General features: G+C 37.3%; 3 protein-coding genes across 6 annotated transcripts; 1 reads left to right on the plus strand and 2 right to left on the minus strand.

Annotated features, from left to right (window-relative positions):
- Positions 1-285: 285 nt before the first annotated feature.
- On the minus strand, positions 286-16,417 carry LOC106025677 (zinc finger protein 709-like). 2 transcript variants are annotated; one of them, XM_063233817.1, is made up of 4 exons: positions 16,280-16,417; positions 12,628-12,679; positions 4,787-4,913; positions 286-2,629 (listed from the first exon to the last, which is right to left on the minus strand). In XM_063233817.1, the coding sequence occupies exons 3-4, from the start codon at positions 4,818-4,820 to the stop codon at positions 1,497-1,499; spliced, it is 1,167 nt and encodes a 388-aa protein (XP_063089887.1). In that variant the 5' UTR covers positions 4,821-4,913; positions 12,628-12,679; positions 16,280-16,417; the 3' UTR covers positions 286-1,496. The 2 variants fall into 2 exon arrangements, with proteins under 2 accessions (XP_063089887.1, XP_063089886.1); XM_063233816.1 differs by lacking the exon at positions 12,628-12,679.
- Positions 16,418-48,162: 31,745 nt separating this feature from the next.
- Positions 48,163-82,268, minus strand: LOC100726989 (zinc finger protein 709-like). 3 transcript variants are annotated; one of them, XM_063233811.1, is made up of 5 exons: positions 69,879-70,015; positions 55,507-55,548; positions 53,893-54,019; positions 53,525-53,585; positions 48,163-52,002 (listed from the first exon to the last, which is right to left on the minus strand). In XM_063233811.1, exons 3-5 carry the CDS (start codon positions 53,924-53,926, stop codon positions 50,163-50,165), a joined length of 1,935 nt encoding a protein of 644 aa, XP_063089881.1. In that variant the 5' UTR covers positions 53,927-54,019; positions 55,507-55,548; positions 69,879-70,015; the 3' UTR covers positions 48,163-50,162. The 3 variants fall into 3 exon arrangements, with proteins under 3 accessions (XP_063089881.1, XP_063089882.1, XP_012998774.3); XM_063233812.1 differs by lacking the exons at positions 55,507-55,548; positions 69,879-70,015 and adding an exon at positions 82,166-82,268; XM_013143320.3 differs by lacking the exon at positions 55,507-55,548 and having other exon boundaries at positions 69,879-70,010.
- Positions 82,269-82,353: 85 nt separating this feature from the next.
- LOC106025663 (zinc finger protein 709-like) lies at positions 82,354-110,481 on the plus strand. The gene is made up of 4 exons (XM_013143342.3): positions 82,354-82,499; positions 104,255-104,381; positions 104,580-104,640; positions 105,965-110,481. Exons 1-4 carry the CDS (start codon positions 82,497-82,499, stop codon positions 106,974-106,976), a joined length of 1,203 nt encoding a protein of 400 aa, XP_012998796.2. The 5' UTR covers positions 82,354-82,496; the 3' UTR covers positions 106,977-110,481.
- The last annotated feature ends 6,512 nt before the right edge of the window (positions 110,482-116,993 follow it).

Genomic DNA, 116,993 nt, shown 5'->3' on the forward strand with positions numbered 1-116,993 from the left:
AGAAATAAAATAAAGGCATTTGTATGATACATAGAGTAGCATCCTTTTTCCCATATGAACTCCACAGTTAAGAAAAATTCCTTTCAAAGTATGGTTACTCATAAATCATAACACATTTCATACTTTCTGGAGACATTAATATAATTTGTGATGTGCTTCTAGATACAAGTTATGGTTCTGTCAGTCTGGGGCAATCAGAAATTCACAGTGGTATGGCTTACTTTTGGTACATGTGGGGAAAACTAATAGCAAAGTAAAGATGCAATATAAAAATAACAGGTAAAATTCTGATGGTTAGAAAAACAAAGATTTACTTAAATGACAAATATCTGCTCCAGTGAAAAACAAAAACTGGCAACATAATGTACATAGTATGATATCCAGTAATGTTAGGATATAAGCAGTATCTCATCACAACATGAAAAACTTAACATCCATTAATGTACAAGTTATGTGAAAAGAACACAACTTTGTCAAAAACGCATATTCTGAGCTTCCATAAATGTTTATCTTAATGTCAAATACAGCAACAATTTCAGAAACATCATTTATGACAGAAAATGAAGCATGTACATCAAAGGATTAGAACAAATGCAGTGTTAAAATTACAATTCACAAAAAAATACAAAAATTAAGTTTTAAAGACAAATGCTAAGTACATAGAAAAGACCCATTCTAGAAAGTGAAAAGTACATTTCAGTTTACTATCTTTAATTAAAATATTCCATGTTGAAGTACAAATGCACTTTAAAATGTCTAGATAGGCACAAGTGATTAACTAAAAACCATACCACATATGTATTTGAGGAGAGCTCCACTTCAGATTTGTCATTTCTGGAAAATTTATGAAGAAATATTGACATCAAAATTTATATTGATTATTTCTTCTGGGTTCCTTGGTATTTTTAAACTAAACATAGATCTAAACAGTCTGACCAATGAGGCTTTTTCTATGTATCTCACAAAGTGTGTGGACTGGCATATTTCTCACATTACTAGTCCACATAGGATTTCTGCCCAGTGAGCTTTCAAATATATAACAATCATCATGTGTGCTGAGAGGATTTCCATAATGCATAGGATTAATCTCCAGTGACAGTTTCTTCATGTGTTTCACTTTCACTCTGGCTCCTGAAAGTGTCCCCACAATGCTTACATAGCCAGTGTTTCTTCCCAGTGTGAATTCTTTCATGTGTTCTCCAATGACTGTATGTGGTACAACCTATGCCACATTGCTTACATACATAGGGTTTCACCCCAGTGTGAAGACTTTGATGTATTTTACAGTATCCTTATGTGGTGAAAACATTCTCACATTCATTACATGCATAGTTTTTCTGCCAAGTGTGAACATTTTCATGGGTTTGACAATGAGAATTTCTGCTGAAAGCTTTCCCACATTTCTTAGATGGTTTCTGTGCAGTGTTAAGTTTTCATGCATTACACAATATATACATGTGTTGAATGCTTTCTCACAGTGCTTACATACACTGGGTTTATCTCAAGTGTGAACTTTCATGTTGCTTACAATGTTCACCTTGCATACAAGCTTTCCCACATTGCTGACATACATAGGGTTTTTCTCCACTGTGAATTCTTTCATGTGTCTTACAATTTCCACGTTGGGTAAAAGCTTTCCCACATTGCTTACATACATAGGGTTTCTCTCCAGTGTGAATTCTTTCATGATTCTTACAATCTCCACATGTCGTAAAACCTTTCCCACATTGCTTACATATATAAGGTTTCTCTCCAGTGTGAATTCTTTCATGTTGCTTACAGTGTTTACGTGTGGCAAAAGCTTTCCCACATTGCTTACATATATAGTGTTTCTCTCCAGTGTGAATGCTTTCATGTTGCTTACACTGTCTACATGTGGCAAAACTTTTCCCACATTGCTTACATACATAGGGTTTCTCTTCAGTGTGAATTCTTTCATGTTGCTTACAGTATGGAAGTGTGGTAAAAGCTTTCCCACAATGCTTACAAATCCAAGGTTTCTCTCCAGTGTGAAGTGTTTCATGTTGCTTACAGTATGAAAGTGTGGTAAAAGCTTTCCCACATTGCATACATACATAGGGTTTCTCTCCAGTGTGAATTCTTTCATGTTGTTTACACTGTCTACGTGTGGTAAAAGCTTTCCCACATTGTTTACATACATAGGGTTTCTCTCCAGTGTGAATTCTTTCATGTTCCTTACACTGTCTAAGTGTGGTAAAACCTTTACCACATTGTTTACATACATAAGGTTTCTCTCCGGTGTGAATTCTTTCATGTTCCTTACACTGTCTAAGTGTGGTAAAACCTTTACCACATTGCTTACATACATAAGGTTTCTCTCCAGTGTGAATTCTTTCATGTTGCTTACAGTGTCTATGTGTGGTAAAAGCTTTCCCACATTGCTTACATACATAGTGTTTCTCTCCAGTGTGAATTCTTTCATGTTCCTTAAAGTGTCCACGTGTGGTGAAACCTTTCCCACATTGCTTACATACATAGTATTTTTCTGCAGTGTGAATTCTTTCATGTTGGTTACAATATCCATGTGTGGCAAAACATTTCCCACATTGCTTACATACATAGGGTTTCTCTCCAGTGTGAATTCTTTCATGATTCTTACAATCTCCACCTGTGGTAAAAGTTTTCCCACATAAATTACATACATAGGGTTTCTCTCCAGTGTGAAGTCTTTCCTGTTTCTTAAAATCTCCACATGTGGTAAAAGTTTTCCCACATTGCTTACATACATAGGTTTTTCTCTCCAGTGTGAATTTTTCCTGTTTCTTACAATATAAACATTTGGTAAAATCTTTCCCACAGTGCTTACATAAATAGGTTTGCCTCTATTGTGATATTTTTCATGGATCTGAATATCAGAGTGTGTCTGTTTCTTTCACAACCATATTATCTTCAGGAGTATAAAGAAATACTTTTTATACAGATTCCAAGATGTGTGTCCCCATCATCTCCCTACCTTGTCATTTCTGTAAAGAAATAAATCACATATAGGATTAATAACTATATTACTAAATTTTTGTTGGATATTTGAACAAAACTGTTTGCAGTCTGGCTGTTTGAATCCCCACTTTATATGTTTCAATTTTGTGTCTGAGCAACTATTTTTAAGTGGATAATATGTAATCATCAACTAGTTATTATTTACTGTTTATTTTTTTCTTTGAAAGTAGTATAATTTCTACCCATTTTCTGTTTTGTTTAGTCTTTCCTTAAGTAAAATTTAAAAACAGAAAAAAAATCACATTTAAATGTGTCTCTGTACTAATGACTGCATTAATGACAAGTTCTGTTTTGATGCCAGGTAAGAAATTCTGACAATGAAGGAAGGGAATGCCTTGCAAGATATGTTGAAAACAACCATTCCCAAAAGAGTGGTATACATTTGGTAATCTTAAAATTTGGTATATTTTGAAATGCAAAACATTTAGCTTCACCTTGGGCATGGGTATATATGTGTATCACATATTGATCATTCTGATATTTTTCCCCCATCACCATCTCCTTTCTTTCCTTAACCTGTACTTCCCTTATCCAAATGTTCAGGCTTACTTTTCTGTATCAAGTCTCCTGCATTTGACCCCACAATTTATATTTTGGTTTGTCATCTAAAAGAAACCCTGTGACCTTTTACATTTTGTAGCTGAACTAATTCACTGAACTTGATGGGAGGAACAACCACCTATTTTTTATGGCAAATGACATTACATTATTTATTTTTCACTGATTATATAGCATTTATTTTTGTTTTGTTTTGTTTTCCATAATTGAAATCAGCTACAGGTATCAGCACCAAATCTCTAGCTTCTTTATTTTAAGGGATTTTCACTGGTGATTAAGCTGTTAAGTTTGAATTTGAATTTGCCATTCTGCCATCAGATTCCTAGAGTGCTGGTGTACATGAATGCACAATCATACAGAGTCTATTAACATTTTCCTTCTCCACAAATCCAGTGATAGATAGCTAAGTTGCTTCAAGGCCTCATCTGTTATAACTTGATCTGCTTTGTGTATGACTAAGCATCTATCTGTATTTTATGTCAATTTTGACTCTTTTGAAAATATAATTCAGGAGAATATGAGGGGATCAACTTCTAGAGACAATTGCATACTGATTTTCAGAGTGACTTCACTTAACATTACACCATTCTACTAAGAATTTTAATCAGAATGGATTGATTCCCTTGAGAATGGCTTGGAAACATGAGCATTCATTTATGTTTCAAATTCTGCTGCAATCTTAGCAATTTTTGATCACTGAATGTGTTGTATTCACATGTATACATGGGTAGGTAAACTGAGAGCAGGATCCTATCAAAACTCAAAGTGTATGCTTTCAATACACATCTATATGAAATTTCATACATTTTCATGATGTAACTTTCTGATTATACTTGCCCTAGCTTATACATCTTTGGAGAATATTACTGATATTACATTGAATGGTGCCTCAATTCTTTGGCTGTCAATTTTCTACTCACAAACTAACTCCTGAGGAACATCTCTGCTCCATGTGAGTGCAAATTACCTTAAATATCTCCAGTAAATTTTGCATTCTTTTTCAACTTTCTGGTTATCCCTAAGTCCTCCTTAATACCAGGATTCCTTTTAGTAATACATGCAAATTAATAAACTTTGATTAGATTTATGATATAATGCAGGTCTGAGCTACTTCTCAAAATATATTCACATTCATTATAATGAAAGAGCACTAATGACCAACAAAAAATATTCTCTGATAGCATGAAAGACAATCAGATAGCATCCTTACCTATAGTCACCATGTTCCTAAATGTTTCCTCCATCACATTTCTGTAGAGCTTCTTTTGGGATGGACTCAGCAAAGCCCACTCCTCACTGCAGAAGTTCACAGCCACATCCTCAAAGCTCACTGCCTCCTAAAGGATCATACATATATTTCTCAAAGGAAGGTTGAAACTCAAGCCTGGGATTAAATACTCTCATAAAAATCTGAATCAAAAGCAAAGTGTGGTCATAAATATCTTTAATCCCAGCATAAACAAGCTGAGACAGGAGGGCTGCTATGAGGTCAGGACAATTCTAGGATCCATGTGGGGTCCAAATACAGCTGATATACATAGTGAAAGCCTGTCTCAATAAAACAAAACTAAACTAAACAAATCTTATTTCCATGTCTTGGTCATTAATTTTGTGTATATACACACTTTTTGACACAGTAATTTTGATGCTAGATTGCAACTTATTGCTAATGTAATAGCTAAAAATGAGCACTGATTTTTGTGCTTAGTCCCTGCAAAAGTCCCTGTGCACTGTCTCTAAAGCAGAGCTCACAGTGGGAGCCTGCAGGACTAGCATTCACAAGTACAGAGGCAGACAAATATCTCTTTGATAGACTACTGATGATATCTCTTCAAATCTCATTTAGGCCACTGAGTCCTTTTGTTCTTAATATACTTGAGCAGCATTTTGAATTTGGTTTCACAGAACAAAACATAAATAACATCAAATATGGTACATAAATAGTAACTCAAATGTTCATGGGAAACTGCTGTATGTAAACATTATGTAAACAAGGAAACCAGGGCCAAGCTGCAAATTAGAGGTATAGCTCAGTGTCACCAAGTGATCACCTTCAACTCAGATATAAGAAATATATCTTGGGACGCTTATGCAGGAGAACTGCCTTGAGTTTGAGGCCAGTCTTAGTTACAGAGCTGTCTGAAATAGAGAGACCCTGACTGAAACGCCTCACAAAATGAAACTTGAAAAGTGACTGCATAAGACACTTTTGGTTTGTTTTCAAAAATTATAGCCATATAATATAGTAAAATTCCAACATTCAATACTTTCTGAGGAACAATGTTGATATCTTCCATAGTATACAGAAAACACATTGCTGTCTAGTTAGCTCAGTAGCATGAAAGCCTGCCTGGAAGGCATGAGGTCATGAGGTCAATCCATGTTTTAAAAAAAAAATTCAAAATTCACCTTCATGACACTGGGGCATAATCAGAGAAAATCAAAATTAGATATCAAGTATGGAACACAAAATTCATGGGTTGACAGGGATGTGGAAAACTGATTGTTGCCAGAGCTGGTGTTATTTACCTCAAGGAAGAAATCATAAGCCAACATGAACTTCATGCTTACCCTAAGACCTGAATTTCAGTGAGGACACTCTCTGTGGTATGTCCTGCTATTGGCACCCTGCATCACACCAATCACTTCCACATCCTTTCAATGCTCCTCTGATCCACCCTAAGCAGAAAACCCTTCATGCCTAACTATTTATATCCCTGCACAATTTCTATTTAAGGCATTTCCTTTACACCATCTAGTAAAGTCCATTGCAGAGCATTTCCATATTTAAACAATGTCTATGATCAACTAAGCTATTAAATCAGCAATGACACCCATATTCCTTTCCATTCAGAAGGACATCAAGTGTATATGCCCATGCAAATCACTAAATTTAGGCTGTTTTCAATAAGGATTTAACAGGCATCCCATTTTGGAATTTGTCCTTGGCAAGCACATTTTACCTTGCCCTTGCTAACACTTTCATATCTACTTCATTTTTCTCAAAATTCAAAACACTATGTCTGTTCTCACAAACCTAGTCTGTGAGCAGCATAAATAATTAAGTATATTCAGAAGATTTTGGGTGGTTCTGTATGATAAACAGGAGTTCACCAAGTGTTTGGGAAGCCTTCCTCCACTGAGGCACATCACTACACATCTCTGAATACTCAGGACCTTTGCCAACACCTGTCATGAGGAAGGAAATATGAAAACATACTATAAACTTAGGCGATCACTAAAAATACAAAAAAGCACAAGTATAAGGAGAGCCTTTGTGGCTATGAGGCCCTGCATTACAGACATTAATAAACTTCACACCCTTAAGAGATGCTCTTCCCTGGAATGAGAGCAGAGACCAAGCTCAGCACTGCTGCTCCAGCAACAAAATGCATCTGAGTCAGGGTCTCCCCAAGCTCCCTACCCTGCCCACTATTGTGGAGGTGCCAGGGCAGTAGAGAATTTCAAAGATGATACTAGAGTCTGTTGCTCTCATAGTGAAATCAGGTTTCTGGGGACCCAGAATCACCCTTGCCCCTAGCAAGAGTCAAAAGGGACAGTGGATGACTCATGGCCAATGCTGGAGGACCTCAGGAGCTGAAGCTAACTAAATACCTGAGGCTCCAGACACCAGAACTGCTTTTAACCCCTTGTAACTGGTTTTTCCCAATTGCACCCTATTTCTGGGATCCCCTCTACAGCCTCACCATTCCATTGCTAGAGGGTCTACCAGGTTCTTTGCTAATCAGGCCACAGGACATCAAAACCACTAAATGAGATCCAGCAACCATTCTGCTCCCGGTTTTGTGCTCAGAATAGGTAAATAATGCCTAGACACTGGAAGAGACCCAAGAGACCACCTGCCATGTCCCTCTGAATTGGACAGTTCTAATAGCCCACCTCTTCAGCACTGATTGACTACTGCTCCATGGCCCTCCTTCTGAGTCAAGAATAAATTGGGAAATGACCCCCTCCCTGCAAGAGACTATCCCAAATGATAGACTGTAGTGCAGAGATTTCTGGAGTTGGCTGTCTTCTACAGTGGTGATCTCACCTCCACCGTGCATTATTTCTACCGAAGAGCGTTACCTCAGGCTTTTTATTTCCAAACCCATTTTATCTCAAGGATAAAAAGAAAAAGTAAACTAAAACTGAATTTCAAAACATGTCAATCAGAAAGCAACATTGGCATATACATTGTACACTGTCATCCCCAGATCATTCACCCAGAGCACAAGACATTTGTATTCAATTTTCTGAAAAATACTGTTATGGGAAGCTGAGTTAGTTAAATATTGGCAGTGAGAAAGGGTTAGGTCCTCTAAGGAGCCCATGCAGAAGTGCAGATACCTTGCAACTATGGAGAAAATGTACACCTCCTGCTATGGGCCAAGCCTCAAAACAGATGAAGCAAATTCATCCATATCCTAAGGCTTGATATTCTAAATAGTTCCTATCATCCTGAGGAAGTCAGGAGTCAGCCTCCCAACCTCCTAAGGAAAGAGTCATTGCTGCCTAAGAATGCCTGCTTTCTATGAGACTCGTTTCCCCATTTGTTCCCAATTTAATCAAGTTTATCTGAACTATTAATTTTATTGGCTACCATAGTTCTGTCCCATTTTATGCCCATCTGTGTTGTGAGTTCCCAGTTGTCCCCAACTTAAACAAATCTCATCACATGATTTTACTCTATAAACATCCTGGAAAGGACAGTCTTGGCCAAACCACTCATGACCCCTTTTCTCTCAGACTACTTTCTTTCTCACAAAAAGTATATTCTACTCATGACCTCTGTTGTTCTTAAAATTTATTTTTTGAATTCAGACAATACAACTCATACCAGACAGAGTAGATAAGGAGTTTCATTCCCCTACAGCAATACCAGTATAAATTTTTCTCTTTCTTGAAGTCAAAGAAATCAATAGTGGGTTGTATTCTACAGTGTTGATCTCACCTCTTAAGGGACATTTGCACTGAAGGGCTTTATAGGTGACTTTAAGTGCTGCTTCTGTTTTCTGAAAGAGAACTAATCTGTAGTTTTGTTTATATCTACAATACATTAAAAAATGACTAAAATCTTGTCTTGGGAATTGTTTACCACCATGCATGAAAGAAGACACATAGCCAAAATTCTTTATTTTCATTTCTTCATTCAAACTGAAGGATGTACTTGAAAGAGTTTTGCCCTAGAATAAATCACAGGACATCATAGTGGTAGTTCATCTGGGTGAAAGGCCAAATCAAAAATTCAAATTGCACTAGGTGGGTGCACAGTGTCCCTGAGGCCCAGCTTGTCTGGAACTGCGGAGTTCTGAGCAGGAAGAGGAGGGCCACTGGTTCTGTAGGCCCAATGGCTTGGGGGAGCGCGGTGCCAGAGTCTCAGTAGCTCCAAACATAGAAGGGGATTTTCAACAGATCCTGAGGAAGCTTTCAAATAACACTTGAAACACAGAAATATAGGAAAATGACAAAACAAAAGACCAAATTACAACCTCAAACATCCAGCCCATCTCAAGAAACCCTAGGAGTGATGTATATAGAAGAAAATATATCCCACACACCTCATATATCAGACACAATAGCTACTGAAATTGACAAGCAACTCCAGGAAGCTTTAAAGAAATTCAAACTCAAAATAATCTCCCAGATAAAAGAAGAAATGATAAAAGAAATGAAAGAGATTCTAAATATATCTAAAGAAAACACAGATAAAAAATTGGAGGAACTAAACAAAAAGATAGAATCCTTAGACGAGCAATATAAGAAACAAACAGAATACATAATGCAGATGCATAGAGATATACAGGAAATAAAAAACTCCACTGAAAGTTGTAAAAACCACCTTAATGAAAGTGAAGATAGAATTTCAGACCTTGAAGACAGAATTGCAGCTAGTGAACAGGAAAGGAAAGATCTTTTGAAAATAACAAGGAATCAGGAAACAACAATTCAACAACTGCAAGACGATGCAAAGAAGAATGATAGGGATTAATGAAAGAGAGGGAGACAACATGAAGGATGTCAGGAGGATATTTAGAGAAGTAATAGCTGAAAATTTCCCAAGCATGAGATCAGAAACTGACATCAGGATCAGTGAAGCATATAGAACTCCAAACAGTCATAACCAAAATGAAACTACACCCAGACATATAATAATCACCATCCCAGAAATCCAACACAAGAATAGATTATTAAAAGCTGTCAGAGAGAAAAGACAGATCACTTATAAAGGAAAACCTATCAGAATCACAGCAGACTTCTCAGCACAAACGGTAAAGTCAAGAAGAGCATGGCGTGAAGTATTCCAGATCCTAAAGCAAAATGATTTCCAACCAAGACTGATATATCCTGCAAAACTATCATTCAAAATAGATGGTGTAATACGATACTTCCATGACAAAGAACAGCTGAAGAACTTCATGAACACCAAACCAACCCTGCAAAAAATATTGAAAGACAGTTTAGATACGCAAAGGAAAAAACCACTAAGCAAAGCAAATAATTAAACAGAACAGAAAGATAAAGATGCAACAGCAGAGAGATAACATTCCTACAATTAACCAGCATTTAACAGTAATAACCATTAATGTAAATGGTCTCAATGCACCAATCAAAAGAAACAGACTAGCAGAATGGATCAAGAAACAAAATCCAACCATATGCTGTTTACAGGAAACTCATCTAACCCAGAAGGACACTCACAGACTGAAAGTCAAAGGATGGAAAACAATTCTTCATGCAGCAGGAATCCAAAAAAAGGCAGGAGTAGCCATTCTGTTTGCAGACAATGTGAACTTTAAACCAACAATGACCATAAAGGACAAAGAAGGTCACTACATACTCGTAAGGGGAAAAGTCCAAGAGGAAGACATAACTATCTTAAATATATACGCACCAAACTCCAGAGCACCCAGTTATATAAAACAATTATTAACAGAAATGAAAACTCAAATTATCAGTAACACAATTGTAACAGGAGACCTTAATACACCACTGACACCAAGGGACAGATCAACCAGACAGAAAATGAGCAAAGAAATAACAGAACTGAATCATACCTGTGAACAAATGGGTTTGATAGACATATACAGAATGTTCCACCCAACAACATCAGAATACACATTCTTCTCAGCAGTACATGGATCATTTTCTAAAATAGACCATATATTAGCTCACAGAACATATTTAAGCAAATGCAAAAGAGTTGAAATCATCCCTTGCATATTATCGGATCATAGTGCTCTGAAATTAGAAATTAATGATAAAAGATACTGCAAAAATTCCACAAACACATGGAAACTGAATAACACACTCTTGAGTAATCAGTGGGTCACAGAAGAAATTAAAGAAGAAATTAAACAATACCTAAAAGAAAATGAAAATGCAGATACAACTTACCGGAATCTGTGGGATGCAATGAAAGCCGTCCTGAGAGGAAAATTTATTGCACTGAGTTCCCACATCAGGAAAACAGAACGAATACAAATAAATAACTTGATGCTATGCCTCAAACAGCTAGAAAAAGAAGAGCAAGTCAAGCCCAAAACCAAAAGAGAGGAAATTATAAAAATCAGAGCAGAAATCAATGCAATAGAGACTAAGAAAACAATCCAAAGAATCAACGAATCAAAGAGTTGGTTCTTTGAAAGAATAAATAAAATCGATAAGCCTCTAGCCAACCTTATTTAAAAAAGGGAAGAAAAAGCTCAAATTCATGCAATAAGAAATGAAAAAGGAGAAATCACTACAGACCCAATAGAAATACAGAAGATCATCAACACCTATTTCGAAAACCTCTACTCTCAAAAGTTTGATAACACAGAAGAAATAGACAGATTCTTAGAAGCATATGAAGTACCAAAGCTAGATCAAGGGGATGTAAAACTGTTGAATAACCCAATCTCTGCTAATGAAATTGAAAATGTAATTAAGTCTTTACCCACCAAGAAGAGCCCAGGCCCAGATGGATTCACTGCAGAATTCTACAAGAAATACAAAGAAGACCTAATGCCGACACTCCTCAAACTATTCAATGAAATTGAAAGGGAAGCAATCCTTCCTAAGTCATTCCTGGAAGCAAATATTACTCTAGTACCAAAACCTGAGAAAGACCCAACTATAAAAGAGAACTATAGACCAATCTCCCTAATGAACACAGATGCAAAAATCCTCAATAAAATATTGGCAAATAGGATCCAGCAAATCATCAAGAAGATTATACACCATGACCAAGTGGGATTCATCCCAGGAATGCAAGGATGGTTCAATATATGTAAATCAATAAATGTAATCCACCATATCAATAAAGCCAAAAATAAGAATCACATGATCATTTCTATTGATGCAGAAAAAGCCTTCGATAAGGTCCAACACTTATTCATGATAAGAACTTTACAGAAAATTGGAATAAATGGTCTTTACCTCAATATAATAAAGGCCATTTATGACAAACCAACAGCCAGCATCATACTAAATGGCCAAAAATTGAAAGCCTTTACTTTAAAATCGGGCACAAGACAAGGATGTCCTTTATCACCACTCCTATTTAATATAGTACTGGAAGTACTAGCCAGAGCAATTAGGCAAGAAAGAGAAATAAAAGGGGTAAAGATAGGAAAAGAAGAAGTTAAATTATCATTGTTTGCAGATGACATGATACTCTACATAGAAGACCCCCTAAACTCCATTGAAAGACTCTTAGATACAATAAATAAATTCAGTAATGTGGCTGGATACAAAATCAATACTCAGAAATCAATAGCATTCCTATACATGAACAACAAAATCACAGAGAGGGAAATAAGAGAAACTGCACTCTTCACATTAGCAAGCAAAAAAATGAAATATTTAGGAATTACTCTTACGACAGAAGTGAAAGACTTATACAGTGAAAATTATAATACACTGAAAAAGGAAATTGAAGATGATCTCAGAAAATGGAAAGACATCCCTTGCTCATGGATAGGAAGAACAAACATTGTGAAAATGGCCATTCTCTCAAAACTGTTATACAGATTCAATGCAATCCCAATAGAAATACCATCAACATACCTTATAGATCTAGAGAAATCACTCCTAAATTTCATCTGGAACCAGAAGAGACCTAGAATCACAAAGGCAATTCTAAGCAGCAAAGACAAAGCAGGAGGCATCACAATCCCTGACTTGAAGTTATACTACAAAGCAGCAGTAATAAAATCAACATGGTATTGGAATCAAAACAGAGCCGAAGATCAGTGGAATAGATTATAAGATATAACCACAACTACAAACACACTCAACCACCTTATCTTTGATAAAGGAGCCAAGCAGGTTCACGGGAAGAACGACAGTCTCTTTAATAAATGGTGCTGGAAAAGCTGGCTCTCCATTTGCCGAAAACTAAAGCTAGACCCATGTCTATCACCATGTACTAAATTAAAATCTAAATGGGTCAAAGATCTGAGTATTAAAACAGAAACACTAAATCTATTGGAAGACAAATTAGGTAGAAACCTTGGAGACATAGGAGTAGGTAAAGAATTCATGAACAGGACTCAAATCGCACGGGAAATACTTCCCAGAATCAATAACTGGGACCACTTCTTATTAAAAAGTTTCTGCATGTCAAAAGAAATCTCCAGCATAGTGAAAAGAAAACCCACAAACTGGGAAAAGATTTTAGTGAACTTTCTCTCAGACAAGGGCCTCTTGTCTAAAACATATAAAGAATTAAAGAAACTCAGACCTCCAAAATTCAAAGATCCAATCCAAAAATGGGCATCTGAGATGAATACGCAATTCTCAGATGAAGAAATGCAAATGGCAGATAAATACATGAAAAAATGCTCAACATCATTGGTCATTAGAGAAATGCAAATTAAAATGACACTGAGATACCATCTCACTCCTGAAAGAATGGCCAGGATCAAGAAAACCAACAACAAATGCTAGAGAGGCTGTGGGGAAAAAGGAACTCTCCTGCACTGCTGGTGGGAGTGTAGACTGGTACAGCCTTTGTGGAGATCTGTCTGGAGATTTCTCAAAAAGTTGGGACTGGAAATCCCATTTATTCCAGCTATTCCACTTCTAGGCATATTCCCAGAAGAACTGAAAGCATCATAGCACAGTGATATATGTGCACCTATGTTTATAGCAGCACAATTTGTAATCGCCAGATCTTGGATACAACCCAAGTGTCCATCAACTGAGGAATGGATAAAAAAGTGGTGGTATTTCTATAAAATGGAGTATTATTCAGCTATAAAGAAGGATCACATTGAGATATCTATCAATAAATGGGCGCAGCTTGAGACCATACTCATAAGTGAAATAAATCAATCTCGCATGTGTGAATACCGAATAGTTTCCCTAATGTAATGATTCAAATATATAAAAATATGTGGTAATCATGATTCCCCATTAGGTGGCCTTGAAGCCTTATAAAGTTTTCACTCATTAATTAGAAAGGCTTTATTCTGGGCTTCTTGATATGGAAATATTTGAAGCTAGAGTATATGAAGTTTTATCCAAATATTTCAAGGAAAAAGACAGACACTATGGTAACTACTATTAAGTCGGGTTATATGGTGGTGAAGTACTAGGTTGCTGAAACAGTCATGCTTTGACCTCTATTGTTATATTGTTATGTCCTGTTTTATCTCAATCTCCCCCTTATTCTTTTAAAAAAATTAGTCATTTCTTATGTTTGTCTTAATTAAAGAAAAAATTTAAATAATTAGGATATATAAATAGTAACTCTTTTTGATTTCCTATTAACTTGTTTTGAAGTCCTGTAATACTCCCACGATCTTGTTTTGACTGATTAGACTCTGTTCCATTCTATATGATAGTATCAAGTTTGAAGACATAGGCAACTACTTTGAAGGCAATAAGATTCACTAAGATACCCATTCTGGTTTGACTATTGTCTTCTTTGGAAGTCCTGTAATGTTTACAATGCCTAAGTTTTATTGGTCTTGTTCTCTACTGTTTTGTCCAACTTTATAATATCTAATGAGATAGACAATTCTTTTTAAGGAAACAAGAGACAACGTTGATAACCATTGTTGATAACCTTGTACTCTGTTCTACACCATGTGCTATGTCTATCCTTGGTTTTGACTGACAGCTTTGTTTTGCCATATTTGACTGTATTCTCTCCCCCCCCCAAAAAAACAAGTAATAAGCACTAAGGAGTAATAAAATCCAAAATGTGTAAATTTTGTTGTAAAAAAGAGAGGGAAAAAAAAGAAAAAAAAAGAAAAAGAGCTCTAACGGATATAACAGCAAGTGTGTTTAGGGGTGTTAATAAATAGCTGACTATATCAATGTTTTTGGATCATTCAACACAGCTGTTTGCAGTCTCCCTGTTTGAATGTCCACTTTGTATTCTTTGATACTGTGATTTTAGCAACTATTTTCAAGATGATAATATGTAATCTATTAACAGGTGATTTCTTACTGTTATGTTTTGTAGTTCTGTATTATGTGTACCCTTACACCGCTTTGTTTTGTTTTGTGTTTTTCTCTTTTTCCTCTTAAATAAAAAAAAATTCAAATTGCACTTTCATGACACTGGGGCATAATAAGAGAAAATCAAAATTAGATCTCAAGTATGGAACACAGAAAAGGGTTGACAAGGATGTGGAATACTGATTGTTGACAGAGCTGGTGTTATTCTTCTCAAGGAAGAAATTAGAAGCCAACTTTAACTTCATGCTTACCCTAAGAACTAACTGACTTTCAGTGAAAATCCTCTCTGCTGTAAGTCCTGCTACTGGCACCCTGCATCCTGCCAGTCGCTTCTATATCCTTTCCATGCTCCTATGATCCACCCTAAGCAGAAAACCCTTCATGCCTAAATACTGATATCCCTGCACAATTTCTATTTAGGGCTTCTCCTTTCCACCACTTAGTAAAGGCCATTGCACAGCATTTCCATATTTAAACAATGTCTATGATCAGCCAAGCTGTTAAATGAGCTGTTAATTCAGAGATGACACCCGTATTCCTTTCCATTCAGAAGAATATCACGTGTATATGTCCATGCAAATGCCTTAATTTTAGGTGTCACCTAAATAATTGTGTTCACAAATTCTTTTGCATTATTCTGTATGATGAACAGGAATTTACCAGGTGTTTGGGAAGCCTTCCTCCACTGAGGCACATCACTACACATCTTTGAATTCTCAAGACCTTTGCCATCACCTTTCATGAGCATGGAAACATGAGAACATTGTATAAATTTAGGTGATCACTATAAATACATAAAAAGCACAAGTTTAAGGAGAACAGTTGTGGCTATGAGGTTCTGTATCACAGACATTTATAAAGTTCTGGCTTCCAGATCTGTTGCTGACAGGAATGAGAGCAGAGACCTAGCTTACTACAGCTGCATGCAGCTCGAAACTACATCGGAATCAGGGTCTCCCCATGTCCCTTCCTGTGCCCAGACTGTTGGAGGAGCAGGGCAGCAGGCGATTTCAAAAATGGCATTGTGGCCTGGTGGTGTCACAGTGATGACAGCATTCTCCGGACCCAGAACTGTCCTGGCCCCAGCGAGAGGTAAAAGGGACAGAGGATGAATCACTGCTAGCCCTAGAGGACCTCAGAGTCTGAGGCTAAGCATGCAGGCTCTACACCGCACAGCTGCTTCTCACCACTTCTAACTGGTCTCAACCTGATTCCACCCCATTTCACTGCTCCCATCCCATAACATCACCATTCCGTAGCTTGGAGGTCTCCCAGGTTCTTTCTAAGCAGTCCACAGCACACAGAAGCCACAAATCGCGGTCTAGCAAATATCTAGCTCTCCCTTTTTTTGCCCCAGACTCGCAACTGACTCCATGACACCGGAAGAGACCGCCTACCTTAGCCCCGCTGATTGGACAGTTCTTACAGCCCGCCTCTTCAGCACTGATTGGTTCCTGCTTTTCTGCTCCTCTTCCCCACCAATAATTACAGGAAAAAAACCCTACCCTATAACTGTGGATCCCCAATGAAAGATCCTGGAGACTACTGGGGCTGGCTGTTTTCTGCAATGTTGACGTCAGCTCCTCTGATGGGTATTTGCACTGAAGGGCTTTACCTCAGCCCTTGTTTTTTCCCCCAAACCCATTTTATTTCAAAGATAAAAAAAAAAAAAAAAAAGTGGTCCGGGGTTTTACCTCAGCAGCATAAGAGCCTCCCTGACAAGCTCCAGGTCGTGCATTCCATCCAAGATCTAGCTACCACAAACTGTGGTGCTATAAACATGGGTGCACATATATCATTGTGGAATGATGATTTTTATTCTTTTGGGCAGATACCCAGAAGGGGAATAGCTGAGTTGAGTGGTACCTGTAGACCTAGTTTGTGTGGAATCTCCACACTGATTTCCACAGTGGTTGCATTACCACCAACAATGGAGAAGGGTTCCTTTGTCCCCCATTACCCCTCTAGCATTCATTATTGCTTGATTTCTTGACAGTAGGCATTTTTTCTGGGGCAATGTGAAATCTCAGTGTTGTTTTAATTTACAATTGTTAAATGATGAGTGATGTAGAACATTTTGTCACATATTTATTTGCTGTTTTATTTCTTCATCTGAGAACTGTGTATTTGACCTCAAATGCACATTTTTGGATTGGGTCTTTAAATCTGGGAAGACTGAAATTTTTGAGTTTTCAGTGCTCTCAATAGTAACACTTTGTCTGAGGAACAGCTGGCAAACATTTTCGCCCACATTGTGGGTTGTTTCTCCACTCTGTTGGTGGTTTCTCTTGATGTTAAAAAGCTTTTAATTAGGGTGAGATCCCACTTAATTCTCTGTGATTGTTCCTGTTCAATCCATGTTTTCTGCATGAAGTCTTTGCTTACATCAATGTCTTCAAGAGTTTTACTTACTCTATCTTCCAGCAGATTTAATGTTTCTGTTTTCATGTAAGATCTTTGATCTATTCTCATCCTAGCCTAATACACATTGAAAGATATGGGTCCAGTTCTAATATTCAGCCTGTGTAGAGCCTGTTTTTCCAGCACTATTTATTAAAGAGGTTGTCTTTCTTCCAGTGATTGTGTTTGGCACTTTTGTCAAAGATAAGATGGTTTACTGTGTCTGGAGTTGTTTCTCCATCTTCTAATTTGTTCCTTTGATCTTTGGGTCTGGTTTTGTTTTGTTTTGTTTTTTGTCAGTACCACACCTTTTTATCACAATACCTTTATAGTGTAATTTCAAGTGAGGGATTTTGATGAACCCTATCTTCTTTGTTACCAGGATCACCTTTGCTATGCTAGGTCTCTTCTGGTTCCAGATGAATTTTAGGATTTATTTTGTGTAATTCTTTGACATATGCTATTGGGATTTTGTTTGGGATTGCCCTGAATCTGTACAATAGCTTTGGAAGTATGGCCAATTTCACTATATTGAATTTTCCTACCAAAGACTATGGGATAGCTCTCCAATTTATAATATCTTCTTCAATCTCCTTTTCGAGAGGACTGTAGTTTTCAGTGTAGAGGTCGTTTACATCCTTTGTTAGATTGATTCCTAAGTATTTCATTTTGTTGGATGCTATTGTAAAGGTTATTGTTTCCTTGATTTCTCTTTCCATGAGTTTTTTATTCCTGTATATGAAGTCTACTGATTATTGACTGTTGACTTTGTAACCAGCTACATTACTGAATTTGCTTATTAAACTAGAAGTCTTTTTAGGGTCTTCTAAATAGAGGATCATGTTTTCTGCAAATAATGATAGTTTAAGATTTTCCTTTCCTATCTTTTTTCCTTTTATTTCTTTCTCTTGTCGAATTGCTCCAGGTAGTTTCCAGGACTGTATTGAATAAGAGTGGAGACCGTGGATATGCTTGTTTTATTCCTAATTTTAGAGTGAAAGCTTTCAGTTTTTGTCCACTTAGAATGAGGTTAACTGTTGGTTTATCATAAAAGGCTTTTATCAGATTCAGATAAAGGTCATCTCTTCCAATTTTTATAGGGTTTTTATTATGAATAGGTGATGGACTTTGTCAAAATCTTTTTCTGCATCTATTGAAATGATCAAATGATTTTTGCTTTTGGATTTGTCAATACGGTGTATTATATGTATGGATTTATGTATGTTGAACCACACCTGCATCCCAGGGAAGAATTCCACTTGATCATGATGTACAATCTTCTCGATGATGTTCTGCAGTCTGTTTGCTAGTATCTTATTGAGGATTTTTGCTTCAATGTTCATTAGGCAGAATGGCCTGTGATTCTCTTTCTTATTTGGATTCTTCTCTGGTTTTGGTATCAGGGTCATGCTTGCTTCCAGAAATGAATTGGGAAGTACCATTTCCCATTTGATTTCATTAAAAAGTTTGAGAAGTAATGGTGTTAGGTCTTCTCTAAATTTCTTGTTTATCCCTGTCATTTCTTGGCTGCCCTTATTTTGTTTCAGGGCTCAGTGGACTCTTTCCATAATGGGCTGCAAACGTTTTCAGGATTCAAGTTCTATCATCCAGGGATGAAAGAATCTCCTGATGTCAGAAAACATGCTGAGCCCAGGCCAGGATGGGACACAACAGAATAGAGGGTAGGAAGGCCATGTGAGAGGCAGCAGACTTCATTCTCAAGATTTTCACTATTATCTCTATTAATTTTCCACCTAGAAACCCAGTATGTGAACATAAAAGACCACAGTTACTGTGTAAAGTGAAGACATTACATTTAAATGATAGTAATGGTCTGCAACAGAATAAAGAAAAGCAAACATCAATTCTCCAAGACAAGTTTGCTACTCATTCAGACTCATAAAAATGCTGAATTCTAAAAGTGATCATATTGTGAAGCATGGGGTTGACAATTATTGCTTAAATGGAACCAAATTCCTAATCCAATTAAACATTTCCTTCTGAAGAATCAGGGACACCTAAAGACTTCACACTCTGAGTTCCCCTTGCCCTATAGTCCCCTTGTCACAAAATTGACACTCTGCTCTTCAGTATTTTAATATTCCTAGAAGTCATATATTCCCTAATGCCTGGTGATTCATTTGTTAACAACTTTTTGCCTTCAGAAATGTGTAGGATATTAGTATGATCACTTCTATATGTATCTGTTGCAGCCATGTGAGTTGGAAGCCATGAACCAAATCTGGTCCCTGGATCCTTCCTCTCAGGCTCTGAAACTGTTCTCTGGCTCCTTGGCCTCATAAAGAAAAGTTACCTTTTCCTTCTCACTTCTATTTTCCAAGATGTTTATGCTTTGGAAGCAATCAAAACCAAATTTCCCTCATGGAAACAATGAGATAAAAAATATACTTTTATTAAATTCTGTAAGTCAGATATTTTGTACCTGTATAAAATTAAAGAAATAAATATCTAATATAATTCAGCTAGGTGTATATCCTAAATAATCTTCCAAATGCATTAATTCATTCTTCAACTAATTATGTAAATAGTTTTTAATCTATGAAACCCTGACAGTTTTTTAGCATGTATCTATTTCAGTTTGACTCCAGCAATTTTTTGCAGATCAAAACCACTAATTTCCTGTACAATCCATTCTCTGCCAAGCAGAAATAATAGGCATCCAGTGAGGAATTCATGGCTAAAACAAATGAACTGCTAGAAACACCTAGAATCATATTACATAGTACTTAGCAAGGAGATGGAGGCCTCCTTTATTATCCACCAATTTCACTTGTAAGTACTACCTTAGAAAAGTTATGCAGAATACTCACAATGATATAAAGAGGTGTATAATCATGCCTTCTGAGAAATCACTCTAATACCCCTCAATATATTAATAAGGTAGCATATGTTGATATGGTAATAATATGTTGATAAGGTAGCAATATATTTGTTGATAGGTAACATAACACTTCCATCTACAGATAAAGAAAAGTTTACATGCAGTAAACTTTTCAGGAAACATACAGTTATCCTATCTGGAAGTTAATTTTCTATTGGGTCCTATCCCTAAATCTCCAGTCCCCAAACAAGTGCACAGCAAAGGACCAAAAGAATGAGACAAGTGACATTGTCTTGAGGGCAGCAGGAAGAGTGAAATACTCTTTAGAGCTCATAACTCTGCTAGCAAGCCAGCCACCTGTAATTAGGCAGCCCATATTTAATCAGAACAAGCAAGGAACTGAATGGACAATGGTAAAAAAAAAAAAAAAATACCTGAGCAGGCTCCTGGGAGAGCTTGAAGGAACCCACAGAGCAACAGATAATTCTAATTTAAAAAACTATACAGGAAATCTCCAGGTGGCCTCAGCTGTGGCCTATCTTGTTCTTTGAGGGGTCTCCTCATTCTCAGTTCAGTCAAGCCCAGGCCACACCACAGACCTGCACTTGTATTCAGCTTCAACCCTTTCCAAAATCTCTCTCTCTCTTTTTTTTTTTTTTTTTTTTTTTTTACTCCCAGCATGGGTGGCCACCTCATGGTGGGCAAGCATTGAGGAGAACTCCAATTTAAACTCATCATAATCTATCAGTTCATAACAGGAGTCAGTTACCAGCAAAGCCAGCAATTGTCAGAGGATGTTAGTGATTCGAGCTTCCCCCAGATCCAACATTTTACATTGCAATGTACCTCCAGAGGCCAGACTTTTCTGCAGGAGGTTGAAGACCAAGCTAACATGAGACCTGCATTAACTACAATCAGTTCCTTACTTCCTATTAAGGACACTTAGGTCTTCTGAGGAGTTATCTTAGAACCATGCATAGCACCTCACGGCTCTTCTGTCAGTGTCAGTCACCTAGAAAAGTCACAGCCATTCCTTGACCAAGTTGCTCTTTGTGAAAGCTTAGGAAATTTTTCTCCTGGTGACTCCCCTTAGGCACTCCTTGCATTGAAGGTGACTTTCCTCTGTGGTCTCATAATCTTCTTGATGAGACAACCAGGGACTCACAGAGTATCTTAGAATGATGCAATTAGAGGTTATTTTATATCCTGGGTCTCCACCAACCTTGAAGTGGGGCTGGGGCCAAAATATTGGCTATCAATTTAGCCTATCTGTCTCTCTAAGTTTTGGCTTCTAAACCTTAGCTGTTGAACATCCAGAAGAAGTTTTTTGTAACAATACAATATATTAGAGGCAGTAAGCTTAACATTACTATTTTTTCTAAACATGGAGCAACTTAGAACATTAAATGAACCCTGTTTTCTTCTATCCATGGACGTTTTAGCATTTGAATATGTAGAGTGTTAACAGTTGCATATTTTACATAGTGTATCAGGAATCAGAACCACACATAGTACTGCATCATGACAATCATGAGATTCTTGCAACAATCTAAATTTCTGTTTTGACATAAAATATCCCTTTCAGTCATCACCCTTATCTAATACACAAGAAGTTTTTTGTGTATTATTGACCAACTTATTGATCTTTAGTTGAATATGAATCTCAAAATTTTGGTATTAGCAGAGGTGTGCACATGACACAAAAATCTGTTACCACAAGTAATCCCCATTTTACAATCACTGAGTCCAGAAATATGCATATATGCAATACATCATGAAGTTGGTTACAATCAACTGTCATAACCATGTGAAACCTTTATACAGGCATCTTCAAACCAAAAATATGTATTACTTCTTTTGATAATGACCAATGTGAACATTTAAGAATGCATTTCATAAATTTATTTGAGGTGTCTCCTATAATGCTCTGGAGATCACTGAGGTCTCTAATCAATTAACAAGAGCTGGTTAAAAATGTTACCAGACAGCTACTTTCTTATTTATCAATCAGAGCTTGGTCCAGCAATCTCACTGCTAAGGGACTTTGTTTATTTATTTATATTTTTAAATTTATTTTTATTTAAAGAAAGACAAAACAAAACAGAAAACAGGGAGACATAGTACATACTTTCAAAGAAAAAAATGAACAGTAATAAATCACGTTTGTGTTTACATATTGTCCTCTTACAAATAATTGTTCAAGATACAAAAGTGGAACATATAAATGGGAATTCAAACAGGGAGAGTACAAATAGTTCTGTTGAACTATCTAATAAAAACTAAGTAATATGGCTATCAATACTATACACTTAAAAATGTATATATTTATCCATCTGAGTTCCTGAAGATATTGCTTCATGTCTACTGGTGCCGTGTCTGATATTGCATGTTTGCTGTCCTCATTCTCCTTTGCATTTACTTTTCCTAGGTACATGGTCTCATGATTGGGGAATGGGAACACTTTCTTTTGAAACTCAACATTTATGTTGAGTTTAAATAAACTAAAGCAGATTAAAATCACTCTGATTGAAGATAATAGTATTGCTGGATTTCACATCATGAAACTACAGAATCAGCACTAGGTACTATAGTGTCCTTTTTTCCCCTTCAAAGTATTTGTTCATTTCATCATGTGTCATAAGATCAGTTCTCGTAAACTGTTGATAGGTTTTATGGAAGCATGCATCTTAACATGTATTTCTATCCTTTGTATATTAGAGGGAGAAACAGAACAAAGCAGGACAGAGCAAAACATAATCCTAGAGATACATAAAACTAAAAAGACATAAAAAAAACTGCTGTACAAGGAGTTCTATCATGGTTACTGTGTTGTCAGTTGTTTTCATCAATAGAAATGGCTATACCATCAGATAAAGTACAATTAAATATATCAGTGCATAACAGTATTAATAGAAATACAACTTTGTAGATAGTGTAGACCTACAAAACAGGTATTAATCAAATCAGAATGGATATTGTAGTGAATCATTGTTATTTTCAGTATAGTTGTCTATACTCTGTGATGATACTATCAACCTAACGGTTTTGAATAAAATCTGTCAATAACAAGAAGCAATCAAACAAATCAGATTTAACTAAGATCAGTCATGATATAACAGTATAAGTTATAGAGGGATCCAGTTTAAGTTAACAGGAAATTAAAGATGATTACTGTGCTATATCCTAATATTTTGGGGATAGCTGTCTGTGCAATCAGATCTAGTGCTTGTATAAAAACTGGGATGGAATAACTTCTATCTAAGCAGAGTGGTGCAAGTAATATGGATTTTAACTCCTGATACACTCATAGCCATATCTTCTTCTGTCTTTTTAAAGACTATTCCTCCCCTTTCACTCCCCCAGGGTGTGCTATGTATTTTGGGGTCTCCCCAACACCTTTGGTTTTATATTGCGGGGGGGGGCAACCTACTATTTACCTAAGTGTTTCTGAACTTTCTCACTCCTAGACTTGATCTCTAGTTGTATTTATTTACTTATTAAAGCCTGTCTTTCCAACCTATCCATAAATACTGGTCCAGTCGCCCCTATTACGCCTTTGTTCCCTATCACATCAAATTCTATTTCTCATATTTAATTTTGGTCCAAATATGCTTCTTCAGGTTAATTATAGTTCCTATAAAGAGTATCTCTATGGGCCCTGCTTCTTGATCCACTCTCCATGTGATTATCTCTTTTTTCCTTAATTTAATGTATATAGGCCAGCTATATTAGAAATTATATGCAACCTTCTCTGTCTCATTTTTGTTGTTGTCTTTTTCTGTCATTAGTTGTCTATTTGTCTTCTTCATTTCACTTTTCGCTCCATTCATTGTGGCCTCTCTACCACTGTTCATGAAATCCTGGTCCTTTTCTCTCTCTTTAGAATGTCCTGTAGTAGTATTCTCTGAAGGGTTGGATTGGTGGCTGTGAATTCTCCCAGTTCCTCTTTATGTTGGAAGCATCTGGTTTCTCCACTAATTTCTAGGGAAAATTTTCAGGATACATCAATCTGGGCTGGAGGTTATTTTCTTTCAGGACTTAGATAATTCGCTCCATTTTCTTCTCGATTTGATGGTTTGTGCCAAGAAGTCTGATGTAATTCTGATGGGCATTCCCTTATAAATGATCTGTTTCTTGTCTATGACAGCTTTTAATATTCTGTTCTTATACTGGATTTCTGGGATCTTGATTATAGTATGCCTATGTGTAGTTCTGTTTTGGTTTAGGTGGCTGGAGTTCTGTATGCCTCATACAGCCGAGTATCCTTTCCTTTTCCTATGCTTGTGAAGTTTTCCTTAATTATTTTTGTAAGTAGCCTTTGTAGTTCCTTTGTTTGTACCCCTGCTTCTTCATTCACATTCATTATTCTTAAGTTATACATCCTTTTGTCATCATCTACCCTTTGTATTGTTACTGCTTGTTTCCTTGTTATTTTTAAGAAAATTTTCCTTTCGTGATCCCACAGTGCAAACCTGTTCTCTAGTTTGGATAATCTATCATTAGTTTCTTTCTAGCAGTTTTGCCAGGTTTCAATGGAGTTTTTAAATTCCTGGTAGTCTTTTTGAACCAGCTTTCTTTATTCTATCTTTTCTCTATTTTCCTCCTGAAACAATTCTCCCCTTTTTTGTGTGTTCTTCCATTCTTCCATGTTTTTCTTGAGAGGTGCTTCGAATTTCTTAAAATATTCTATTTATATCTTGCTTTACTTGGTTAAATACTTTCATTTTAAGGGTCTACGAAATTGTCTCTGAGTTCCTGAAGATATTGCTTCATGTCTACTGGTGCTGTGTCTGATATTGCATGTTTGCTGTCCTCATTCTCCTTTGCATTTACTTTTCCTAGGTACATGGTCTCATGATTGGGGAATGGGAACACTTTCTTTTGATTCTTCTTTTCATTATTTTTTTTCCTTCCATACAGGTGTAATAGGAGGCCCAGGTTCTTTCTTTGTTGATTACAATTTGTCTGACGTTCTGACTATGTGATCCCCCCCCCAGTGCAGTGTACTATAGAGATACAGACCAGTGAAGCCTATGCTGGGCCCGCCCCTCTGAGTTATTCAATCTGCTGAAGGCTTCACTGCATTAAGGTGCTCTGACAAGCATCGGGACTGGGGTGGGCTAGCCTATTTGTCTCAGTCTGAGGTGTGACCCAGGTCAGGTGCTCCCCAACAATCCCACTGGAGAAGAGAGAAGCTGACTGAAGTCACTGCAGCCCTTGTTCTGGCCAATTTGCCCGGTGCCAGAATGTCATCTGTTGGAACTCCTTTTTCTCTATGGAAGGGTTTTTATTCCCATCACTCACTGCAGGTTGATGCAGTGAGTTCCCTGCCAGCTCACCTCTCAGTTAAGATCACTGACTCCCATCTTCAGTGTGAATGCATCTCCAGTGAGTTAAAACTAGTGAGCTTTTGTGTAGTTCCATAAATATTGGCTGCATGAGATCAAGTGTGGCAGTGGCAGCAAGTTCAAGCAGCAGCACTGAGACTGTAGCTGTTCCAGTTGTAGCACTGGGACTGTATTTTAATTGGTTTCTCTCGGCTTAGTTTGTTCCAGGGTTAGGAGTGTCTATCTCCCTCTGTTTGGGACTCACTGTACTATATTATTTATGGAATGTAAGTTGACTATCTCAGAGAGTCTCGGTAGCCTGCTGTTATATATCCACCATCTTTTCTCCCACGGGCCTTGTTTATTCATCCTACTAATATAATTTCTAAATAATGAGACTATAAAGTCAGTGATGAATAACAACATATTACATTCATATACCCAGTCTTTGTGACATTTCGAGCAGCTGGCAACCAATGTGAAACCATGCTTCATAAATCCACAAGCCAAACAAATCTTTTTTTTTTGTTTTTGTTTTTGTCTTTTTTCTTTTTATTGGTACCAGGGATCAAACTCATGACTGCCTACTTGCAAGGCAGGCACTTATGCTGCCGAGCTAAAGCCCCAGCCCCAGGCCAAAGAAATCTTTAATCAAACAATGCAAACATGGAAAAAGAGAAAAGTTACTGAGCTTAAAATGAAAGTAACAGCAGTTCAAAGAGTGGACAAATGGACAGACAGATGATCTGTGTGGATTGAAACAAACACAGAAATCAGCACACAAGTTGTCTGGGGTCTGTGAGAACATTTAAATTCTCCAAAGGCCATTTATGTACTTGGACCATGCCCCTTTGTTAAACTACCTGCCCTTATACACCCCATGCTCCCAGGGCTGGAACACCCGGTCACTTCAAGCACTCCATACCCTTAGGGTGTTTCCTAGATATTCTGTGCCACTTGAGCACTCCTGTTTGGCCATTTATGCTTTCTGATTTACAGGTATGAACAATCACTAGCTCAGCAACTCCCAGCAACTGCTTACAAACAGACTGGACAAACAGGCAACTGATATATGGACAGACTGACAAACATCCTACAATATCAGAGTGCACTCAAGCATATCCTTAATCAAGCCAAATTACAATACCTTCTAACAAATTTAGAGACTACAACTATAAATCAATCTTGTATTTGTTTTAGATCAGCTAGCAGAGATCTTGTATAAAAGGATCCAAGGCCTGATTCAGGGAGGGGTGAAATGGAATTACGTTGTGTAGCCGGTGATGCCAACTCATTCCATACAGGGCAAACACAATTAGCAGAAATCCACACAAGACCTTAGCAAAAACACAGAGGATCCCCCTTCCCCAGATCAGCAGAGGCATCAGCCCCAGCCCACATGGGTCTTGGGGAGTTTTGTATAATATAAAAGGTTTTGTCAGAGGTATATACTGGTAAGAATGTATTTGAATCAGGGAAGAATACAGCCTCATTGGGACAGAAAACTGACTTAAATAGCCACATGAAGAGAATAGTAAAAACTTGTGCAGGAAGTGCATTTTTCTTCTTTAATTGTTTAAAGAGAAGAGATATTCTTTTCTTATTTTTTATTTAAAACAGAATAAACAAAACAAAACAGGTACAAAGATATATGCTTTCAAAGAAAAACTAAACTGTAAGAAATCACTGGTTGATGTGTACATATTGTCTTCTTACAAGAGTGGGTTATGTAAAGTGGGGATTCAAAGAGCAATGGATCAAAATCATGACTGTGCACTTGCAAGGCAGGCATTCATGCCACTGAACTAAATCCACAGCCCTGTGTTTGCAGAGAGAACAGCAGAGGTCAGCAAAAAGGAAAAGTCAACATTGGTAAGTGGTAAGATGGTATTGATTAAATCAATTCTAAGGACAATAGGTGTTCCAGTACATCTCAAGAGATGAGAGGGATTAGCATTAACAATGGTAAATAAAGTATCACCAGGTTAGTGAAGAAAAAGAGAAACATCAGCTCCAGTGTGTAGCAAACCTGAAAAGGAAAGGTTGTCAATAGTAAAAGAGAGGCTTTGGCATGCATCTCCTAGGGGAATAGCAGTAGACACCACAGTGCAGCCAAAGCCTTGATTTCCACAAATAACTTGACAAGCTTTAGACGACACACAAGGCAAGAAAATTAATTGAGCTACAGATTCAGAAACATTTAGTTGAATGGGTAAGAGAGATCACAATCAAATCAACAATATGCCTGTTTAATCAGCATCAATAACACCAGGAATCACAAAAGTGCCTGTTTTTTATGCATGTGAACATGAAAGAACCAGGCAAGCTGTCCCAGAAGGTAAGGGATCATGAAAATCAGTAGGGACCTTACAAAACTTACCAGGGATTTCCACGGTAGTGTCAGGTTTCACAGAAACATCTTTTAAAGCATTTTTGTTGTCTTGGTTTGCACTTTTGTATGTTAATTGCTTTAACAAGATAAATGCTGCTGCCATATTATCCATGTGGCATTCACTAGCTTAATTTATCATTCTATAAAGGTAAGGAAAAGTTCAGTGGCCTCCTGTTTAACAGTGCTAAAGGAACCTTGTGTGTGCACTGCTTCTGTGATTCTTTTTCAAGCTTTTAAAGCAATCTAAGCCATTTGAGGGCAATAGCCTGAGGGTGGCAATGAATTTGTTGGCAAATTTCTGAAAAATCTCGCTCTCCCCATAATTCAGTAGCTCCTATAGCAGTATTGCAATCTAAATTATTTATAGCTTGCTTGTCCACAGCATCAGTATAATCTTAGAGCTACTCCTAATGTTGGGTTTGAGTGACAATAGTTTGCACTAAGGTTTTCCACTCCAAAGGGGTAATTTCATAACCATGACTGATACCATCAATAGTGCCAATTACAAAAGTACTTTTTTTTTCTTTTTATTGGTACCAGGGATCAAACTCATGACCACCTGCTTGCAAGGCAGGTGCTTATGCCACTGAGCTAAATCCCCAGCCCCCCTACAAAAGTACTTTTAAGTCCATATTCCTTCACAGCCTTTTTAAAACTCTTTATCTTTTTTTTTTTTTTTGGTTGTTGTTTTTCTCTTTTGGAACAGGGGATTCAATTTATAATGTTGCAGTTGCCAGGCAGGTGCTTATGCTACTGAGCTTAATCTCCAGCCCCTTTTAACTCTTTAAACAGTTACTGAAAACCTTCAGAGTGTGGCTCTTGTCACTGATGCAAAACAGGACAAGCAGTTAATTCCCCATGTTGTTTAGCTTCTTGAGCCACCTTTTGCAAGGGAGTTAGAACAGGTAAAGTGTTGCCCAGAGGTTTTTCAGGGTTTGCATCTTGTGGAGGCAGAGGCAAGAGGAGGTGGTGAAGCACCAGAAGTGGTGAACCCATGAAAACTGGGAATCGAACCATGGAATATTCTATGTGACTGCCTGCCAAATATCACCTCAGCAAAGATACCATGTGTACAAGGCAGAAATCAGAGCTCGACACTCCTCAATGCAGCAGTTTACCTATTTTTTTCCCAATCTCACAATGACCACATCCACCTCAAGGACAATGATCATGAATTTCCCACAAGAGCTACAACAAAATATCTTTGGAAGTAACAGGGCCCACCTTCCTAAAGAAAAGCAATTCTGTGTTATGTTTCTGTTGCATTTCAGATATGGGATTCATCATGACTTCACTGATGAAGGGATTTTTTTTTTAAGAAAATGAGGGATTTTCCAAACAAAATGAAATAGACATGTTTTTGGTGCCGTTTTTTACCCCAGGAACACAGCAAAGGTAAGTCACCCTGCAGAGCAGCTATCTCCACTGTAGTGTGCCTGTTCAGGCACCAAGTTGTTGCATTTTGTGCCTAGATTCTCAACCCCTCAAACAGGTACATGGTAAAGGCCCAAAAGAATGAAACAAGTGGGGCTGGGGGTTTAGCTCAGCGGCATAAGAGCCTGCCTTGTAAGCAGGTAGTCGTGAGTTCAATCTCTGGTACCGATAAAAAGGAAAAAGACAAAAAAAATTAAAAAAAAAAAAAAGAATGAAACAAGTGACACAATCTTTGGGGCTGCAGAAGGATTAAATCCTTGGCAGAGCTCATAACTGTGCTAGCAGCTGGCTGACTGATGCTGAGCAGCCCATATATAATCAGAACAAGCAAGGAGTTGAGGGAACAATGGAGGAAATCAAAGCAAGCTCTTAGGAGAGTGTCAAGGACCCATCAGAGCAACAAATGATGCTAATTAAGGAAAACTATCCAGAAAGTCTCCAGGTGGCCCCAGCTATGATCTATCATGACCACTGATTGTCTCCTCATTCTCAGATCAATCATGCTCAGGCTATGCCAGAGTGCTGCACGTGTACTCAGCTTCAGTGGCTCCAACAAGATTCCAAATAATTGCATGAATCACAAGTGCACATCATTCATGACTCATTCAAACACTGCCACCTTCTCTCACTCCCAGACATAGCCTTTCTATTTTACTGAATACTGATAGACATTTGCCCTCTCTCATCACATTCATGCTTAGTCACCATGCTCATCAGAAGAGAATATGGCAGTCTGAGCCATGAAATGCTGAGGCCCCAGTAAAACTTTGTTTTTGGTCAATACTGTTTCTCAGCATGCATAATAATTTCATACCAAATGAGTATGAAACTCATTGTAGGGATAATAATGAAAAATTAAAAGTACAAGATGCTGTAAGAAAGTGAGAAAAAGTAATGTGAAACTCATTAGCTTAATTGAAGAGATGATATTTGACCTAGAGTTGTTTGAATAGCACAAGGAGATTACCCCCACAATGTTAAAATAGCATTGATGGAAGAAGCAGTAGTTTGAAGCAAAGACATGAGGCTGTGCTGAGCACAGAGACAGGGCATTGTTACACACTGTCTAAATGTGAACCCAAAAGGAGGACTGAGGTTCTGAAAAATTTATCCTTTTTGTGCTTGTAGAGGTCTAGTAAAATGTTGCAGAACTACTTAGGTTCAAGGCAAATTCTCGATGGAATAAGGGCAGCCTATAGCTAAACTTTCATGAGTTTGGATAGGTCTAACTGCTATCATAATTATTTTTGGGAACTCAGGTTGTGCACCCTACATTTTTCTTCACAGCAGCAAAATCAGTAAAAGACCTGAGAGACTTGCAAATTATTTGTCAATATAAAATGACTGCCTCTGTGAGTGCATCCTTTAGTGATAATTTAGGTACACAGAGGCCACACAGGCTCATAGGCCACATAGGCTGCAAAGGCTCATGTTCAGGTGACTGGCAGCACCATGCAAGGTCCTAACACACCTACTTCTTGCCCATGCAACACACAATGTAATCACTTGATAGTGGTGGAGAGTCTATCAACATTCTTCTAAACCAAGCTATTGATATAGCTGGGGTTCACTCCAAGAGAAAAATGACATATAACATGAGGTAACTAAAGAAATTTGTCATGTCTCAAAAATGTCACATCTTATCCTTTCCCATTTGTTGTAGTCAGGGTTTGCAAGGAAAGAGGCTTAATATGGAACTTATAATTGATAAGATAATTTCAAAATATTTACCCCAGAAAGTCAGATTTAGAGAGATGTAGAACTTTTCGGATACTAGAGACCTAAAAAATCCAGCTGAGTACTTGAATGCTACAACAATATCCTGCACAAGTACAGCTGAAGAATTAGAGTCCATGGCAAGGACCATCAAAAGTTTACCTGGAGACCTAGAGGCACTTACAATGTCTCATGCAAGTCTCTGTTAAAGTTGTACCCTAGGAAGGCTCAAAGTTCAGTGTTGGAAACTAGAAACTCTGTTCCCTTGGTAATAGGATCTGAGCCACCAGGTTGAGTGATCAGTACTGGAGCCAAGACATGAAGCTCAAGAAAGGGCCAGAGATCCGCAAAAGGGAACAGTAGCCATGCACAGCAATAATGAGGACATGAGCTCCTCTGATGATGATGGCTGAGTACGTATCTGGAAAACCAGTGCTACCAGCTTTTCCATGAGAATCAACTGCCCAGCTCCTTTCCCTCCAGTTCTCCTTTAATGCTATTTGAAACAATCTTTCAATGGATGATCTATCACAAAACCATGATGACTTCATTCACTGGGTGATCCAAGTTGACCATTACTAAGTGGGCCACAGCACCAAAGCAGATCTTTAGATACTTAAAATCCAAAACAGACTTTATATGACTTCATATATTAAAGTGGTCATCTGGTCTGCCTCACATAAGCAACAGTGAAAAAAACCTGAGGCTCATTCTAATGAAATAATCAGGAACACAAAACATCACAAAGTAGTCTTCACATCTGCCTTAACAAACCTCTCACTGTAACTATGTGATATGTTTCTATCTGTGTGTTCTGCACTCTACTTAACTGTGGGCATTTGCATGAAACTCTAGACAGGGTTATTGACCCTCTGATTATCCAATGAAATTTTAAAATCTTTTCTAAGGAAAGTAGAAAAAGAAATATTTATGTACACCTATGTTTGACTGCAATACACGGACAGCCCTGAACTCAGGTGGGAATGTCACGAAGCTGGTGGTATACACATCACCACCTCAACAAGGCCAAGGTTTCTACAGATGCTGGAAGTAAAAAGTGGAAATAATTTAACAGCAAAAATAGTTGAAATAAAATATACTGAATGTGCACTTAATATACCAAATCTCAACTAGGCCTGGTGGCTCTTAGGTGGAGCCCAGTACTTGAGACTATGAGGAAGGAGAATTGCTTGAGACCACTCTGGGTTATTAAGTGATCTTGAAGCCAGCCTGAATGGCATAGCAAGGTGCTGCCTCAAAAAGATAAATATATCTTTTTTTAAATTTAATTTTATTTTATTTTGAAAGTAGTAAAAATGCAACAGCACAAGACAGAACAAAGCCAATTGAGACAATACAGTGAAATTGGTACAGAGTTTCACAGTAGGACAGTGGGATGGTAATAATAGGTACTATGGTGTATCTCATTAACTTCACGATAGTTGTCCAGTCAATCAAGTACTACAAAATCAAACCAAAAACAGAACATTATAAAACCAATTGAGAATATTAAATAGAGCAAAAGAAACATAAAACAGTGAAAACAACCTTTGCCTTCAAACAGAAGATAGAAGGATATCCCCCATATTTGCAATACTGCATATGGTCATCCTCCCAAGAGATGCTGAGACATCTATCCCCAGTAGCTATGGGACGAGAGGGGGAAGGGTGCTTGATTTTTAGCCCTCATGCTGGTAGGCTCACAGGAACCAATGTTTCTCCTGGCCTTCGCCAGGGGTGCTTACCCAGAGAGCGGGCGAATAAGCTGTCTGAGTTCTACCATGGCTGGTCTGGGGAGCGTTGGTTCAAAAATACCATATCTTTTATCCCTTCCTCTAGCTAAGGGACTTTTGAAGTTCCTTTGGACCTATGATCCCACAGCCGCACCAGTACCAACTGAGGAGCAACATATAGTGAGATGGAGAACAACCAAGAAGGGTAAGTTTAAAAGACAATGAGATGTACAAATGGCGGCCACAGCAGGCTGGAATGTACAACAAAGCAGAGATGGAAAAGCAAACAACAGCTACATTTTAATCCAAATAACCAAACTAATGTGAAACACATAGCGCTGAATCTCCAGAATCCAGAAGATCCAATATAGTTTTCTTTATCATGTAGTCAATCTCATTGCTATACTATATATTCTTTTTTTTTTAATTTTTATTTAAGGAGAAAAGAAAAGAAAGAAAAAAAAACAGTGAAGGGGTACAAGTTATACAGATTTACAGAAGAAAAAAATGCGCAGTAGGAAATCACTAGTTAATGGATTACATATTGCCATCTTAGAAATAATTGTTCAAGTCACAAAATTAAAGCTTGTAGAGTGGACATTCCAACAATGATACTGCAAACAGTTCTGTTCAATGATCCAATAAAACTCTGTGATATCATTTTCTATCTTATACATTTAAATATACATGCAGTTATATAGTTTAGAGCACTTTCTTTTCCTCTCTTTTGTACCGTGACTATTACACATTTTGAGTTTCATTGCTCCCACGGTTCTTATTGCTTTTTTGGAAGAGAGTAAAACCAAATGTGACATAACAGAACAGAATCGGTCAAGACAAAAGGGTGGACACAATAGATAATATCAAAACATAATACAAGGTGATCAACAATGGTTACCATAATGCCTCCCGCTATTTCTAATAGAATTGCCTATATCATTAGTTGTTATAAAATTGAACAAAACCGTAAAGAATAAAACCGACAAAACCAAAACATTGGAGATATTGTAGGTCTTCAAAAGTAGATAAAAGTCAACGAGAATGGGCGTTATAATGAATCTCATTATCTTCTCAGCTGATGCCTAAACTTTCGAACCTGATACTATCCAGCAAAACAGAATAGAGGAACCTCAGTCAAAAACAAGATGGTGAGAGTAATACAGGGCTTCAAATCGAGATAATAGAAAGTCAAAGTGGGTTACTATATTATATCCTGCTATATTTTTCCCTTTAATTAAATGGATAAAAATAAAAAAGTAAATAATGGAGTGGAGATTGAGAAAAAAGAGGGCATAACAGTGAAACAGGGCAGATCAAAACATAACCATTTAAGCAGAATAGTGTTTCACCACCAGATAATCCTGACCCAAAAATAGTTACCATATTGACTCCCTCCCTGAAGTCCTTGAGTACAACTTCATATACTGTAGCATTAAGTATATCAAAACAATGTAAAACCATTTAAGAGAATGACAGCATTATAGAGTATTTAGAATCGACTAACAGAAAAATGAACAATGGTCTCTGTATAATCTCCTTGTCTTTAAAAGGTTTTTGCTTATACTATCGTACATAACAAAATCCAATAAGATACAACCTGTTTAGACCATTGGAGACAGAAGAACAAAAGCTAGATGAGACTTCAAAACAAGATGGTACTAAATCAGCATTACCTATTAAGATGTCATTTTCTCCAAAAAAAGCTGTTCCTATCATCCAATCTTCTCTGTCTCATTTCTGTTGAGCTCTTTTTCTGTCAGTAGCTGTCAGTTTGTCTTCTTCATTTTGTTCTCTGCTCCATTCGTTGTGGCCTCCCCACCACTATTTCTGGGTTCTTTGTATTTTTCTTTTTTTAGAATATCCTGCAATACTTTCTGTAGGGTTGAATTGGTGGTTGCAAATTCCCCCAGTTCCTCTTTATCCTGGAAGCACCTCGTTTTTCCATCAATTTCCAGGGACAGTTGTGCAGGATATCTCAATCTTGGCTGTAGATTATTATCTTTCAAAGCTTGAATTATTTCTCCCCATGCTCTTCGTGATTTGATGGTTTGTGAAGAGAAATCTGCTGTAATTCTGATGGGTATTCCCTTGTAAGTGATCTGTTTCTTGTCTCTTACAGCTTTTAATATTCTGTTCTTGTATTGAATTTCTGGAATTTTTATTATTATATGCCTGGGTGTTTCTCTGTTAGGGTTGTAGGTAGCTGGGGTCCTGTATGCCTCATACATCTGAGTATCTTTACCTTTTGCTAAATTAGGAAAATTCTCCTGGATTATTTCTGTGAGTAGCTTTTGTAGTTCACTTGTTTGTGTCCCTACTTCTTCTTTTATGTTCTTAATCCTTAAGTTATGGCTCCTCTTATCATCTTCTTGTCTTTGTATTATTGCTGTGTGTTTCTTTGTTATTTTTAAGAAGTTTTTCATTTCATTCTCCCATGTTTCAAGTCTGCCCTCCAATTCAGATAGTCTGTCCTTAGGTTCTTTCAAGCTGTTATGCCAGTCTTGGATAGACTTCTTAATTTCTTGATAGTCCCTTTGAACCTGCTTCACATACTCAATGCTTTCTCTGTTTTCTCCATCAAGCAATTCTCCCCTCTTTTTCTGTTCTTCCATTCCACCATCTATTTTTTCCTGGGTGGTGCTTAGCATTTCTCTAACTATTCTGCATACTTCTAGCTTCAGGTCATTGATAACTTCATTCCTGAATTGGTCTATGAGGCTCTCTATATGGCGCTTAATGTACATTGGTGCGGTGTCCACTATTGCCTGATTCTCAGGATTGGGGGCCGAGGAGCCTTTTTTGTTGCTTCCCTTCCCCATATTTTCTGTTCCTTATAAAATGCAATCTTACATAGGAGGCCCGGCTTCCCTGCCTGTCAGCCACAGCCTGATCAAATTGCGCTGGCTAGCTGTTCCCGCCCACTGCTGCGCCCCAGGGAGTTGCGGAGGAGGCAGCCTACGCGGGAGTCAGTCGCTCCTCCGGGCCACCGTCAGGCTCTGGGATCTGGGTTAGGCCAGCCTAGGCAGTCCGCCAGCAGCGTCACTCAGGCCAGGCACTTTTCACCAATCCCGTCCAAGAGGGGAATGTGTGGCTGGAGTTGCCACCCCGCCCTGCTCTTACAGGACTGCCCGAGCCCAGAAAAACCTCCGCTGGAGTCCAACTGTGGTAGGGAGTCAGTTTCTCGCTCACCTCACCACCAGTCAGTTTTCCTCCTTGTCCGTCCTGTTTCCGACTCTGTTCGCAGACTCCCGTTCCCAGAGCTCGGCGCGTCTCTCCTTGCCGAGCCGCTGTGGAGGCAGCCAGCTGCCGGGCGGCGGGAAACCCAAATCACGGTTTCCAATGGCGCGCGGTCGAGCCTCCACACCGAGACTACTCTGTTCCTATTTTAGCGCCAGGACCGCATTCTAAGTTGTATTCTCTCAGCCCAGTTCGTTCCTGAGTCAGCAGAGCACATCTCTACTGGTTCGTATCTCCTTAGTCCGCATCATTCCTGGGCTCTGAGCCGAGCCTTTCAGAGAGCCTTCAGTAGCTGCTGCTGTCTGTCCTCCATGTTCTCCGATCCAAAAAGATAAATATATCAAATCGGCACTTGGAGAACTGCTGAGCTTCCGACAGGTGGGCGGGCCCACACTATCCCCGGAGCCCAGCCTGTTCCTGACTGATGCGCCTAGACATCCGTGTGCAGAGGAGGGACAGGGCGGATCTGTGGTGCCTGCGTTGACCTCCCTCTGTGTCTGGAGGACTGTGGATAGCTCAGCCCTGACTGTTTGGGTCCCTCCAGGCTTCCAGGTGCAGTGAAGTGGAGAGGTGGGCTTGAGGAATCTACATCCGCCTCCACATCCTGGCTGCAATTGGAGAGCTGTGGAGCTTCCAAGGGGCAGGTGGGCACACAGTGTCCCTGAGGCCCAGCTGGTCTGAAACTGTGGAGTTCTGAGCAGGCAGAGGAGGGCCATTGGTTCTGCAGGCCCAGTGGCTTGGGGTAGCATGGTGCCAGAGTCTCAGTAGCTGCAAACATAGAAAGGGATTTTCAACAGATCCTGAGGAAGCTTTCAAATAACACTTGAAACACAGAAATATAGGAAAATGACAAAACAAAACACAAAATTACAACCTCAAACCTCCAGCCCATCTCAAGAAACTCTAGGAGCAATGTATATAGAAGAAAATATATGCCATTCACCTCAAATATCACACACAATAGCTACTGAAATTGACAAGCAACTCCAGGAAGCTTTAAAGAAATCCAAACTCGAAATAATCTCCCAGGTAAAAGAAGAAATGATAAAAGAAATGAAAGAGATTCTGAATATATCTAAAGAAAACACAGATAAAAAATTGGAGGAACTAAACAAAAAGATAGAATCCCTAGACGAGCAATATAAGAAACAAACAGAATACATAATGCAGATGCACAGAGATATACAGGAAATAAAAAACTCCACTGAAAGTTGTAAAAACCGCCTTAATGAAAGTGAAGATAGAATTTCAGACCTTGAAGACAGGATTGCAGCTAGTGAACAGGAAAGGAAAGATCTTTTAAAAAAACAAGGAATCAGGAAACAACAATTCAACAACTTCAAGATGATGCAAAGAAGAATAACATAAGAATGATAGGGATTAATGAAAAAGAAGGAGACAACATAAAGGATGTCAAGAGGATATTTAGAGAAGTAATAGCTTAAAATTTCCTAAGCATGACATCAGAAACTGACATCAGGATCAGTGAAGCATATAGAACTCCAAATAGTCATAACCAAAATAAAACTACACCCAGACATATAATAATCACCATCCCAGAAATCCAACACAAGAATAGATCATTAAAAGCTGTCAGAGAGAAAAGACAGATCACTTATAAAGGAAAACCTATCAGAATCACAGCAGACTTCTCAGCACAAACGATAAAGTCAAGAAGAGCATGGAATGAAATATTCCAGATCCTAAAGCAAAATGATTTCCAACCAAGACTGATATATCCTACAAACCTATCATTCAAAATAGATGGTGCAATACGATACTTCCATGACAAAGAACAGCTGAAGAACTTCATGAACACCAAACCAACCCTGCAAAAAATATTGAAAGACAGTTTAGATACACAAAGGAAAAAAACACTAAGCAAAGCAAATAATTAAACAGAACAGAAAGATAAAAATGCAACAGCAGAGAGATAACATTCCTACAATTAACCAGCATTTAACAGTAATAAGCATTAATGTAAATGGTCTCAATGCACCAATCAAAAGAAACAGACTAGGAGAATGGATCAAGAAACAAAATCCAACCATATGCTGTTTACAGGAAACCCATCTAACCCAGAAGGATACTCACAGACTGAAAGTCAAAGGATGGAAAACAATTCTTCATGCAGCAGGAATCCAAAAAAAGGCAGGAGTAGCCATTCTGTTTTCAGACAACGTGAACTTTAACCCACAATGACCATAAACGACAAAGAAGGTCACTACATACTCATAAGGGGAAAACTCCAAGAGGAAGACATAACCATCTTAAATATATACGCACCACACTCCAGAGCACCCAGTTATATAAAACAATTATTAACAGAAATGAAAACTCAAATTATCAGTAACACAATTGTAACAGGAGACCTTAATACGATATTGACACCAAGGGACAGATCAACCAGACAGAAAATGAGCAAAGAAATAACAGAACTGAATCAAACCTGTGAACAAATGGGTTTGATAGACATATACAGAATGTTCCACCCAACAACATCAGAATACACATTCTTCTCAGCAGTACATGGATCATTTTCTAAAATAGACCATATATTAGCTCACAGAACATATTTAAGCAAATGCAAAAGAGTTGAAATCATCCCTTGCATGTTATCAGATCATAGCGCTCTGAAATTAGAAATTAATGATAAAAGATACTGCAAAAATTCCGCAAACACATGGAAACTGAATAACACACTCTTGAGCAATCAGTAGGTCACAGAAGAAATTAAAGAAGAAATTAAACAATACCTAAAAGAAAATGAAAATGCAGATACAACTTACCGGAATCTGTGGGATGCAATGAAAGCCGTCCTGAGAGGAAAATTTATTGCACTGAGTTCCCACATCAGGAAAACAGAACGAATACAAATAAATAACTTGATGCTATGCCTCAAACAGCTAGAAAAAGAAGAGCAAGTCAAGCCCAAAGCCAAAAGAAGAGAGGAAATTATAAAAATCAGAGCAGAAATCAATGCAATAGAGACTAAGAAAACAATCCAAAGAATCAACGAATCAAAGAGTTGGTTCTTTGAAAGAATAAATAAAATCGATAAGCTCCCAGCCAACCTTATTTAAAAAAGGGAAGAAAAAGCTCAAATTCATGCAATAAGAAATGAAAAAGGAAAAATCACTACAGAACCAACAGAAATACAGAGGATCATCAACACCTATTTTGAAAACCTCTACTCTCAAAAGTTTGATAACACAGAAGAAATAGACAGATTCTTAGAAGCATATGAAGTACCAAAGCTAGATCAAGAGGATGTAAAACTTTTGAATAACCCAATCTCTGCTAATGAAATTGAAAACGTAATTAAGTCCTTACCCACCAAGAAGAGCCCAGGCCCAGATGGATTCACTGCAGAATTCTACAAGAAATACAAAGAAGACCTAATGCCGACACTCCTCAAACTATTCAATGAAATTGAAAGGGAAGCAATCCTTCCTAAGTCATTCCTGGAAGCAAATATTACTCTAGTACCAAAACCTGAGAAAGACTCAACTATAAAAGAGAACTATAGACCGATCTCCCTAATGAACACAGATGCAAAAATCCTCAATAAAATATTGGCAAATAGGATCCAGCAAATCATCAAGAAGATTATACACCATGACCAAGTGGGATTCATCCCAGGAATGCAAGGATGGTTCAACATATGTAAATCAATAAATGTAATCCACCATATCAATAAGGCCAAAAATAAGAATCACATGATCATTTCTATAGATGCAGAAAAAGCCTTCAATAAGGTCCAACACTTATTCATGATAAGAACTTTACAGAAAATTGGAATAAATGGTCTTTACCTCAATATAATAAAGGCCACTTATGACAAACCAACAGCCAGCATCATACCAAATGGCCAAAAATTGAAAGCCTTTACTTTAAAATTGGGCACAAGACAAGGATGTCCTTTATCACCACTCCTATTTAATATAGTACTGGAAGTACTAGCCAGAGCAATTAGGCAAGAAAGAGAAATAAAAGGGGTAAAGATAGGAAAAGAAGAAGTTAAATTATCATTGTTTGCAGATGACATGATACTCTACAGAGAAGACCCCCTAAACTCCATTGAAAGACTCTTAGATACAATAAATAAATTCAGTAATGTGGCTGGATACAAAATCAATACTCAGAAATCAATAGCATTCCTATACACGAACAACAAAATCACAGAGAGGGAAATAAGAGAAACTGGACTATTCACATTAGAAACCAAAAAATTAAATATTTAGGAATTACTCTTACAAAAGAAGTGAAAGACTTATACAGTGAAAATTATAATACGTTGAAAAAGGAAATTGAAGATGATCTCAGAAAATGGAAAGACATCCCTTGCTCATGGATAGGAAGAACAAACATTGTGAAAATGGCCATTCTCCCAAAACTGTTATACAGATTCAATGCAATCCCAATAGAAATACCATCAACATACCTTATAGATCTAGAGAAATCACTCCTAAATTTCATCTGGAACCAGAAGAGACCTAGAATCGCAAAGGCAATTCTAAGCAGCAAAGACAAAGCAGGAGGCATCACAATCCCTGACTTGAAGTTATACTACAAAGCAACAGTAGTAAAATCAACATGGTATTGGAATCAAAACAGAGCCGAAGATCAGTGGAATAGATTAGAAGATACAACCACAACTACGAACACACTCAACCACCTTATCTTTGATAAAGGAGCCAAGCAGGTTCACTGGAAGAACGACAGTCTCTTTAATAAATGGTGCTGGAAAAACTGGCTCTACATTTGCCGAAAACTAAAGCTAGACCCATGTCTATCACCATGTACTAAATTAAAATCTAAATGGGTCAAAGATCTGAATATTAAAACAGAAACACTAAATCTACTGGAAGACAAATTAGGTAGAAACCTTGGAGACATAGGAGTAGGTAAAGAATTCATGAACAGGACTCAAACCGCACAGGAAATACTTCCCAGAATCAATAACTGGGACCATTTCTTATTAAAAAGTTTCTGCATGTCAAAAGAAATCTCCAGCATAGTGAAAAGAAAACCCACAAACTGGGAAAAGATTTTAGTGAACTCTCTCTCAGACAAGGGACTCTTGTCTAAAACATATAAAGAATTAAAAAAACTCAGACCTCCAAAATTCAAAGATCCAATCCAAAAATGGGCATCTGAGATGAATACGCACTTCTCAGATGAAGAAATGCAAATGGCAAATAAATACATGAAAAAATGTTCATCATCATTGGTCATTAGAGAAATGCAAATTAAAACCACACTGAGATACCATCTCACTCCTGAAAGAATGGCCAGGATCAAGAAAACCAACAACAAATGCTGGAGAGGCTGTGGGGGCTAAAGGGACTCTCCTTGCACTGCTGGTGGGAGAGTAGACTGGTACAGCCTTTGTGGAGATCTGTCTGGATATTTCTCAAAAAGTTGGGATTGGAAATCCCATTTATTCCAGCTATTCCACTTCTAGGCATATTCCCAGAAGAATTGAAAGCATCATACCACAGTGATATATGTGCACCTATGTTTATAGCAGCACAATTTGTAATCGCCAGATCTTGGATACAACCCAAGTGTCCATCAACTGAGGAATGGATAAAAAAGTCGTGGTATTTCTATAAAATGGAGTATTATTCAGCTATAAAGAAGGATCACATTGAGATATTTATCAATAAATGGGCGCAACTTGAGACCATACTCATAAGTGTAACAAATCAATCTCGCATGTGTGAATACCGAATAGTTTCCCTAATGTAAGTAATGATTCAAATATATAAAAATATGTGGTAATCATGATTCCCCATTAGGTGGCCCTGAAGCCTTATAAAGTTTTCACTCATTAATTAGAAAGGCTTTATTCTGGGCTTCTTGATATGGAAATATTTGAAGCTAGAGTATATGAAGTTTTATCCAAATATTTCAAGGAAAAAGACAGACACTATGGTAACTACTATTAAGTCGGGTTATACAGTGGTGAAGTACTAGGTTGCTGAAACAGTCATGCTTTGACCTCTATTGTTATATTGTTATGTCCTGTTTTATCTCAATCTCCCCTTTATTCTTTTTAAAAAAAATTATTTAGTCATTTCTTATGTTTGTCTTAATTAAGGGAAAAAATTTTAAAAATTAGGATATATAATAGTAACTCTTTTTGATTTCCTATTAACTTGTTTTGAAGTCCTGTAATACTCCCACGATCTTGTTTTGACTGATTAGACTCTGTTCCATTCTATATGGTAGTATCAAGTTTGAGGATATAGGCAACTACTTTGAAGGCAGTAAGATTCACTAAGATGCCCATTCTGGTTTGACTATTGTCTTCTTTGGAAGTCCTGTAATGTTTACAATGCCTAAGTTTTATTGGTCTTGTTCTATACTGTTTTGTCCAACTTTATAATATCTAATGAGATAGACAATTCTTTTTAAGGAAACAAGAGACAACGTTGATAACCATTGTTGATAACCTTGTACTCTGTTCTACACCATGTGCTATGTCTATTCTTGGTTTTGACTGACAGCTTTGTTTTGCCATATTTGACTGTATACTCTCCCCCCCCCCAAAAAGTAATAAGCACTAAGGAGTAATAAAATCCCAAATGTGTAAATTTTGTTGTAAAAAAGAGAGGAAAAAAAAAAGAAAAAGAGCTCTAACGGATATAACAGCAAGTGTATTTAGGGGTGTTAAATAGCTGACTATATCAATGTTTTTGGATCATTGAACACAGCTGTTCATTGAACACAGTCTCCCTGTTTGAATGTCCACCTTGTATTCTTTGATACTGTGATTTGAGCAACTATTTTCAAGATGATAATATGTAATCTATTAACAGGTGATTTCTTACTGTTATTTTTTTTGTAGTTCTGTATTATATGTACCCTTACACTGCTTTGTTTTGTTTTGTGTTTTTCTCTTTTTCCTCTTAAAGAAAATAAAAAAAAATAAAGTAAACTTAGATCTAAACTCTCCGACCAGTGACATTTTTCTATGTATTTAACAACAAATATGGATTGCTGTATTTCTCACATTGCTAATCCACATAGGATCTCAGCCCAGTGAGCTCCTTCAGATATGTAACAATTATCATGTGTGCTGAGAGGATTCCCACAGCACATAGCATTTATCTCTTGTTTGAGTTTCTTCATGTATTTCACTTACACTCTGGCTACTGAATGTGTCTCCACTTGCTTACATAGCCAGTAGTTCTTCCCAGTGTGAATTGTTTCATGTGTTTTGCAATGACTGTATGCGGTAAAAGCTTTGCCACATTGTTATATACATAGTGTTTCTCACCAGTGTGAAGTCATTGATGTATTTTACAATATCCATGTGTGGTGAAAGCTTTCCCACATTCTTCAGATACATAGGGTTTCTTAAAAGTGTGAATTTTTTCATGTATTGGACAATGAGAATTTCTGCTGAAACCTTTCCCACATTCCTTACATATATAAGTTTTCTGCCCAGTGTGAAGATTTTCATGCATTATGCAATATGCATGTGTGGTCACACCATTGTCATGATGCTTATATACACTGGGTTTATCTTGAGTGTGAACTTTCATGTTGCTTACAATGTCCATGTCTGGTAAAAGCTTTCTTATATTACTTACACACATAGGGTTTTTCTCCAGTGTGAATCCTTTCATGTGGCTTACAAACTCCATGTGTGGGAAAAGGTTTTCCACATTGCTTACATACATATGGTCTTTCTCCAGAGTGAATTCTTTCATGCTGCTTACAATGTCCCCGTGTGGAAAAAGCTTTCCCACATTGCTTATATACATAGGATTTCTCTCCAGTTTGAATTCTTTCATGTTTGTTAACACTATGCATGTGTGGTAAAAGCTTTCCCACATTGCTTACATTCATAGGGTTTCTATCCTGTGTTAATTCTTTCATGTTCCTTATAATATGTACGTGTTAAAAGCTTTTCCACATTGCTTACATTCATAGGGTATCTCTCCAGTGTGGATTCTTTCATGTATTTTACAATATGCACATGTGTTAAAAGCTTTCCCACATTGCTTACATACATAAGGTTTCTCTCCAGTGTGGATTCTTTCATGTTGCTTACAATGTCCACGTGTGGTAAAAGATTTCCCACATTCCTTACTTACATAGGATTTCTCTCCAGTGTGAAATCTTTCATGTTGCTTACAATTTCCAAGTTGGGTGAAACCTTTTCCACATGGCTTACATACAGAGGGTTTGTCTCCAGTGTGAACATTTTCATGTATTTGACAATTAATGTTACTGCTAAAAGCTTTCCCACATTTCTTACATATATATGATTTCTGCCCAGTGTGAAGTTTTTCATGGATTACACAATAAGTACATGTGCTGAAAGCTTTCTCACAGTGCTTACATTTATAACATTTTTCTCTGGAGTGAATACTTTCATGTGCATGACAATATGTACGTGTTGTAAAAGCTTTCCCACATTGCTTACATATGTAGGGTCTTTCTCCTCTGTGAATTCTTTCATGTTTCTTACAAATTCCATGTGTGATAAAACCTTTCCCACATTGCTTACATCCAAAGGGTTTCCCTCAACTGCAATATTTTTCATGGATCTGAACATGGTGGTGTGTTTCTGTTTCTTTCACATGCACATTACCTTCTGACATTACAAAGGAATACTTCTTTACAGTGATTCCAAGATTTATATCCATAGGATTTCCCTAGCTTGTCATTTCTGTAAAGAAAAAAATCACATATAGGATTGATAACCATATCACTCAGTTTTTGTTGGAGAGTTGAACAAAACTGTTTGCAGCCTTGCTGTTTGAATCCTCACTTCATATGTTTCACTTTTGTATCTTGATTAACTATTTCTAAGAGCACCACATATAATCATCAATGTGATTTCTTACCGTTTATTTTCACTTTGAAAGTAGTATCATTTCTAATTATTGCCTTGTTTCATCTTTCTTTAAATAAAATTTAAAAAAAAAGAAAAAAATCACAGTGAAATGGGTCTCTGTGTTAATGACTGCATTAATGTCAAGTCCTGTTTTTAATGCCTGCTAAGAAATTCTGACAATGAAGCAACCAAATGCCTTGTTAGATATGTTGAAAACAACCATTCCAAAAAGACTGGTACACATTTGGGGATCTTAAAAGTTCATACCTTTTGAAATGCAGAATATTTAGCTTCACTTTGGGCATGGGTACATATGTGTATCACATACTGATCATTCTGATATGTTTCCCTATCACATTCTCCCTTCTGTCCTTAACCTGCAATTCCCTTCTCCAAATCATCAGTCTTACCTTTCTCTATCAACTCTCTTTCATTTCATTCCACAATTTATATTTTGCTTTCTCATCTAAAAGAAACCCTGTGACCTTTAAGTTTTATAGCTGAGCTATTTCACTGAATTGATGGGAGAAAGGCCTACCTATTTCTTGTCGCAAATGACATTACATTATTTATTTTTGATATTATATAATGCAATTATTTTCTTTTCCATGCTGGGAATGAACAACAGGTATTAGCACAACATCTCTATCTTTTTTTATTTTTTAAAGACTTTCACTGATCATTAAGCCATTAAGTTTGAACTTGAATTTGGCATTCTGCAAAATCTGATTCCTAGGGGGCTGGGTTTACAAGAATGCACAATCACACAGAGTCTATAAAATTTTTCTTCTCCACAACTCTAGTGATACATAGCTAAGCTTCTTCAAGGTCTGATCTGTTATAACTTGATCTGCTTTGTATATGAGTAAGCATGTACCTGTATTTTATGTGGATTTTGAGTTTTTAAAAATATATCAAGGAGAAATATGAGGGGATCACCTCCTAGAGACAACTGCATACTGATATTCAGAATGAGTGCACTTACCATTCCACCAGCCTACTAAGAATTTTAATCAGAATGGCTGATTCTCTAAAGCATGGCTTGGAAACACGAGCACTCAGTTTTATTTCAAATTCTACTGCAATCAGCAATTTTTAGATAATCAATGTGTTGTATTCACATGTATATATCGGTAGGTAAACTGAAGGCAGGATGTCATCATAACTCGAAGTGTATGCCTTTTATACACATCTATATGCAAAGTCATACATTTTCATGATTTGATTCCCTCATTATACATGCCTCAGCTTTTACATCTTTGGAGAATATTACTGACATTAAATTGAATGATGCCAAACAAAAAAAAATGGGGCTGGGAATTTAGCTCAGTGGCATAAGCACCTGCCTTGCAAGCAGGCAGTCGTGAGTTCGATCCCTGGTACCGATAAAAAGGAAAAAGACAAAAAAAAATTGAATGGTGCCTCATTTCTTTGGCAGTCATTTTTCTGCTGACTCACTAATTACTCAGGAACATTCTTCTCCTTGTGAGTGTGAATTACCTTAAGTATCTCCAGTAAATTTTGCATTCTTTTTTGGCTTCCTGGATATCAACAGCTGACCTTTGGGCCTTCCTGGCACGGATCCATAAGAGACTAGCATAAGTCCTTGTGGGCTCTGGATTTCCAGCTGGACTTGTGGGAGGCATTGTCCTGAGCTCTGCATTTTCATCAGGACTCATGTGAGACATTGCTGTGGGATTTAGGCCTTGACTAAGTATTCTATGTTTTTGGTGTTGGGGATAGATTTCCTGCAGTTTCTTGTGTTAACTCCTGGGGACCATTATAAAAAATTAATTATAAACTCCATGTCTTGATTCTAATTGTTCTCTGCATAACTCCTGACTACAATAGTGATCATTCAATTCTATTTTACATTAACATTCTTGACTTCAAATTGTTTCTTTCCTTAACCTTCAAATGCAGGTTTAGAGACAATTGCTTCATACTTCAGCAAGGTTTTTACCTAAATGTTGGGAGCCATTGAAGCTGGAAATTGACCACACACATGCCGAGGTGAGACATGGCAGGGACATGACCATCCCAAAAACAAAGAGTTCCTGGGCCAGACATGTGATGTTATAGCCCAGAAAAATACCAAGCCCTTAGACAATCCAAGCAATGGGTTACTAGCTAGCGGGGTTGAAACTGACATCATCCTTCCAAGTATATGAATAAACATGCTGCATTGCTTGAGCAGTACCTTTCCTCCCATCAGGAAGATAAGGCTCCACCTGACCCCAGTTTTGTCTCTTCTCTATTTTTCTCATCCTCTCATGGTCCTTGACCCAAAAACCTCAGAAGTAGCATGGGTTGTGGCAGCTAAGTTGCCCCCAAGTTAGCTTGAAAGCAGTGATCACTGCATCTGTCTCTCCTGATCCTGGGATTAAATGTATCCCAGTTAGCTTAGATTTTTATACATTACTTACTTACCAGTCCTATTAGTTAACTATGGGATGACCAAAATTTTCATGTTTTTAAAAATTCATATAAAATACTATAACAGGAAATATAAAAAATGACAATTTTGTCTAATGTATTCAACACAATAATCAATTGGTTAGTATGACACCTGCCCTACGATGCTCAGTACAGTCAGTCCATAAACAAATGCACTTCCCAAGGATGCTTGGGGCAAACTACTAAGAGGTCACATGAGAAAAGGACAAGCCCAATGGGTACTAGCATTGAATAGTTTTGTTACTGGGGAACAAACCTAGAACTGAAGCACTGAATTGCATCTGCAGAACTTGATGTTACATTTTGAGACAGGCTCTCAAAATAAGTTGAGTAGGCTGGAGTTAACTTTTTCTTCACTCAAGTCTTCTGAGTTGCTGGGATTACAAGCATGCATCAGCAGCACCAGCAAGATTTGTCTTCATGGCAAAATAATGAGAAAGTGCATGTACTCAGGATAAATGTCTTGTAGCTCCAATATTCTATTACTAGACAGAATAGCATCACACACTGCACATCTTCCTGGTAACAGTAAGCAGAAATGTGCAGCAGGGAAGTTGCACATGTTGTAGGGTATAAAGATTGACACTGAACAGCGTCTTTTCTTCTATGATTATATTTCAGATTTAAAAAAATAGTCTTTGGGCCAGGGATTTACCTCAGTTGGCTTAAGTGTCTGCTTGGCAAGTGTAAGGTCATGAGTTCCATCCCCGGTACCAAAAAAAAGACATAATATTAGATGATATTACACAACTTGTATATAATTTACGTGTATAATCATAATTAAGACTGGCAAATTATACTCACTGCATTAGGAATACTTAATGAATGCTCACATGTTTTCATGATACTATAGGCTTGTAACAACATAATGCCATCACAAATTGTGCTGCTTTTATATTCGTGAGTAGTTTTAAACAGTACTTTGCAATTACAGCTATGTTAGAAAGAGTAAAAAAATACAGTCAAAAGAGACCACCTGAGACACACACACACACCGTGGCCCAGTGTATGTGTTTGTAGAGAACTGGCACACACTGCAAACATCAGGCAGTGGTCCTTATTATAAACAATGAGAAATGGCACTGCAGAAAATTGTCTCAAAAGTTAGTCAAAGAAAAACAGTCTGAATTATAGCTTAGTAAATTCCCTTTTTATCCAACTGACACTTCACATGAGTTAGGTTTTGCTTCACGCCATTGCAATTGGGTAAAAACTATGATTGCCAAAGATAGAATGGCATCACAGCATCAGGGAGTAGAAAGAAGGCATTTGACTTGTATATTCAACAGCAACCATGCTGCCAAAAACCCATCCACAGCTGACAAGAATTCTTTTCAAAATTGTGTTATTGATAAATCATATCACCATTTACACTTTTGGGAGATAGCACTATAATTCATGATATGCTTCTGGAGAGAAGTTTTGGTTCTGCAGATCGGCAGAGTAAAAAATTCACAGCAGCATGGTTTTTTGTTTGTTGGTACATGGTACATGTGGTGGAAAACAACATGAAATTAATTTAATTGCAATGAAAATATCAAAAGTAAAATTTTGATAAGAATATAAAAATTATTAAGAATTATATTGGCTTTGGTAAGAAAGAAAATCATGCAACATTTTGTACATGATATAATATACAATGATGTAAGGGTATAAGCAGGTTTCCTCCAGAGAAACATAACATTTGCTAATCTACAAATTGTGTGCCAACCCCTAACTTTGTCAAAAACACGTTCACAAGCCTCTAAAAAATATATCTTAATATAAAAGGTAACATCAAATTCAGAAATATAATTTGTTACATTGAAAATAGTTTATATACCAAAATTTTAAACCATAGTGGCCATATCTCAACAGTTAACAGAAAACAATAAAAACTAAGTAGTTTTAGTGGGGCACATAACCCAATTTTAAACACACAACACTAACTATGTAGACACTAAGTGTACAAAGTGAAAGGCACATTTTAGTTCACAATGTTTCATTAGACAATATGCATTGAGCAGACACTCAAATATACAAAATTATGCCATCCATTTCTATTTTGAACCCTACAGATGCATAATCTAGATATGATGCATAAGTGATTTACTGAAAATGACTCAGTGTGTGTACTTTACGATAGTACCACCTGGGATTTGTATTTTGGAAAACTTGTGAAGAAAAATTGGCAGCTGCATTTTCTATGAATTATTTGCTCAGGTCTCCACTACAGGAGAAATTGTCACAGGGTTTTCAAAATAGATTACATATACAAGCTTTCTACCCAGGGAGGATTCTTTCCTGTATTTCACAAAGCGTGTGAACCGGCATCTTTCCCTGCTTATCAACATAGGATTTCTTCCCAGTAAGCTGTTTCATAAATGTGACAGTCATCATGTGTGCTAAAAATATTCCCACACTACTCACATGCACAGGATTAATACAGAGTGTGAGCCTTCACAAATTTTACATTCACTGTGCCTGGTGAAAGCTTTGCAACATTGCTTCTATATATGAGGTTTCTCCTCAGTGTCAATACTTTCATATATTTTAGAAAATCTGCATGTGATAAAAGCTTTCCCACCCTGTTTACATACATAGGGTTTCTCCCCCATGCAAATCTCTCATCTATTTTACATTCTCTGTACCTGGTGAAAGTTTTCCCACACTGGCTACATACATGCACTTTTCCTTCATTGTAAAATCTTTTAATTATTTGATAAGACCTGCATGTGGTAAATGTTTTCCACGGTCCTTAAATACATAGATTTTCTAACTGTGTAAGTTCCTTCATGTATGTTACATTCACTGTGCTTGTTGAAAGAGTTCCAACATTGCTTCCATACATGGGATAAACAAAAGTGTGGGCTCTTTCATGTATTTCATATTCATTGTACCTATTCAAACCATTCAGACACTGATTATTTATATAGGGTTTCTCCCCATTGTGAATTCTTTCATGTTTTCGACAAGACCCCTGTGTGGTGAAAGTTTTCCCACATTGCTTACATATATAGGGTTTCTCCGCAGTGTGAATTCTCTCATGTATTTGACAATAACGTTTTGTGCCAAAAGCTTTCCCACACTGCTGACATGTATAGGGTTTCTCCCCAGTGTGAATTCTTTCATGTGTTTGACAATAACGTTTTGTGCCAAAAGCTTTCCCACATTGCTTACATATATATGGTTTCTCTCCAGTGTGTGTTCTTTCATGTACTTGACAAGAGTTGTGAGCAGAAAAAGCTTTCCCACATTGCTTACATACATAGGGTTTCTCCCCAGTGTGAATCCTTTCATGTATTTGACAATATTCATGTGTGGTAAAAGCCTTCCCACATTTTTTACATACATAAGGTTTCTCCCCAGTGTGAATTCTTTCATGTATTTGACAAGATCCCTTTGTGCTAAAAGCTTTCCCACAATGCTTACATATATAGGGTTTCTCCCCAGTGTGAACTCTTTCATGTGACTGACGATGACGTTTTGTCCCAAAAGCTTTCCCACAATGCTTACATATATATGGTCTCTCCCCAGTGTGTGTTCTTTGATGTATTTGACAAGAGTTGTTAGTGGTAAAAGCTTTGCCACATTGCTTACATACATAAGGTTTTTCCCCAGTGTGAAGTCTTTCATGCATTTGACAATATGCACGTGTGATGAATCCTTTCTTACAGTGCTTACATACATAGGGTTTCTCTCCAGTGTGAGTTCTTTCATGTATTTGACATGATCCACGTGTGGTAAAGTCTTTGCCACAGTGCTTACATACATAGGGTTTCTCTCCAGAGTGAATTCTTTCATGTTGTTGGCAATTTCCACGTCTGGTAAATGCTTTCCCACATTGCTTACATACAAAGGGTATCTCCCCAGTATGAAATCTTTCATGTTGTTGACAGGATCTCTGTGTGGTGAAAGCTTTTCCACACTGCTTACATACATAGGGCTTCTCCCCAGTGTGAGTTCTTTCATGTCTTCGACAATGAGTGTTTCTGCTGAAAGCTTTCCCACACTGCTTACATATATACGGTTTCTCCCCTGAGTGTGTTCTTTCATGGGTTCGACAAGATTTGCGTGTACTGAAAGCTTTCCCACACTGCTTACATAGATAGGGTTTCTCCCCAGTGTGAATTCTTTCATGTTTCTGATAAGATCCAAGTGTAGCAAAATCTTTCCCACACTGCTTACATACGTATTTCTCCCCTTTGTGAATTTTTTCATGTGTTTTACATTCACTGAACCTGCTGAAAGCTTTCCCACACTGCTTACATACATAAGGTACCCCCACAGTGTGAGTTCTTTCATGTCTTCGACAATGAGAGTTGCTGCCAAAAGCTTTCCCACATTGCATACATATATAGGGTTTCTCCCCCGAGTGTGTTCTTTCATGTATTCGACAAGATTTGCCTGTGTTGAAAGCTTTCCCACACAGCTTACATACATAGGGTTCCCCTCCAGTGTGATTTCTTTTATGGATCTGAGCATCACTGTGTGTGTTTGTTTCTTTCACATCCTTTTTAGCATCTGGAGTACAAAGTAATACTTCTTTATACTGATTCCAAGATACATGTTGATAGCATTTCTCTAAATCTTCATTTCTGTAAAGCAAAATGACACAAAGAATGGGTTTTCACATGAATGTTTTACAAAAATAAGTTCTGTTTTGATGCCTGCTAAGAAATGTTGACAATCAGTTAACTGAGTGCCTTGTAGGATACAAAAATCAAAAAAACACTGGTATTCATTTGCCAATTTTAAAGTTGTTACAATATGAAATGCATGTTTCATCTTCCTTTGCAGTATGGAGTACTTACATATACCATATGTTAACAACCTTAAAACTATTTCTTCATCATCTCTCCCTTCTGTTTTTATTCTGTCTTTCCCATTGGGAAGAAGTGAGTCTTTCCTTTCTCTCTCAGTTCTCCTTTAGTTTACTAATTTAGAATTTTTGGTTTCTCATAAAAGAGAGTTTGAAATTTCTGTATAAATTTATTTATTAATTTTTTGTATCAGAGATTGAACTCACGACCTCAAGTTTGCGAAGCAGACACTTATACGACTGGGCTAAATCCCCGGCCCTCTCACAAAAAAGAAACCATGTGACACTTGTATTTTTTCTTTCTTTCTTTCTTTCTTTTGGTCATTTCCCATTTTTCATCTGAGCTTTTTCACTTTACAGTGTTAGAAGAAGATCCATCTATTTCTTTTTTCCATGCACAAGATACTATGTACCTTTTTGGCTAATATTATAGCACATTTCATTGTCTTTTCAGTGCTGGGAATGAAACAGAGGTCTTAGCACAAAACCTCTATCTTATTATTTCTTATTTTGAGACATTCTCATGAATGATTAAATACTGATTCAGGCACAGTTTCAACTTGCCATTCTGAAGATTCTGCCTCCCAGATGCTTAGTTTACAAGAATGCACAATCACAGAGAGCCTAACAATAATTTTCCTTATCCATGCATCCAGTGACAGATGTCTAAGATTATTCAAGGGCTTCCTAGTAATAAGTTGAGATGCATTGAATATGGGTATGCATGCATGCGTACAAAATGAGAATTTTTACTCTTTTGACAATATACCCGGGGGAAGTATGTCCTTTAGAGACATCTGCATACTGACTGTCATAATGATTCTGCTTAGCAATCAACCAGGAATGTTAGATCAGAATGGCCTCAATTATCAGAAATTGGCTTGAAAAATGTATTGAAACACTAGAATTCATTTATACTTTATACTGCCACAAGGTTAGCAACTTTTAGATACTGAATGTGTTATATTGTGTATAGATACTTATGTATCTATACATAAGTAGATACCCTACAGATGGATTGCTGTTAAAAATCAAAGTTTATCGGTACCAGGGACAAAAAAAAAAAAAAAATCAAAGTTTATTCTTTTCAAATTCATCAATATACAATATCTAAATGCATTTTGAGACATTTTGACAATTCTATTATCAGGTTATAAACTCAATCTGGATACATCTGCTATATCTTGGAAGAATATAACTGAAATTAAATAGAACTCTGCCTCATTTTCTTGGCTGTCATGTTTCTGCTCATGCACTGACTCTGGAGCACATTCTTTGTCTTTGGAAGTAAAAATTACCTTAGATGTTTCCAGTAACTTTTGTATTCTGTTTCAACTTCTTGGTTGTCACCAGGGCTTCCTGAATTGCAAACAAAGATATATAGGGACTCAGTATAATAATACATAAATATTAATAGATTTCCATTAGATTCAGGATAAAATGGAAGCAAACCTAAGCTATTCTTTTTTTTTTTTTTTTTTTTACTTTTTATCGGTACCAGGGATCGAACTCACGACCACCTGCTTGCAAGGCAGGTGCTTATGCCGCTGAGCTAAATCCCCAGCCTCTATTCTTTAAAATGCTTTCACATTCATTTTAATAAAAACAGTAGTGATGAGCAACCAACAATTTCTGAGTGTAACAGAGAAAGAGACGTCCTTCTTACCTAAAGCAGCCATGTTCCTAAAGGTTTCTCCCATCACATCTCGGTAGAGCTCCTTTTGGGATGGATTCAGCAAAGCCCATTCCTCACTGCTAAAGTTCACAGCCACATCCTCAAAGGTCACTGCCTCCTAAATGATCAGACATGTATTTCTCAAAAGAAAGTTGAAAATCGCAGCCTGGGATGTATTACCTTGCCTGACAAAAAGTTGAATTGAGTGTGATGGTGCATATCTGTAATCCCAGTATTCAGGAGGCTGAGGCAAGAGGATTTACATGAGTTTCAGAGCAATGTGGCCTCCTCAGTGAGTTGAAGGTCAGCTAACGTACATGCTCAGAGCCTGTCTCAATAAAACAAGGCAAGGCAAAACAGAACAAAACAGCTGAATGGAGACTGCATCCTACAAATCTTAATTCTATAACTTGGTCCTCAATCACATGTGAATGCAGTTTTGTAGAAAGAAATTCTGATGCTAGATAGCAACTCATTGCTAAGGCAACAGCAGAATAGGAGCAATACTTGTTTTCCTGAGTCACCGTGAACATATTCATGCACTGTTTCTAAAGCAGAGCTCACAGTGGGAGCCTACAAGACCCACAGAGCACAGAGAAAGATGAATATCTAGTGATTTGCACTGACACATCATAGTTATGTCTCTGTAAATCTCATTACATATGGCATTCACTTCTTCCTTTAATTGTACTTGAGCAGCACTTTGAAACTTAAATTTGGTTTCACAGAATAAAAACATAATAGAACATCAATATGGTATATAAATAATAATTAAAGTGTGAATGGAAGCAGTTTTATTGTGATGTCTATGAACAGGGAAAACAGGCTACAGCTGCAAACTGTCTTATAGCTCTGTGTCACTAACTGACATATAAGAGATTCTATGGCAGAGTAATGTAAGATGAATAAAATATATTATATGCATTGAAAACTCATGTACCACAAAGTAAGTAGGCACAAAAGGAGCATTTCAAGCAGGTATGGTGGTATATGACTGCAATCCCAGCACTTGGGAGGCTGATGCAGAAGAACTGCCTTGAGTTTGAGGTCAGCCTCAGTTACAGAGCTGTCTGAAATACAAAGAGACCTTGACTCACATACCCCACAAAGTCTAAAGAAGCAGAAAGTTTACAGGAGTGAATTTCCCCATCAAGAAAACAGAATGAGCACAAATAAACAACCTGATGCCCCCTCAAACTTCTGGAAAAAGACCAAGTCAAGCCCAAAACTCATAGAAGAGGGAAAATTATAAAGATCAGAGCAGCAATTAATGCAACTGAGACCAAGAAAACAATACAAAGCACTAATGAATTGAAGACCTGGTTCTTTAAAAGAACAGACAACATTAACAAGCCTCTAAGCAACATCATCAAGGATAGCAAAAACTAAATTCAACGAGGAATAGAAAGCGTAAAATTAGTAAAGATTTTGTGTAATACAAGAAAATCATCAAAACCTACTTTTAAAATCTTTACACACACAAACTGCAAAACATAGAAGAAATTGTTAAACATGTATGAATTACGAAAGGTAAATCAAGATGATATAAATAATTTAATTACCCAGTATCAATTACTCAAATTTGAAATGTAATTAAAAACTTACCAAAAAGAAAAGGCCTCATCCTGATGAATGCTCAGCTGAATTCTATAAGAAATTTAGACAAGATTTAGTGCCAGTATGCCTCAAACTCTTTCATGCAATTGAAAGGAAAGCAGTTCTCTCTATCTCACTCCTGGAGGCAAGAATTACTATGATACCAAAACCAGTAAAACACCCAACCAAAAAGGAGAACTTTAAGCTGATCTCCCTGATGAACACAAATGCCAAAATTCTCAATAAAACACTTGCAAACAACATGCAGCAAATCATGATGATTATATAATATGACCAAATGGGATTCATGCCAGGAATGCAGGGATGGTTCAACATATGCAAATCATAGTGTAATACACCACATCAACAGAGCCAAAGATGCAGAAGAGCCTTCTCATAAACTCTAACACACATATATGATAAATGCCTACAGAAAATCAAAATACAGGGTCTGTACTTCAAACTGCCTATCACAAACCAACAGCCAAAATCATACCAAATTCACAAAAACAAATCAGGAACAAGACAAGAATCTCCACTGTCACCACTCTAATCAGCATAGTTCTGGAAACATTAGCCAGAGCAATTAGACAAGAGACAAATAAAAGGAATAAGGTAGAACAGGAAGAAGTTTAATTATAATTGCAGGTGACATGATACTTTACATAGAAGACGCCAAAAATTCCACCAAAAAACTACTACAGTTTATAAGCAAATTCAGCAGCATACATGTTTAAAAACTTAACACTCAAAACTCAATAGCATCCTTGTATACAACAAACTTACTGAGAGAGAAATTATGGAAATAACACCTTTCACAATGGCATCCCTGAAAGGATTTTGTGCCCTGGATGGGAAGCTGCAGTGGTGGGAGGTTGAGAGGTGGAACCAAAGGCTCTACCTTGAGGTCATCTTCCCCACCCCTAAGCAATTTACCTGTGGTGCAAAATGAATTCCAATGGTCTACCTGTGCATCAGTAATGCCCCTTAGGCTTCACCCCAAACCTAAGCTACATGTATGCCCCCACACCACGTGTCGGGCAGAGAGAATGCCAGACCCCGGAGGTCTTAGAGTCTCTCTCCACATTCTTAAAATAAAGGCCACTTTTATTTCATACTTCTTATCTTTATAGCCATGCCGAAAACTCTATCAATCCCCAAATTGAAATACTAAGGAATCAATCTAACAAGGATGTAAAACAATCTATATATTGAAAACTACAGTACTCTGAAAAAGGAAATTAAAGAGGATATCACAAAATGGAAAAATATTCCTTGCTCTTGCATAGAAGAAGCAACATTGTGAAAATGGCCGTACTCCTAAAACTGTTATACAGATTAAATGTAATTCTGTTCAAAATACCCTTAGCATATATTATAGATCTAGAGAAAACATTCCTAAAATTCATTTAGAAATGGAAGAGACCTAGAATAGCAAAGGTAATTTTGGGAAACAAAAGCATGGTAGGAAGCTTCAAAATGCCACACATATAATATCCCCTGGAAAAAAAAACCAAACCTGAAGGCAGTGGAACAGATTAGAAGACACAGACAGAACTACAAAGACACTCAGTTCCCATATCTTTGACAAAGGGACCAAACATGTTCACTGCAAGAAAGATAGCCTCTTTAATAAATGGTGCTGAAAACACTGGCTTTCGTCATGCCAAAGACAGCAGTTGGACCAATTTTCAATCACCATACACAAAAATAAAGTGAAAATAGATAAAGGATCTGAATATTAAAAGAGAGACACTGGTTACGCTAGAGGACATGGTAAGTAGAAGTGTTGAGCAATGAGTTTATTGGCAAAATGCAAACTACAGGAGAGGTACTTCAGGGATCTGAGATCAGCTGGGATCTCATTTTATTGAAGGGCTTTTGCATGTCAAGGGAAGTCCCCAGCAGAGTTGGGGGAGGATTCACAGAGTGCCAAGGAATTTTGGCCAAGGACTTCTATCTAGAACATGTGGATAACTTGTTTAAAAGTCAGACCCCCCAAGATGAGGAACCTAATCCAGGAATGGGTATCTGAGACACAAACAGCAAATAAATATTTGATGAAATGTTTTACATCTCTGATCATCTGAGAAATGCAAATTGGAACAGTACTGGGATCCTACCTCACTCCAGAAGGAACGGCTGTCATACAGATCAAACAGTAAGAAATGTTGGCAGGACTGTGGGGAAAGAAGAACTCTTCTCCACTGTTGGTGAGAGTATGGATGGGTACAGCCACTGTGGAGATTCCTCAAGAACTACCCTTCTAGTCCCCTTCTGGGTATTTTCCCAGGAGAGCTGAAGGCATTGTGCCAAAGCGCATCTATGTTTCCAGCAGCACAATTTGTAATAGATGAATCTTGGAAGCAACCCAGATGCCCATGAGCTGCACAATGGATAAAAAAAGGTGGCATTTTATACAGTGAAATATCACTCTGCTATGAAGAAGGATAAACTTGAGGCTTTTATAGGTAGATAGATGTGATTTGTAACCATGCTTATAGGTGAAATAAATCAGACTCTAATATGTAGATACTGTATTGTCTCCCTGGTATGTAAAACTGAAGGACTGTATGGGATCCAAAATGTATACTAGATACAGTGAAAGTGAAAAGCACAGAAACTGCTGAAATGGAAAGAACAGCTAAGATAGAGGAAAGGAGAAAAAGGAGGAAAAATAGAAGGGAAAAGATTGTATGTGTGTGTACATATATACATATTTATAAAATCTTTATATATTACAAATATATACATATATATACAAGATAGATAAATATACTAGTAATCTGTTAGTTCGTTCAAAAAAAGTTTGTGTTTTCATTGTTCAACTGTTTGATGCCTATATCTTCTAATCTGAAGAACTACTTTGAAGAAAACAATATGGAATACCTTCACCAGTATTAACCTCCTATTATTTTGTTCTCAAACTCTGTACCATTGTTTTTATTCTTTTTGTTCTTTATAATAAAAATTTAAACAATATAGAAGCATACATGAATTTTTATATTGAAGCTATTTATGTTACATATTTATTGACTGGCAGATGGGAAAGGACCAGGCACAATACACAGCCACTTCTCAGAAGAAGTGAACTCAGCACATGATGCCTAAGCTTGTAGAAACCACACCACAAGATGGAGCCATGATGACTTGTCCCACAAGGCTCACCAAAGGTAAATGACAATTCAAAGGTGCACTATAATTAGTACCTACTGTTCAGGTAAGCCCCATGAAGGAACAAGGTGGACATTCAGAATACCATGACCCTTTCCGCTACTCCTTCCAAGAATACTTTTGTTCTTTTTGGTACTAACAGTTACAGATAAACTGAAGGTACTGATTCCTGTAGGTGAATCCTTGCTATACACTTCATTTTAGTATTAGATAAATAGCAGTTAATTGTATTTGTAAGTCAATAGATGGATTTTAACATCCCTCTAGGTAATGTGTAAAATTTTGACTGTATAAAATGCTACTAGACAATGAAATTTTACTGTATAAAAACTTCATGGGGCAAGGCATGTGAGGCCCAGGAAGACAAAAGTCAGATAGCCTCCCATGAGCCTAATGACACAAGGGGTGACAATCACCAACTTCCTGACTCCTTCGCCCCATAAGCAACAGGCTGGTTTGGAAGACAGGTTCAGTTGATAGCAACTGAGATGCTTCTATTGCTTGGTTGACTTTGAAGGCCTGGAACTTGCAGTCTGAGCATCTATAGGGAGAATAACAGTATACAATGTAGCAAATATGAGGGATTTCCTTCTATCTTGCTCTTGAAATCCAATATTGTTCTCTTTGTTTTGCTTTGTTCCAATTAATTGTATTGCTTTATTCAATGTTTTGTTTAGACTAGTTTTGTTCTGGTTTGATTTTGCTATATCTGATGGAACAGACAGCTATTGTGAAGATAACAAGATATACTATGGTGGCGATTGTTTTCCTATTATCCTGCTTTGAAGTTCTATACCAATTTCACTGCCTTGTTTCATTGGGTTTTATGATCTTTTAAAAATGAAAAACTCATGAGCTTTGGTTACAGCCCACTTTGACACTCCTTTCTGCTCCAGGAACTTTTCTTACTCGATATCTTTATCATCTAAGATAAGTTATCTTACTCAATAACTTCTCATCTGCACCCTTTGTTCCACACTTCACTGATATGCATGTGAATTTGGTACATTTAACAAATAGCAAAGCAGGCTGGGATTTAGCTCAGTGGTGTTAGCACCTGGCAAGCTCAAGTTCATGACTTCAATCTCTGGTACACAAACAGAAAAGAAATAGTACTGCATTTTACGATAACATTTTCATTTAGTGTACATAAAAGTTAAAGTGTAGAAACAATTGAAATGTCCACAAACTGATGAATAACCAATATTTAAAACTTTCCATAACAACAGTCTTTCATAAATAGAAAGATTTTTGGGGGGAAAAATGCCATAATATATGGCAAATGCCATGTAGAAAAGAGGGACAGAGACAATGCTGAATCATCCACTTAAAAAAATGGCCACAATATGAAAATGTATATACAGGAGATTACTCATTTATATGGCTCAGAAAATAGAAGAAAAAAGAGGCTAGATTACTTTAATAGCAAAACAAAATGTTCTAAATGGACTCAGCTATTAAATATGAATAATTTTAAGTAAATGAATCAAACAGTAAGTTATATTTCAGTAAACCTGGCCATCTATACTTTACAAGCCTCAAAACTTCTAGGTGAGAGCTTGATCTTTTCCCCTTAGGATCAAAGTGACAGTGTTACTGAGCTAGTTAGAAGTATAGACAGTCAAAAAGGGTGGGGCCCTCAAAGGTGCCAAAGCAGAAGTTCAGATACCTTGCAGCCTTGGAAGAGACAATCACTTCCCACTGTGGGCCACAGCTCAAGACAAAAGGCAAAGAAAATACAACCACATCCTAAGGATCAACAGTCCAAGTAGTTCTCTATCACCCTGAGAAAGTCAGGAGTCAGCATCCTAGCCCCCAACAGGAAGAGTCACTGATGCTAAGCATGGCTGCTCACTATGTGACTCACTCCTCCATTTGCACCTAATTTAATCACTTTTACCTTAGCAATTAATCTTATTGGTTGACCACAGTTCTGGCTGCCTTATGCCCACCTTGCAAAGTCCCCCCAACTTTGATCCATCTAACCCCATGATTTTACTCTATAAAAGTTCATGGAAAAGACAAGAGTCCTTGGCAACTCACTAGGGACACTTTCTTTCTCTCTTTCAGAGAGCAGCTTTCTTTCTCTCAATAAATATATTCTACTCTTAACCTCTGTTGTTCCTAAAATTCATTCTTCAATTTTAGAGAACACAAATTCATACCAGACATAATAGGTTGAAAATTTCATTCCCCAATATCAACAGGATTGCTGACAATCTGTCAGAATCTACAGAGTTTCCTTCATGTAGTTTTTAGAATTTGGGCTGGAAAGAAATGACAAAGGAAAGAACAGAGAGCTTCCCAGTCATGGTGAGCTAATTATATCCATACGGGTGACCAGGTGCCATCCCTCTGCACTGCAGACCCTGAAGACAGCAGATAAAAGGCAGACATAGGTGATCACAGTGAGCACTACACAACTGATGACACCACAGCATGATGAGTAGGATTTCTGCTTTGTACTGTGCCCCCTCCTGATGGAAACTGTTGTACTCTAGGGGAAAAAAAAATCTTCTTTATATGTGTATTATAACAAAACCCGTAATGCGCCTACTGTGTATGTGTTTTCCTTTTCCCTTTGGATGACCTAATTGATATGTTAATCAATGCTCTTCTCTGTAAAGAATTGTAAAATCTCACCTAATTGATATGTTAACCATTGTTGCCCTCTACAAACAACAGAAGTGGTGCTAAAATAAGCTAACAAGGGTTGTTAATCACTGTTAGGCACCTCTATTCTCCACTAAAGAGCTAAAGAAAACCAGGACGGCCCTCTAATTTACCCTTGTTTGAAGTAACTTGCTTGTGTGCAGGGAAATTTGCTTTTTAGCGTAACCCTTTACTTGATCTTGATCCCCCTCCCCAGAAAGAAAGAAAAATATAATTGCCATTTTCTGTTCTGTAGCATGCCTTATTGCCTCCCCTCTTCCCTTACCTATCTATCTAGGCTAGGCCATAAAGATTTTGGGTTTCTGGTGACTTCCTGACCCAGTGGTGGTCTGTCATAAAATGTGCCTTAGCTTCAAAGAAATTACAGGAAAATGTTGTGGCTTAACCCTAATGCACCAAAAGGGTTAAGTTCCAAATCCTTGTGAAAACTTAAGTTTCAGCTTCTTGTAACTTTCGACCACCTGTTAGTGTTAACGAGCTGTCCTGAGATAATTAACTTTCTACTTTCTTCTCCAAATGTTGTTGCAGATGTGCTATTCTAAAATAATGTTTATTGGCAGGATGGGAGTAACTTGAGAGGCACCAAAGCTTCCCGAGGTTGTCAGAACTAAGTGGACAGCTATACAGTTTCCAGATTTGGGTCAACAAGTTTGATGGCTCTGTGGGTTTCTTTGTTTCTCCCCCCACCTTTTTCCTCCGGCCTCTTTTTAAAGCCCTCCCTTCAGTCTCTGGCACGCAGTCTCCAAATTGGCTCCCAGAGACTCGTCGCCAGGCCTGGCCTAAATAAAGCCTTTGCTCCCCAAATTTCAGTCTCTTGCTTCCTTGGATTTTATACCGGGGTCCGGTTATTACAGAAACTGTGTGGTGGAAATTGGGAAAATCTTGCATAACATTAGCCTCACACATGGCAACAGAGAAACATACTTTTACCAACAGACTTCCTAAAACTGAACATAGGTTAGGATAAAGTCACCAAGTACACACTGTCTCATTGGCTGAAATGCATATTGTAACACAGTCAGCCAAACACACAAAAACAGGGAATAGCCTGTAACACTTAGCAAGAATTGAAATTAGCAAAATGGAAAGAACAGAACATCTGGTGAGACCGACACACAAGTGAAATGGAAGTGCAGAAACAACAGGCTGAAGATGACGCTGAACATAATATTAGAGACGGAAGAAGCAGACAAGAATGTGCAAGTGTGTGCAGTCTGCATTCACTCCAAACAGACCCTGGTGAGTGGAGTTCCCTGCAGTGTGAAGGCAGCTGTCTGGAGCAGTCTTGGGAAAGCCAAGAAGACCAAAAGGACAACCTGACATAAGATTTGCTATTTTTCAAAAATCAGGGTGCTAGGGGCTGGGGATTTAGCTCAGTGGCATAAGCGCCTGCCTTGCAAGCAGGCAGTCATGAGTTCAATCCCTGGTACCAATAAAAAAAAGAAAAAAATCAGGGTGCTGAATCTGCCAAGATCCAATCCAGAATGAAGACACAATGGTGAAATTTAAATTGTAACACAGACCAAATAGTAACTTAGTAATTCTATATTACTATACAACTTGCTAAGCATTACACTGTCCTTTTTCTATTGAATTATAATAGCCATGACTGTGACTCTAGTAAAAGCTAAAAATGAGACGAATACATGAAATTCTTAAGCCTCAGTAGAACAATTCATTAGGATTTGTTACTGATTGCAGGATAAGGAATGCATTTGGAACACTGCAAACAGGCCTGAGTTATCAGGATGTAAGACTTCTCATTGGAAGCATGTTCTAGAAAATGCATACTTGATTTGGATAATTAGTAAAATGTATTCTCTAAGAGTATTCATCTTTTCATTGATTACTTCAATGTTCTGCTTTCTGGGAAGTCAGTATATTAACATCCAAACCAGAAATCTGATTTTTGATTGAATAAAAAATGAAAGGAGACGGGAAGGATGGCTTACACTCACAAACTCAGGTTCTTGGGAGACTAAAGCAAGCAGATCACAATGTAAACTTTAGGACTGAAATTCAGCAGGAGATTGTATTGGTATAAACTAGCATTGCATTTCAAGTATCATACAAAACTGCCATGAAATTGAAGAAGTAAGTAGCACATGTCAATCAAATCAAAACAGACCTATCTCAAAATACATAGCTCTACATGCTTTTAGTGGCAAATTTACCATCCATCAGAAATACAATTAGAAACTGTCGATTCTAATGCACTAAAAAATACTCAAGACGGTATTATATAAGCTTTCACTGTGAATAAACAAGTAATAGATCATGTTCCAAAAATCATATATTTATAAAAACTTATATTAGGATATAAGAAATGTTCTTTCAATTACAATATTTAATATTATGTAATGTCTAACACTAAAATATGACAAATGTTAGGGAAGTGGTATCTTTACATTTAGTGTTTTTCCTTTCTCACAGGAGTGCTAGAATACTAGGCCACACACTCACTTAGTATGTAGATCAATGCTGAACTACATCCTTAGTTCACTATTGTGTTTTTCTTTTTCTTTTCTTTTTTTTTTCTGTTTTTTTTGAGACAGGGTCTCACTATGCAGTTCAGGTTGGACTTGAGCTCACTTTGCAGTCCAGGCTGGTCTCCAACTTGCAAGGATCCTCCTGCCTCAGCCCCTCCAGTGCTAGGATTACAGGCTGCACCAGGCACGGCTTCATTTTTCATTTGCTTATGCAGTTCAGTCTGGACTTGATCTCACTAGGTATCCAGGCAACCTTATAATTACCATCCTGCCTCTCATTTGCATGTGCTAGAATTGCAGGCACAATTCTCCTTATCTAACCCTAACCAAAACTCAAAGTTACTGGTTGATTATCAATGAAAATATTTTTAAAAATTCTTAATAAGTCAAAGGTGCAAAAACGTCCCCATATTATGTGAATAGCATAAACATTGTACAGAAAGGTCTGTATTTTCAAAAATATATTTAATTAGAAGTTTGAACTTTTCAAATGTTTTGCCAATACTTCTAAATTCTGCACTGAAAGTTGTCAGATAGATGTCCCAATCTGCTGCCTAACTCTCTCAGTGTCCAGATGTAATTTTGATGAAGAAAATTCTTCCTCTCATGTCACTATAATGTTGGGAGATTACTGACATCAGAAATGATCTCACACATCATTAAATGTTATTATGACCCATTAAAATTTATTACAACTTATACTCAAAAACATACATTTTTGAGTATATATAATATATATTACTTATTATATATTATATTATTATATATAATATATGTTATATATATACATTTATTTTGGTGTTGGAGATTGAACTCCTATCCTTGCACTTGCCAGGCAGGTTTTTATGCCACTGAGCTATATCACTGGCCCTTTATTTTTTTCCCAAAAAATGTTTTTAAATCTGAAAATATTCCAAAAAGGTAATACATACAAATAAAATTATCTTCTCCAAAATGATACACACAAATAAAAAAGATAATACATAAAATAAAATGATAAGAATATTGGGAAGCAAATGTACAGACAGATTTGATGAAGCACTCTACTATGGATTCAATACATTATATGCTTCATACAACTGTACCTATAATACCAATAAAAATATAAATTTGAAAAACACCTAGGATATTCTCTTCTAAAAGCCAAGGGACATTCATTTTTTTGAAATCCTAAACATAAAATTGGAGAAATGGTCTGTCAAACTATTTAGAAAATACTATACAGGTACAGTCATGTAAGCATGAAATTCAGACAACATATATATACACACTAAACCTAAAAAGAAATATCAAGAAATACATTTCCTTTTTAAAAACCTGAGATTTGATGAAGCTGGCAGTGCAAATAAACAGTAAGATGTAATCACTTCTTTACTGAGGTAAACTGATCATTATATGTGTGATGTGAAACTTATTTCTCTATCAAACTTTCAAAAGTACAAACTCCATAGATTCAGAAAAAATATAACATTTGAACCTGAAACATCAAAGAAAGTATACAAAAATGACTTGCTCATCTACAAATCAGGAAATCCTTGGACATAAAATTGTAAAGCTACATATCTTAATGTGACTTGGAAAAGATAAACTAGCTAATAGTAAGGATTTCTGTCTAGCAAAGAGAATACACAAAGAAATACAAATGCAGCTTCAAAAATCACAAGAAGGATTGCTGACCCTCTGCAAGTTGTAATGAAATACTTATAGAAACAACAACAAAAGAAAGCTCATTAAAAATACCAGAGCATGACACAGGAAGACAATTTACAGAAGGTTTTATATAGAAAATGGGAGGAAAAAAGGCCTAAAATTGGAAGCACAAAACACACACAAATAAATGAAAAGACACAAATAAATTTCAATATGAATCCATGAAACCTGTCAAAATACAAAAGATCCATTATTGTTGCTTACAGGATCAGAAACTATTGTCCACTGACCATGGCTGTAACGTGCACAGTGTATTATAAGATTTTAGCTAACACATGCTCTGTGCACTATCAGGTTCTGACCTAGATATCCATTCTCCCAAATAAGTGTACAGCAAAGGCTTAAATACAATGAGACAAATAGTATGATTTTTGGTGTTCTAGGAAGGTCAAACCCATTAGTTGAGCTCAAGACTCTGAGGGTTAAGACAAAGACTACTCTGAAGTGACTATTTTTATTAGGTCTAACAACAAAGGATGGGGAAACTAGGAAAGGGAAATCAGTGAGCAGGATCATCAAAATCACTTCAAGGACATGTCCAAGTAATGAATCAAGTCAATTCAGTAGAACTGTCTTATCATGAAGACATGGTAGGAGTGAGATAGTAGGAGTAATTTCTGCAGCTACAGTCTCTATCTACTTAATTGATGTTTGAGCCAAGCATCTGCAGCTGTGGCCTTACCTTTGTGGTATCTCGGCCTCACAGGCCACTACAGGCCCCAGCCAGGATCAGTGATTCATAGAGGTTCACTTACCATGAAATCACCTCCCATTGCCAGGCGAGGGGCCTAGGCCTAGTACCGACTCACAGATAAACATACAAAGAAAATAATTAATTTTAAATCCTGCTCAGAGCTGATTTGGAGTGGTCTCCAACAGCGCACCAGCAAAGAGACTTGTGAGCATCCATGGGATGTCTCCAATCTGCTTCTGGGACACTAAGACAATATTCTCAGTGCATTTGTATCATTGACAGAAGTAGAGAAGCCTGCTCTAACTGTGGAAAGGGAAATTAAATGTTATGCATACAAACAATGGAGACACTTACAGGAATTACATTTACCTAAACCAGTGCAAATAAAACTGGAAAATACTACTGGATGAATTAATTATAATATGAACTCTGTATTGTAGTAATTGGGCAATAAAAATACATGTGTGGGAGGCTGGGGCACAGCTCTGCACTAGATCACACACACAGTGTTCATCAGTATTGAGGTTGTACAGTCAGCATAACTAATGTACATGAAGCCATCAAATATCATCTAGCAGTGAAGAGCAGGGACACAATGTGGAACCAATACAAATGGACAACAGGTTTGTCAAACACAGCACTAGCCCTATTTGGAGCTTAAGGTTTCTTTCTAACATGGGCCATTCTGTTTATCATATGACATTGTTATGTTCCTTGACCTTCTTCCCTAAATCGCTACTAAATCCTTTATGTTCTATGTCACAATTACAAGAAAAAAAGCTGAAACACATTTACGTGTTTTCTGATGAGCACAATCACCATAACCTGAAACCTCTGAGTCTGTAGACACCATGGACACACACACTCCTGAACAACAAGGTACAAAATGAACAAAGATCTCAAGGCTGCCAGCTCTCCAACTCTACACCCCAAAACCAATCTCAGTGACTTTCTATAAAGTACCCTGCATAGAAAGGCAGATGTTTACACAGGTTAAAACAGTTAGAAAAGTTTCCAAAATGTCATAATTAGAACTAGGAATGAAAGCATTTTCTCTTAAGCTTTGCTCATGCTTGACAGGTGGTGCTTCAAATGCTCAGGCCTGTGAATGATCAATGAAAATATCTGTCCTATCTTCTTGTTATGGAGATGCAGGCCAGACAGCATGATCAGATTGGGGTACCTCTTAATAATAATAAGCAGGAGGAGGAAGAGGCAGAGGAAAAGGAAAAGCAAAGTGAAAAAGGAGAGGAAGAAGAAAGAGGAGAAAGAGCAGGAAGAAGAAGAGAAGAATCAAAGCAAAGAAGAAAGAAAAATCAAGCTCCAGATTAGTGTTCACTTTTCCAAATATTTCATTGAATTGCTCTAGGGAACCTAGTAAATACAGCTCTCAAAAAAGAAAACAATCTGATGAGTCGCATGTTTTACAGTGTACTTTTTAAAGAGTTAAATTAGATACACCACTTGAGGAAACTATTATGGATAAGGAAAGGAAACTATTATGACCAACCCAAAGGAAGTGGAAGAGAAAATGTTTTGCAAATACATAGATGATGCCTGATCAAGAAACTGTAACTAGAAGCCTTGGATCCTTTAAACAGTTTAACACCCCTGTTTGATCTGTATTTGGGGACATATATGTAACAATACAAAATCATAATAAAAACACAAAATGTCTCATTCAGTTTATTGAATACAAGGGCACTGCCATTCACCAGTGGTGCCCTATTGCTAACAGAGGATGAGTCATGAAAGTTGTACACCAACATGAGCAAGTATTGAGCCATATCTCTCTAGTGTGCAAAAAGAATAAAGTAAAAAGCTCAAAATAAGGTTTCCATTGAATACTTTTCCTTTTATTCTTCAATACTGGAGATTTATCAGAAGACTTAGGTCATGTTACATGAGCTACTGTTCAGCAAAGACAACTCACAGAATTTATATTTCATATTGAAAGATAATCTTGCTCAAGTGTGCAGTCTTGGTGCTGTTAACACTTCCTCTCATTCTCCCAAATGCCTGAGAGGAAAGAGGTGAATAATAATTACCCCCCCAGATTTTACTTTAGCCAACCACTGAAATATTGGTAGGTCATGATTAATAAAGAACCCTGATCTTGAATGGGAATAATGGCAATGTACATTATCTGGCAGTCAATGAGATACAAAAACTAAAGATCACTCAATCCTGGACAGCTTAGTAAAACGTGACTTGAAAATAACAAAAAAATCAATAAATAAAATAAAAATTTTAAAATTAAAAATGTGAGCGTACATAGTTTACAGCAGGTTTCCATACTTCACTTTCTGTACAATAAACACATCAAGTACACCTTGAAATTTTCGAATCCTGGGGAAACTCTTTTCTACTTCAATGATGGTGTTCACAAAATTTTTTACCTACAGCAAATTCAGACAGTTTCCTAATTTCTGATTTTGTTGTAAAAATGATTATATGAAATAATCAGTCATCATAGAAGACATATTTAATTATCACTAAGTTCTCTGTCTCCAAGCCTGCGACTTTGGGCCAACTCAAAGATGAAGCAAACACAATTTTTCGGTCATGCTTACTCTAAGAACAATCTGACCTAGAGAGATCTTCCATAAGTCCTACAACTGGCACCCTTCAACATTCCAATGACTTCCAAGTCCTTTCCACTCTCCTTTGATACACCCTAAGCAGAGACCCCCTCATGCCTAACTATTACTTTCCCTATCTGGGGCTTCTCCTTTACACAACTACTAATTTGATAGTCTTCAGAGACAATTTCTGCATTTAAACAATGTCTATGATCAGACAAAGCTATCAATTCAGAGATGACACCGCTGTTCCCTTTCATTCAGAAAGATATCACGTGTATATGACCATAAAAATGCCCCAATATAGGCATTTTTCAATGCAGGTTAATTAGATAGCCTATTCTGGAATTTGTTCCTTAGCAAACATACTTTACCCTGCCCTTGCTAACACTTTCACATCTGCATTTTCTCAGAATTTGAAACTCCATGGCTGTTCTCAGATAAATGGTCTGTGTCTCCTAAATAATTAAGTATGATTAGGAACTTTTTTTGCACTGGTCTGTATGATAAACAGGAGTTCACAAGGTGTTTGGGAAGTCTTCTTCCATTGAGGCACATCACTACACATCTCTGAATTTTCGGAAAGTGTGACAACACCTGTCATGAGGAATGAAATAGTAGAACAAACTACATGTAGGCGATCACTATAAATATAAAAAAGCAAAAGTTTAAGGAGAGCAGTTGTGGCTATGGGAGTCTGCATCACAGACATTTATAAATTTCAGACCCTCCAGATCTGCTGCTGACAGGAATGAGAGCAGAGACCTAGCTCATTACTGCTGCACCAGCTACAAAACACATCAGAGTCAGGCAGACACTTTGAAAGATGATATTCGAGTCTGCTGCTGTCACAGTGAAGACACGGTTCTGGAGGCCCAGAATCATACGTGCCCCCAGCAAGAGGCAAAAGGGACAGAGCATGACTCACTGTCAGTGCTGGAGGACCTCAGGGGCTGAGGCTAAGCACCAAGGCTCTAGACATCAAAACTGCTTCTGACCACTTCTAACTAGTCTCGCTCGATCCCACCCCATTTCAGGCCTCCCAGCCCACAACTTCACCATTCTGTGACTCCAGGGTCTCCCAGATTCTTTCCTAAGCAGGTCACAGGAAATCGAAGCAATAAAACGCGGTTCAACAAATATTCTGCTCTCACTGTTGGGTAAAGCACACGCAGCTACCGCCATGACACCGGAAGGCACCGCCTATCTCGGCTCACCTGATTGGACAGTTCACGTTGCCCGCCACTTCAGCACTGATTGGCTCCTGCTCCACTACCTTCCCTCTGACCAAACATAAACACAGATAGAAATTTCTCCTCTAAGAGTGGATCCCTAAGGAAGGATCATAGTACAAAGACTTCTGGAGTTGGCTGTCTCTACACTGTTAACCTCACTTCTTCTGAAAGATATTTCCACAGAAGGGCTGTATCCCCGCGTTTTCACGGCTGCTTCTTTTTTCTTTCAGGACTCAATGTAATGGACTGCAAATGTTTTTAGAAGGCTTCAGGTTCAATCCTCTAGAGGAAGAATCAAACGCCTCTTGTCAGAAAAACAACCTGAGCCCTGGCCAAGCTAGGACTCAACGGAATAGAGAGATGGCAGGCTGTGTGAGAGTTCAGTGTTATGGAGTGAGGCAGAAGGCTTCCTTAAAAGATATCCAGATTTATCTCTGTGTGTCTGTTCAATTTCAGTCCAAACTGACTATGCCCAGAAGAGGAGCAGAATTTCTCTTCAAATGAAAGAATTAACATTAAATGATAACAACAATCTACAATAGATGAAAGATGAAAGTAAAGCAAACATATCAACTCTGGCAGACAAGCTTCCTACTTTTCAAGGGTCAAAAAACCTGAATTCTGAAAGTAAGCATATTGCCAAGCGTGAAGGTCACAATAATTTCTGAAACTGGGCCAAATTCCTCACCCACTCTCCCCTTTCTTTGTGATGAGGCAGGGGCACCTAAAGACTTCAGAGTCTATGCTGCACATGCCCTATAAATCCCTCCTCACAGATTGAATTTCTGCCCCTTCAGGACTTTAATATTCCTGCAAGGCATATATTGCTTGGAGCAATGTGATACAGTTGTTAACAACTCATTTGGCTTCAGAGATGTGCAGAATATTCTTAAATTACAATAACAGGTGTATCTTGTGAAGTCATGAGAGCTTGATCTGATGGACCAAATCTGGTTCCTGGATCCTATGTGTCAGGCTTCTATACTATGCTACCTGGAGACCAACATGCAGCTATGAGAAACTTGAACATTATTATATATCTTTAGCTCAAGGTACTTCATCAGGAAGAGCAAGGCCAATCTGCTTGCTCCTTTAAGGTATCTTATGATGATTCAGGAGTCTAACGTGCAGACAAGGCCCTGCAAGTTGAAGGTTTGCTCTCTGTTCACTACAGGGCATTTTATTCAGGCATGTAATTTTGGTACTTATATGAGCACGGCCCTTGTATTTGTAACCACTTCATAAACATGTGGGAATGATGTAGGGGAATTGCTAGATGTCAGATGTGCCGTGTTGACTGTTTCTATAGTTGAAGAATCAATTTCAAGGAGCAATGGCAGTTAAGAGAAGGATATTTAGTGCAGAATAAAAATATGAATAGGAATATGGAATGAGAATGGGGAATAGTAGTAGCTCTTGGAGACAGGTGGGGTCTTGAATGGGTTGCAACCAAACACATGTCTCAAAGGAACTTTGTAGAACAAAATCGTGAGTCACATACAATGTGGGTCAAAGTTTCCATTAACAAGACTGAGAGGATAGTCACTTAGGTAATATTGATTCAATGGTAATACAGATATATTTATAACATCATTAACCATTGTTAATAATCAATAGTCTTAGTCTTGCCTTTAGTCTTAATCTTAGAAGACTTAGTGGTTTTAGATTTAGATTTAGTTCTCTTAGTCATAGTCTTAATGTATGGGGGAGACAGAGACCTATCCTGTGTGAGAGTGTTAGGACCTATCCTAACGAGATAATTGGAAATCACAAAGGCTTATGTTTATTCCTTAGGGAAGACAGTAGTAAACTACCTATTATGAGTTTAACTTTAGGTGCTCTTTTAGCCACAGTTTCAATTTCTCATTTTGTCCACTGATTCTCTAGTTGGCCCAAACTGGTCTGAATTCCTAGTATATTTCTGCCTAACTTAGTTCTGTATAATAGAAGAGCCACAGAGGTGAAAATGTCCCACACACTCTCATAGACCATTGTAATTTTTTACAGAGGACGAAGCCAATGAATATAGAAATACACTTAAAGTGGAGTGGCAAGGATAGGTGTAATATCAATTATGGAATAGTCACTAGTGAAGTGCATTTAATACTACCCAGGGGTAAGCTCTAAATGAAGATCCACAACCATCTGGAAGCCCATGTCCACTTTTATAAATACAGTGCACTTGAAAATAGATGCACATAGGCTGGGGATTTAGCTCAGTGGCATAAGCACCTGCCTAGCAAGTTCAATCCCTGGTACCGCAAAAAAAAAGAAAAGAAAAGAAAGAAAGAAGGAAAGAAAGAAAAAGAAAATAGATTCACCACGCTGAGGTTAAAACTTTCCATCAGTATCAAGGTTTTCCATCATTGCTGAGGTTTTCTCACACTCGTTCAGTCATCTAGGCTGTTATACATTTTTTTAGGTTGGGTTCAATTCAGTCCCCTCGTGTATAACCATATCCTCAGGCATATTTATTTGAGAAATGTTTTGGTATGTTGCTATATAACCCACCAATGCTTCAAACTTGTAAAATTTTTTTTTGGTACTGGGGATGGAACACATGATCTTTTACTTGCCAGGCAGGTGATTATGCTTCTGAGCTAACTTCCCAGCCCAAATTTGTAAATGTGCAATTGGTTTGTGTAAGCTCCCCTGAGTGCTAGATTATACGAGTGGACAACCATATCCTGCTATGACATATATCACTAAAAAGCATAGGAAAACATAAAAACAAAATACTGTATCTATTAACATGCCTATTCCATTTCTTCAGCAAGAGTACTCTATGCAACAATAAAAAGTGAGAAGAAAGTCTCCAACTGCACTTATGCTCACAGGAAAATCCACATTCAGACAGTTGAACATCATTTCCTTGTAGAGGGTGAGACTGACTGCTGAAAGGGTGTGCCACAGGGAATCCTTGTGATGAGGCAACAAGAAGTAAAATTTTTCACTCTGGGAGCTCATCGTGGCCTGCTTCTCCCTTTTCTCAATGGGAAAATGCAACTGCCTTCACCCTAAGATTTACTAGAGGAAGACCCTTACCTCGAGTCCCTGTAAGGTTCTCATTAAAGTGTCAAATTCATCACCTCTTTCCAGAAACTATGTAAAACCATCACTCTTTTAGACTGATAACAAATACTTAATGGATACAAATTAGAGTTTCACACCTGTAAATTTAAGTATGCCCAAATCAAAATGATCTCCATCATTTGGCATTCTTCTCATTGGAATTTTCTTCTTTGGATTTTCCTTAGAAATATACAAAGGATGATGAAATCCTTATACACTTGTACATTTAGGAAGCTGATATGGATGATTAAATATATTATAGTCTGCTTACTTTTATTTTTATAAGAAAATATTAAAAAAGAAAAGATCACTAATTGGAAAATGAAAGATATTTTACATATGGAAACAGGATAAAGAAATGACGGAAGAGGGAGAAAGGAGATGAGGTGAAATAAACACTTACTGTAGGCTTTTTACATGCACAACATTCTGACAACCAATATAAAGATACACTAGATATATTAATACAAATTTTATTCAGATGTTCTTGTTTTTTGATTGTTCATATTGTCACTAGCATGACTTGATGAAGATATAATATAAAATGTGAATGCCTGTGTGTCCTTCTACAGAAAACAATAATAAATATTATTTGAGCCATGGATCTGAGTGCAAAATAACTGCCATAAAAATGTGTTGTCATGCAAGAGGCTTGCCATTGGGGAACCAAAAAAATATAAAGTGCAAAGAGAAGCTTCTGTAGTTGAACTGTCTTAAGCAGGATTGAAGCCATGATCATCCAAGAACATCTTCAGTCTTTGAGCACAGATGTTTATTAGGTTTTTTAACATGGGAGTTCAAACTCTTCCCTCTTGGACTTGCTTTATTTGTTCTTTTTGGTCTTAATCTAGCTTCATTTCAGCATTTTGTAGACTCACATTTTAAACCCTTACACACCAATTACAGAGGTATTCACCCTCTGGTTATACAAGGAAACTTTAAAAGACTTTTCTCAGGAGAGTACAAAAAGAAATTATTATATACGTGTGTACACATATACACACATGTTGCAGTACCCTCAGTAACAGCATGGAAAGCAGGAGAGAATGTAAGGAGGTTGGTGGGAAGTGCATCACCAACTCAATAAATCTGAAGTGCTTACACATGTTCCTTGAGGTACAACGTGGCAATGTTTCAGCAACCAAAATAATTGAAATACAGTGTACTTAATGTGCCTTTACTATCCCCAATCTAATGAACAGGGATGCCCGCTCCACATTCACATATGGACTATGGTTATGTCAGCCCTATTACAAAAACATCTAATGCTGATCCCATTCATAGTAGGCCATCACATAACTTACTAAATGGAGTGCAATGAAGAGCATTTATCATCATTTGTATCTGGTGGCTGACAACAGCGCTCACTGCTGCTGCCCCAAGAAAAATGAATATTGACACAGTAAATAGGAATTTGCTTGGGTCACTGAAACACATGTTAGAACTTTATGGAAGATAATGACAAACAAACGTATTACACAGAATGGAATTACTCCTCATAGTGTCATATTTTGCACTTTGACTTCACTAATGGTTGAACTACTACCATTCCCACAAATGATGTTGAACGGTTCCTTTTCCCCTGCAGCCTCATGAGTACTGCTTTGAGTTCGTGGTGATGTGTTTTGTCTGGAAGGAGATGAGGTTCTAATTTTCATTTCTGCACTGGACAAAAATGCACAACAATTTTTTAGGCATTTACTGGCAATTTGTGTTAATTCTGAGAATTGTGTGTACCTTTCATTGTCTTGCTTGTTTGATTTTTAATATATTAGGTCTTGAGGAGTTTCCAGCAAATTAATATAAACTGTTTGGTCTGTTGCAGCATTCCATCTAATTTTCTTTTTCTTTCTCTCTCTCTCTCTCTCTCTCTCTCTCTCTCTCTCTCTCTCTCTCTCTCTCTCTCTCTCTTTCTTTTCAGTACTGGGGGTCAAACCCATGACCTTGCTCTTGCCAGACATGTGTTTATGCTGCTGAGATAAATCCCCAGCCCTCTATCTCATTTTCTTCACAAAACACCAGCAACAGTATCAAGAAATTTTTTTGCATGTCTATAGTCAGAACATGAGATGCCTGGCTGCTTCATATTTCATTATTTATGGTTTATAGTGATAGAGGCATACATGTGACTGAAGCACAAATATTATCATAAGAAGTATATTTTCTGAACAAGATCATAGTGATTTTCAGTAGTGATCTTTGAATTCTATCCTATATTTACATTCTTGACTTCAACTTGTTTCTTTCCTTAAACTTCAAATGCAGGTATAGAGACAACTGATTCATATTTTAGCAAGGTTTCTACCTAAATGTTGGGAGCTATTGAACCTTGAAATTGAACACACATGCAAAGCTTAGGCATGACGGGTACATGCATCCCAAAAACAGAGTGCATGACCAACTACATGAAGAAGATGCTACAGCCAAGAAAAATACCAAGACCCTAGACAATCCAACCAATGAGTTGCTAGGTAGTGAGGTTGAAATTGACATTATCCTTCTGAAAGTATTTTGGCCCAGATGGGTACTGTAGCTGGTAAAGCCTTGGAAGCAGAACCAAGGGTCTCCATCTTCCCTGCCCCTAGGAATTTACCTGTGGCACAAAATGAATACCAATGAGCTACCTGTGCATCACTAATGCCCCTTAGGTTCCACCCCAAACCTAAGCTACATGCATGCCCCACTCCATGTGTCCAACAGAGAGAATGCCAGCCCCCGGAGACCTCAGAGGGTCAGGAGGTCTCTCCCCGCATTCTTAAAATAAAGGTCATTTATATTTGATATTTCTTATCTTTTCAGCCATGCCAGAATTCTATCATATGGTTCCCTGACCAGGAATCCAATTCTATCACCTTCCAAGTATATAAACAAACATGCTGCATTTCTTCAGCAGTTCTGTTCCTCCCATCAGGAGGATAAGGGCTCCACCAGACCCCAGCTTTGTCTCTTCTTTATTTACTCATCGTCTTACAGTCCTTGTCCCCAAAAATCTGAGGAGCAACATGGTTTGTGGTATTAAATTGCCCCCAAAGTTAGCTATTGAATGTACCATGCAAATCCCTTTATTTCATTTCTTGATGCTGTGAACCCATGATATATTTTGTAATTATTACTGCTTTTTCCTAAAACACTGAACAAATGGCTTGAAGGGAAATCTAAATTTTGAGCTGTCAGTGCTGTAAAAAGTAAACTTGCTAAATTATAATTCAGAGTGTGTTCTCTTTTACTGAATTGTGAATTTATACAATGGCATGTCTCACTATTCATAAGGATCCCTGCCTGACATTATAAGGACCAGTGCCTGATGTTTTTTGTGTGTGCTGATTATCTTTAAACACATACACAAGGCCATGAGTTCCAGTTGGATTTCTGTGACTTGTGGTTTTCACTTCCATTTTAACATTCAAGTAATTTCTAACATGCTTAATGCAGTGTAGTTGAATACAAAGTCTACTTAGGTTCCAGTGGAATTACGTTGTTAAAAACTATGGTGTCATGAAAACATAAGTGAGCACTGCATTAAATATCCCTAATCCAGTGAAGATAGCTTGCCCTAGTCTCAATTATGCTTGGACACATAAATTACTCACCTGTTGTGTAATCACCACTAAAACTATGTCTATTTTGTATCTGAAGTATCTGATATATTTCATGAATTAAAAGACACTGTAAAGTACATTATCAGTCTCTATATACTGCAGCATGTGGCCAGCTTTCCTGCAACACATTTCTGCTTATGATCACAAGAAAGATGTGTAGTGTATATTTCTATTCCAGCTATTAATAGAATATTGAATCTATAAGACATATATTGTGAGTACATTCTCTTTCTCATTTTATGATGAAAATAAATCTTGGAGGTCCAGTTGATTCATGCTTGTAATCCTAGCAACTGAGGGGGCATAAATTTGTGGAAGAGAAAGTTGAGTCCAGCCTACAAAACTTAGTGTGACCTTGTCTCAAAAATATATCTTCAGGTTCTGTAGATGTAGCCTAGTGCTTTAGTACTCCTCCTTTCCTCCCCAGTGTCATCATTATTTTAATACTCCCAAGTACATATCAGTTCTCTTTTATCACTTGGCCATCTGCAGTTATCCCCAAGCATCACTTGGGAAGCACATTTGTTTATGCACTGACTTTGATGAGCATCATTGGAGCAGTTGTATTTTTAACCAGTTGATTCTTATATTGAGTACATTAGAATTATCACTTTTATATTTCTTCTTATTTTATAGAAACTAACAAAAAGTATGCAATTTTTGATCATCTTGTATTTAAATAATTGCACTGGTAAGGAGTTACATATAAAGTCTAGACTAAATGTGATTCCTTTAGTCCCAGCATCAGGAGAGGATGAGTTGGGAATGCTCATGGCTTTGAAGCTGACTTTGGGAGGCATCTTAGCTAGGTGATTTAGCAGAGTGTGTAAAGTTGTTTTTCTATGCCTTCATTTGAAGTTTAAGTAAATAAGCAAGTTGAGGTCAACAGTATAAGTGTAGGATAGGATAAAAGGATCACTACTGCCAATCATGATTTTTTTGCTCAGGAAATATACTTTTCATGGTAATTTGCACAGCAGTCTCAAACATGCCTGTATTAGAGTAAAGCATAGTGAAACATGAATGAGCCAGGCATTACATGTTCTGAATGTAGAGGCACTAAGAAGCTTTCTTTCGTTAATGCTATTGCGGGTGTTTTTTGTAAAAAATAAGATAGTGTAACAAAACAAGCAAAAAGAATTATATAAGATTTTAATGCTGCTCCACAAACATAGAAGCCATAAAAAAAGTAAAACAAAAAGGATAAAGAGATAACCTACAGAGTGGGAGAAATTTACTCTCTGACACCTGACATGTACAACCAACAGGAAAGTGAAATGAATACACACTTTTTCAGAATAGGTACAAATTGCCAAGAAATACCTGAAGAACTGTTGAGTATTTTTGCACAATAGAGAAATGCAAATAAGGACACCATCTCATTGCAGAGAGAACAAATCACCACAAGATCTGAAGAAACTTCCTGAGGCTGCAGGAGAAAAGGAAATATTTAACATTGTTGGGAAAATGTAACTAGTAGTTCAACAACTACTGAAGTTAGTGTTCAAAGAATTCAAAAGACTAAAAGTAGTAAGTCCACTCAGTGCAGTGCTTCCTTTACTGGGTCCTTCCACAAACAGTTAAAGACCTATTGCAGTGATTCATGCATATTCCTGTTTACTGCAGCAATAGTCACTTTTTTGACTGCTGTGGAGAGCAGCAGCAAGCACTGCTCCATCACCACCAAATACCAAAAATGAACAATAAATACCCATCAGTGTACTCCATTTAGTAAATGATGTGATATATTATTATGAAATGGACTCTAAGTTAGGTTTTCCTAGTAGACAGTATAAGCATGATAGTCATGCTAATGTAATAAGGCCATCACTATTACACCATTCTGTTCATTAGATTTCATATTTTTGTCTTTTTAAGGCAGCATCTTGCTATGAAGTTCAGGCTGGCTTTGAGATCACTTTATAAGCCAGAGTGGTCTCAAACAATTCTCCTGCCTCAGCCTCTCACATACTGGGCTTACACGCATGTGCCACCAGGCCTAATTTAGATTTGGTATATTAAATGCATATTCAGTATATTTTATTCCAACTGTTTGGGTTGTTAAAGTATTTCCACTTTTTACCTCCAGCATCTCTAACCACTTTGGCCTTATTGAGGAGGTGATGTGCATACCACCAGCCTCATGACATTGTCTCCTGGGTTCAGTGCCCTGACGAGCAGAGTGTCAATATGTGACAAGGGAACTATAAGGCAAGGGGAACTTAGAGTTTGAAGTCCTTAGGTGGTCCCTGCATCATCAGAAGGAAATGTTTAACTGGATTAGGAATTTGTTCCATTTCAGCAATAATTGTGACTCCCACGCTTGGCAATATGATCACTTTCAGAATTCAGGATTTTTATGAGTCTGAGTGAGTAGCAAGCTTGTCTTGGAGAATTGGCATATTTGCTTTTCTTTCATCTTTACTCTGCTGCAGACCATTACTATCATTTAAAGGTAATGTTTTCACTTTACACAGTAATTGTGCTCCTTTTGTGTTCACATACTGGGTTTCTAGGTGGAAAATTAATAGAGAGAATACGTGTAAAAATCTTCAAAATGACATCTGCTGTCTCTCACACAGCCTTCCGTCCCTCTATTCTGTTGTGTCCTGCCATGGCCTGGGCTCAGAATATTTTCTGAGATCAGCAGATTGAATCCTCTCTGGGGAACTGACCCTGAATTCTTCTGAAAATATTTGCAGCGCATTATGGAAAGAGTCCACTGATTCCTGAAAGAAAGCAGGAGCAGCCATGAAAAGGCATGGGTAAATGAAGAAATTTAGAGAAGAATAACACCACTACTGCTCAAACTTTTTAATGAAATTGAATGGAAAGTGGTACTCCAAATTCATTCCTGGAAGCCAGCATTATCCTGATACCTGAACCAGAGAAGAACCAACTAAGAAAGAGAAGTACTAGCCAATCTCCCTAATGAACATTGAAGCAAATGTCCTAAATAAGATGCTGGCAAACAGACTGCAGAAAATCATCAAGAAGATTGTACACCATGATCAAATGGAATTCATCCCAGGAATCCAGGGATGGTTCAACATACATAAATCCATACTGTATTAACCTAGCCAAAGACAACAATCATTTGGTCATTTCAATAGATACAGAAAAAGATTCTGACAAAGTCCAGCACCCGTTCATAATAAAAACCCGACAAAAATTGGAATAGGTGATCTTTATCTCAATCTGATGAAAGCCATCTATGACAAACCAGCAGTAAACATCAAACTAAATGGACAAAAACTGAAAACCTTCACTCTAAAATCAGGAATATGACAAGGATGTCCACTGTCACCACTCTTATTCAACATAGTCTTGGAAACAAGCTGGAGTAATCAGACAAGAAAAAGAAATAAAAGACCCTAAAAATTCCACAGAAGACTGCTAGATTTAATAAGCAAATTCAGTAATGTAACTGGTTATAAAGTCAACACTCAACAATCAATAGTCTCAATATATACAAATAACAAACTCATGGGAAGAGAAATCAGGGAAACAATACCTTTTACAATAGCATCCAAAAAAATGAATCAATCTAACAAAGGATGTAAATGACCTCCTACATTGAAAACTACAGTACACTGGAAAAGGAGATTCAAGAGAATATTAGAAAATGGAGAGCTATCCCATGCTCTTGGGTAGGAAAAATCAATATAGTGAAAATGACTGTACTTCTAAAACTGTTATCCAGATTCAGTGCAATCCCAATCAAAAGCCCAACAGCATATCTCACAGAATTAGACAAAAAAAGTCCAAAAATTCATCTTGAACCAGAAGAGACCTAGAATAGCAAAGGTGATTCTGGGCAACAAAGACAAAACAGGGGTTTTCAAATCCCTGATTTGAAATTGTACTATAAAGTTACTGTGATAAAAAAAAAAGTATGGTACTGACAAACAACAAAACAAAACCAGACCCATAAATCAAAGGAACAGATTAGAAGATGGAGAAACAACCCCAGACACAGTAAACCATCTTATCTTTGACAAACGTGCCAAACACATTCACTGGAAGAAAGACAGCCTCTTCAATAAATGGTGCTGGAAAAACTGGCTCTACACATGCTGAATATTAACTGGACTCATATCTTTCAAGGTTTATTAAGCTAAGATCAGAATAGATCAAAGATCTTAATATTAAAACAGAAACATTAAATCTGTTGGAAGATAGAGTAAATAAAACCCTTGAAGACACTCATGTAAACAAAGACTTTATGAACAAAATGCGGATTAGGCAGGAACCATCACAAAGAATCAACTCGGATCTCACCCTACTGAAAAGGTTTTTAACAGCAAGAGAAACCACCAACAGAGTAAAGAGACAATCCACAACATGGGAGAAAATGTTTGCCAGCTGTTCCTCAAACAAAGAATTACTATAGAGAACATATAAAAACTCAAAAAATTCAGTCTTCCCAGATTTAAAGACTCAATCCAAAAATATGCATCTGACATGAAATACACAGTTCTCAGATGAAGAAATAGAAACAGCAAATAAATATGTGACAAATATTCTACATCACTGGTCATTTGAGAGATGCAAATTAAAACAACATTGAGATTCCACCTTATCCCAGAAATAATGCCTACTATCAAGAAATCAAGCAACAACAAATACTGGAGGGGTAGGTAGTTGGTGGGGGGGAAGGAACCCTTCTTCATTGTTGATGGGAATGCAGAGAGCTGCAACAACTGTGGAAATCAGTGGAGATTCCTCAGAAACTAGGTCTACAGGTCCCATTCAACTCAGCTATTCTTCTTCTGGCTATCTACCCTTAAGTACTAAAAACGTCTTACCACAGTGATATATCTGCACCCATGTTTACAGCAGCACAGTTTGTAATAGCCAGATTCTGACCTAAATGTCCATTGACTAAGCAATGGACAAAAAAGATGTATTTTTATGTCATGGAGTACCCATAAAGAAAGATAAACTGGAGTATTTTATTCGATAAATGGATGCAACTTGTGAACACACTCAGTGAAATAAAACACGCATGTGTAAACACTGTTTCGTTTAGTGTGTAAAGCTGAAAGACAAACATGTATATGAGTATATATATATATATATATATATTAATGGGATAGTTATACTATTAATTTCTCTGAGTTCACTGACAAGGAAAATTTATGCTGGTATTGTTGGAAAAGTGAATGCAGATGTCTTGTACTCTGGGTGGATGACATGGGGATGACAATGCATAATGTATATACCATTGTTGACCCCTGATTGACATGTTTTGAAATTTTTAGTTTTATTTTCTTTTAGTATCAGGGATGGAACGTACTACCTCGCGCTTGCCAGGCAGACGCTTATGACGCCGAGCTAAAACCCTGGACTGCCCCCGCCCTTTTTTTTAATCTTTGAAATAAAATGGATTTGGAGAAAAAGAAAAAAAGGCTGGGGTAAAACCCTTTAGTGCACATACCCGTCAGACGAGCTGAAGTCAACATTGCAGAACACAGCCACCTCCAGAAATCTCCACAATCTTTCCTTGGGGATCCACAGTTACAAGGTGGAGTTTGCTTCTGTAATTATTCTTGGTGGGGAAGCTGGGCAGAAGAGTAGGAGCCAATCAGTGCTGAAGAGGCGGGCTGTATGAACTGTCCAATCAGGCGGGCCAAGGTAGGCGGTCTCTTCCTGTGTCTTGGCGTCTACTGTGTGTCGGGGGAAGAGCTTGATGTTTGCTGGACCGCATTTTGTGGCTTCTATTCGCTGTGGACTGCTTAGAAAGAACTGGGAGACCTCCGAAATACGCAATGGTGAGGTTACGGAATGGGAGCAGTGAAATGGGGTGGAATCAGGTTAAGACCAGTTAGAAGTGGTGAGAAGCGGGTGTGCTGTCTAGAGCCTGCTTGCTTAGCGTCAGACCCTGAGGTCCTTTAGGGCTAGCAGTGACTCATCCTCTGTCCCGTTTATCTCTCGCTGGGCCAGGGAGAGTTCTGGGTCCCTAAAACCCTGTCCACAGACCACATAATGCCATCTTTGAAATCCCCTGCTGCCCTTGCTCCCCTAACAGTCTGGGCACAAGAAAGGGATTGGGGAGTCCCTGACTCCGATGTGGTTTGGAGTTGGGTGCAGCTGTAATTGTGATAGCTTTGACCCCGGAATAAAGTCCAAGGAAGCAAGAAATTAAGAAATTTGGAGCAAAGGCTTTATTTCCAGGCCTGGCGATGCATCCTCCAGTAGCCAATATGGAAGACTGGACTCCTAATAGACCAAGGGCGGAGTTTTTAACATCTGGGATTCTTGGTACATTCCGTTGCTCTCTGTGGTTAAACATTTTCCCGGAACAGCACACCTTGCAGAAACATGCGGAAGGGGAGTTGGGGGGGATTTACAAGAAGCTGAAACTGAAGCCTTTACTGGAAATGGAAATTTAATCCTGTCGAAAGGGCACCTACAGAACGGGACAGAGGCACTTCGGTTAGAGCTAGGCCATAACAGTAATAAGTTAGGTCTCTGCTCTCATTCCTGTCAGCTACAAATCTGGAAGCCTGAAGTTTATAAATGTCTGTGACCCACGACCTCATAGCCACACCTGCTCTCCTCAAACCAGCCTTTTATATTTACAATGATCTCCTAAATTTCCGGCATGACCTCATAGTTCCAAACTCATGATTGGTATTGACTAAGATCCCAAGAATTCAGAGAAGTGTGGTGATGTGCCTCAGTGGAGGAGCACTTACCAAACACCTGGTGAACTCCTCTGTTCCATACAAAGCAATACAAAAGAAATTTCTTATCTTACTTAATTATGTAGTTGGCACCCTACTCACAGACTGATTAAGTGAGAATAGCCATAGATTTTGATTTCTGAAAAATATAGCACAGATGTTAAACTATTAGCAAGGACAGAGTAAAGTGTGCTTACTAAGCACAAAGTCCATTGCAGAATAACGCCTGAGCGTGGAAATTTCCGTGGACATATTAATGTGATACCTGTATGAGTAGAATGGAACAATGTTGTCATCTCTGAATTAATAATTGTAAAGCTTGGGCTGATCATTGACATTGTTTAAATATTGAAATGCTCTCTGAGATAGATTCCAAAACTATTACTGGCATAAAAGAGAAGCCCCAAATAGAAGTGGTGTGGGGATATCAAAGGTTAGACATGACGGGTTTTCTGTTTAGGGTGTATCAAAGGAGTATGGAAGGATGTGGAAGCAAGTGGCAAGGTGATGAGTCCCAAAGAGTGTAGGGGTTCTTCAGGCAAAGGGAAAGTAAAGAGGCTCACACACCAAGGGTCAGTAAAACGGCTGCTGCGTGGCCAGCATAAGCAAGCAGGTTTTATTGAGATAAAGAACAAAGAAACTCATATTGCACATGCTTAGGTTACATAATATGTTTGCTTCTTGTCCTTATGGGACCTCATGTTTTTACCTTTGAGTAGAGAGGGAGAATGTTTCAAGGCCTGTCCAAAACACTGTCCAACGGATGTGTTCAGGGCAAAATGGAATCAGTGTGGCCTCTCTCTCCCCTTTCTTTTTTTTAGTTTAGGTTTTCTTGCCACATTAGAAGCTAGTATTTTAGGTATGAACATTTTGCATAGAGATGGGATGCATTGTACAAGGCATCCCAAAGGGACTAAACAGATAAGGATAGTATGTAGTATTGGCTCATAACTAGAACAATGCCAAATACTATTAGTAAGTTACAGGCATTGAGAGGTAAAATTTCCAATATGAGCATATGAGGCATTTGAAGTTGCCAAATATGGAGTGAACTTTTTAACAGCATTATCAGGGTTTTTAAGGGTGAGAGTGCCCCAATTTAGATAGCATATGTTGCAATTTTGTTTGGAATACTGGGGCAAATGGTGTAATTTCTTTTCTGGAAGATAGAAATGAGAGACATTAGCTGTTTTTGCCAGTTGAACCCAAATATTGCATTCCAATCTTTCCTGGAGGTCATGGGATGCTAAGGTCCCCATGGTGGGCTGCAAATACAAACATGCACTAAAGAGTTTGTTGCCAGTTTGGTAAATTCCACCACAAGAAGCTTTTCAGCACTTCGTTTCTCTTCAGATGCATGGAGCTAGTTTTGTGCAGACTGGGTCAGCACCTTCATATCATCCCAGGTCACTGGCCAGCAGTCATGGTCCTGGGTTGCTTTCAAAGAGGCTGGGCTTGATTTAGGGAGAGGTGAAACTGGAACTGGGTTGTGCAGCCTGTGGTGTCAATTCATTTCATGCAGGGCAAACACAGTGAGCAGGAGTCCACACAGGGCCTGTTGGGGATAGCACTGAAGCATCCCTTCCTTCCCAGGTCAGCAGAGGTGCTGGCCCCTGCCAACCTGGGTATGGGGGTGTTTTGAAAGAAATGGAACCAACACAGCCAAAGCAACTTGAAGAGAAACAGTAGGGGACAGCAGAGAGGAGAAGTCAGCTTTGGTAAGTGGTAAAACAATTGTCAGTACATCAGTGCCTAGGAGTATAAATACTCGGGTATGTCCTCCAGAGATGACAGGAAATAACATGATAATGGGAAATAAGTAGTACTAGGCAAGTGGGGTAAATGTAAGTAAGGAGAGAAGGCAGCTCTTGGGGCTCAATCCATCATAACTGTGGTGAGTGTGTCAGCCATGCTCTGAAGGGTCTGCTGAGGAGGAGGGAATCAGAGATCACCTCAGCAGGAACCGTGTGACCCCGTAAAGCATCAAACAGAGGAGCCAATTGTTGAGTGGTCAAAGGAAAGTAGAGCCTTGCCCAATTAAAGTAGAGACAGCAGAAGCGGGGCACACCTGGGAGGACTTGGAAGTCAGCCATGTGGCAATCTGTTTCTTTGCTTGCCAAAGGTGGCATCAGCATCCCAGCAGAGATGCCAGGTGTGCAGGACAGAGATGGGAGCTTGAGGCCCCGCATGTATCAGTTTGCTATCTTTTCCCAATCCTCCATAATAAGTGTACCTCCCTTAGGATAGCAAGGACAATAATTGTCAATTTCTTACAAAAGTTGTACTAAATTACACTCCCCCACATAGCCTGCCTTCTTAAGGAGAAAAAGCAGTTCTACAGGGGCTGGGGATTTAGCTCAGCGGCATAAGCGCCTGCTTTGCAAGCGCATGGTCGTGAGTTTGATCCCTGGTACCGATTAAAAAATAAAAAAAGCAGTTCTACCTTACGTTTCTCTTGCACTTTAGACAAGGAATTCCCCATGACTTACCCAGGGATTGTCCAAAGAAAGCGAAGTTGACATGTTGGGGGCCGTATCCCACCCCAGGAACACAGGGAAGGCAAGTCATCCTCCACAGCAGACATACCCACTGTCAAGTCCCCTGTTCAGGTGCCAGATGTAGAGGCTCTGCAAACAAGGGGAAAATAAAGGGGCATACACACTAAGGGGAAGCAAAGTGACTGCCACCCAGCCAGCATAAGCAAACAGTTTTTATTGAGGAAAAGAACACAGAAACTTGTATTGCACATGCTTAGATTATATGACTTGCTTGCTTCTTGTCCTTATGGGACCTCATGTTGTACTTCATGAGGGAGAAAGTTTCAAGCCCTGCACTTTCTATCAAAACACTATCAACCGGATGTGTCTGGGACAAAATGGAGTCAGTGTGGCCTGTCTACAAAATAGTAGGACTTAACAACATCGGAGATCTCTGAATATCAGATTATTCTTAAGAGTAAGCCTAAAGGAAGACTTGTGTGCTTGCTTCACAAATCTTTGGGTTGACTAAAAGAAAGAGAACTTGATAATAGATAAATATAACTTGTGTTATCACTAACTCAGTCTTGTAATGATTTTTAAGGTAAAATTAGAAGTTAGGAGACTGGCCTTGGTGTACGTTAAAAAGTTTTGTGGGCACCATCTTTGAAGTAGAATGAGAGGAGTTGCCTCGGGACGTGGAAGATTTCAAGGGGTCATCGTTTTCATTTTACAGAAACTAAACTATGAAAACTTTCTTTGAGCTTGTAACCTCAAATATTTAACTATCTTTTGATTGTTTTTGTAGCTCAGTGATTGCAGGGATGATATGCATTGCCATTATGCCAGTTTAAGGTTGGGGTTCTTTGTTGATCATGATTTGCCAAGATTTCAGTGGTTGGATAAAGTAAAAATTAGTGAGGCATGGTTGTTCACCTTTACTCTCCGGCACTTGGGAGAGTGAACCAGGACTGTTATAGGGCCCACAGTGGGGAATTGTACAATGTATTCTTTGGATATCGAATATAAATTGTGTGATTTTTCTCCATTGAACAGTAACTAATTTAGCATGCCCTAGTCCTAGTTATAAATCTACAGTATTGAAGCATAAAATACAAATTATTCAATGCAAATCTTGTTTTGAGTTTTTCATTTTAGTCTTTTTGCACATTAGAGATACCTGGTACAATACGTGCACAAGATGCTGGAGAGCAGTAATGAATCTCTGCTCTGTCAGCAACAGGGCACCAGGGGTGAACAAGCAGTGATTAAAGGGCCCTGTATTCAATCAAGTGCATGAGATATTTAGTACTTTTGTTACAGTTTTGTAGTGTGTTACATATATGTCCCCAAACTCAGATCAGGTAAGAGTTTGAGCATGGTTAAAGGATGCAGGGCTTGCTTCAGCAAGCATATCCTGTACATTTTCCACGTGTTTTCTTTTCAGCTTCCTTGGGACCATCATGATAGTGTTCCTTTCTCATTTAAGTAGTACCTCTACTTCAGCTCTTCAGAAAGTTACTGTGAATCATGCTGCTCATTAGATACATTTCCTTTTGGAATTGTAGGGCAACTAAACAAGAACAATGTGATTAATGTTTGAAAGAGGGAAAACTACTCTAGATTTTGACTATTCTATGTTTGTAGGGAGCCATTGAAGCTGGAGATTGATCACATGTGTGAGGCTAAAGCAAAGCCAGCCCAGAAAAAACAGAGACCCAAACAAAGTATGCAAACAAGTTGTTCCAGCACCAAGAGGGCAAGGGGCCGAGGCCTGCCAAGCAATGGGTTGCTGGGCAGAGGGGCTGAAATTGACATCACCTTTCCCAGTATATAAATAAAGGTGCTAGAGAGTGGTTGAGCAGTTCCTTTCCTCCCATGAGGAGGATAAGGGCTTCACCTGACCCCAGCTTTGTCTTTTCTTTATTTTCTCATCTTCTCATGGTCTTAACCCCAAGAACTTCAGGAGCCACATTGGGTCTCGGCATGTTTGCTTTGATTAGATGTGTTTGTTTTTTTTATTAGTATTTATAGTGATGCCCCAATCTGATCATACTGTCTGATTTGCATCACCATAATAAAAGGAAAGGCTAGACAATCTCAGGCACAGGCCAGAACATTTGCAGCACAAGCCATGAAGCATGTGCAAGGTTGAAGGGAAAGCACTTCCATTCCTACTTCTAATTATGCTCATGTTGGAAACCTTTCTAACTATTTTAACTTTGCATAAACATCTGCCTTTCTATCCCAGTTTGGTGACTCATGTTCTGTCAAAGGCTCATGGTCCTGTCTTTATCCACACAGCAAAGATAAAGTCATGCAAATAGAGTAGGATTTCATGAATGGAAGTACTTCCATTCCTACTTCTAATTATGCTCTTTACTGTGTGCATAAAGACAGGACCATGAGCCTTTGTTGAATGTTCCATAAATTCTAATCGATGCCATCCCTGAGTCCTCCAGAGTTCTCTTGGTTGCCCACATGCTGAAGACAGGCCCTCCATTTTGGTATACTGGAGATGACCATGGGAATGGCCTGAGACACAGCTGAGACAAAGCACAGAGCTTCAGTGTAAAGCACCTTTCTGTCTGTATGTCCTTGTGAGTGTCATCATACAGCATGAAATAGGAGTCTGTTCTGCTTTTCATACTCATGACATCTGAAATGTAGTGCAGGTGGTGAGGACAAGATGAGAGTACAAGTACACAGTACTTTGTGTAGGTGCACTGAGATTGAGTTTGGGGGTGCAGAGCTAGAGATTCGGCAGTTCTTGGGATCTTTGCTCATTCCCGTACCTTGTCATTGAAGCGCATTTGTGTTCACTCCACCTGCACAGTCAGTGATTTTCAGATTATGGTGATTTTGCACATCAGAAAATATGTAAATTTGTTTGAACTTTTTTCTTGTAATTGTGATAAAAAGCATAAAAGATTTAGTAGTGTTTTGGGAATGTAGTTCAAAGATGAGCAAAATGTCACATAACAAACAGGGTGGCCCTAGGGCCTGGGGATTTAGGTCAGTGGCATAAGTGCCTGCCTGGCAAGTGCAAAGTTGTGAGTTTGATCCCTGGTACCGACAAAGAGAGAGAGAGAGAGCGAGAGAGAGAGAGAGAGAGAGAGAGAGAGAGAGAGAGAGAGAGAGAGAGAGAGAGAGAGAGAAAGAGAAACAACCAGGGTGGCCCTTATTAGAAAGAAACCTTAGCCCCAAATATTACTAGTCCTGTGCTTGGCAAATCTATTCTAGGTGTGTTTTCTTCCCACATTGTGTTTCTGTTCTTCACCAGTACTTGTTGGCTTCATGTACATTACTATGCTGACTATACAACCTAGATGCTGTCGAGCACGATGAGCTACACCCCAACCTCATGCACATATATTTTTAGTGCCCAAATAGGATGATGGAGCATTCATACTGCATTTTAACTAATTCACCCAATATTATTTTCCAGATTTATTTACACCAGTGTATATAGATGCAATTCCTGTAAGGGTCTTCATTGTTTGTGTGCATAGCTTTTGTTTCTTTCTTCAGTTATGTGAGAGCAGGCTTGTCTAATTCTGCCACTGATATAAATGCACCAAGAACACTCTTACTTGCTGTCTCAGAAACAGATCTGAGACATCCCATGGATGCCTAGGAGCCTCTTTGAGGTGCACGGAGTCTGTGTCATTTAAAGTCACGTGACACTTCATGCACATTATAGCCATGACCAGCAGGTTTATAGTTTCTGTTTCTCATCAACATCAACACTGTACCTTTTCTAATTTGATAGGTTTCATGGATTCATATTGAAAGTTAATTTTTTTTTCTGTCTTTTATGCCTCTCGTTTTAGGCATTTTTTTCCATTTCGTGTGTAAGAAGTGTAAATTATCTCCCTATTTCATGATCTTATTTGATGAAAGTTCTTTTTGCTGTTGGGTTTGCAGGTATTTCCATATCACTTGTAGAGGATCAATACACCTTCTTGTGAATTTTTTTTCCAGCTGCATTTTGATTTCTTTGAGAATTTTCTTAGCTGAACCGAAATCCTTACTATTACCTTTTATATCTTATCCAAGTCACCTAAAACTTGTGGCTGTATGATTTTATGTCAAAGGTTTTCCTCATTCTTACATCTGCAAGTCATTTTTCTATACTTTCTTCCATATTTCAGGTTCATATGATATATAAAAATATAAAAAATATATGATATATATAAAATGTATGATATATATTTTTTAATCTATGGAGACTGTACCTTTGAAAGTTTGATAGAGAAATGTTTCACAGAGCATATATAATGAGCACTTTACCACAAGAAAGAACTGATTACTCTTCACTTGTACTGCCAACCTGATCGTCCCAGTTTGTTTAAAAGAAATGTGATTGTTGATATTTCCTTTAAGTTTTGTGTGTATACATGTTTTCTTAATTTCAAGTTTAAATCATTGTATGATATTTTCTAAATAATTTGAAAGTCCATCTATATTTTTGAGTGGGGCATTTCAAAAAAGTACATAAATCTTTGACTTTAGAAGAGACTCTCCTAGATATTTTTCAAATTTATATTGTTTTATTTGTATTATAGACAGAGTTGTATTATGTATATAATGTAATGAATCCATAGCAGCTTGCATCTTCCAATATAAGTCTGTATATCTTCTTTGCAATACTCATCTGATGTTCTTCAATTTTATTTGTTTTGCCAGTATAGACTTTTTTTTTTTTTTTTTTGGTACTAGGGATGGAACCCACGATCTTGTGCTTACCAGGCAGGCACTTAGGCTGCTGAGTTAAATCCCTGGCCCTTCAATATTATTTGTATGAATTATATTTTTGGAAATTTTTCAGACTTTAAAACATTTTTGAATATAATGTGTAATAATTTTTAAAGTTGGCTGTAATAATATGTAGTGCTATATGAGATATTTCTGGATGTCAATAATGTCCTGATATTACAGTGATGTGAGAGGAGGAATTTTCTTAAAAATAAAAAAAAATAAAAACATAAAAAAAAAACATGTTTGGGTACAAAGTGAGTAAAGCAGCATTTTGGGACATCTAGCTGACAACTTTCAATGCAGAATTTACAAGTATTTGCAAAAAATTTGAAAAGCTCAAACTTCTAATTAAATGTATTTTTGAAAATGTAGGTAATTGCCTACAGTATTCATTATATTCACATAATATGGGGTCATTCTTTTAACTTTAAATCTATTATTAATGTTTTTTAAAATATTTTCATTAATAATCAGCTAAAAACTTTGGGTTATGTTTAGGGCAATGCATAATGACTCAGTCCTGAAGTCACAGCACTTGTAACTCAGTGGGAGGATAAGAAGTTTGAGGCCATCCTGGGCTGCCTGCTAAGTTCAAGGCCAGCCTGAACTACTTAAGAAAATGAAAAATGTGTATTTCACATTTAAACCACATGAGTGAAATAACAATTACTTCAGCGTTAAACTGAATGCTCAGTGCGAGTGCAGTCAAGTATTCTATTCCTCCTTTGAGAAATAAAAACAAACTGACATTGTAAAGATAACACTTGCCTAACTTTGTGGTACTTTTGTGTTAGAATATACATAATCTTTATGTATTGTAATTGAAGGAAAATTTCTTATACAATTTTTGTCAATATATATATATATATGTTTTGTATTTTTTTATTTAAAGAGTAAAACAAAACAAAACAGTAAAAGGCTACAAGTAATACAGAATTTCAAGAGAGAAAATATACAGTAATAAATCACTAGTTAATAGATTACATATTGTCACCTCAGAAACAGTTGTCCAGGTTACAAAATTAAAGCCTACAAAGTGGACATTAATACAGTGAGATTGCAGACAGTTCTGTTCAATGATCCAACAAAAACTCAGTAATATGGTTTTCTATCCTACACACTTAAATATACTTGCAGTTGTATCTTTTAGGTCACTTTCTTTCCTCTCTTTTTTACGATAACAATCACACATTTTGGGTTCCATTACTCCCACAGTTCTTATAACTTTTTCTTTGAAGAGGAAAAAAAACAAAACAAAACAAAGCAAAACAGAACAACAACAAAAGAAAAAAACCCAATGTGACAAAGCAAAACAGGGTCAGTTAGAACAGGAAGATGGACATAGTATATAACGCAAAAAGAGATCACTAGGTGATCAACAATGGTAACCATTAAATCAGCACTAGCTGTCTTATTTTCTTCAAAATAGCTATTCATAGTATCACAGACAATAAGTCATTATATATTTTTTGGACCAAGTTCCATTTCTTGTTTATTCACAATGAAAGTATACATAATACTGATTATTTTTCATGCATTAGAATGAACAATTTCTAATTGTATTTCTGATGAGTGGTAAATTTGCCAGTAAAAGTATGTATAGATGTATATTGATTGATGTTGGTCTATTTTACTTTGAATGAAGATATGCTTACTTCTTGAATTTCAGGGAAATTTTATAAGGTATTTGCAATTTGATGCTAGTTGCCTATGACTACAATACAATCTCCTGCTACATAGCAATCTTAACCTTTAAACTCTGATCCCCTTGCTTTAGTTTCTCAAGAAGCTGAGCTTGCAAGTGTATGCCAGTTACCATTTCCTTTCATTTTTTATTCAATCAAAAATCAGATTTCTGGATTGGATGTTGATATACTGACTGAAAGGAAAGCAGAACATTGAAAGATGAATACTCTCAGAATACATTTTACTAAATACCCAAATCAAATACGCATTTTCTAGAATATGCTCACTATGGGAAGTCTTACACCCTGATAACTCAGGCCTGTTTGCAGTGTTGCAGTTGCATGCCTTATCCTGCAGTCAGTGTTAACAAATCACAGTGATTTGTTCAACTGTGGCTTAAAGACTTAATATATTGGTCTCATTTTTAGCTTTTACTGCTGTCATTTTCAAGACTATTATAATTCAGTACATGAGAAAAAGGACAGCTTAAGGCTTAGCAAGTTGCTCAGCAGTGTAGAGTTTTGAAGTTGCTATTTGGTCTGTGTCACAATTCACATTTCACCGTTGTGTCTTCATTCTGGTTTGAATTCAGCAGATAGATAAGCATGCTTGTTGAGAAATACTGGACCTTGTCTCAGGTTGCTTTGGCTTTCCCATGACTGCTCCAGTCAGCTCCCTTCTTGCTGTCCTTGCTGATGACTTGTTTGCACTGCAGGGAGTCTGCTTGCCAGAGTACTGTTTGGAGTGAATGCAGACCCAGCCCACCCACATACTCTTCTTGTCTGCTTTTCCCGTCTCTGATATTATGTTCAGTGTCATCCGCAGTGTAGTCAGCATCTTATGTCTCTACTTCTGTATCACTTTTGTGTCCTGGTCTCACCAGATGTTCTTCTTCTTTGCACTTTGCTAATTTCAATTCTTGCTAAATGTTATGGAATATGTCTAGTATTTGTTCGTCTGACTGTGTTACAGTATGCATTTTAGCCTGTGAGACTGTGTACCTTGTGGCTTCCTCCTACTGTGCATTGAGTTATGGGAAGTGTTTTGAAAATAGTATGTGCCTCTGCTGCCTTGTGTGAGGCTAATGTTACCCAAGATGTTCCCTGCCATAATTTCCATCAGGACAGGCCCTGTACAGAGTAGAAATCCTACTTACCATGCTTGCTGTGTGATCAGTTGCTCAGTCCTCACTGACTTCACCTATTTGGTCATTTCGTCTGCTGCCTTCATAGTCTGCTGTACTGAAGGATGCAGATTGCCTGCTTTTGGGATACAATTTACCGCACTGCAATTGGCAAACTCTCTGATCTGCCTTTGTTAGTTCTTTCCAGCCTAAGTACTAAAATAATGCTAAGGAGACTCCACAGTCCCTGACATAGAACCTGAAGGGTGCTGTCTCTTTTATCCTAAGGGAAAAAGATCAGCAAAACAACAGGAAGAAGGCCTTTCCCATCAAACTCTCACCAAAAGTTTTGAGGTTTGTTAAGTGGAGATCGCCAGTTTTACTGAAATATAACTTACTGTTCAATTCATTTACTTTAAATTATATGTAGTAAACAGCCTAGTTCATTTAGAACATTTTGTTTTTCTTCTAAAAACCTAGCTTTCTAATTTCTTCTGTTTTCCAAACCATATGAATGAATAACCTACTGTGTACTCTGTTCATTTTCGTATTCTGGCCATTTTGTATCAGTGGATAATTAGCATTGTAGCTGTCTCTTTTCTGCATGGCATTTATTGTGATATTTTTTCAAGAAAATCTTCACATTTATGGAATAACATAATTATGCAAAGTTTAAAGTATCAGTTATTCATCAACTTGTGGACATTTCAGTTTTTCCACATGTTAGCTTTTATGGACACTAAATTGAAATGTTATTGTAAAATGCATTCCTGTTTCTTAAATGTACAAATTCATGTTGCATGTCAGCAATGAATGCAACAGGGGGTGCAAAAGGGAAGTTAGACAGCAGATACTGAATGAGAAAAGCTCCTGGGAGAAGGGAGCTTGAACATGAGTTAGAGCAAAAGCTCATGAGGTTTTCATACCATAAAATTTCATTGTCAAGTAGTATTTTATACAGTAAAAGAATTTTACCTATTACCTTGGGAGAAGTTAAAACCAACGTATTGGTTTACAAGTACAATTGCTTAGCTCATATCAATCTAATACTAAAAGGAAGCGTGTAGCAAGAATTCACCTACAGGAATCACTAACCTCAGTTACATAACTGTTATACCCACTACTATAACTGTTAGTACCAGAAAGAACAAACACATTCTTGGAAGGAGTTAGGGGTAAGGGTCTGGATGTTCTGCACATCCACCTAATTGTTCCTACATTGGGCTTACCTGAACAGTTATAATCCACCTTTGAATTGTCATTTACCTGTTGCAAACCTTGGGGGACAAGTCACATGCCTCTGGCTTGTGGCTTGGTTTCTGTCAGCTCAGGCTCAGGTGCTGACCGAGTTCACTTGTGAGAAGTGGCTATGTATTGTGCCTGGTCCTTTCCATCTGCCAGTCAATAATTATGTAACTTAGGTATCTACAATATAAAAATTTGTATGTCTAATAGTCTTTGATCAGTTTTTCTTCCCTAAATCTGTTAATCTGATCAACAACTCTGAAGATAACAATACGTGATATATTAACCATTTTTAATTCCATTAATTTGTTTTGAAATTCTGTATCACTTTTTAATTTTTTTCTATTTAAAATAAAATTAAATTTAAAAGTTCCTGTGCAAATTTTGTGTGGATTTATGTCTTCATAACTCTTTTGTATATGACAAATGTAGTGACGAATGAACAATACAGAATCAAATAATGGCTCTACAAATATGGTTCTATTAGCCATTTATAATAATATCTAATGTGTGTGTGTGTGTGTGTGTGTGTGTGTGTGTGTATGTTTTGTAGGCCACAACCTACGCAGAGGAAACCCATCCTGAATGGGGTTGGCACCAGCCAGTAAGCTTCTACCCAAGATGGAATAAAAAGGGAGGGAAGGAAGTCTCTCTTTTCTTTGGGGAGCTCTGGAGTCTGCCATTGCCTTTGGATGTGAGTCTCTACCTCCTTGAGGATCACACAACCAACTCTTCAACATTCACTGAACGTTTTTGAGTAGAGAAAGAACATGAGATTAAGGGGCAGTGAATCAGAGTGTCTCTAAGGTCATGTCCCCATGCTTTACTCAGACACACCCAGTCATGTGATTTACTAATATTCTAGGCATCTTTTGGGCCATTAAATTAGACAGTAAGTCTAACCATCACATGACTCCAGGTGTAGGCTTCACTGTGGGGAAACTAATATATTGAAAGAACTTTGAGTCTCTAAGGAAGGAACAGCATATTATGCAAAATACACTCTATTAAAGTCTTAGCTAAATCTGCCCTTCACAGAGAAGTGATTGAGAGTGAGTTTATATCACAAATATTATCCTGGCTTTTCTCTTAAGATTAGTCTATAGAGTTCTGGATTTCTTTGTGACTTTGGAATAAGTATGTTTCTTGTCTGAGGCATTGAGAATAATTTCTTTCATCTCATTCCTTTACCTAATACTATGCTTACAACAGGTTCTTCCTTCCATTATTCTCTTTTTGGCATTTATTTGCTTTGCTGCAATGTCTAGATAATGTTTGAAAGGTCTGTACCACGAGGTTAAGGGCCTCATGTACTTTTCTGCACACTGACAACCTTAGGCTTTTCCTCCCATTACATCATGTTCTGCTTTGGCCCGGACCTAGAATCTTAGTTGAGTTTAGTGATTCTCTCCTGTGACATTGACTCTGAAGTGCAGTGGCACAGTTGTGATCCTGTTTTCAAAAACAAAAGAATATAAAGAGCCCATGAGTTCAGTGAATAGACCCTGCAAAGCTAGGAGCAAATCCTGCTTCAGTGCAGTGATGCAACAGGCTGGATCAAATCAGTGTCAGGTGAAATTCTGGGCTTGGAAGGATTTTGCTAGAATCTTTCATTTGGGCTGTATTCAAGCAGATGTGTTATTGCTTTTTCTTCTCCCTCTTGGCTCAGTGTGCAGAAAAAGGATCAGCAGGTTTGCCTCAGTAAAGGTTTTCTGTTGTAAGAACTGTCTAGTCAGGCACTGGCCAGACAACAGAATCCTCTACCGGACAATCATGTTGGAAACTCCCAGTGTGTTGCTGAACAACTCCTGAACTGGCTTAGCCTCACTTGGCTGTATGAATTCTACTAACTGGGGCTGCATGGGAGGGTTCTGGGAAACCTCCAGTCTGCAGGATGATGGTTATGGCCACATCGCACACAGTAGGAGTGAGGTTTGTGGTGGCTGCACAGCTTCTGGTTAGGAGTGGACAGAACCAGCTTTGGCAGGATCTGGATCTACCTGCACCAGTTTCTGTACATCCACTTTTACTGATCCTCATTTGTTCCTTTCTAACGCTCTGGATGGGGATGAGACATGGGCAGGACTTAAGCATCCTGTCCTGTTCCATCCAGTGAGTTTACTTTGCTGTGGCGGGAGCGCCAGCTTTGTCAGCTCAGTGCCTGCAGTCTTCCTGTGGGCTGTGCTGATCAGTGATGAGGAGGATTGAGGGGAGACTCAGGACACATGTGAAGTTTCAGTTTGGGGAGACTGCTATGTCGAGTCTGTTTTTCTCCCCACAGAAGACAAGGTACTATTGTCTAAATCTAAAATGTCTCCTAAATGCCACATGAGTTTGAAAGTTGATGAGTATTTGCAGACCTTCTGTTCATCAGTGAATTCATTTCTCAGTGCATTTAGTATTCAACATTCACTGAACGTTTTTGAGTAGAGAAAGAACATGAGATTAAGGGGCAGTGAATCAGAGTGTCTCTAAGGTCTCTAAGGTCTAAATAAGGTGTTAGGAGGTGGGGACTTACTGGAATTTGGTGACTTAGTTCAAAACTTAGTGGACAATTGATTACCACTGAAGAAGTCAAAAAGTCTAGAATTTAATTGTTTGTTTTGCATTTGTCATACATATACCTGAAGACTCATAGAATCACGATGCCTGTGAACAAATCACCTACCGCTTCTTGCAGTGCAGCTGTCTGATTTCACCTAGCTATTCCCAGTGTGGGCAGAGAATGGATTTTGTGGAAGCTCTTTGAATCTTAACAATTTCTTCATGCAAAGTGTTATTTTGTTTCAATTCATTGGATTTTTGAGTAAGTTAATAACTGAGGTTAGTATATCATTATTACAAAGCTGAAAAGATTATATGTAGCTCCTTTGCCTCAACTTTTTGCCCATAGGATTGCAGGGAAATTCATGTTGCAGGTACTCCACAGCCTTATTCTACAGCCTCTCAGCTTTTTCTGTTGGAAGTTGGCCTTTAAAAATGTTTTTTGATATAACTAAAACTGTTATTTTTGATTACTTTCTAAAAGTGATAATGGATTAAAATTTTTGATGGAATAAAAAAATTCAAGTGTGCCAATGATGAAACCTCAAAAATTTTCACAGGAAATCTTCATCTAATATTTTATAGATATTTTTTGCTTTGTAAACATGTGGAATAGCTCAGTTCATTTTTATATTTTCATCCAATACATTTTATTATACTTTCATAATTGTTTCTTGTGCTTATTACATCTAGTTTTGAACCCCTTATATATGAGTTTTAATATTTAAAGTTGTTGTGTCATCTGAGGGCTACCTATGAAGTTTATTATTCCCAGTCCAGCTGTTTATAAAAGACATAGTTATATGTCTTTTTTGTTTGTTTGTTTTTGGTACCAGGATTGAACTCCTCCCCATGCACTTGCAAGGTAGGTGCTTATGCCACTGAGCTAAATCCCCGGCCCTATATGTTGTATTATTGTATACTAGGATAGAGATGTGCTCTGTGATAGAATATGTGCTAGAGCTACAAAGCAATGCTAAAGGTATAGACAAGAGCTCCCCTGAACACCTGAGTTCCCGTCAGAAAAACCTGCAAGATGAGCTAATCCAGAACAGTATGCTATCTTCCCCTCCACCTCTCTTTTTACCCCATGGACAGCGATCCTCACATAGGCATTCCACACCCAGAACCACGCTGTTTCAATTCAGCTGGGTATTCCAAGGTGCCCTTTAGTTAATCCACCACACTCATGTCCAGGACTTTTCTTTTTAAAGAACTGCCTTTTATTTCATTATGTGATCACTGGAATTCTTTTGATACTTTCAACAATGTCAGATTAATATAGCTTCTGCAGATTTTTTGAATCAACACATAGGAAACATATAGACCAGTGTGTCTTTTTCATAAATTTCTATGTTATCTAGCCTCATCAGTGTCAAAATAACAAGCACTCCTATCCAAGTAGGCACAGCATTGGGACCATAGCCCAGATGTGTAGGTTCTGTTCTGTTCTCTCTTTCTTTAACATTCTTATCTGTCTTTCTGATGGGGTGTGGAGAGTTTGACTACTGCTGGTTGAGGCTCTGTGTGTCTCCTGTTTGTAACTGTGCTACTTTGCTTATTGCTGCCCAGTGTGTGACTGTTTTCTTTTCATACATGAATGTAGATAGGTACACCTTAATGTGTACTTTCTTAATGGTGAGTTTTTGCTTCAATATTTTTCAATAAGTTTTATTTTCCAAATTGTCAATTAGAGTTAACACTAATACTGTTAATAACCTGAAAATACTCAGAAAGTTTCTTCACTGTGCTTCAGCAAAGGGTGAGAGCATCCAGGTGATTGATACCCTACATGATTCAACTCTCTCTTACCCCATGGATGTCCTTTCTCCCTTTTTGGTGACTTTCCCTGAGTTTACCATCTGTGAGTTTCTATGAAAAATGTTTTGCTTTTCTCCCTTGGAGTTTTCAATGAATGATCATTATACATTTGCAAAGAAAATTTTTTCAAAAGTTTTTTTCTAGAAGTTAAATTATCATTATTTGCAGATGACATGATTCTCTACATAGAAGATCCCCAAAACTCCATTAAAAGACTCTTAGATAGTAAATAAATTGCGCAGTGTGGCTGGATACAAAATCAATACTCAAAAATGAATAGCATTCCTATATACTTACAACAAAATCATAGAGAGAGAAATAAGAGAAACTACATCCTTCGCACTAGCAACCCCCCAAAAATGAAATATTTAGGAATTATTCTCATGAGAGAAGTGAAAGACCTATACAGGTAAAATTATAACACTGAAAAATGAAATTGAAGTTGATCTCAGAAAATGGAAAGACATACCTTGCTCATGGATAGGAAGAATAAATATTGTGAAATGGCCATTCTCCCAAAACTGTTATACAGATTCAATGCAATCCTGATAAAAGATACCATCAATATACCTCATAGATCTTGAGAAATCATTTCTAAAATTTATCTGGAGTGAGAAGAGACCTAGAATAGCAAGGACAGTTCTAAGCAACAATGGCAAGACAGGAGGCATCACAATCCCTGACTTGAAGTTATACTACAAAGTAACAGTAGTAAAATCAACATGGTACTGGAATAAAAACAGATTTGAAGACCAGTGGGATAGATTAGAAGATACAACCACAACTATAAACACACTCAACCACCTTATCTTTGATAAAGGGGCCAAGCATGTTCACTGGAAGAACGACAGTCTCTTTATTAAATGGTGTTGGAAAAACTGGCTCTCCATATGCTAAAAACTAAAACTAGACACATGCCTATCACCATGTACTAAAATAAAATCTAAATGGATCAAAGATCTAAATATTAAAACAGAGACACTAAATCTATTGGATGACAAATTGAGTGAAAACCTTGAAGACATAGGAGTGAGTAGAGAATTCATGAACAGGACTCCAACCACACGGGAAATACTTCCCAGGGTCAATAACTGGGATCACCTCTTATTAAAAAGTTTCTGCACGTCAAAAGAAATCTCCAGCATAGTGAAAAGAAAACCCACAAATGGGGAAAAAATCTTAGTGAACTGCTCCTCAGACAAAGGACTTCTGTTTAAAACATATAAAGAATTAAAAATCAGACCCCCAAAATTCAAAGACCCAATTCAAAAATGGGCATCTGAGATGAGTACATAATTCCAGATGAAGAAATACAAATGGTAAATAAATACATGAAAAAAAATGTTCATCATCATTAGTCATTAGAGAAATGCAAATTAAAACCACACTGAGATTTCATCTCACTCCTGGAAAAATGGCCAATATCAAGAAAACAACCAACAACAAATGGTGGAGAGGCTGTGGGGAAAAAGGAACTCTCCTTCACTGCTGGTTGGAGTGCAAACTGGTGCAACCATTGTTGAGGTCAGTCTGGAGATTTCTCAGAAAGCTGTCATTGGAAGCCCCATTTGATCCAGCTATTCCACTTCTAGGCATATTTCCAGAAGAACTGAAAGCATCGTACCTCAGTGATATATGTACATCCATATTTATAGCAGCACAACGTGTATTAGCCAGATCTTGGAAACAACCTAAGTGTCCATCAACTGAGGAATGGATAAAAAAGTTGTGGTATTTTTATACAATGAAGTACTACTCAACTATAAAAAATGATCACATTGAGATATTTATAAATAAATGGATGCAGCTTGAGACCATAGTCAAAAGTGAAATAAATCAAACTCACATGTATAAATACCGAATAGTTTCCCTATTGTAAGAAATGATAAGAATACATAAAAGTATGTGGTAATCATGATTCCCAATCATATTGGTTTGAAGCCATATAATGTTTTCACCCACTAATTGGAATGGTTTTAATCTAGGTTGTTCAATTTTATTGTCTGTGATAGTGTGCATAGCTATTTTAAAGAAAACAAGACATCATAATTGCTAGTGCTGATTTAATATCATCTTGTTTTGAAGTCCCATCAACTGTTGTTCACCTGTTTCCATTTGGTTTAACATGTTGTATCTTATTATATTTTACTACATGCAATAGTATAAACAAAAATTTTTTATAGGCAGAGATAATATAGAAACCATTGTTCATTTTCTGTTAGCTGGTTCTAAATACTCTGTAATACTTTCATTCTCTTGAATGGCTTCACAGTATCTTGATATGTTTGATGCTATAGTATACGAAGTTGTACATAAATATTTCAAGGAAAGAGACACTATGGTGACTACTATTATGTCAGGTTATCTGGTGGTGAAACACAATGATGCTTAAATTGTTAGGTTTTGACCTGTGTTCAGTTGCTATGTCCTCTTTTATCTCAATCTCTCCCCCTTTTTTTTTTCTTTTTTAAAGAATTTATTTTTTTTAATCAAGGGAAAACTAAATTAAAAATATCAGTATATGTTATAGAAATTTTTTTGTTTTCCTATTAATCTTATTTGAACCCGTGTAATGCTCTCCCCATCTTATTCTGACTGATTTTACTATATTCTGTTTTGTTTGATAATATCAATTTTGAGGGTATAGGCAACCACTTTGAAGGCAATAAGATTTACTATGATGCCCATTGTTGTTTGACTATTATCTTCTTTTGAAGTCCTGTAAGGTCTCCAATGTAGGTTTTATTGGTCTTTTTGTGTACTCTTTTGTTCAATTCTACTATACCTGATGATATAGGCAACTCTTTTTAAGATAGCAAGCGGCATAATGGTAACCATTGTTGATCACCTGGCATTCTGTTTTTGCATCATGTACTATATCCATCCTTCTGTTCTAACTGACTCTGTTTTGCTTTGTTACATTTGGTTTTTTTTCTCTTCAAAAAAAAGTTATAAGAACTGTGGGAGTGATAAAACCCAAAAAGTGTAATTGTTATTGTAAAAAAGAGAGGAAAAGAAGGTGATCTAAAGGATATAACTGCATGTATGCTTAAGTATAGGATAGAAAATCATATTACCAGTTTTTTGTTGGATCATTGAACAGAACTGTCTGCAATCTCACTGTATGAATGTCTACTTTGTATACTTTAATTTTGTAATTTGGACAACTGTTTCTGTGTAATCTGTTACAATGTGTAATCTGTTAACCAGTGATTTCTTACTGTATATTTTTTGCTTGACATTCTGGATTACTTGTACTCTTTTTACTGCTTTGTTTTTTTTTTTTCTCTCTCTCTCTCTTTAAATAATAAAAAAACTTTTAAAAAGTTTTTTTTTCTGTATTTTTTTAAGTGTTGCTCTGTGAATAAAGAGCTAAGTGCTTTCTCATCCATTCCATTGGTTATGTGATACAGGATTTTTCAAGTTTGCTTTAAAGAGTCATGTCATTCTTTAGGAATAATAATAGTAATAATGTGTTTCTTTCTCATTGAAGAAAAGTTACTGGTCTGTAATGTTCTGGTAAACTTTTAAGTAAAGGTAAATGAATGCAGAGTGTAGTAATTGATTGTCCATTCTCTCACATGCCTATGTCCTTACTGTGTTCTTCCACACTTCCATTTTCTTTGGTGAAATATAAAAACAATTTGGTCCTTGTTATTTATTCCTTGTTTTTGCTTGAGTTAGATATGTTTTAGTCACTTTTTTAAGATTTGTGTTCATTGGTCTTTACTCCCTGTGCAAAATCTTTATACTGTGTATTCACTAAATAGTTTCTTGTCTTGTTTATATCTCATATTTTTGATCTATTTACCATTCTAATTCTGATGGTTAGTTGGTTTTCTTTTAAGGAAAATGCTTTTCACATACAAAAACTTTTACAACTATGAATTCTCAAGCATTCAAATTTGTCTCTCCTATTTCAGTATGTAACTTAAATATTGCAGGTAGAATAAAAAGCTATACAATCCAGATTCCAAAAACACATACCTGTTTCTCACTAAACATAAATGAAAGAGATTGTGATTTCTTCCAGAGATGTATAATACCAGCTGTATCCACAATCAATATTCTACATAACTGTGAGCTCTCTGGTCTGTAATCAGTTCTTGAGATCTATTTGTCATTTTCTCTAATAATGGTTTTATTATTTTCTATAGTACAATTTTTTGATTCAAGGTCTCTCTTTGTATTTAAGACAGCAGTGCAATTAAGGCTGGCTTCAAACTCAATGCGCTTTTCCTGTGTCAGTCTCCTAAGTGCTGGGGTTGTACACATGTATCACCACAATTGGTGGAAGTTTTCCTTTTGTGCCTAATTGTTTTGTGATATATTGGTTTCAGTGCATACAATATATTTTATACATCTTACTGTCTAGCATGCTAGAATTCCTTATATCTGAGTGCAAGGTTATGACTTGGTGACATGGAGCTATAAGATAATTTGAAGCTTTTTTGTTGTTCATAACTGATTGAGATAAAGCTTTTTCCACTAACATTTTAATTATTATTTATATACCATTTTTTATGTTCAGTATGTTTTTTTGTGTCTGAAACCAAATTTAAATTTCAAAATGCTGCTTAAGTGCATCAAAGAAAGAAGCACTTAGTACCATAAAGAATAAGATTTGAAAAGAGATTATCTATAAGGCATCAAATTATTTCAGGTTATCATCGGTCCCCGTGCTTTATGGCTGGTGGTCTTGTAGGCTCCCACTGTGAGGTCTGCCTTAGAGACAGTGCTGAATAACCTGGCAGTGACCCAGCAAAAGAACCAGTGCTCCTATTCTGCTCTTGCATTAACAGTGAGGTGCAATCTAACATCAGAATTGCTGTCTTTAAAAAATATGCATATATACAGGATGAATGACCAAGGCATGTAATTATGATTGAAGGCATATAATTATGATTGAAGAATTCACCCTCCATTCAGCTGTGTATTGTGTTGTATTTCACTTTGTATTATTGAGACAGGTTCTCTCCTTGTAGTTTATGCTGGTTTTGGACTCACTATAGATATACAATACTCTTGAACTCATTTCATTCATCAGGTCTCAGCCTCCTGAGTGCTGGGATTACAGATATGCATTACCACCCTTGGCTCTCAATTCAACATATTATGAGAGGAGATAAGATATACCAGGTTATGAGTCTAAACTTTCCTTTGAGATATGTATGATCCTTTAGGAGGTGGTGACCTTTGAGGATGTGGCTGTCAGCTTCACCAGTGAGGAGTGGGCTTTGCTGAGTCCATCCCAAAAGAAGCTCTACAGAGATGTGATGGAGGAAAGCTTTAGGAACATGGCTGCTATAGGTAAGGATGACATCTCTTTGTTACTTATAGTCTCAGAGAATACTGTTTGTTGTTCATCAATGTGCTTCATTAAAAAGAATGTTAAAATAGTTTGAAGTATAGCTTTAACCTATTTACATTTTATCATTGGTCTACTTGGAATATATTAATGTATGTATTATTATAATAAGTCCTTATATTTCTATGTCTACAATTCAGGAAGACTTGGGGATAACCATGAAGCTGAAAAAGAATGCAAAACTTACTGGAGATATTTAAGGTAATTTGCTCTCACAAGGAGGAGGATGTTCCTCAGGGGTCTGTGTGAGCAGAAACATGACAGCCAAGGAAATGAGATGAAGTTCAATTTAATGTCAAAAATATTCTCCAAAGGTTTATACAGCTTGAGTATGTATAATCTGATAGTTGCATCATGAAAATATCTGAAATTGCATAGGTATTGTATATAGATGAAAATGAAAAAAATAAAATTTCAATTTTGAGAGCAACCCTTGTTTAGCATATCTAGTTATGGATACATGTGAATCGAACACATTCAGTATCTAAACATTGCTAATCTTGAAGCAGTGTTCAAAGTAAAACTGAATACTAGTTATTCTATGTGTTTTCAACCCATTCTCCAAAGAATTGAGTCCATTCTGTTTTAAAATTCTTAGAAGGCTGATGGATTGCTAAGTACAGTCACTGTAATAATCAGTACCTAGATGCCTCTAAAAGTGGGTCTTTGTATATCTCTGGGTATATTCTCAAAAGAGTGAAAATCATCATATTATACAGATCCATGCATGCCCATACTCAAAGTAGTTCACTTTACGACCAATAAAGGCCTTCAATCATCTTAGATATCTGTCACTGGATTTTTGGATGAAGAAAATTGTTTATAGGCTCCATGTCACTGTTTATTCCTGTAAACGCAGCACTCAGGGAAGCAGATTTTGCAGACTGACAGATTGAAGCTCTCCCAGAAGACCTTAAACATCACTGACAACTTTTCAAAATAAGAAATAAAAAAGCTAAGTTTTTGTGCTAATACCTGTGTTTTATTCCCTACATTGAAAAAAAAAAAGTAAACGTGTTAGGTAATCAGCCAAAAAATATGTAATGTGTCATTTGTCAAAAGAAATAGGTTGGTGTTCTTCCTATAAAATTCAGTGAAATAACTCAGCTACAGATGGGAAATGTCACATGCCTTCTATTCTGTGAGAAACCAAAATAAAAATGATAGAGCAACATAAAAGAGAGTTGGTAGAGAAAGGAAAGACAGATCTTTTGGAGAAGGGAATGACAAACAGGGTAAGGAGTGAAGGGGCAGAGCAGCGGGGGAAAAGGGATCAGAATGGTCAACGTGTGATCCATATATGTATCATTGCCCAAAATGAAGCGAAATATTCTGTATTTCAAAATATACCAACTTCAACATTCCCCAGTGAATACTACTCTTTTCGAAATGGCTATTACAAATGTATCCTGCAAGACATTCAATTAATTGTTCAGATTTCTTAGGTGGTATCAAGACAGAACTTGCTGTGGTAAATCATTAATACAAAGAACCCATTTCATTGTGATTTTTTTTCTCTTTACAGAAATGACAAGATAGAGAAATGCAATGGTTATAAAACTTGGAATCAGTATGAAGAAACATTTCCTTGTACCCAAGATGGAAATGTGGATGTTAAAGAAACCGACACACATCACAATGATGTTCAGATCCATGAAATGCACTGCAATGGAGGGAAACCTTATGCATGTAAGCAATGTGGGAAAGCTTTTACCAAACGTGGAAATTGTCAGCAACATGAAAGAATTCACACTGGAGAGAAACCATATGTATGTAAGCAATGTGGGAAAGCTTTTACGACACGTGGGTATTGTCAAATACATGAAAGAATTCACACTGGAAAGAAACTCTGTGTATGTAAGCAATGTGGGAAAGCTTTCACTACACGTGGAGCTTGTCAAATACATGAAAGAATTCACACTGGGCAGAAACCCTATGTATGTAAGCAATGTGGGAAAGCTTTCACGACACTTTCATGTTGTCAAAGACATGAAAGAATTCACACCGGGCAGAAACCCTATGTATGTAAGCAATGTGGAAAGGCTTTCAGCACAAAATGCTCTTGTCAATCACATGAAATCACTCACACTGGGGAGAAACCATATATGTGCAAGCAATGTGGGAAAGCTTTCAGCAGAAACACTCATTGTCGAAGACATGAAAGAACTCACACTGGGGAGAAAGCATATATGTGTAAGCACTGTGGGAAAGCTTTTACCACAAATGCATATTGCAAAGCACATGAAAGACTTCACACTGGAGAGAAACCTTATGTATGTAAGCAATGTGGGAAAGCTTTTACCATAAATGAATATTGCAAAATACATGAAAGACTGCACACTGGAGAGAAACCTTATGTATGTAAGCAATGTGGAAAAGCTTTCAACAGGTACAGTGATCGTACAATACATGAAAGAACTCACACTGGAGAGAAACCCTATGTATGTAAGCAGTGTGGGAAAGCTTTCTCCACACAGCAATATTGTCATATACATGAAAGACTTCACACTGGAGAGAAACCCTATGTATGTAAGTAGTGTGGGAAAAGTTTCACCAGGCACAATCAATGTAAAACACATGAAAGAACTCCCATTGGCTATTAATTGTATGTATGTAAGCAATGTTTGAAAACTTTACCACAGGCAGATCTTATCATATACATGAAAGAATTCACACTGGGGGAAACCCTATGTGTGTGAACAATGTGGGAAAGCTTTTAGTACAAACAGTCATTGGCAAACATACAAAAGAATTCACACAGGGTTTCTATGGAAAATGAGATAATATAGTAAGCATTGTTCATTTTCTGTTATTTGGTTTGAATGCCCTGTAATACTCTCATTCTCTTGAATGGTTTTATGCTATTTTGTTATGTTTGATACTATTGTATATGAAGTTATGCTCAACTATTTCAAAGAAAGAGACATTATGGTAGCTACTGTTAATTATGGGTTGTCTTGTGGTGAAATACTGTGTTGCTTACATTGTTCTGTTCTCAACTGCTTTCTTATGTCCTCTTTTGTTTTAATCTCTTTAAAATTAAAAAAATTCATACAAGGAATAAACACTGGCTACATATAAGCAATGTAGGAAAGCTTTCAGCAGGCCCAGTGAATGTAATATACATGAAAAAAACTTAACTGGGTAGAAACCATATGTGGGTAAGTAATGTGGGAAAGATGCCTGTCCACACACTGTTTGAAACATATGAAAGAATCCTCAATGGGTACACACTTAATATATATAATGTTGTTGAGCTGGGTGTGGTAGCCCAGGCCTATAATCCCAACAGTCCAGAGAGTGAGGCAGGAGGATCATTGTGAGTTCAAGACCAGCCTGGGCTACTAAGTAAGCTCAAGGGCCACCTAAACTGCATATTGAGACCTTGTCTCAAAACAGAAATACAAACAAAATATATATATAAAGATCTTGTTTTGAAATTCTGGTGAAAATTTCTCATGTGGAGACCAGAAGAAATAATTAATACAAGATATTTGATATCAATATTTCTTCACAAATGTTCCAGAAAATACAAATCTGAGGTGGAGTGCTCCTAAATTACTATGTTGTATGGCTTTCAATAAGTCACTTATAAATATTCAAATTTTGTACATGTAGGATTTCATATAAAAAATACTGAGTTGATGTAAATTTGCATTTTTGAGTGTCTTTGTGCTTAACCATAGTGTGTTTTAATTAAACGTGAATTGAAATGCACTTTTTATTTTCAAGTATGGTTAGTGTCTTTGTAGTTAATGTTTTGTCTTTAAAATTGGGAGATATAGGCCACCAATGATTTCATTTTTGTATTATTTTTATTAATTGTTGGGATTTTGCCTCTTATGTTTTTGTTCAGTTTTTGATGCCTATACTTCATCTTCGGTGTAACAAATGATGTTTCTGAATTTGATGCTACATATTATATTAAGATCCACAGTTTCAGAGGCTTGTGGGCATGTGTTTTTAACAAAGTTGAATTATTTTTCACACAATTTGTAGATTGGCAAATGTCGTGTTATTCATATTGTGACAAGATACCTGCTTATACCCTAATGTCATTGTCTATCATGTCATGTACATTGTGTTGCCTGTTTTTCTTTCTTATTGGAGTCAATATTATTTATGTAAACATTTGTTTTCTTGCCACCCAAATTTTACTTGTCATGTTTATATTGCATTGATTTTTACTTTATTGTTAATTTTTCCATCACATGTACTAAAAATCAACTGTACTACCGTGAATTTCTGATTGCTCCAGACCAGCTGAACCATAAATTGTCTTGAAAAGCATATCAGGAATTATAGTAATATCTCCAAGAAGTATAAACAATAGTATGATTTATCAGTAACAACACATCAAAAGGAAGTTTTCTCAGTTGCTTTTGGGAAATTGGTTGGTACCAAAATGTATTTTATTCTATTTGTAGTAATTATTGCTTTTTCTTAATACACTGAACTAATGAATGAAAGGAAAATTTAAATTGAGAGGTATCAGTGTTGTAAAAGATGACTTTACTAAATTCTAATTCACAATGTGTTGTTTTTAACCAGTTTTTGAGATAAATCTATACAATACCATTTTGGTGTTCATAAGAACACTGTCTGATGTTTGCAGTATGTACCAGTTGCTGTCAGTCACCTACACTGACCTGTTTTCACTCTTTTTAACATAGGTGTAATTTGTAAAGTTCTTAATACACTGTTCTTGAATACAAAAACTACTCAAATTCTGAATGTTGTCACAAACCTATGATATTATGAAAACATCTGTGAGTACTACATTAAGTATCCCTAGTACAATGAGTATAGTTTTATTTAGTCTGAATTATGCTCCAACACATAAACTGTTCACCAATTGTGTAATTTCTTCTAAAATTATGTCAATTTCCTATCTGATACATATAGTTTGTGGACTAGAGTCTGTACAGTGCCAATTTTTATAACTTACAACATGTGGCCAACTTCTCTGGAGCACATTTCTGATTACTGTCACAAGGAAAATATGTCCTGTGTATTGCTCTTCTAGCTACTAATTGAATATTGAATCTTTATGACATTTGTCCTGAATACATTTATCTTCTCATTTTACCATGAAAATAAAAGTTGATGGTAATATTGATGCATACTTGTAATCCCAGGAACTCAGGAGACTTAACTGGGTGGATAAAACAGTTGCATTTAGCCTGTTCAATTTGGTGGAATCTTGTTTTAAAATATATCTTCAATTTCTGCAGATGTAGGCTGGTGCTTTTGTAGTCCCAGACTGATTCCCCTTAGATTATTCTAACACTGAGTTACTCACCATAGTTGTCCTTTTTCTCTCTTGACCACTTAGCATTTTACCCAAGCACCACAGGGGCAGCGCATTTGTTTAGGGACTGGCTATCCTGAGCATATATTCTTTCTGAGGTTGTGACCCTATTTTCCTTGGGAATTATGGGTATGAATCTATGGTTTCATTTTTCTTTTTCTTTCTTTCTTTTTTTTTTTTCCCCCCCCCCCGAGACAGAGTCTCACTATGCAAATCAGGCTGGCCTTGACTCATTTTGTAGCCCTGGCTGGTCTCGAGCTTGCAACGATTCGCTTGGCTCAGCCTCCTGAGTGCTGGGATTACAGGTGTGCACCACCATGCCTGGCAAATCTAGTTTCTATACATTAAATATTTGTGGTCATGCTCAGAGAAAGATTTTTTTATGTAGTTTCTGGAGAAAAGGGTGATGAATTTTACATGTTAAGGAGGACTTTGAAGTGACTCCAGGAAAGGGTCTTCCTCTAGTAAATATTAGGGTGTAAGGGTTGCTTTTTCACACTGGGAAAGGGGAGCAGCAGACCATGCTCAGCTCGCAGAATTAGCATTTTGACTTCTTGTTGCCTCATCACCAGGACTCAGTGTGATTCGTCAGTCTCACCTTCCACGTGGAGAAGAGATTTAATGGTCTGAATGTGGAATTTTCTTTGACAGTAGCAGCAGGTGGCTTTTTTTCACTTTTGGTTGTTCTGTAGAATAATGCTGCCTAGTGAATATAGTAGATATGTACATAACTTTAGCCCTTTATTTTTATGTTTTCCTAATTTTTTACTAAAATCTATCATATCCAGCTATGTTTGTATACTCCAGTAATCTCAGCACTCAGGAAAGCTGATAGAAAAGTGTTACATTTTTACAAGTTTGTGGATTTGCACAGAAATTATGCAATAAACCAAAACACTTTCAAAAAAAAGAAAGAAAGAAAAGAAAAGAAAGTGGCTTGGGGATGTGGCTACACAAGTGCCCTAGATCCAGCCCCAATCTTAAAAAAGTAAGAGAGCCTAGCTGACTGAAAAAGTGTGAGAAATCCTAGGCAATGAATCCAGCTGCCTCTTTCCACACTGCTGAAAGGTGACATCCCACACTACCCTCTGCTATGGAGCCACATGTGCTCTAGGCCGCCCTCCTTTCTGAGTTCTGTTGTCTCAACAAGACAGAGCCTAGAAATCTGAGCACACTTACTGCTCTATTTCCAGGACAGAGCAGCAGGAAAGCCTGACTGAATACATTTAGAAAGCAGGTACCTGCTCTAGAAAGCCAAGAGCAAATTCATCCTATATGGACCATTTCAACACCTCAGGAGTAACCTTGGGGACACAAAGGTCCTGGATGGAACCCGTCACTCAGTTCATCATAGCCGGACATAGGATCTTTTTCCTGTCCCTCAGATCTCAGAGGATGGGCTTTTGATCACCAGCCATTGGCAGATATGGTCAGCTGCATGAGCTCACAGGAGAGCAGTACAGAAAGATCAGGCTGATTCATAAGGTGGTGCCTTCCTTTTTATTGATGCCGTATCTAGTTGTTAGTCCTCCAGCATTGTGGGTCACGATGATGGCTGTCATGTAAGGGGTTGGTGAAACTGAGAGATGTTAATGAAAAGGCTCAATGTTTCTCTTGTGACCTATGAAACAGCTATAGATCACTTGGTGGTTAATAGTGACTGATGTAGGGATCCCTATACAGTTGCTATTTGCTAAGAAAGTTGCTTTTAGTTGTTATCTCCATATACTTGGAAAGTAAATGTGTTTGGTGATAAATATGCCAGTGAGAGGAATTGCAATAATCATTTTACAATATAACCACATATGAAAACATTTCATTATACACATGAAATATGTTTTATGTACTACAATTATGCTAAATGAAATTAATTTTTCATTAATTTTTCCCATGAGCCAAATTAACATGACTGAAGCTCTGTCATAAGTTGTAAAGATTTTCCCTTTTCCTGTATTTTTAAGAGATAATGCACTCCATGGTGGTAATGTTACTGACAATATATAAAGTTGCATGCATCAGTCATTATAAATGTAAAATATGGGCTGGGGATTTAGCTCAGTGGCATAAGCGCCTGCCTTGCAAGCAGGGAGTCTTGAGTTCGATCCCTGGTACCAATAAAAAGGAAGAAGACAAAAAAAAAAAACAATAAATGTAAAATAATTTATTTGAGTGTTTAATTTAACAAGAACTGGGCATTGACATCACAGGAGGTTATATATAAGAGACTTTTCACTTAAAAATATTTAGAAAAATTTCTACACTATTAGCTGCTTGAACAATTTCTCTTCAAACCATGCATACTTTTGGCCAATTTCTAGAAAGTTTTTTTTTATCATAGGCTTCTATCAAATTATTTAAAGATGCCTAGGATCCTGTCTATATTTTGCTGCTTTCTTCTGTTTTGAAATTTATACAAAGACTTACTTTTATCTTAGGATTAAACTAATTGCATGGATGCTGTTACAGTGAAACACCAGTCCACTACTTTACCTTCCATTGGATACTCATGGAATTGATCATGTGTATTACTGAGGAGAGAAAATGTCTTCACACATATACAAGAATGAGTACATACTTCAGTTTGAATGAAGAAATGAAAATATCATATTTTTGTTATCTCCTTGCTTTCTTGACTGGGGGTAAATAATTCATAAACATATTTTTAGCCATTGCCTAAAACTTTTAGCTAGATGCCATAACCAAAATTGCAGATCAGTTCATTGTATGCAATAATTATTTATCACAGTTGTGAAGCCTAGGGAATCCCATGATCAATGCATTTGCAGCATACATTTGTATTGAGACTTTCTTTTAAAAGATGGTAACTTGCAGCTGAGTTCTTATATGCCAGGAAGGGTGGGCAAGTTGTGTTTGGTCAACTTTATAAGTGAATATATGTTATTAGTGAGGTTTCTGAGTGAGCTCAGTACTTTCAAAGGCCTTATCAAACCATCTCATAACCATGACATTGGAACATAAGTTCCAATATATGAATTTTGGGAAAACTGAGTCATTCATACCACGTGAAACCTTATGTGAGATTATATCAGGTGTTGGGCAGTGTTACAGACACCATATAGCTTATTGTTTCCCAAAACAATTTATATGTAGATATACAATCCAATCTTTAAAGTTTTTAGAACACAGACACTCAAGCAAAGGATTGTACTTAAATTTTAGAAATTTAATGTAGATGTCACAGTTCAAATTTTGAAACAGTTCAAAATTGAAACAGTTCAAATTTTTCATGAGCAAAACACACAGTGGATAGACTTTAAGTTGGAGATTCAAGAAAGCAAATAATAAAAGTTAAATGGCATAATACTATTGCCATGCTATAAAATGACTTTTGATACATTCAGTTCCCACTGTTTCTTGAGGAGGTACAACCTCACATCCATAGACTAAAGAATAGTGTTTAGGATAGGAAAAGAATATTTAAGAGATGGCTCAACTGGTCACCAGAGCAAATACATAGAATGTGCACAGCGTGATGGCAAGTTTCAACCTCACATAGCCCCGTGCAATGTATTTTCAAGTGCACTTTCTTTATAAAAGTGGAAATGGGCTTCAAAATAGTCATGAGCCTTGGTTTAGATCTTATACTTGTCTGCTATCAAATCTACCCCACTAGTGACTTTTACATAATTAAAATGAACCTGATACTTCACTCTAGTGTAACTGTAATCATCACATCCATTGATCTCCTCCTCTATCAAAGATAACTATGAGAGTTTGGGGGCCATTTTCATATCTGTGTGGTTATTCTGCTATAGACAGCTAAGTTAGGCAGATAAATATGAGGCATTCAGACAGGCCTAGACTCTCCAGGGAGTCAGTGGAGAAGGTAACTCTTCAAAACTGGGATAGGAGGACCATCTGAAGATTAAAATCAGTAGTTAGTTTATATACTTCCCTAAGGGATAAACAGGAGTTTGAGTTTATTGATATTACCCATTTGAGATTTCCCATTATCTCTCTGGGGTGAGTCCCCATCTCCTCCTCACTGAGGCTAAGACTAAGACTAAGACCTAGATTAAGAGCACTAGGACTAAGACTAAAGCCACTAAGACTAAAGACAAAACTAAAAATATAGATTACTTCCAAAAGTTAATGATGTTACCCATATACCTTTGCTAGCATGGGATCAATATTACCTAAGTGATTATATTTTCAATATTGTTGTATAGTCATAACTTTGAGTCACATTGTACCTGGCACATGATTTTGTTCTACCAACTTCCTTTGAGAGGTGAGCTTGTTGGAAAAACATTGAAGACACTCCCTCCTGTTCAGGAGCTATTCCCCATTCCTTTTCCCTATTCCTCTTCCTTATTTGTATTCTACAAATTTTCCTGCTTTTAACCACGTTGCTCCTTGGAATTCATCCTTCAACTATGAAAATCATGAACTCAGCATATCTGACTTCCAGCATTTCCACTGTAGCACTTCTAAATGTTTATGAAGTGGTTACAAATAGGTGTGCCATAGACCCAAATTATTCCTATAGGACCATTATCAAAGTTCTAATCCTGAATTGAATGTCCTGTATTGAACAGAAAGTGCTTCCACATTCGGAAACATGTCTATGCACATCAGGTCTATGCACATGGGGACCTTTCGAGGTGCAATATTAGTGGCTTTGCCTTTCCTAAGGAAGCACCTGAAGGAAAAGAAATATTATAATGTCGTAAGTTCCCATAGCGAGGATACAGTGCATATTCAGACTCGCAATGAGCTGCTTACTCCGCTTAGAAAATTAAATTATTGACTATAATACCCATCCCTATAGGTTTTTTGTGCGTTCAACCTCAGCCTGGCATCACATTCCTACTTCTAATAGCACTTTGTTCTTGGGCATGTGAAATGGGAAAGACTGCTTTCTTATTTTAATCAATAATACAGGGCTGGGGATTTAGCTCAGTGGTTTAAGTGCTTGCCTGGCAAGTTCAAGGTCACAAAGAAAAAAAAAAGAAAAGAATACAAGTGGTGTAGTCCATTATGTGTTGCTCTGTCAGAATGTCACACACAGTAATTTAAAAAGAATTGAAATGTGCAATCTAAAAACTTTGAGGCTTCAAAGTATAAGAGCATAGAATAAAAATCTAGTCAGACTTTGGCTGCATTAAACCTTTTGTTTTGTTTTGTTTGAGACAGGGTCACAATATGTAATTCAGACTGGCCTTCAACTCAAGATGTGTCCTAGGCTAGCACTGATCTCAGTGATCCTCCTGCCTCAAAGCCTTCTGAATGCTAGGATTGGAGGTGTGTGTCCCCTTGCCCAGCTCATATGATCTGCTCTCGAATGGCAAGTGACTTTGTGTGTGACAGAAGTAATGTGGGTATTATTATTAGAAAGTCACTGTGGTCACAAACTACTCTCTTTCATGTGAAAATCATTTCATTCATGAGAGAAAATGTGCCCATCACCTAGTACAGGACCCACATCTCAACTCTGTTTATGAGGTGCTCTGTTTCCTAAATATGGAATTTAGAAGGCATATTGAGTCATGATGAGTTAGTTCAGTTACTGAAATCTCTGACTTGAGTAAGGAGAAAATCTATAGTACATGGAGGTCGGTACTTACCCTTGAAACTTAGTGCCCCTAGACACACAAAACTCAATAGCAATCAGCTTTCAATTATTGCTTTATTTTTGATGGGCAGTATAAGTTTCAGTCTTTTGCTATGTATTACTTTTACTTATTTAAAGTAAGGTTCTTATCACATCACACAAAATCATGATAACTGTGATTAATTGGCTGAGTGAAAGATGCAAGGTAGACTGGGTGGCAGTGTTCCACTCATTATGCAAAGGTTTGTCAAGTGAGTAGCTCTGCAGAGCTTCAGACAGTCTGAAATCCACTGAGGACCGAATTTCATTGGTCTTGAAAGACTATGTCAGAGAGTGAGAGAATCCTCCTGAAAGTGGCAATATTTGAATGAGACCTGAATGTTGTACATTTGCGACTCACATAAGAGTTCATTGTCAAGGAAAAATAGCAGCATGTAAATTTTGGGAACCTGTAGATGGAAGTGCTATATTACCTTGTGACAAGATATTGAGGGGTATTGGAGTAATTTCTCAAAAAGCATGGTGATACACCTCCTCAAATCATTGTGATCACCTAGGGATATAACTCAGTGGCACAAGCACTTGCCTGGCAAGTCAAGATCCTGAGTTGAATTCCCACTGCTAAATCATTGTGAGTATTCTTCATAAGTTTATGTAAGTCAACATAAACAATTGAAATTGGTAGCTAATAACAGAGGCCTCCATCAGCTTGCTAAATACAGTATAACAGGAGTCCAGGTATTTCTAGTAGTTCATTTATTTTAACTACAAAATCATCACCAGATGCCTGTTTACACTGAGGCAGGTCTGCCTGCATGGAGGAGACTGGATTGTAGTTGAAAGCAAAGGTTTTGATATGCAAAAAAATACCAGAGTCAGACTAAAGTATGTATATATAAACACTGAAGAGCAGGGAGAGAAAAAACTCATTTACATAATTAAAGAAATAATTTATGTTTGGAAATTTATTTAGGACATATATCTGGGTACATATATTACAGGTACAAAATATCTTACACACAGAATTTAAGAAAAATACATTTATTTTGTCTCATTGCTTGAGCAGCCACAGTGTGAATTTGAGCATTTCCATTGCAGAAATAACTTGGAAAATAGAAGTAAAGAAAACAAGGTAACTCTTTATGAGGTCAAGGAAGCAGGAAGGCAGGGAAGAAGCCTGAGATGAAAGATTTGGTCCATCAGGTCAAACTCACATGACTCCACCAGACACACCCATGGGTGTAATTTATTAATACCCTCCACATCTGTAAGCCAAACAAGTTGTTAACAAGTGTATCACATGGTCCAGGCAAATATCCTTCTAGAACTACTGAAGTCCTAAAATGGTTGAGTTTGAAATTGTGAAGAGAAAGCTGTAGGGCATAGAGAGCTAAAGTTTGAAGTCTTTATGTTTTCCTGCTTTATCACAAGAAAATGGTTGAGTGGATGGGAAATGTGGCCCTATTTCAGCAATCATAGTGACCTTCATGCTTGGCAACGTGCTCACTTTCACAGTTCAGGATTTTTATGGCCCTGGATGAGTTGCAAGCTTGTCTGGGATAGTTGAAATGTTTGCTTTCTTTTGGAGATTATTGCTATCATTTAACTCTAATTTCTTCATTTTGACAATAATTGTGCTCCTTTTCTAAGCACATATTATATGGGGGG

This window comes from Cavia porcellus, unplaced genomic scaffold, assembly GCF_034190915.1.
Source record: "Cavia porcellus strain 051 isolate PalLab524CR breed Dunkin Hartley unplaced genomic scaffold, mCavPor4.1 scaffold_23, whole genome shotgun sequence".
NCBI lineage: Eukaryota > Metazoa > Chordata > Mammalia > Rodentia > Caviidae > Cavia > Cavia porcellus.

What these genes read in the sequence shown, in the direction of transcription:
- LOC106025677 (XM_063233816.1), bottom strand. An exon ending in TAGGAACATGGTGACTATAG is followed by an intron (nt 2,630 to 4,786) that starts GTAAGGATGCTA and finishes CTTTTACCACAG; the next exon opens with GTGGAGATTGTAAGAATCAT.
- LOC106025663 (XM_013143342.3), top strand. An exon ending in TAGGAACATGGCTGCTATAG is followed by an intron (nt 104,382 to 104,579) that starts GTAAGGATGACA and finishes TCTACAATTCAG; the next exon opens with GAAGACTTGGGGATAACCAT. An exon ending in ACTTACTGGAGATATTTAAG is followed by an intron (nt 104,641 to 105,964) that starts GTAATTTGCTCT and finishes TTCTCTTTACAG; the next exon opens with AAATGACAAGATAGAGAAAT.
- LOC100726989 (XM_013143320.3), bottom strand. Translation starts at nt 70,004, where the DNA reads ATGGCGGTAGCTGCGTGTGCTTTACCCAACAGTGAGAGCAGAATATTT. An exon ending in GACCCTGGAGTCACAGAATG is followed by an intron (nt 54,020 to 69,878) that starts GTGAAGTTGTGG and finishes CTGATCATTTAG; the next exon opens with GAGGCAGTGACCTTTGAGGA. An exon ending in AGTTACTGGAAACATCTAAG is followed by an intron (nt 52,003 to 53,524) that starts GTAATTTTTACT and finishes TTTGCTTTACAG; the next exon opens with AAATGAAGATTTAGAGAAAT.